The 144,179-nt window shown below is 39.5% G+C and overlaps 1 protein-coding gene across 1 annotated transcript; it reads left to right on the top strand.

Moving 5' to 3' along the window:
* Positions 1-5,581: 5,581 nt before the first annotated feature.
* LOC132651338 (zinc finger protein 431-like) lies at positions 5,582-112,416 on the top strand (the record flags this gene model as incomplete). The annotated part of the gene is made up of 5 exons (XM_060376558.1): positions 5,582-5,655; positions 105,706-105,748; positions 109,973-110,099; positions 110,290-110,350; positions 112,368-112,416. Coding segments are annotated over exons 1-5 (354 nt in total), but the record flags the coding sequence as incomplete, so codon positions are not given.
* Between the last annotated feature and the right edge of the window lie 31,763 nt (positions 112,417-144,179).

The raw sequence follows: 144,179 nt of genomic DNA on the forward strand, positions 1-144,179 counted from the left end.
TTGGACTAGTTGGACTATAGCTTGTGAGATATTCAAATCAATAAACTTTCGATATACATAGAGATTTATTCTATGAGTTCTGTTCATCTGTGGAACCTTGAATGTTAGATACATATCTGTCTTCTTTTTCCCTTCCTCACTGAGGAAGATGTGCAGGCTAACAATAATGCACTTCAGTGTCTATCATCACTTTCTTGCTCTTCTGTTAGGTTTGCTCATGCCTACCAGTTAAAAAGTAGCTGCAGTTTACCTGAACCCAACATAAAGACAAAAACTCAAACCCTTGTTTCCTAAACTCTCTTTCTGTAATTGTGGGACAGACTGATAACTCCACTTCAATTTGATTATACTAGTTATCCACCTTGATTCCAGTAAGAGGAAGGGGAAATATTCGTGGGTGTTGTGCCTTGCTGAGTTCGGTATCACTACACACAAAGGGGAGGAGCAGGCAGCTGAACAGAGCAAGCTGAAGTGGTTAGTCCTCCCTAGGCTGGATGGGAAGACAGACAGGAAGGCAGGAAGACAGGCACAACTGCTGCTGAACTGTGAATCTCTGCATACCTAGAAAAGTTTTGTCCTTGGATAGGAAGCCTGAACCAGGAACCAATATGTTATGGACCTTCAGCACATTCTAACCCTATCAAAGGTGTTCATGTCACTCAAGACAAACTAGCCAATCAGGCCCTTCAGGTAGACTTGCCTGTCAGGCTAGGAGGCAGGTTCTTCAGGTAGTTATGCTGGAGGTTTTGCTCTGTAGCTGATCAGGTTTGAATGATTCCATGTGAAGTGCTCTGAGCACTGCTGCTAGGTGTTGTGAGGGAAGTTCAAGCAAGTTCCAAAGTCCCAACATGGTGAGTGGAGTGTCACTGCCCATAAATGGAAGGAGTAGGCCACTGAACAGGGCTGACTGGAATGATGGGCCATGCCTGGTGGGATAGGTGGGAAGATAGATGGAAGGCAGGCACATGTGCTACTGAAATGCACATATCTGCAGGTCTGGAAAAGGCATGGGCCTGAATGGCTAACCTGGGACTGGGACTATTATCAGGCACTAACCCTAAGCGAAAGGCTCATGTCACTCAAGACACTCTGGCCAATCAGTGTCTCCAGGGAGATTTGCCTGTCAAGCTAGGAGGCAGGTTTCATTTACTGCTCATTAATTTTAAATTGATGATGACTGTGTTCATTAGTTGTTGTTACTGTTTAACTTTGATTAAAGGTGGGCTGCAGGGGTTCTTAGCTATAAGGTAGGGGTATCTACACTGGACGTTTAAATATTGAAATGAATGGTCTGAATATCTATGTCCTCCAAAAATTTCTATATTGAAGACGTAAGACCCAAAGTAACAGAACTGCATGAGATCTTTGAAAGGTACTCAGGTCTTAGAAGTGAAGTCCTTATAAATAGGTTCATAACCTTATTAAAGAGAGCCTATAAAATTGTGTGGCCCTTTAGGCCACTGAGGTTAAAGCAAAAACAGGACTGTAGAAAAGCATGCCCCCAACTAGACCTCATATTTTAACTTTAGACTTTCCAGAGTTGACAACTGTGAAAAGTAAAGCCTTTGTTTATAAATCATTTGTCACAGTAGCCCCAGCAGACTGAAACAAAAACAGTACAGTCTCCTACAGAAGGCACATGAATCATGAATCCATACTGATATAAGTATGGCTGATGCATTAACATTCTGATGAGAACTATCACAGAGTGTCAGGGTACTCATAGGGATGCAGGGCATTAACTCTGTAGCAGAAAAGCCTTGCAGATACTGATTACAAGTAATCAAAGTGAAAGTATGTACCACCTGACAAGACTGTGTGCCACTGTTGTGATACCCTTGCCTAAGTATAGATACATTGCTCCATGAAAGCAAAGAGAGCTGAGAAACAGTCTACAAAAATAACTAACCTGGGATATTAGCCATTTAGTAAAGGATAAGCATACTACAACCTATAGACCCTAATAAACTAAGTAACATGGAGGGTTCAAAAGAGGGGAAATAAAATAGACATCACAGACATGGGAAGTGTAGGGGGAAAGGAAGTGGATAAAAGAGGAGGTGAAGAGAGGAGCAGGAGGGAATAATGGTGAGGGCTAGGAGAGAAAGGAAATTGGTGTTGGGGCATTCTGAGACAAGATGAAGACCTGGAATTCTGGAGAAGATATGGGGGTGACCCTGGCTAAGACTCCTAGCAGCAGAGATATTGAGACTCAGGAAGTAGACACATCCTGTAGCTAGAGGAGGGAGGGGGACACCAACCAACTCACAAAACCCTCACTTAAAATTTACCACCTACAAGATATGCAGAGATAAAAGATGGCACAGACATTGAGGAAATTGCCAACCAATGACTGGCACAACTTGACACTCAACCAATGGGAAAGACCCAACTTCTCACATTATTAATAATCTGTTATGCCTGTAGACAGAAGACCAGCATAACTGTCATCTGAGAGGCTTCATCCAGCAGATAATGGAAAAAGTTGGAGAGATTCACAGCCAAACAAATTTTAGGCATAACTCAGGGAGTCTTGTGGAAGAATTAGAGGGAGAATTGAGAGAGCTGGAGGGATAGGACACCAAAAAAATACCTACATAACCAGCTCACCTGGGACCATGGGGCCTTGTAGAGACTGAACCACCAACAAAAGAACATTCCTGGACTATTCCTAGCCCCCTTTCACATACAAAACTGATGGGCTGCTTGTCATTAAGTGGGTTCCCTAACAACTAGAGCAGGGGCTGTCTCTGACTTGGACTCTGTTGTCTTCCTCTGGATCTTGTTTCCCTAGCAGGGCTGCCTTGTCTTGCCTCAATGAAAGAGGAAATACTTAATCCTAATGCACCTAGATATGCCAAGGTAAATTGTTTGATGGGGGATTTTATGGAAAGTGGGTGGGAGGGTGGAACTGGGAGGAGAGGAGAGAGTGCAGTTGTGAGGGGGATGTAAAATGAACAAATAAATAAATTAATGAAGAATTCAGCCAGTTCGGATGAGATTGGATAGGCAAGTGTCAGATGGAAGGGGAGGAGGAACTCCCCTATATGTGGACTTGGAGAGGGGCATAGGAGGAGATGAGAGAGGGAGGGTGGGACTGGAAGGGGAGGATAGAGGGGGCTACAGCTTGGATGCAAAGGAAAGAAACTGTAATTAATATAAAAATAAAAATTTAATTAAAGAAAGAAAAATATAACTGACCCATAGTCATCAAAAGTGACAAGATCATGAAAAAGATGAGGGAACTGTTGCATATTGAAAGAGACTAAAGAGATAAAGAAACAATGCAACATTTAAATAAACCAACTTCTTTCAACATTTATGTGAGTAATAACAGTCAACAAAACCCAAATTAAATGGAATATTATGTCGGCATGAATTTCCTATTTTGATAACTGCACTGTCATTACATAGGACAACATTCTTGTTTTTATAAAATTGACACTAAACCATTCTGAGTCACAGGGCATAAGGTCAGCAGCTTCCTCTCAAAATGTTCAAAGTAAAAGAGCAATTAACTGTACATACTTGGAACTATCTTCAAGTTTGTTATTGTTTCAAAATTTTTGTGGGGGACGCTGGGCATGTTCTTCAACACCAGTACTTGGGAGGCAGAGGAAGTCAGATCTTTGTAGGTTCAAGGCCAGCCTGATCTGATCTACATAGGGAAGCCCAGGATAACCATGGCTTTGTAGAAATAATCTGTCAAAAAAATAACCTAAATAATATTGTTTTAGGGGAAAAAACAATGTAACTGAAAACTAAACAAGATTAAAAACAAAACTGATTCTCTACACTGGCAGTCTGGGTAAGACTATGTCTGTAAGAAACTAAAAAGTGAAATGACGTGATATTATGGAGCAGCATGAAGATTCTCTAAATACAGCTCAATGTCTTATTTTTAGTCTCTGTGTGTGTGTGTGTTTGTGTGTTCATGATGAAGGTGAAACATGCATACTAGGGAACACATAGGAAGGTCAGAAGACAATTCTTGCCTTCCACCTTTTCATGAATTCAGGGATCAAACTCAGGTCTCCAGGATTGCCAGCAAGAGTGTTTTTCTGCTGAGCCATCTCACCAACCTGCAGGCAGTTCTCTTAAGTGACCTCAACTAGGTAGTAGGGAGAAAAAATGTGAAGAATCCTTTCTCTTAAACAAATTCGTAGGGATGCATAAATAATAATAAGTGATGAGAAGAACATTAGTACCCTAGTGCTACCAATGACTAACAATCAGCAAAACACAGCCCAAGCACCTCCGGAGACAAGGGGCTGCAGGGTTGGTAGAATTAACCTGAAATGAATGAGGTTTCCCCAGCTCTACAGTAACCTTGTTATTACATCTCGTTTATCTATATATAACAACACAAAGATATAAAAATAAGAAAATAAGTCTGTGTGAACCCTGTATACTCTTGGTTGTGCAAGTCCATCAAAGTATAAACAGCAGTGTATCTGCCAAACTGTTCCTTATGAAGAATTCTCTGCTGAATAAAGAGAACAATCCAATCATGTGAAAGCCAAATAAGAGAGAGCACCTGCAGTGGCTGTCTTTACTTAAGAAGAGTCATTTCATTCTGGAATGCCTGCACATACGTCCTGAAAAAAATGTTCCTAGAAATGTGCACGGATCCTGTCGCCTTTTCAAGTACATTCGTTAGACTGGGATGTCCAAGCTCCCCTACCCCACCCGCCCGAGGGCAGGCAGGAGGCAGCACTGGACTCTCTGCACTTCCTTTCCAGGAGGACTGGCCCCAGCATCACTCTTACTCAGGATGCATGGCACAAGTGTACCCCTAGAACTCCTCAAAGTGTGCTCCTGCCCTCCCAACCCGGGCGGCCAGAGAGCGCGGTCCCGGGTACGAGCAGCCTCCACAGAAGCTCTTGGCAAAACCTGGGCAGGCTCTCTAGACCCGCCCAGCCCGCCAGCCCCCTGCTGCAACACTGTGGCCTCTCCCAGTGACCACCACCCTGCGGGTCCCTCACACACGCCCACACCAAGCCAGGCTGAGCCTCTCCACGATGGCCGACACCCATGGACCTGCCTCTCCTCCACTGGAGGACCCAACTCTCTCTCCTTCCCAATTCTCAGCCAAGATGCCAGGCCCAGAACCACTTAGCCCACTGGATGGCTGCTGAGGGCGGAGGCGGAGCCCAGAGGCGGAGGAGGGGGAGGAGCCCAAGGGTGGGGGCGGAGCCCGGGGAACGAAGTCAGAGCCCGGGGCGGGGACGGGGGAGGAGCCCGGAGGCGACGGGAGGAGGAACCCTGGGAGGTGAAGGCAGACCCCCGGGGCGAAGGGAGGCGGAGTCCGGAAGAGCACAGGCGGAGCCTAGTGGGTGCGAAGGTGGGGCCCAGAGGCGGAGGGGGAGGAGCCCGGGTGCGAAGGCGGAGCCCGGGGATGGAGGCAGAGCCCGGGAGAGGAAGGAGGCGGAGTCTGAGCGGAGGCGGAGTCAGGAGGGGGCGGGGGGAGGAGGAGCCCGGGGGCAGAGGGAGGCAGAGCCCAGGCGGCGCCCGCCCCACATTCTTACCTGCCTTCTCCCAGTCTCAGCCTACCACGACGAAGTAGTCCACTAGACGGGCCATGACCGCCGCCACCGCGCCAGGGAAGCGGGTTCCCGTTCACCAGCCCTCGCCGCCGCCGCCCACCCAGCCCAGGTAAGCTCAGCGTTTTCCCTTGAGGGTCTGTAGCCATAGCAACGACGTTTATGTCATTCTTGACAATGGAGACGCGCACTGCGCCTGCGCTGCGCCTCGCGCAAACCCCTCCCCCGCCCCATCCGAGAGGGCTCGGCCCTCGGGTTCCTCGCAGGCTGATTGGACCCTCGGCTCAGGAAGTGGGCGGCTGCACTGAGGCGGAGCTCTTAGAGGCCGCCCTCTGCCTCAACGCCCCCCTCCCCTATTCTTTATTTTCCTTTATCAGGGGTCTTTCCTTCCGCCTTCTCTCTCCCTTTTGCAGTGTGGGAAGAAGGGCATGGAGGGTCGCGAGGTCACTGGAAAGCTTGCTCTTCTCTGCTGCCTGCTTGCCACTGGCCGCGCAGCAAAGATTCTCCCGCCCTCTGCTGGAAGCTTGGAATTTGCACCACAAAGGCTTTCTGGCTGCACGTTTTCTGTTTTTGCTGTGCAGATTTTAGAAACATGCCACCGGGCTGGCCGGGGAGGAAAAGACTTGCGCAATATTCAGAGGCACCTATGGTTTCTAGGATTCCTGGGCTGGGAGCGTTCACCTTGGGCTTTCCTCTGAGTGCCCAAGAGAGTTGGGTTCCACCTAAGAACAGGGCATCCCAGGGATCCTCCTGAAATGGTCTTGCCTCTCCCCGGGGAGCCCTGCCCACCTGAATTTCACTGCTTTTTTGTCTCAAAGCTCTGGTAGCTGAAGCAGGTATTAACTTCCAAGTTGCTCTATTGCAAAAGTGAAATCAGATAAATTCATGGGGCTCTTTGTCCAGTCTAGAGATTATCCTAGTCGATTGAGTTTATTTTTCACTTCCTTATTTTTATTTTTTAAATTTTTATTAGTTACAATTTATTCATTATGTATTCCCCCTGTAACTCCCTCCCCCCTCCCCTCCCAATCCAACCCACCCTTCCCCTTCTCCACCCATGCCTCTTTGCCAGTCCAATGATAGGGGTGGTTTTCCTCCCTTTCATTCTGATCCTAGTCTCATAAGGACTGGCTGCATTGTCTTCCTCTGTGGCCTGGAAAAGCTGCCCCCCCAGGGGGAGGTGATCAAAGAGCAGGCCAATCAGTTCATGTCAGAGACAGTCACTGTTGTCAAAATATCCACTACTGATGTTTTCAGATTTGGCTGGCACAACACTTGGATGAGTTTACTTTGCCACTTCTTAATGATCATGAAGTTTTAGCAGTTGAATATGTACCCAAATTAAGACTGAAGTTTTCAGAACCTGTAGTTTAGAAATTATCTTTGTGAAGACATCATTCCCTGAGGGGTTTGATCCTTAACATGTTGTATATAGTAGATGCCAATGTGCTTAGTGCAACACATACACCCTCTGCCAATGACTAGCAGAAAGCTAGTGACTAGAGCTGTGAACTCAGAGTCATGAGCTCAGCTGTTTTGGTTGACTAGGTCTCTTTTATGGGCCAGTGTTTCCCTTCCCGATTCTGTGTCAGTAATTGAATTTATGGTCTCATACATGCTAGGAAAGCCTTCTACCATTAAGGTATATTCCCAGTGACAGGGCAGACTTTTTAAGCAGGGGTCTGAGCAGGTTGGGCTGGGCCATGCCAGAAGAATTGAAACTGAGGGAGTGCTTTAACTCAGAACACCGTTTGTAAATGGCTGCTAGATGGTCAGAGGAGTCAGCATAACTGAAGTGATAAAAATAGGTTGGTTTTCAAAATAATTAAAACAAAGAAAACTTCCCATCAAACCCCATGTAGCTATTTTCATAAACATGTCCCTGGGAGCTCTTCCACTTTTTCAGTAAAGAGTAATCTCACTTCATCCAGAGACAGCCCATTCCAAGGCTTAACAGTGGAGTTAGAAAGTCCTTCGTTATGAAGTCCGAGTTGGCGCCCTGTAACTGCCATCATGTTCTCTGAAGCTACCAGAGGGGGAGGGATGCCACATGACTGTGCAATTTTTAAAAATTATTATTGTGTTTTTTTTTCCTCAATGTTACCTATTTTTTTGAAATTTGGGATAAGGGACTGAAAAGATGACTACGCAGTTGAGAGAACTGTGTTGCTCTTCCAGAAGACCAGATTTTTCTCCCAGCATTCACATGACAGTTCACAACCATCCATCAGTAACACCAGGTACATGGGATCCTCCTCTGGTCTCCTCCAGAAACAGCATACATGTGGCACATGAACATGCAAAATTAATACACATAAAATAGAAATTTTTTTTTAACCTGGGATAGAATGTATATATCATAAAAGTAAATATCCACTCTAGTGGCCTTTAATATGTCTTACTGTTGGACAGTGAATACATCTGTCTATTTTCAAAACATTTTCTTCACCCTCCCAAAATCCATTAAACATACACTACCTTTCTCCCTGTAGGCCCTGGCAATAACCACTTGCTTTCTGAGTCTATGGGTTTGCCTATTTTCTATAAATTGAATTAATCTTGTTTTGTATATTGTTTCCTAGGTTTTAGGGTTTTGCTTGTTGGTTGTTTTTTTGAGACAGGGTTTCTCTGTGTAGCCTTGGCTGTCCTGGAACTCTCTTTGTAGACATGGTTGTCCTTGAACTCACAGGGACCTGCCTGCCTCTGCCTCCTGAGCGCTGGCATTAAAGGTGTGAGCCACCATACAATCATCTGGCTTGTTTCCTAGTCTTATCCCTGCTGTATCATTAGGACTGCCTTGTACTACATCTGAGTGCCCCGCCTGCGGAACCAGGGAGAACCAGGGAGAACCAGGGAGAACCAGGGAGAACCAGGGAGAACCAGGGAGAACCAGGGAGAACCATGCCTGAAAGAAAAACGGGTGAGAGAGAAGGAAAGGGACCAAGCAGTTTTCCTTGTCAAAGTCTGTTTATTGTAGGGCAAGACTTTAATTTTATGCTCAAAGAGTAAGGTATTAGAATAGGAGGGAGGGGAGCAGGAGGTTATTTCGCCACTGAGGCATTCCAACATTTTATCATTAACTGTTAAAACTGGTTAGGTGGGGGGTGGTTCCCTGTCTCAGGAAGCAATCTATCCAGGTGGTCAAAGCTAATTGCAACTCTGGTGTTAGCATCTGTCGTGACTACGTGCCTTGGATTCTTGGTCTCCGGCATCTGAGCATCAGTACTAGATTTTCCCTTACTAATGAATAACCCTCCACTGTATGTACACAGCAATGCTTTGCTTATCCACTGGTGGTTTGGGTCATTGTTTCTGTTTAGCACCATGACCATGTATAGAAAGTATGTGAGTTAGGCTAAAAAGATGGCTCAGTGGTTAAGAGGTTGCTCTTCCAAAGATCCTGTGTTCAATTCTCAGCACCCACATGGTGGCTCATAACCATTTGTACTGGGATCTGATGCTCTCTTCTGGCATGCAGGTGTACATGCAGAGAGGTCACTCACATACATAAAATAAATAAATCTTTAAAGAAAAAAAAATGTATCTGAGTACCAGTTTGCAATTCTCTTTGTATATCATTAGGAGTAGGACCTCTGGACAGTACTGAATTACATATGGTAATGCTTTTACCTACCAGCACTGAACAAGGATTCTAACTTTATTTCTAACTTTATATTTTTGTCAACACAGGTTTTCTGGTTTTTTTTTTTTTTCTTTTTTTAATATTATAGACATCTTCAGAGGTATGGATTACCTTTCACTACCAAGGGAGAGAACAAAGCAAGTCCAGATTTGTTTTGCTGAGGGCTGGGAGCTGCAAGGGAGGAAGGCTATACAGCACAGCAATGAAGCTACACAAGAGAGACAACAGCTTTTCTTGCCTTAGAAGACAAGATGGAGCTGATTCCTAGGGGGAATGATTTCTCATCCTGGTAACTCTACCAGTGGACTGTGGCGGGGTAAGTGGTTTCACTATACAGTCTTTGCAAGCGTTTCCTGGGTTAGCCACTACAGTTCAGGCAGGCAGTCTGAGAGTTGGATTTGATCATCTTTCCTGTAGCCACAACCAGGGCTCCTTCAGATTTCTTCTCCCAAACCATAACTTAGGAGACTGAGAGATGTGGAAATTTCCCTGATGCACTGCCATTTTCTCGAAACACGCAGTTGCTAAGCAAGAATCTTAATGACTGCTACCCTTGATACTGGCCTTTCTCTCAACCCCACATTCGTCATTCAGTCCTGTTGCTCCTACTTCCCACATTTGCACGTCACCCTCATGTTATTGTCATCTCCCATCTGGATTGTTTATAATACCTTCCTTACCTGTTTCCCTGTTCATTGGTTCCATGTATGTAAAAGATGGCTTTATATATGTAAAACTTATTTTTTAAGATCAGGTTTTACGTATCTCAGGCTATCCTCAAACTTGCCAAGTAAACAAAGATGTCATTGATCTTCTGATCCTCCTGACTGTACCTCCTTATTGGGATTACAGGTGTGTACCAAACATAAGGTTTCATGGATGCAAGGCAAGACTTTACCAACTGAGCTACATTCCAAGCCCTTATACAGAAAACCTAAAAAGAAAAAGCAAGCGATTGACCCTGTCTTAAAATTAAGTCTGTAAGCCAGGTACAGTGGGGCACACCTGTGATCCCAGCACTCAGAGAGGCAGAGGCAGGTGGGTCACTGTGAGTTCAGGGCCAGCCTGGTCCACAAAGCCAAGATAGCCAAGGCTACACAGAAAACTCCTGTCTTGAGAAGAAGAAAGTTTGTGTGCCAAGCACAGTATTTTCAGTTTGAACTACGTTTGGGGTGCAAAAAAGAGAAATTCAGATATGGATGATGGACCGTGTCCTAGGCCTTTGAGTCTTGACATATTTTTCTGAAGTGGCTACAGTATAAATAGGTACTGTGTAGCTTTTCAGCCTTCTCTTACTTAGATTGCATGTTTGGTAAAGAGGCCTTGGCAACATAGTTTGCAGAGTCCAGTGCAAAATGAAAGTGAAAGACCCCTTGTTCAAAAGTTAAGGATTTCAAAATTTGGTTTATTTGTTTTAGATTTATTTGTTTATTCTGCATATAATGCTAGAATAGAGCACCAGAACTCATTATAGATGGTTGGGAGCCATCATGTGGTTGCTGTGAATTGAACTCAGGAGGCCGAGAAGACTGGCTTGTGTTCTTAACCTCAGAGCCATCTCTCCAGCCCAGGATTTTTGTGTTGTTTTTGTTTTTTATGTATATGATTGTTCTACTTGCATATACACCCGCATGACAGAAGAGGGCATTAGATCCCAGTATAGGTGGTTGTGAACCACCATGTGGTTGTTAGGAATTGGACTCAGGACCTCTGGAAGAACAGCCAGTCCTTTTAACCTCTGAGCCCTGATACTCTGCTTTTGTTGTTGGTATTTTGGAGCTGACAATGGGGCCTAGAACTACCTTGTGCATGCTTAGCACATGATTTACCACTGAGCTACACGCCCCAGCCTCAAAACAATCTCCAGTTGCTGTTGTCTTGTTATTATTGTGGAGATTATCTCACTGTATAGCCCAAGCTCACAATCCTGCCCCAACCTCCTGAAAGCCAGGATTACAAGATTACAAGAGTGTACCATTACATCCAACACTCAAAACTATTGTTTGTAAAATGTGTGTGTGTGTGTGTGTGTGTGTGTGTGTGTGTGTGTGTGTCTCGTGTTCTGCTTTGAGGAACTTTGTTTTCCTTCCACCTTTTTCCCCTTTGCTCAGGTGTCAGCAGAGGAGCTCAAAACCACTCACTGGTGGCTTCAACCCACTCAGTGGCCTGGGCTGTGAGAGCTGCTGACCAATCCTCAGTGGCTGGCTGGGCACGCCAGTCTTCAATAGGGAAGTGCTAGATGGGTACAGAGCACCTGCATACCCTCAGACCAGTCTGCCATCTTGGACTGAGTGACAGTGAACTCAGGAGCTGGTGCAGTTCATTCACCCTGGAATTCCTCTTTGGTCATGGCCTTCTCAGCAGCAGCCTGCTCCTCTTTCTTAGTCAACCCTGGGTCTCTGTAGAAGTAAAGTTCAGGCATACGTTTCATGAGTGCTCAAGGGAGATAGTGCCATACATGCACATTACTTCCCAAGTTAGCATCCACCACATAAGGCCCACTGAGTGAGCTCCCTTTTTGTTCCATGGATGGCAATGTCCACATAGTGCAGAGGAGAATATGTGTTGCACAGAGCAATGGTGGGCAGGTTGACCTAAGCAGCCTCTGTAGGGGCTGGTGTTGAGATCTGAGATCAGTTACCACTAGAAGCCGTGGCTCCCTGAAAGCTGCTTGGACCTGGTTAATGAAGGTCCCAGGTGTGAATGGGGCAGCAACAGGAGTGGCTCCATTGGCAGTGGCAAACATCAGCACAGCTTGCTCACAAGTGTTCCTAGAGGAGATGACACTGACATCAGCAGTTTTCTCAATGGTAACAATAGCTCTAGCTGCAAACAACAGCTTCTTCCAGGTCCTTTTCAGGTTTATGATGTAAATACCAACACTCTTCCTTTTGTAGATGTACTGCTCCATCTGAAAATCAAGGTTGGTGCCACCTAAGTGGGTTTCTGTGGTGAAGAATTTGAGGACATCCTCCTCCTTCATCTGCAAGACATCAAGGGCTCAGGACATTGTGTAAGTTTCTTCTTTAAGTTATGCTGGGAATCAAGAACAATGTCATATGGTCCTGTCTCCAAGCATCACAGAAACGTGTATGTGTGTGTGTGTGTGTGTTTGTGTGTGTGTTAAATTTCTGAAATCTTACTATTAATTTTACAGGACAAAAAGATCTTTGAGATAAGTGTACATCACATCATTTCTCTCCTGTTTTCAAACCCCTTGCCTTAGCTACTTTTCTATCACTGTGCTAAGATATCATGACCAAGGCTACTTATAGAACAAACAGTTGGTTTAGGTACCTAGAGTTTCAGAGGGTAAGTCCATGACCATCACAGCAGGGACCATAGTGGCAGACAGGAATGGCAGGCAGAGCACCTGAGAGAAAACTGGCTGAAAGCTTACATCCTGACCTACAAGTATGAGGCAAAGAGCTAACTGGGAATGGTGTGGGATTTTAAAACCTCAAAGCTCACCCACAGTGACACACCTCTTCAACAAGATCACACTTCCTAATTTTTCTGAAACAGTTCCATGAAATGGGGACCAGATTTTCAAACATAGGAAACAACTACACTCCTCAATAGCTTCCTACATAGCCAAGAATTAAGATAAAAAAATTTCAATGTCCCAAAGCATGCCAGGCAAACTCTTGTGTGCTGTTGTTGTTGCTGCTGTTACGTTTTTGAGATAGAGTTTCATATAGACCAGGTTGACCTTCATTCCTGACCTTCCTAATGCTCCATTTACAGGCATGTGTCACAACACTTGCTTTATGATCTTTTAGGTTTGTTTGGTTTGGTTTTGTTTTGCTTTTTCAAGTCAGGGTTTCCTTGTGTAGCTTTGCCTGGACTGGACTAGCTCTGTTGACCAGGATGGGTTCAAACTCACTGAGATCTGGTGTGTGCCACCACACCTGCTGACTTCTTTTTTTTTTTTTTTTGAGGGGGTATTTTTATCTTTTGTGTAGATGAGTGATAAGAATATTTTGCTTGTATGTTCATAAGTGTACCACTTGTGTGCCTTATATCCCAGGAGGCCATATGGCATCAAATTCCCTGTAACAGGAGCTACAGAAGATTGTGAACCACCATTGACATGCTAGGAACTCTGAAAAAAAAAAGCAGAGTGTTTTGCTTTCTTCTAAGATTTATTATGTATACAATGTTGTGTTTCTATATACACCTGCATGCCAGAAGAGGGCAACAGATTTCATTATAGATGGTTGTGAGCCACCATGTGGTTGTTGGGAATTGAACTCATGACAAAAAGTAGCCAGTCCTCTTAACATATGAACCATCTCTCCAGCCCCACAGAAAGTATTTTTCATCACTAAGCCATCTCTTCAGCCCCTCTGGCTTCCTCTTTAATCTTTGTTATTTCTTCCTGGGAACCATTGTTTTGCTAGCTGCTTTGATATTTAAGCCTCAGCAGAAAGACTGCTTTTACCAGGCCTTCACTGGAGTTAGTGAATAATTTCCAAGTCTAGCTTCTTTTATTTGAGACAGCAGGTGGGATACCATGTCAAAATCACACATCTTGTTTCACCTCCTTGAGAATTTAACTCATTGTACTAAAGTGCTTTTACTTTGGCTTCAAAGGAGTCTGAAATAAAGCAAGGCATCTAGCTTCCACTAGAGCCACTTGGAAAAGTCCCATGTGTTGTCTGTTGGTTTATTAACTTCAGTCCTCACTCCCAACCCAAGAACCGTTTGACTCTGCTGGCAGGCTCTGGCAATTCCTATTATTATTGTTGTTGTTGTTGTTGTTACTTTCTTCCCATTTATATTCCAAACAAATTCACCTTTTTTCATTTCCCTTATGGAACTAAAATGTTCTCAACTCTAGGCCTTTGAATACATATGTTCTTTATCTCTTCTGGGGTGTTAGATCCCTCTTGCTTCTCTTTAAGTTTCATATTGGATTTTATAGTGATGTATACATTCCTATGCATGGTCTATAGGTTTGTTTATGGTGGATAACCCCACAAGACTGTAAGCTTATAGAGAAAGAATGATGTTTGCATGAATCATTTTCTCTGTGTTCAGGACTTAGCACAGTACTGGATACCTAATTCACAAACAGTAACTATCTGCGGAATGACAAATAACCTTTTAAGTAGTAAATGCCTTGAACAAAGTCTTCATAATCTGATAGTAATACAGAATTCCCACCTAAAGGATGGGAGCATGTAGCATTTTATTTGTTAATGACAGCCATTGTGCCATCTGTAAAAAACATTTCCTGAAGTCTTTTTATCTTGTTCTGTTACTGCTGTTACTAGGACATCCTCCTCTATGCCTGTTGCCTTCTCTGTGTTCTCTTTAATTTATCCCATAACAAGTTACTTCCTTTAAGCTTTAGTGAGTTTTCGCATCTGGCTTTATTATATCCAAAGACTATCTATTTCTGCCTGTTTTGTATGGAAGCTAGGAATACAAATCAGAGGTAGAACATTTGCTTCACATATACAAGGTAAAGAAGGAGGAAGAGGAGGAGAGAGAAAAGGAACAGAAGCAAAGCATTGCTTTTCTTTATGCAGATGCTCTGCCTTAAATACAGGGGTTAACAGTCTACCTTTCCCTGCTTTCCAAAAAAGATAGAAATTACAGATACAGCAACAGTGCTATTTATTTGGTGTTAGTTTTTAACCTGTTTCCTCTCCTGACATTCACTGTGTACCTGCTATATACATAGTTGGCTTTATGTACATGTTCATTTTCTGGGAAGAATCTATGTTTTCACTAGGTTTTATGGGAGGTTAGATCCTGAGAAAATGTCCTGAGTTTTCCACCCTGCCATAACTATCCCTGGGAGACCATATCTCCAAAGCTGATTATGTCCTCTTTGTATATCATTTGCTGTTATGACTTCAGGATGCATCTTGAACCTTGTTTTCAACAAAATGTGGTAAACATGCCCTAAGCTTAACAGGCATTTTGTGCCTAATGAAAAAAAAAATCAGCACTCAGTTACTTTCATTTTGGTCATTAACATTATTAGTACTTCTTATTGTTTTTCATTAGTTTTTTTAGAGACCCAAGTATGACAACCCTCATGTAAGGGACTGTGTACACACTATTAACTAAGAAAATAAAACCACACATTCAAAACAAGCAAAACCTCCAAATATTGATAAGAATTAGGTTTAGATTTAGGGCCCAAAAATAATTCAGTTGAAATGTGAGGAAGACATTAAAACACCATTATTCAGCAAGCATTTAGTGTATATATATATATATATATATATATGCATGTAAATATGATGAAAGGATGTACACATAAACACAACTTAAGAATTCTTGGACATACACACAAAAGGTGGAACTTAATTAAGCAGGATTTTTTTTCCTTTTTGTTTTCTTGCCAGGAAGTTTTTGAACATGTTCCTCCCCTCCCCTCCCCTTCCATTCCTTCCTTACTCAGTGTGAGTTTACAAACATTGCTCTTGAATGGATGGAGTTCTGTGAAAGCATTACCCAAAGGACCCTGCTGACTCATGTCTAGACCTTGAACCCCAAATGCATTCTAGCTAATTTTTTTCTTGCACTGGTGATTAAGTAAAGGAACTAATTTTTTTGGGGGGAAGGGGAGATACCCAGACATGTTTAATTCCTCATTTATCCCCCCCCCTTACCTACTTTAGCGCTTTGGGGAGCACATTGACAAAGGTTCCCCACCCATGCAAACCACAATCATACATGTGATTTCTAAGATTTTCTAACAAAATTCTTCTAGTTGCCAGTCTGGGACCTCGCTTGAAAAAATAATTGGCTTGGTTCTCAGGTGAAAATCTCTTAAGTACCAATGCAGGGAAGAGCACCCCAGCTAATAAGGCATGTGCCAAGGGGCACAGGTGAGTATTCTTGGCACAGTGCCAGTACACTGGCACAGACCCAGGAGCTCAGTGGAGCCAAGCCTTCTCCTTTTGAGTTCTGTCCACTTCCTAGTTGAAGTCACCTATGGCTCAAAAAGAAGTTTGAGGGATTAGAGATGTAGCACAGTTGTAAGTGGTGGAGCAGAAGGATCAGAAATTCAAGGTTATCTTATAGCTGTTTAGTTTCCGGCCATGCTGAGCTACAGGGGACCCTAACCAAATAAAAATAATAGTAATAACCACAATGCGTTTTGGTTAAGAGCATATTTGACGATCATCGTTCCAAGCCAGAGCTAACCTCAGGTCACCAACTTTCCTCAGAGAAGAAGCAAAGAGGCAATGAGGTCCAGCCCAACAGGATTTTCTACACACAGACCCCTCACCAACTGAGCTTTCCCACCCTACCATGTGGAAATGTGTGCTCCACTGGAGACCAGAGGTGCCCCAGCTTGTAGTGCTGGGAGGATGGGGCTGGAAAAGTCACCATGGAGCACAGCTGTTCGGTCACCAGCCCACTGAGACCAACACATGCAAACAAAACCACAAAAGAACAACACAAGAAAAAATGTACTGGGTACAGTGCGTGCAAAGAAAATGAAGAAGAAGAAAATACCAAAACTCAAAACAGTGGCCTGTCTCTCTATGGGCCCTCTATCCTGTTCCATAAGTGGTGACCTATCCCGAAATTAGGATCTACCCAACTACACCAGAGTTTGGAATGGTGACCTGCATTCAGCCAGACCAGAAAATGGAGCAGCAACATATCTGTTGATCTTTACCAAACCAAAGGCCAAAGCACCAGCCAAACTCTGCCAGACGAGAGACCACAGCAGCAGCAAATCTCTGCCAGATCAAAGGCCAGAGCAGCGGCCAAACTCTGCCAGACCTGAGGCCAGAGTAGTGGCTAAGTTCTGCTAGACCAGAGACCAGAGAACATTGGTAGAGGTGCCAAGCCCGGGGCTCCACATACTGTATCCATCCCTTGGCACCTCCTCGCCACTCTCACTGGAACCTGTGGAGCATGGTTCAAGCTTCCCTGAAATGGGAAAGAATCAAGTCTAGAGGGATAGAAGTATTCTGTCCGATGTCCTCAGTCCCAAAGACAAAAAACAAACAAACAAACAAAAAAAAAAAAAAAACCTGGCAGCGACAGACAAAACAGTTAAGACACAAACAGCTAGATCCCATTGCTCATGCAGCAGAAAAATACAGAGAGCCAGACAGCAGATCCTACCACAACTGCAGTGGAAAAAATGAAAGTAGGATATCAGCGAATCTCTGATGCAGGAACTACCTGCATTGTCCTTGTCCAAAGATCCAGAGATCACAGAAAACTGGATACTCTACCACCCTTACAGATAGGGGCACATTCATCCTCTCTGAGGTCCAGAGAACACAGAAAACTTGGTGCTCAACCCTTTACAGATTTGCCCCTTTGAGTCAGGGTTCAAGAAAGTCTTCCAGGCCCTCCCTGGCCCACAGTTGTCCAAAGCATCGGCTGTAACCTTTCTGGCCACACAGATTACAAATTTTGCTCCAAGGCCCTAAAAAGGAAACTAGAGAAACAGAGAGAAAGACCTAGACAGAGTGCTCACTTACTGGCTGTTGTTCAGCCCCATGTGCCAGGGGTGATTGGGAGACTTGGGGATCCAATATGAGACCCCAAATGTTATGCCTAGATCTTAGGGTCACCAAAGATCATCAGGAGCCAGACGACATATGCAAGAGCAAAGAGTTTTATTTGGGCTTAAGCTGGGTCTCTCCATCATTACCAACACAGTGAATTAGAGAGGAAAGCCCTGAGAAGCTGCATGGTGGGGTTTTGATTGGGGTTTTAGGGAGGACCAGGAAGTTCCAGTTCAACAGTTACAGGATAGGGTGGCATTCTGCAAGGGCAAGCTTTTTACAAAGTGATTGGTTAGCTAACATAACTAACATTGAGTGTGCTATCTCTAGGCCTCAGGAATTTTAGGTATTTTCTGTGTCATTGAATGTTCTACTACAAGGTTGGTAGGGTGTTCAGCACAAATGCCCCACTTTGAGATGAGATACCTTTCCATCCTTGTGGTTATTCTCAGGTTGTTCCTTGGGTAGGGAAACTTACAACATGGCCTAATTCCTGGTGACCTTATGGTAGAATTGCTAGTCTGGTGACCTATAGGTGACCTTTTTAGACCTAGTTCCTGATGACTTTTGGGGATGTCAGGTAGGTTCTCTCAGTTCTAAAAGATCCATTTGAATTTTTTAGGGGTTTATAAATGGTTTATGTCCTATGTCGGAGTGCACTCAAATATTAAACTGTGATATAGAAGAGTAGAACTGATGATGTGGAGGATTTACTATTGCTGAGAAACTAGCAGCACCAGTTAGAATTTAGCTGAGGGAAGACTGCCTGTAAAACAATCCACAGATAAGCATCCTGCTAACCTGGCCTATTAGAGAATAGGATCCTGAGATACACATGTTTGCTCACCAAGATTATCTAGAAATGTGGCAGGATGAGGTTTTTAATCTGTAATTTCCCAACATGTATTTATAATTTCATGAATGCAAATGAAAACAGACAAGATTTTTGGGTGTACAATTTTGGTCAGATAACTTGATCTAGTGAATTTTGAATTTCAAATTAAGCAATTGTCCTATGCCCTTATGTACAATCCTCATTGACATAGTTCTGTCAGTTCAAATTTGAGACACAGGCAATTGGATAAAGCTGTGTCTGTCAGGTTACAGGTCTCAGCAGCTAATATTGTACACAGAGACAGCATCAAACAGTATCTTATTAATGGCTTTCCCTCTACAAGAGAATGGCCTGTGTTTTTCAAAGTCAGTATGCCTATGTGTATTTTTCAACTAAGAGGTTAAGAGTATTCGCTGATCTTTCAGAGATCACAAGTTCAATTCCCAACAACCACATGGTGGCTCACAACCATCTATAATAGGATCTGGTGCTCTCTTCTGGTGTGCAAGTGCACATTCATGCAGAACGTTGTATACATGATAAATAAATAATTTTTTAAAAAGTCAGTTGTTGGTATTCTTAAATTTTATTTTGTTGATGCATCATTGCTCTAGTCTCTTATTAGTTAATATTATCTGATAATCCCCAGTCATTAAGAATTTCATTCCTTTTTCTCTAGTACTTTGATATTTATGTTTAAAGTAATGTCTCCTGGAGATCAACCTTTCACATGTTATGTAATTGAGACTTTCTTTGAACACAGAATGCTGCTCCTACTGCCAGGTGCATAGAACATAGTCCCGAAGCTCTTTTTAGGTGGGCCCTGACTTGTGAGTGTGAAGTAAAAGAGACCAGTGAATGAGTGTCCACTGAATACCCTGAATTTTGGAGGTGGGCAATTACAAATAAAGAGGGACCTGTGTAAGAACTGAGTTCACTGACCTACTTTGAAGAGGGTGTAGTCACAACACAGAAAGGGTGCAGGAGGAGGGAAGATGGCAATGAGTCAGGTAATCAAAAATATGGATTAGTTGCTGAACTTGTTTCTGGAAAGTAAATTTCTATAGTTGCACGAGTTCAAACAACACAGAAGTTCTGGACAAACTGCTGTGGTAGTGATTAACAGGCATGTTTCCCCTCCTCTCATTTGAAAATGCACAACCTGAGAGAAAAGGCGTGAGAAATACTTGGTGTGCTCTATTACATATTTGAAGTCTCTAAAGAATATTGGACCATAAGGCCATTTTCAATTTTTAAAAATAATTTTAAGGTTATAATGAAATCATTTCAACCTTTTCATTCCTCTATGCTCTTACATCTCAAATACTTGGATGAATGGTTAAAGTGCCTACTTAACAATCAAAGCAGATGTGGCTGTCAGGTTCTCCCAGCATCCCTCAGTCATTACCTGTTACAAGGTATGGGTGTCATACCCAGGTCTCTAGCCTAGGAGCTGAGCTGCCCTCCTCCCACCTGTCCTTCCTTATGTATTCCAACCATTTTGGTTATCTGGTCTTTTTCATTTATCATTTACCCTCCTGGCCTTTTGTTCTGCCTCTCCACTTCCCTCTCTCCTCTCTTCTCACATGGCCCAAGGTCATGTCAACTCTAGACTGTCCCAGATGTTCCTGTGTCTGACTATGTTCTCTCTTCTATCTGTATTAAACTTTCCACTCAAACATACTTAGAAACAGCCACATCCTTTTTGTTTTATTTATCATTTTCACTGAGCTTCCATTAACTACTCCTTGTTTTCAAATTCATGGACATTTGTTTCTTTAATGGTTGTTACTTTTAGGCTTTGACTGAAGTTTGGGAAGGACTGAAGTTTGGGAAGGACTTCTCAACTATGAGGTAGAGATAATTGCACTGGACACTGATCATGTAATGGGATGTGCAATATAAATGACCTGTATCTTGGAAGATGAACAGGTACCCTAGGAGAATGGAAGACTGTATTTTAAAACATTACCAAGACGAGGGTGTTGCAGGATATTTGATCCCAGTGTGATCCCTTAGATTGTGAACTGTAAAAACCTGTGTTTTGTTTGGTGTGTTTGAGCCCTAACACAATCCTCATTTTCAAGAACTTGCGATTTATTGTAAACAGGTGATTATGGTATGGATCCGTCAGCCCTAGAACATACCTTTAATTCAAAAGCTCTCTGTGCACATGATTAAATAATGTTAACCCTAGGTCAAGAGGTAAAGCAAGAAACCAGCTGACAGGAATTAAAGAGTAAGTGGAACTTTCAGCTGAAATGTATTTAAGACAAAGTGTAAAAGTGGAAGGAGTTTTAGCTTGGTAGCTTTTGGGCTTTTTGAGCTTTGAGCTAGAAATCCTTTGGCCTTGGGTTCCTTTTGCCTATCCCCTCTGAGCTGTCATCTGAACTGGTGAGCTTTTGGGGCTTTTTCCTCTTGGAGGTGAGATGAGTAGCAGGGTCAGATGAGTGCTTTCTCTGCCTCTCTGTGCTAGCAGGTTTTAAAATTGAATAATTGGGATTTTCATTCTTTTATAACAACACGAGGGTTCTGTGTGTCCATAGGAATTAGGGCAAAGCTAGAATGCCTCTACTATCTGCATCATTTGATCTTTGATCCACTGGTAGAGGAGCTATGACTGTCCTGACTCAGCTCTATTGTTCAAACTGATAAGGGTCTCTGGGCAGTCCTAGCAGTCAGGAGCAACAGTGGGAGGTAGCTTATGGGTTTGTTCTGGGATCTTCCTCTGATGCAGCTGTAGAGGACTGTGAGTGAGATCAGAGGCCATGTCATGGTGAGTGTGGGGCCATTGTCCCTTGGCCAGGAAAAGCAGGCTACTGAGCTATCACAGCCTGATCTGCTTTAACCGAGATGGGCTGTGGTTCAGACTATGGTTCTGTTGTTTTCCATGTGGTGACTTCAGCAGAGATCCTTGTCCTCTGACCCTTCTTGAGTGTTAACTGTCCAAGGAGGAGGGGACCCTGTGGCTTGGGCAGTAGAAAGTTGTGGTGCTTATAGAATCACTATCTAGTGTGCACACCCAGGCATTGCTTTTGCTGTGTATTAATTAGATAGATTGGAAAACTGAAAGTCTCATTTCTAGAAATGCCTCATGTTATATTCCACACATGGTTTTGTGTAACAAATTTTACAAATAGTTTTGAAACTGGTAAAAAAAGAAGTGGTGGTGGTGACCATTAAGCAATAATTGCTTACTTTTTTCAAATTTATTTTTTACCTTTCAACTACCACCGGGCACAATGGTGTGATTCAAGGGAATTCAATTCCTGGGTTCAAATGGATTTTCTGAGATGCAAAATTTTGTCAGCGTCAGGTGTGCCTGGGTTTAGGTAAGTGGGAAGGGAAGATTCCACATCTTGTGCCGTAATCCATGCAGCAAGAAACAGATATTAAATTATTCTCCAACATTGTTTTGTGTGTGAGTGTTGGTGAGGGCAGGGCTATGCTTGAACCCACAAGGGAACATGAGGGACTGCAAGCCATAGCCCATCTTTATTATGGTCTCCATTTTCCAAGAGACTTCCAGAGAAAAAGGATTCTCTGGAAAGGAGATTAGTAGTAGCAGGAGGGTCATAAATATAGCAGTTTAGGTGTCACTTTGAGTTTGTCTTGTAGGAGTTGTGAAATCTGTGTTTATTTAATTTGTATTAAATTAAAAAACTCAAAGGTATCTCTGATCCAGTGCACATTTTTCATGTTAGAGTTTCCTTAGGCCTTTTCATGTAAACTTGGCTATATTTTAGGATTATGTTTTTGGCTTTTTCTCTTATCCCCTCACTCTTTCACAAAATCTGTGCATTCTTGACTGTTGATGTTTATGCTAAGTACAGAAGTCACATCATGCCAGAAGATTATGAGATTAGTGGCAATAGAATTGTCACTTATTTTTCTGTTTTCCTCTGTTTCTTACCAGGTGGCTTTTCTGATATGAGATAGAGATTTTGTGTTGTCCTTTAACAAGCATATAACGACAGTTTGCACTTATGTCTGTAGAAGGCAGAGGAGACAACATGAAGGTGGGTGATACCACTTGGCCAGTTTACTCCTTTTCTTTGGGCATAATATTTTGGTGATCTGTCCTTTTTCTTTAGAAGTTTCATGTTTCCAGTAGACTCCATATTCTTTATTTGGATGTTTTTATTCTCCTGAAAATATTATATCAAAACCCTGCCCCATACCTAATTCTGGGGTGAGGATAGTTTCTTTTCAGGCAGTTATATCTTTTATAAGGCAAAATGGATTTTGGAAATAGAAAAAGTATAATCTCTCAATCTAAGTTACAAAAATCTTTGAAAGTTTACAAATATACCTTCAACTCTATTTATTTCTAGATAACAAAGGACATTTACTTTGATTTTTAGCCTGTCTTTTACAAGTAGCTTTTAAGTGGAATCAATGTAAATCCTATGTGCCTGCCTCTGCCTCCCAGGTGGTATGTAAAAGGCATGTGCCTCCCAAATGCTGGGATTAGGGCTATGCTATAAACCACCAACACCCTGTCATTGTAACTCCTGAATTTAGAAAACAACTAATTAATAGATAACTGCTTGTCTCTGCTGGGATTAAAGGCACTGTCTATCACCACACTGCTCAAATATGTTATATTCACTCCAAATTATTCCAACTCAAACAAGTTTATACCTTTGAATTTACTTAAAACATTTTAAACCTCTTAACTGTTTTTAATATGAAACAACAAAAGTATCCTTTTTATTTAAAAACAAAACACTAGTCTTTATAAGTTTGTGTGGACTCAAGGACCAAGCTGTCTGAGGAATAGTTACCTCTGCTTATTCAGGAAATCTCTACTATTCAAATCTAATCATTATCAATTTTGATAGAATCCACCATTCTATTCCTGTGGAAGCATTCAGTTTTACCAGTGAAGACACAGTTCGACAGTTTCTCACTATCTACTCCTTTTAGTTATGTTTACTTTTTTTGTTCTACAGTATTTAGCTGGGCTGTTAAGTTGCTAGGAATAGATCTTTCTGATTTTTTTCTGAATGTACTTAATGCTATGAACTGTCTTCTGGTCGACACTTCTATTGTGTAGTATGAGTTTTGATATGTTATGTATTCATTTCAAGAACTTATTGCAAGTTTCTTATATCTTTTGAGACTTCCACTGTTCAAGTATATCATCAATTTTGGAGAATAGTATATGAGTTGCTGAGAAGAGGGAATAATCTTTTGTGCTTGGGTGCATGTTCTGTAAACATCATTTGGGTATATTTAGTTTTTTGATCTTAATTATCTGGATCATTTCTCTGTTCAGTTTGGTCAGAAGGACCTGTCCATTGGTGAGAGTGATATATTGAAGTGTTCCCCTACTGGTTTATGAGGACCAGGATGTGATGCAAGCTGCAGAAGGGTTTCTTTTATAACTTGGGTGCTCTTATGTTTGGGGCATAGATGTAAAGTATTGAAATGTTATATTGCTGGATGTTTTTTTTTTTAATATGCCATGTCCTTTGCCATCTTTTTATTAGTTGTTTTTGAAGTCTGTTTTGTTAGATATTTAAAATTGCTATACAAAATTGATACTCTTGTCCATTCATTTGGAATATCTTTTCCAACCCTTTACCTTGAGATAATGTCTATCTTGATGTGAAGCTGTGTTTGATGTATTTAGAAGAATAGATTCTGTTTTATCATCCATTTTGTGAGCCTGTGTCTTTTTATTGGTGAATTTGGATCAAGGGTATTAAGAGATATGAATGAACAGTGATTGTTAATCTTGGTATTTTGGTGGTGGAGGTGGTGGTGGTTTTAGCACCTTGTGTGGGGCTGTATTTATAGATACATATTGTGTAAATTTGACCTTAACATGCAACATCTTATTTTCTCCATTTGCTGATTGAAAGGTTCTGGGCATAGTAAGTAATATTTCTTGGCTTCTGTAGCTTTTTAGAGTCAGAAGCACACTGTCTATGTCCTTCAATTTCTAGCATCTTAATGAGAATACAGGATTAATTCCAATAGATCTGCCTTTATTTGTTTCTTGGTTGGTTTTTGTTTGTTTTTGTTTGTCTGTTTGATTGGTTAGTGTGGTCCGTTCGATTTTTTTTCTGTTACAGCTTTTTATATTCTTTCTTTGTTCTATATATTTAGCATTTTGATTATTCTCTGGAAAGAGGACTTTTTTTATAGTCCAGTGTCTTTGGTATTTTTGTATGCTTCTTGTGCCTTGATAGACATCTTCTTCTTTAGATTAAGAATTTTTTTGTATGATTTTCTTGAAAATATCTTCTAAACCCTTGATCTCATCCTTCTTCTGCTAATCTGATTATCAGCAAGTTTTGTCTTTTCATAATGTACCAGAGTTCCTGGATGTTTTGTGATAGGGAGTTTTTGGATTTAACATTTTTCTTTGATACATGTATCTATTTCATCTTTTTTTCTGTTTTTTTTTTTTTTGTTGTTGTTGTTGTTTATTTTCAGACAGAATTGCTTTTTGTAGCCTTTGCTGTCCTGGAATCACTTTGTAGACCAGGTTGGCCTCAAACTCACAACAGTCCAGCTCTCTCTGCATCCCTGACTTCTGCTGTTAAAGGAGTGTATAGACACACCTGTCTTCCATTTCTTCTATTTTGTATTCAATGCATAAATTTATCTCCTTGATCTCTGTTTTCTGTGTGAACCTTTCCTCTGTATTTCCTTGCTGTAGTCTTTATTTTTTTCATTTCCAGGATTCCTTAAATTTCTGCATTTAAAAATTAATTTTCTTTGTTTTTTTTGAGCCTAGAATTCTCTGTGTAGCATATGCTGTCCTTGCCTTGCTTTGTAGACCAGAGTAGCCACAAAGTCACAGAGATCTCTCTGCCTCTACCTGCCAAAGTGCTGGGATCACAGGTGTGATCAACATGGCCAGCTTGTTTTTGCTTTCTTTATTGATTATATTTCCATATTTCCAGAATGTGTTTCATTCTGTCATTCTCCATTCAGCAGAGGCCTGAAGCTCAGCTTCCAGATGAAGAACAGTGGTTCCATTTCTCTCAGGGGCAGCTAGAACACTTTAGGGCAACACCCATGTTCACTGGGCCAGGGTGTGGAAAGACTTTTCTATTGACTGTTACAGGTAGCTAGTTCTTTTAGAATGAAATCACCAGTGGTAGTGGAAATTCTGGTATTCCAGAGCCTATGGCAATACCAAAGAGTTACCATTCTTGGATAAGCTGCTGTGCCATGCTCTGAGGACTTTCACCTCAGAGGTTCAAGTAAATGTCCATGCCTGATTGGCTTGCAACCAAGACATAGGCCTAATGAAATACAGACCCAGTGAGGCCTAGGCCCAGTGGGCCAGTGAGCAGGTCCAGAGGGGGATAAATGATGAATATCAGAAGCCATGATGGAAGGCTGATGGCATCAGGTGGCATACAACCTGCCAGCACACATGCACCCCCAGCATGTTTTGTTTGAGATAAGAATTTATAAACCTTGTCCAGAGGGACAGATTTCGAGGATGAATGTTTGGTTTTCTGGTGTCTAGGAATCAAGGATACTTGGCTTAAATATTGGGCCATGATGCCTCATTTTCCATGCAGTAGCATGGTCCTATCACAAGAAGGAGATCACAGTAATCAATTATCCTATAAATGTAGAGGGAAAAATCTCTGAGTACAGTTGAAAGTCACTGCTGAAGATTATGATCCTTAGCATGCTGATCCATTTCTATGGATTCCCGGATGCTTGTTGGAGCAGCTTTCTTCTCAGGAAAGGGTTTGGATAATAATCTTTCCTGAGGGCTATGTGAGACCTTTTATAAGACTTGGAGTCATACAGATCAGGAGGCAGATTTTTAGGCCCTTCACTGAGAAAACAGAGTTCACCATCATAAACCAACTGTAAATAAGTGGCTATCCAGAGATGTCAGACTTCACCCTAATCCAGCAAAGCCTCACATCCTTCAAATGTTTGTTGTTTCACGGCTTTATTTAAGGAATTCATTGGTTTCCTCCAATTGTTTGATTATGTTTTGCCTGGATTTCTATATGGAACTTATTCATACCACATACCACAGCACATCCTCAATATATAAACATAGCTGAAAGCACAAGAAAAAGATCTTAAAACAAAATACACGAAGATGATATTGGTCATTAAAGCAATTAGTGCAAAAGGAGGTGTTTAAGTGTGTAGTATAAACACACTGCTTCTTTAAAATTCTGTTTTCTTACACTTGGCTGGAGAAGTTTACATTTTACACTGATGTAGACACATATCCAATCATCAGGCAGAAAATAATATGGTTTCCAAATGATTCTAACAGATATATTTTTCTTTATTGTAAGAGTATGAGATAATTTTAGTAGTCAAAATCATATTTTCTAATATTGAAACACTTGTATGCTTTAATGGAATCTCTTCAATTGGAATAGCCCTCCACCTCTAATTCATTTTTTATTGTTGGGGAAGGAAAGAACCAGAGTGTACAAGTTCAGTGCTGGCCAGGGAATTCTTTGACTATAATCCTATTGTATTTGCTTATATGACTGTGTTATATTTATAGGCATATCTTTGTGTTTTCTTTTGACAGGGGTGCTATGTATATTGTGTGGTTTGATTAGTTATAACTGTATTGTTTCTCTTGAAAGTTATAGACCTTCACCTATTTTTTGCCTTTTGAAAATTATTAAATTATTATGTTATATTTCCTTGAGTTTTTGTTGATTTATAGACTTGAGTTACAGAAACAACTTTATTGTTCTTTTCTTGATCCTAAAAGCTTGCCTCTCCTCATTTCTTAGTATATCTGTGTTTTTAAGTTATTGCAATCACCAATGTCTCAGTTTTTGCTACTTATGTGATTGGTAGAGTTAACACATTGGTTTTGAGTTTTTAAAACTTTCTCATATATTGTCTCTGTCCTAATTAGCTTCAGTTGTCAACATTTCAAAGCCTACAGTCATCTGAGGGAGCCTCTATTAAGGGAATGCCCTCATCCAAGAAGCTGGTTGCTATATCTGTGAGATATTGTGTTGACAGATGATTGATGTGGAAAGGCTCTTCCACTGAGAGATGCAATATCCCTAAGCAAGTGAGCCTGGGTTGCATAAGACAACTACCTGAGCATGAGACACTGATGAAGCAAGAGACCAACCCAGGAAATATTTGCCCATGGCTTTTTCCTTAATTTTCTTCAAGCTTGACTTTCTATGCTAAACTCCCAAAACAGTGGACTATGATCTGACAGTACCAAACTAAACAAGAAATCCCATTCATGACCTGAGATGCTTTTGGTTAGGGGATTTAGTCGCAGTAACAAAGTAACAAATTAGAACAAAAAATTATATACACAGAATGATTTTGTTGCTGGAAAGAACCTTGGAATGTTCTCTTTTTAAGGAATGTGCAAAACATTAAGATTTAAGATGGTAAAAGCTTTAGAAAGTTGTATAGAAAGCTTCATTATATTTTCTGGTATGACCTAGAAGATAGAGTGATGAGAGTATTGCAGACAGTATGTCAAAGGATTTAAGTGGGCAATAGACCCTATGGAAAATTAAGCTAGAGATTATTTGTGTGATATTTTCGTTGCAAATCATACTTATTTTGTCCATGCCTTGAAATTGAGTAAGGCAGAATTTAAAAATAGTGGGCTGGATGTCTTAGATGGAATATTGAATCTGTTGAATGGTTATTAGTGAGATGTTCAGGACCATAGTCAAAGAAAGAGACAAGTGGAGTATAACTAAATGTAAATTCTTTGGTTTGTAGAGAAAAGCAGAACTAGGTAGTTTCAGATGGCAGTCACATGCTGAAAGAGAGGCAGGAATTTTCAAGGAGATTATCCAAGAGATGGTTCTAGCTCTGGATTTGAAGCCTAAGATGTTGTCCATAGAGTAATACTCCCTCCGGCTAATTCTTCTATTAATGGAAGGAGTAAGCAAAGTGATTCCTAGTGCCAGGAAGGAATTTCATATAAAAGCTGTTCCAAATGTGGTCCAACTGTGGCACAGTCCATCCCAATTTGTCTATCCAGATTTAGAATCCAACTTGACTGGCTCACCCATGTTCTGCTGGTTCTGGAAACAATAAAGATGTAAAATTTAAAGTAATAGAGTCTTTCTTTGTGGTTTCAGTTCAGCACTGTGCCAGCCATCTGTTTGGCAGAGTCTGATCCCCAGTGAAGATACTGTAAAGGTTCACTGCATGTAACAGTGAGGGTGAAGTCTGAGTTGCATCTTGACACCACAATATGTCGAGATACCTAAGTTATGAGACACCTCCTATAGAGTGCTGCCTGTAGGGAGTGGGAGTAACCAAACTTGGAGATGTACAAGACATTGCCAGTATAGGACCATCTAAGCCTTTTGAAACAGCAATAGGATTTGTTGTTTTCCTTGCTAATCTTATTTCCTTGGTCCAGTTTTCCCTCACTATTTATACAATCTTCTATATTGGAATGAGGTGGGGTATTCTGTGCATCTATGTTGGAATGATGTAAATTGTTTCTGATGTTACAAGATGTGGCAGTCAAGAGATTTCCTTGTGTGTCAGAAGAGACTTTGGACATTTGAATAGTGTATGAGCTATTGCAGAATCTTAGGATGGTTGAAGTTAGACTACATTTTCATCATTGGATAACAATAAGCCTTTAGTGAATTTGGTCAGAACTTATTTGATTGAGTCAAAAAAGCTCCCAGAGAAAATGATGTTTCTGTTTTGACATTGAAGAAAAAGTTTCTCTGTAGCGCTGCCTGTTCTAAAAGTCAGGATGTAGACCAGGCTAGTTTTGAACTTACAGCTCTAACTCCAGTCGAGTGTTGGGCTTAAATCTAGGCCAACGTGCCTGGCATCAACATCACCATCATTGGCTGCTGAGCCTGGAATATAGGGTTTTAGGTATTCATTTTGTTTTGTTTTGTATATGTAAGCATAGGTTATTGTGCTGATCTACATCAACATCTTGCATTTGAAATTTGGCAGAGTATATTTAATTTCTTAGGGTGGCATGCATTCATGACACTAACAGTGCATAAGCTTTCTGAACTTTTTGAATTGCAAGTGTGTGACATTCTTTCTACCTGTTGTATTTGTTTTTTTTAGACTTTATTTATCTATTTATTTTATTCAAACTGTTTTAATTTAAATTTGTTTTTCTATAATTTATTCTCTGACGTGAACTCGGCTCTTTGAACACCTCCTCCTGAGAGGTGCAGCCTTGTGAGGCCACCGAGGAATATGGTGCAGCCATCCATGATGAGACCTGATAAGCTAGGGTCAGATAGAAGGGGACGAGTTCCTCCCCTAACTGGAGAATATGGAAAGGGCATAGGGGAAGAAGAAGGAGAGTGGGTGGGACTGGGAGGAGAGAGCTAGAAATGATCATCCTAAGTGAGTTATTAGGATAACTCCACTGGGATGGAGAGAGCTACAGTGGGTATACAAAGTGAATAAATTGTAATAAATAAATAAATAGAATTTAAAAGTAATTTATCCACTTAACATCCCAATTTTACCCCCTCCCTTGTCTCTTCCTGGTTTCACCTCTCTGTTCCTCATTCACCCTTATCCCATTTCCAGTTTCTCAGATAAGGGGAGCCCTCCTCTCCTACCATCTGACTCCAGCCTATCAAGGCTCATTAGGACTGCCTGCATCCTCCTCCTTTGTGGTGTAGCAAAGCCCCCTCTAACAGGGGAAAGTGTTCAAAGAGCAGGCAAAAGAGTCCATGTCAGAGCCAGCCCCTACTCTTCTTACTATGGATCCCACATGAGACTGAGCTGCCTATCAGTTACATCTGAGCAGGGGTCTGGTTCCTCTTCATGAATGGTCTTTGGTGGGTCCATCAATCTCTGCAAGTCCCCATGGGTCCAGATTTATTGTCCTTGTTGGTCTTCTTATGGAGGTCCTGCCAGCTCTAGGTGTTTCTACATTCTATGCCCCCACTCTTTCCTATGATTCCCTGTGCTCTACCCAAAGTTTGGCTGTGAATTTTAGCATCTGCTTTGAACCCCTGCTGGGCAGAGTCTTATGGAGGATATGTATGTTAGGCTATCATCCTCTTCCCTCTCCTCAGTCACTTTTGGTGTCGATTCTATTTGCACTTTTGAATAAGAATTAAGCATCCTCCATAGGGTCCTCCTTTTTATTTAGCTCCTTTAGGTCTGTAGATTGTAGTATGTTTATCCTATATTATGGCCATTATCCATTTACAAATGAGAATATACCAGGCATGTCTTTCTGGGTTTGGAATAACTCACTTAGGATGATCATTTCTAGTTCCATCTATTTGCCTGAAAATTTTATAGTTTCCCCCCCCCCTTTTTTTAAATACATGAGTAGCATTCCATTGTGTAAATGTACCACAATTTCTGTAAAACAATGGTTTGGTTGAGAGACATGTAGTTTGTTTCCTGGTTATGGCTCTTATGCAGATAGATGCTATGAACACAGTTGAGCAAATATCTTTGTTGAATTGTGGAACATCTTTTTGATATATGCCCAGGAATGGTATAGCTGAGTCTTGAAGTAACACTATTTCTAATTGTCTGAGAAAGCATCAGATTGATTTCTAAAGTGGTGGTATAAGTTTTCACTCCCGCCAGCAATGGAGGAGTGTTACTCTTTCTCCACATTCTTGCTAGCTTGCTGTCACTTCAGGTTTTGACCTTAACCATGATGGGTTTAAGATGGAATGTCATTTTCATTTCCATGATGACTATAGATATTGAGCATTTAATGTCCACCATTTGATATTCCTCTGTGGAGAAATCTCTGTTTAGTTCTGTACCCCAGATTTAAATTGGATTATTTGGATTGTTGGAGTTTAATTTCTTGAGCTCTTTATATATATTGTTTATTAGCTCTTTGTGTTGTATGTAGGGTTGGTGAAGATCTTTTCTCAGGCTGTAGGCAGTCATTTTGTTCTATTGACAGAGTTCTTTGCTTCATAGAAGATTTTTGTTTCATGAGATCCTATTCATTAATTCTTGATCTTAGGGCAAGTGTTCTTGGTGTTCTGTTGAGGAAGTGACCTTCTATGCCAATGAGATCGAGGATCTTTCCCACTTTTTTTTTCTAACAGATTTAGTGTATCTGGTTTTATGTTGAGGTCTTTGAACAACTTGGACTGCAGTTTAGTGCAGGGTGATAAATATGGATCTATTTTCATGTTTCCACATGTAAACTTCAGGTTAGACCAGCACTGTTTGTTGAAGATGCTGTCCTTTTTCCATTGCATGGTTTTGGCTTCTTTGTCAAAACTCAAGTGGCCATAGGTGTGTGGGTTTATTTATGGGTCTTCACTTCAATTCCATTGATCCACTGATTGTTTTTATTATAGTACCATGCAGTTTTTATTACTATTGATTTATAATAGAGCTTGAGATGAAGAATGCTGATACCTACTGAAGATCTCCTATTGTACAGGATTGTTTTAGCTATTCTGGCTTTTTTATTTTTCTATATGAAGCTGAGAATTGTTCTTTCAAGTTCTTTAATGAATTATGTTGATATTTTGATGGGAATATTATTGAATCTGTAGATTGTTTTTGTTACGATGGCAATTATTACTATGTTGATCCTACTGATCCATGAGCATGAGAGATATTTCTATCTTCTGGTATCTTTTTCAATTTCTTTCTTCAGAGGCTTGAAGTTTTTAGGTTTTTTTGTTGTTGTTGTTGTTGTTCATATAGGTTTTTTACTGGCTTGTTGAGGATAACACCAAAATACATTTTTTTTTTTACTGGCTATTGTGAAAGGTATTATTTTCCTAATTTTTTTCAGTCCATTTGTCTTTTGCATACAGGAGTGTATTTTTTTGAGTTTTTTTTTGTTTTTTTTTTGTTTTTTTTTTTTAGTTAACTTTATATCCAGCCACTTTGCTGAAGTGTTTTTCAACTGTAGGAGTTCCCGACAATAGAATTTTGGGGGTCATTTTTGTATACTGTCATATCATCTCTGAATAGAGATACTTTGACTTCTTCCTTATCAATTTGTATCCTCTTAATCTCCTTTAGTTGTCTTATTGCCCTAGATAGGACTTCGAGTACTGTATTGAAGAGATTTGGAGAGAGTGTGTAGCCTTGTCTTGTCCCCAAGTCCAGTGGAATTGACTTAACATTCTTTTCATTTACTTTGATGTTAGCTATATACTACTCTGTGTATATTCTGTATATATTCTGTATACTATCTTTACTATTTTTAGATATGTGCCTTGTCCCTGGTCTCTCCAAGATTTTAAACAAGAATAACTATTGGATATTGTCAAATGCTTTTTCGGCATCTAAGAAAATGGTCTTTTTTTCAATTTGTTTATACGGTGGATTACATTGATGAGTTCCATAATCTTAACCACCCTTGCATGCCTGGGATGAAGCCTACTTGGTCATGGTAGATGATATCTTTGATATGTTCTTGGATTTGGTTTGCAAGTATTTTATTGAGTATTTTTACATCATTGTTCATAAAAGAGACTGGTCTGAAGTTCTCTATCTTTTGGGGGATCTTTGTGGATTTATCAATGTGACTGTGGTCTTACAAAAGGAATTTGGTCATGTTGCATCCATTTCTATTTTGTGAAATAATTTGGAGAATATCATTATTTGCTCTTTGAAGGTCTTGTAGAATTCTTCTCTGAAATCATCTGGCCCTTGGCTTTTTTTTTTTTTTTTTTTTTTTTTTTTGGTTGGGAGTATTTTGATGGCTGCCTCTATTTCCTTAGGCATTATAAGACTATTTAATATCTTTACCTGATGTTGATTCAACTTTGGTATGTGGAATCTAAAGAGAATTGTATATTTCATTTAGATTTTCAAATTTGGGGGCATATAGGCTTTTGACATAAGAGTTAATGGTTATTTGGATTTTCTCAGTGACTGTTATATCTTTTTCTTTCAGACTTTGTTGATTTGGATAGTGTCTTTCTGCCATTTAGTTTGGGTAAAAATTTGTCTGTGTTTTTTATTTCCTCAAAGAACTAGCTCTTGGTTTATTTGATTCTTTGAATTATTACTTTTGTTTCTAATTTATTGATATCAGCCCTGAGTTTGGTTTTTCCTAGTGGTCTACTCTTGCTGGGTGTGTCTGCTTCTTTTTTCCTAGGTCTTTCAGGTATGCCATTAAGTTGCTTGTATGGGATGTCTCCAATAGCTTATGATGGCCTTTGTTGCTATTCAAACTCCTCTTTGGACTGCTTTCATTGCATCCCATATGAAGTTGAGAAATCTTCTATCAAGGTTTGTAAAGTATTCTGTTGGTATTTTGATGGAAATTTCATTGAATTTCATCTGTAGATTGCTTTTTGTAAGATGTCCATTTTTACTATGTTAACCCTGCCAAGCCATGAGTATTGGAGATAGTTCCATATTCTGATATCTTCTTCTAATTCTTTCTTCAGACTTCAGAAACTTGAAGTTTTTTTCATACAAGTCTTTGACTTGCTTGGATATGGTCACACCAAGGTACTTTATGTCCTTTGTGGCTATTGTGAAGGGTGTTGTTTCCCTAATTTCTTTCTCAGCCCTTTTATCTTTTGTATAAAGGAGAGCTACTGAGTTTTTTGAGTTAATTTTGTATCCAGCCACTTTGCTGATGGTGTTTATCATCTGTAGGAGTTCCCTGGTAGAAGGTTTGGAGTTATTCAGGTATACTATCATATCATCTGCAAATAGTGATACTTTGACTTCTTCCTTTCCAATTTGTATCTTTTTGATCTCCTTTAATTTTCTTCTTGTTCTAGAAAGGACTTCTAGAACTATGTCGAAGAGATATGGAGAGAGTGAGCAGCTTTGCCTTGTCCCTGAATTCAGTGGGATTGCTTTAAGTTTCTCTCTGTTTACTTGATGTTGGCTACAGGCTTGCTGTATATTGCTTTTACTATGTTTAGGTATGTGCCTTGTATCCCTGATCTCTCCAATAGTTTAAACATGAATGGATGCTGGATTTTTTTCAAATACTTTTTCAGCATCTAAGGAGATTATCAAGTGTTTTTTTTCTTTCAATTTTTTAATATTGTGGATCACATTGATGGATTTTTGTATAGTGAACCACCCCTGCATACCTGGCATGAAGCCTACATAGTCATAGTGGATGATATATTTGATGTGTTCTTGTATTGGGTTTGCAAAGTATTTTGTTGAGTATTTTTGCATCAATGTTCATAAGGGAGATTTGCCTGAAATTCTCTTTCTTTGTTGGGTCTTTGTGAGGTTTAGGTTACAAGGTGACTGTGGCTTCAATGAATGAGTTTTGTAGTTCCCTCTGTTCCTATTTTGTGGAATAAATTGAAGATAGCTGGAGTTACCTCTTCTTTGAAGGTGTGGTAGAATTCTGCACTGAAACCATCTGGTCCTGAGCTTTTTGTGGATTGGAGTCTTTTGAGGAATGCTATTTCCTTAGTGGATAAAGGACTATTTTATTGATTTACCTGCTCTTGATTCAGCTTTGGTAAGTGTAATTGATTAAGAAAATTGTCCATTTCATTTAGATTTTCAAATTTTGTGGCATATAGACTTTTGAAGTAAGTCCTAATGATTGTTTGGATTTCCTTAGTTTCTTTTTTTGTCCCGTTTTCATTTCTGATTTTGTTAATTTGGATAATCTCTCTCTGCTTTTAGTTAGTTTGGCTAAGGGTTTGTCTATCTTGTTAATTTTCTCAAAGAACCAGCTCTTGGTTTCATTGATTCTTTGAAATGTTTTATTTGTTTCTAATTTATTGATTGCAGTCTTGAGTTTGATTATTTCCAGGAGTCTATTCTTTTTTGGTGTGTCTGCTTCTTTTTTTCTAGGGCCTTTAGATGAGCTATTAAGTTGATTGTGTGAGATGTTACAAATTTCTTCTTGATGGCACTTAGTGCTATGAACTTTCCTCTTAGCACTGCTTTCATTGTCTCCCATAAGTGTGGTTGTGTTGTGTTCTTCATTTCCATTGAATTCTAGGAAGACTTTAATTTCTTTCTTTATTTCTTCCCTGACCCAGGTGTCATTTAGTAGTGAGTTGTTCAGTTTCCATGTATGTGTAGGTTTTTTGCTATTTCTGTTGTTGTTGAGGTCCAGCTTTAGTCCATGGTAATTAGATAGGATACAAGGCATTATTTCAATCTTCTTGTATCTGTTGAGACTCACTTTGTGACCAACGATATGGTTTATTTTGTAGAAGGTTCCATGAGGTGCTGAGAAGAAGGTAAATTCTTTTTTCTTTGGGTGTAAGATTCTGTAGATATCTGTTAGGTCCATTTGATACATGACCTTTATTAGAGATATTGTTTCTTCGTTTAATTTCTGTTGTTTACCTGTCCTTTGTTGAGAGTAGGGTGTTGAAGTTTCCCAGTAGTAATGTATGGGGATTTGTGTGCGGTTTAGGTTTTATTAATGTTTCTTTTACAAACATGGGTACCTTTGTATATGGAGCATAGATGTTCAGAATTGTGATTTCTTCCTGGCGGAATTTTCCTTTGATGAGTATGAAATGACCTTCCTCATGTCTTTTGATTAATTTTGGTTGAAAATCTACTTTATTAGATATTAAAATGGCTACTCCTGCATGTTTCTTGGGTCCATTTGCTTGGAACCTTCCAGCTTTTTACTCTCAGGTAATGTCTATCTTTGTGACTAGGATGTGTTTTTTGTATGCAACAGATTGTTGGGTCTTGTTTACATATCCATCCTGATAGTCTGTGTCTTTATTGGAGGGTTAAGTCCATTGATGTTGAGGGAAATTAATGATCAGTGGCTGTTAGTTCCTTTTATTTTGATGTTGCTTGTGGTAGTGTGTTTGTGTGCTTGGTTACTTTTAGTTTGGCTGTAATGACATTATTTCTTTCCTATGTTTTCCTGAATGTAGTTAGCTTTCCTGGGTTGTAGTTTTCCTTCTAGGAGCTTCTGTACCTCTGGATTTGTGGGTAGGTATTGTTTAAATTTGTTTTTGTCATTAAATATCTTGTTTGTTCCATCTATGATGACTGAGACTTTTGCTGGGTATAGTAGCCTGGGTGGTCATCTGTGTTCTCTTAGGGTCTGCATGATATCTGTTCAGGCCCTTCTGACTTTCATAGTCTCTGATGAACAGTCAGGTATGATTCTGATTGGTTTGCCATCATATGTTACTTGGCCTTTTTCCTTTGCAGCTTTTAGTATTTTTTCTTCGTTCTGTATACTTACTGTTTATTATGTGGTGGGAGGATTTTCTATTCTGGTATAATTTATTGGGTGTTCTGTAGGCCTCTTGTATTCTTATAGACCTTTCTTTTAAGTTGGGGAAATTTTCTTCTATGATTTTGTTGAAAATATTTTCTGGGCCTTGGAGGAGGGAATCTTCTTTTTCCTCTATTCCTATTATTTTTAGGTTTTGCTTTTCATGTTGTCTTGGATTTCTTGGATGGTCTGTGTCAGGAAATTGTAGATTTAACAATTTCTTTGATAGCTACATCTATTTCTTCCATTGTGTCTTCCACACCTAAGATTCTTTCTTCCATCTCTCATAGTCTATTGATTATGCTTACCTCTGTAGTTGCCCTTTTCCTCCCTAAGTTCTTTCTCTCCACAGTTTCCTCCACTTGTGTTTTCTTTATTTTTTTCCAATTCTCTTATCAGATCTTGAGCCATTTTATTGATTTCCTTCACTTCTCTGACTGTATTTTCCTTCAATTCCGTCAGCTGTTTGTTCGAACAATCCTCTGTTTCTTTAATATATTTTAGTGATTTAAGTATTTCCTCTCTAAAGGCCACAAATTGTTTGGCTGCAACTTCCTGTATTTCTTTAAGGATGTCCATAATCTGTTTGACTTTATCTTCCTCCATTTCTTTGCAAATGGCAATAATATGTTTGACTTTATCTTCATCTAGGTCCTTACGCAGTTTATTTTTTTCCTCAATTATCCTGTTCATAAGCACAAATGTAAGGTCATCTTCTTGAATTTCATTTACCCTGGTATGTCCAGGGCTGCTTGCCCCTGAATAACTGGGTTCTGGAGATGCCATATTGCTCTGTCTTTTTGAGCTTTTACACTTGCCTCTACCCATTTGGCTATCTTAGGTGTTGGGTGTTAGTTTCTGGTGCTTCCTGGAATCCTGTGGTGGGGATAATCCCCTTGGCAGGAATATGATTTTTTTCTAAAGGAGGCCTCCTCAGCTTTTGGGGTACAGTCACTGAATAGCAGGTATTTTTCAGGAATTGCCAAAACTCACCACAGGCATAGAGACCTGAGCAGTAATTGTGGTCTTTGTTAGTCAAGGGGGCTCTCCTCTCACCCAGAGAAGTCCTGGAGACAGCTGTCCTGTTTCTGGCTTTCTTGCTGTAAATTTAGTAAGCTGCAACTGTAACCTGGGTACCCCATGGTTTGGTCAGTTTAGTTAGGGATAACTGGTTGTCCCTTGGAGCAGTATCTGGGGGTTGATCTTGGGGATCCCAGGCTTCTGTAGGACTGAGGTTAGAGCTCTGTGCCCCAGTACCCAAGCAATAATCCGTGGCAGCTGAGCACTGCTCTCACATGTGCAGCAGGAGGCTAGTGTCTGGAGCCTGTGAATAACCAGAAACTTTTCCAGAGCTAGGTGTCCTGAGGTAGGGCCAGATATTTCCCCCACCTTTGGGTTTTCTTTCAATAGGAAGACTCAGTCTGTGGTGTTTGACATTGTGTGTAGAATGCGTAGGCACTTGCCAATGATGGCTCCAAGCTGGTGATTGGGAAAGAATCTGAGAATTTTTCCAAGAATGTTCCGGTGTATGGTGGATGTAGTGTGTATGGGGGGAGTTGGATGAGTTCTCTAATCTGGGACCTGCTGTTTTCCTGCCTGTGGGGTTTTCTCCAGACAGGGAAACCCAGCCTCTAGTGTCCTGGGGCACACAGTTCTGTGATCGAGAGTAGGGCATGCAGGGCTAGCAGCTGGCGGCACACTCAGGCCTGACAGCTGTGCACCCACCGGTCTGCAGGACCTTTCCAGGGATAAAATGGGTGACCTGAGGTCAGTACTGCTTTCTTCTTCCCTGTTACTTTTCTAGACTGGGGCTCCCAGTCTCTGGTGCCCTGGAGAATATAATTTAGTCTGGAAAAGTTATCAGGACACAAAGGTGTATTCTGCAACCCAGGATATCTTCCAAGTTCTCGCTGAGTGACCTGAGAGTGGACCTGACTGACTCCCACACCGTGGAGTTTCCTCTCACCTGGGAAAAAGGATCTTTGTTGTTTTAGGGCCCAGAGTTCAGTTTTTTAGTTGCTGTACCAACATTGCTGTCCTACTCCTCAGACCCAATGTCCTCCTGGCACCGCCATCTTGGATTCCCCGCTTCCTCATCCCTTTCAAATAATTTTGGTTGAAAGTCTATTTTATTAGATATTAGAATAGCTACTCCTGCTTGCTTCTTGGGTCCATTTGCTTGAAAACCTTATTCCTGCTGCAACATCCCAGGAACTTTCCCAGAGATTAGCTGGGTGCTCTGATGTTGGACCCGATAGTTTCCCTCATCATTGGTTTTCTTCTTACATTTGAAACACAGTCAGTTGGGGCCCACAGATCCAACTATTGGACGCCATGTAGTCTCTGCTACCCAGCTTATCAGACACAGTATGCAATCAGCCCAACCATCTGGGATCTATTTTTAATTTTTATTGAATATGAGTATTTTGATTGTATGCATGAATATGCACCTCTTGTGTGCCTAATCCTCACAGTAGTCTGAAGATGTCTTCAGAACTGATGAACTTATAGCAATTGATAGTAGTGGGTCCCAGGTAATCACTGACAATTGAGCCCAATTATTTGAAAGAGCAGCAAGAACTTCTCACTGCTGAGCCATTTGTCCTGTTTTATGTTGCTTATTTATGATCAGCATTTACATTGTTAATATTTTCATCTTTCTATTTTTAGCTATTTAAACATGCATTCCCTTTTAGTAAGATATCATTGAAGTTCCAGTTTAAGCTAGGGCAGTGCAGATTTCTGGAGAATAAATATACAAAAGGAGTGAATGTATAATTCCTTGTAGAAGCTTCAGTAAAGACCTCTGAGTTCTTTCAATATTTTGTGTTTCTTTGATTGACTTTTAGAGGAGGCTCTGTTTTACTATATAGGTATGGCGCTCCTAGAACTCTTTGAATAGATAATGCTGACATCCAGTTCAATAAGATACACCTGCGTCTGCCTCCTGAGTGATGGAATTGAAGGCATGACAGAATACACCCAGCTTGTCCACCATTTTTTGTAGTTAGTAACTGTTAATAAATTTCTCTGATCTGTACTTAGTATTGTTCATCTGTTAATTTCTCTCTCTGTGTGTCTCTGTCTCTATGTCTCTGTCTCTCTATTTCACACTCTTCTCTCTGTTTGTCTTTGTCCATATTAATTGCCATGTCTATTCCAAAGCTATATCCTCTTCAAAAAGTTCAGATATGATACAGTTAAAACTTGTTATTCCGTTTTCTCCTAAAATGACTTAGTGATAACATTAACACTTCTTTTTTAATAGAAAAGTTTTAATCTTTATGTTTAATCTATAGACTACATTATTTAGTAAGGAGGATATACAAAACAATGATCAAAGAATAATCATGTGTTCTATTCCTTTTCTTTTGTCTGGTCACTCAGAAATATGGTGTTATTGGCTATGATTATTGTTGCTTGCCACTCACATTATTTTTATCCATGTATTCACTGTAGTCCACTTTCCCTTCCACAAATATATGAGCCCCCCTCTTCACATACTGATATGCCACATCCCTGAGCCCTGGTCAAAACTTAATATTCAGTACCATGTTGTCTTTTGACTGATGTTACCCATCTGTTCAGTGTCCCCTGATCAACACATCTCATTTGTTGCTATATAAAATATCATGACTGTGTTTTGTCCTTCCACCTGTCTCATGACAGGGTCCTGACCTACTCACCCAAGTAACTGAAGATGATTCATTGATTGCTCAAGAACCCAACTAATGGCTACTTTATATTCATGTCTTACAAACTGATGAAATACAGGTTTTTGAAGCACACCTTTGGTTTTTTTTTTTTCAATCTAACCTTTAGGCTTTTTCATCTCCCCTACTTCACATCATGCACAGCACCCAACTGTAAAACATTCCCACTTCTGTGTCAGGAAATAAATTGAAGAAGCAGTAGAATTATATGATTATATTGACAATGAAGTATAATTTTATATTGTTGCCACTGTTTCTGTTGTACAAATGTATGGCATATTTTAGAATTCAGGGACCTTCAATGATGTGCATGTGAAATTCAGCCAAGAAGAGTGTGCCTTGCTGGAACCTTCCCAGAAGCAACTCTACAAAGATGTGATGCTAGAGACCTGTGAAAACCTCACTGCTATAGGTAAGACTGCAAATTTTCTTTCACTTTTAAAATAAAGAGACAACTCTTACTTTGTTATTGATCCTCTTCTGTAATTCCAATTTTGAATGAGGAGGAATGAGGTGAATAAATCAGGCATGGTTCTAAGGGTCACAGAAGATAGTGATTTAACTTTTGCCTTAATAATAACATGATATTTCCAATAATATATATTTTCTGGTACTATATTTTAGGCTACAATTGGGATGACCATAATATTGAAGAACATTTTCAAATTTTTACAAGTAATAAAAGGTAACTTTATGTGCATGTTGATACAGACATGAATCTTAAATTTTAATGTGTCCTGGAAGTTTGCTGTTTTTTTGTTTGTTTGTTTATTGGCTGCTTTTTATTTTCTGTTTTTGAAATAGTTTTTTTTTTTCTGGGTATCTGTGACTTTCTTAGACTTGCTTGTTAGACCTGCCTGACCTCAAAATAACACAGATCTGCCTGATTCTGCCTCCACCAGCACACTTGGAAGTTTTAAAGAAAAGCAACAGTGTATAAACAGCACTGCTTTAAGTGTACTGATGATCATTAAAATCTCACAATTCCATATACTTCAATGTTCGGTATCTGATTTGCGTTTGCAAGTACTCCCCGAAGATTGAAGAAAATAAAATAATGTTGTAACAGAAAAAAACAATTGAATCATATGGACATTACAGCTACTGAGTTGAACTGCCAATCTGTTTAGTCTCATTCTATCTACTCAGATATTATAAAATGTATATACATTGAATAGGTGATCAGTATGTGTCCAAAACCTTCTAATAAACAAATATGTCATAGTACAACCAGTGTTACTCATATTCATACAGAAACGTTGTAAAGTTTAGTGAAAGGAGCAGTTTATGAGAGTCAAGATTATTGTTGTGGAGAAACCATAATCTCTATATGACATGTCTATGATGAACAAAAAACCAACTGTCTTAATTGAATGTGGCAATCTTTTATTACTCTTGTAATTTAATTATGTATATCATATATCACAATGTTTCTAAGACACATGAACATAGGGATATTGAAAGAAGCAGTGTACCTGTCTTTCTCCAAGAACAATTGATTTTGTAGTAGTTTCCACTTTGAGTAGATTTTCTGAATGTGATAAATGGTTACTGTTAATTGGTTTTACAACTTCACTGAGAATTCATCAGCAAACTCATACTGCTGAAAATACCTATGAATACTAAGAATTTGGAACTTCTTATGCATGTCTTATTCACTTCTGAGATGAAGTGTCATTCATAGAGTACAAAAATTTGTGAATGTTATTGCAGTGGTAAAACTCTGAATTCTTACAATACTCTTCATATATTTGAGAAAAGCTCTTATAGAAAAATGATGCTATAAAAGTGAATCACATAACAAATGCTCTTAACATCACCGGGATCTTCAAAAATACCCATAATGAAGGGGAATACCATGAAGGTAAATAAAGTGATAAAACTTTAAAATTTGATTCTTTTTTACCATTAGACTGAATTATAAAATTTATTCACATAGATAAATATATTTATTAGTGTAATTAAATGACTGTGGTAAATCATTCACATGTTCCAATTATCTTTGCAGGCATGAAAGCAGTCATACCGGAGAGAAACCCTTTAAGTGCACTCTATGTGATAAAGCCTTTCCCTATACCACTGTTCTCATATGGCATAAAAGAACACACACAGGAGAGAAGCCTTACAAATGTAATCAGTGTGGTAAAACCTTTGCAAAAAACAGTCATGTTGTGCGGCATAAAAGAACACACACTGGAGAGAAACCTTATGAGTGTAACCAGTGTGGTAAAGCCTTTGCACAAAACAGTCATCTCATAATCCATAAAAGAACACACACTGGAGAGAAACCTTATGAATGTAATGAGTGTGGCAAAGCCTTTGCAGAAAACAGTCATCTCTTAAGCCACAAAAGAACACACACTGGAGAGAAACCTTATGAATGTAAGCAGTGTGGTAAAGCCTTTGCACAAAACAGTGCTCTCTTAAACCACAAAAGAACACACACTGGAGAGAAACCTTATGAATGTAACGAGTGTGGTAAAGCCTTTGCAGAAAACAGTCATCTCATAAGACATAAAAGAACACACACAGGAGAGAAACCTTATGAATGTGACGAATGTGGTAAAGCCTTTGCACGAAACAGTAATCTCGTAAGCCATAAAAGAACACATACTGGAAAGAAACCTTATAAATATACGCGATGTGATAAAGCGTTTGCACAGTAGAGTAGTCTCTGAAAACATGAAAAAAAAAACAGTGGAGAGGAGCCTTGTGAGGGTAATTAGTGTGATAAAGCCTTTGCATTTAACAATCATCTCCTAAGACAACCACACATTCTGGAGGGAAACCACACGAATATACCTATGTGGCAAAGCCTTTGCACATAACATCTCCTAATACATAAAAGAACACATACTGGAAAGAAGCTGTCTGTCTGTAACCAATGTGAATAAAACTTTTGGATTTCAGAATCATCTTCACACTCATGAAAGCAATCCTAATGGAAAGAAATCCTGTGAGTGCTTTTAACATGGTGAAACGATTCCACATTTGTATAATCTTCATCATCATGAAAGGATTCATAATGGAGGAAAACTTATGAATGTGTTAAAATGGTGAGGCTTTTCACAAATCTAGAGTCATCATCACCATAAAAGTATCCTTACTGGAGAGGAATTCTGTGACTATAAGCAATATGGAAAGGCCTTTGTGTTCTTTGGTCTACTGAGATCCAACAGAACTGAAAAACTAGCTCAATGGAAATGACCTCCCTTTTCTAAAGGGTAAAGGGAATACGGGGAATAGGAATGAGGGTAGTACTGGGGGAGAGAAAGGAGGGGGACTTCGATTGGATTTTAAAGTAAATAAAATTATTTTTAAAAAGAATACAATGAATGGTGAATATCAATTACATGCAACAGTATTATATAATAAGGTGTTTATGGAAGACTTATTGATAATCCTGATTCTCAATATTTACTGTTTTCAGTTGCCTCACTTTACACAAGAAACTTTGAGTCCAGTGGATGAATATGTAGGGAATGGTGAACTAACACCAGCCAGGAAGTACTCTGAGAGTAACACAACAGTGACAGCCTGTAGATGTTTCTTTGTGTACACATACCTATTGTTCCAGGGGTTCTATTGAAAACCATCACAACTCAGACTGAATTTTGAGATGTGAGGGAGGAGGCTTTCTTTTCCATGTATGACTCTGCTTCTGGCCTAGATGGGTAACCATGTTAAGGGTGAGTTTTCTCTGCCTGACTTCATCTGGAGAGTATCTTTACACATGGACACCACCAATCAAATTTGATAGATGGCCTTTGACACAGATCCCTGATAATTCTCCCCTCCCTTCAAATATCGGATAATTTGGATCTGTGTCCTTGTTCTTATTCATATAATAGGAATGTGCTCTTTAATGCAAATCAAGCATCCTTGAATTGCCTAGCATTAAACAATTATCTACACCTATGCTTGGAGCATCCCAGGCACTCCCCGAGGGATATAAGCCTCTGTTTTCTGTTTTCTGGAATTAAAGTTGAACTTACTTTCTGAGGTGGTTCCCAGAGTGGCTGACCACAGTTATGCTTGAGGGCTTTCCAAGCTTTATGCTAATCATCTTCTGCCCCTTTTGCCTTCCTGGGCTGGTGGGAAACAGCCCTCCAGGCAGCAAGAGAATCTCGATCTCTGAAATGCTTGTGATGAAATGTCTCAGACTTCATAGCATTTCAAATTTCACATGTTTCTGGATGTGAAATGGTCAATCAAACAGTGTCTTGCGGTGGGACTCTTTAAAATGAGTTATACTTACTGTTTAGTTCATGGTAAGGTTGCAGGCAAGCTTCATGGTATGAAATCTTTTGTGGTGAGTACAGTGGCCCATAAAAAGAAATAAGAGCAGAAATTTTATTTCTCTGTTTTTAATAGATGAGCACTGTTCTGATAATGTATGGGTGGATGGCAGAGGAGAGGAACTCCCCTTTTGAGTGGTCTAGGGAAAGGGGATGGGGGAAGATGGAGGGAGGGTGAGACCAGTTTGAGTTGAGGGATTGACCTTCAATCAGCATATATAATGAATAAATTGTGAAAAATAAAAACAATTAATGAAATGTAGTAAGAAAAACAAAAAAAAAAGCAAAAATTTGAGTCTAGTTTGGGTAACTGCCCTCCCTCAAAGAGAAGAAAGAAGATATATAGAAAGAAAAGAAAAACAGAATCTTTGTCTTTGTCACCTTTCTTCCCTGTGGGCTCACTTGAAGATCACTATCCAATGGAGACCATGCTTTTCTCTCTGAAATTCATGTTACCATAGAAGTAGGATTCAAACCTGGAACTAATGGCAGAGGTTCCTAGTTAAAATACCAAATCAAATCTACCTGCTATTTTCTCCCAGCAATCCTTCACTCCTTCCATGTTATCTGGTCTTCCAGGCTAGTACAGCCCATGCAATACCCTGAATTCTCCTTCCCAGGGCCTGAGCTAACCTCACTCCCCCCCTTACCCATCTATAGGCAAACTATTTTGGCTTTCTGCCACTGTCAATAGCCATGCAGTAGCAACAGCAAAACAGCTGTAGATCTCATGGAATGTTGCTCCCCTGTTAGCATACTTATGATGAGTTTGTCTTGGAGAAGCATAATCCCAAGAACTGATTTTCCAGAGGACTTTGTGGTCTTATGTAGCATATCTCTGCTTGTTGCCCTTATGATGCCCACATTCCTTATAACATGAGTTGTATGAAAACCATAAGTAGTCTTCTAGCTCATCACTGGGCAATATTACTGGCATTTAAAATTAACAATGCTTGATCTCTTTTCACATGTTTACTGGAGCAGATTAATGTATTAACCACTGCCCTTGAAAGGAGCCATAGATGTAGATTGTTAGCAATGACCATTATACTTGGAATTTGGAAAAATAGATTGTTTAACAAGGTCAGGGAAGAAGATTTTGCTAATGGCTCTGATGTAAAAAATCTTAAAGAACAATTTAAAGTTAAGAAAATTATACTATTAATAGTAAAGCCAGGGATGTTTTAAGGTTGATGAGCTGAAACAATAGCCCAAGGAAGCATTAGACCTTCAAACTGGGTCTAAAACTGAGACAGCAGTTGATTCCCCTATATTTGTTTTTCCCTCAGCTTCTTGACATGATTTAATAAAAATGACTAATGAGTAGATGCACACCCCTTTAAGATTTAAAGTACAGGTGCCGGTACCATGCCATTTTTTATTACTGTTGCACTATAGTACTACTTGAGATCTCAGATGAAGATACTCCAGAAAATCTTTTATTGTACAGGCATGTTTTTATCAATTCTGGGTTTTTTATTTTTCCATATGAAGCTGAGAATTGTTCTTTCAAGGTCTGTATAGAGTAGTGTAGGTATTTTGATTGGAATTGCATTAAGTCTGTAGATTTCTTTTGGTAGAGTGGCCATTTTTACTATGTTAATCCTACCAGTCCTGGAGCATGGGAGATATTCTGATATCTTCCTTGAAGTTCCTTTTTTCATACAAGTCATTCACTTGCTTGATTAGAGTCACACCAAGGTACTTTATATTATGTGTGGCTTTTGTGAAGGGGTTTTGTTTCCCTAATTTCTTTCTGAGCCCGTTTGTCTTTTATATACAGGAGGGCTTCAGATTTTTTAAATTTAATTTTGTATCCAGCCATTTTGCTGAAGGTGTTTATCAGCTGTAGGAATTCCCTGGTTGAATTTTTAGGGTCATTCATGTGTACTATCACATCATCTGCAACGCCAATTGGACTTGATGTGGAGAAAAGTGAACCCTCCTTCATTGCTGGTGGGAATATAAAATTGTACAACCACTTTGGAAATCAATCTGGTACTTTTTCAGAAAATTATGAATAGTGCTACTAGAATATTCAGTTATACCAAGCCTGGGCATATATTCAGAAGATTATCAACCATACAACAAGGACATTTGCTCAACTTTATTCATAACAGATTTATTGATAATAGCCAGAATCTGGAAATAACCTAGATGTCCCAAAACCGAGGAATGGACACAGAAATTGTGGCATAGTTATACAATGCAATACTATTCAGCAATTAAAACCAAGGAAATCAGCAAGCAAATGGATGCAACTAAAAAAGATCACTCTGAGTGAGGTATCCAGAAGCAGAAATACGCTCATGGTATATACTCACTTATATGTGCATATTAGTCATATAATATAGGATTAAAATACTAAAATCTAGAGTCCTAAAGGATCTAAACAACAGGAAGAAACTTAGGGAAGATGGTTAATCCTCATTTAGAAGGGCAAACGGGATAGACATCGGTAATGGGAGAAGACAGGGAACAGGGCAGGAACCTACCACAGAGGGCCTCTGAAAGAATCTACCTAGCAGGGTATTGAAGCAGATGGTTAGACTCATAGCCAAACTTTGGGCAGAGAGTGTGGAATAATATGGAAGATTCAGGAGATAGTTAGACCTACATAGGAGAGGCCCTCCAAAGGAGGCCAATTGAGCCAAAAAAATATGGGCCCTTAGTGTCCTGTTCAAATCAAGGATCACGCATGAAGAACACCTAGAACCCCTGCTCAGATGTAGCTCATAAGCATCTCACTTTCCATGTGAGTTCCCTATTAAGGTTAACAGTGACTCTCCCTGACATGAACTCAGTGGCAGGCTCCTTGATCAGCTACTCCTGGAAGGTGCATCCTTGCCAGGCCACAGAGGAAGGTGCAGCCATTCTTGGTAAGACTTGATAAGATATGCTAGAGTAGTAGGGAAGGAGGACTTCCCCTATCAGTGGACTAGGAGAGGGGAGTAGGGGTAGAAGAGCGAGGTAGGATGTAACTGGTGAAAGATGGGGGGGCATATACAGCCAGAAAAAAGTGAATAAATTGTAATAAACAATAAAAAAGAAAAAAATGAGATTTTTTTTTTCTTGAGATGGCTGGACTCAGGCAACTGTCTCTTAAAAACAACTAGAAAGAATAGTATTTCATCTCTACACATTTTCCTTTTCCTTTAATACTATATGCAATAAGTACCCTTGATAAAATTCAGTGTTTTGTTATATATTCCTAGTATTATAATATCATAAAATACTTTACAAATCAAATTTTGATATATGTTAAGTGTGTAAAAATAGTTTATGAAAAAGTGGCTTGAATTTTCAAAAGTGCAAAGAATGATTACTCAAAACTCTGGAGAGTGAGAATGGAAGGAAATTTGATGGAAGAATAATATATAAATAAATTAATATCTCTTACACAGTAGTTATAACATTTTGGTTATTGAGATTTGAAAAACATACACAGAATATTTCTCAAGTAAACAATGTAAGCTATTAGAAATAGCTCCTATGCATGCACCCTGAAGTATTTCTTTATATTCTTCCTCTTGTCACTGAAATGTGTTCTTTGACAAGTCATGCCACTACACCCTGATATTCAGGCTCTAACACTGACCGTTCAATTCTTATTTCAAGGTACTGACTGCTTAGAGCCCAATTAGGAATGAAGTCAGACAATGTTTGATTTCTGTGTCTAGCTAAGGTCACAATTTTTGATGATACATTTTTAGTTCATCCACAATTTCAAAGTAAAATGATTGACTTTCTTGAAATGTTAAATGTTCTCTCTCACACACAGGCACACACACAGGCATACATAATGCATGATACATGCAATAGGAGTTATTGGCAACAGAAGACTTGAAATTGAAAGAGCCAAAAGAGGGCTATATGGGAGGTTTTGTAGGGAGGACAGAGATGTGAGAAATATTGTGATTATATTAAAATCTAAAAAAAGTACATGTTTTCCATGAATAAAGAAATTGAATAATGTAATATTTTGCACTGATGTGATTCAGGACAATCAAGTCTATTCTATCTTAGCACACAGTTAGCTGTGTTTCAGTAAACAGGAGGATAGTTGTGTGCTGGACCTGCCCAAGTGGTCTGTTGTTTTCATATGGATAATGGTGGAACTCCTCATTCAGAGTGTACAGTATATATTCTCTTTTAAATTGACCTAAGAATTTTAGGTATTTTTGTGTGGGAACTGTATAAAATAAAGATCCCCTAAACTTCTTTCTTGGTCCACTTTCTTCTACTGTCTCCTTCCATGTTTTTACACAGAGATGCTATCTAACCTGGATGGTAAAGAGTATTCAGTACATGCAGCAGAAGAATGGACATTTTTGTCTAGTCCATTATGTTAGTTCCTATCTTTCTATTGGAGAATTGAACAACCAAGTTCAGAATTTTCAATGAACAATGTTTATTATTTCCCTGTATTTTGTAGTTATGGTGTGGGGGTTTGCCTCTTTTTATTTGATGCTAGGGATTATTCATTTTTTTGTCTTTTATTGGATGTGATTAACATTTTTAGATAGGAGTTTTGCCTTGATTGGCTTCTGTAGTGAAGGAGTTTTACAGAAATACTGCTCATATTTGGTTTTATTGTACAATATATTTTTATTCACCATTTATTATTGAAAGTTTACTGGATATAGTAATAAGGATCCCTTAAAGATTATATACAATCTGTCTCAGCCATTCTAGGTTTAGAATTTCTCTTGAGAGATCAGGAGTTACTTTAATGAGCCTGAATTTATATGCAACTTAGTCTTTTCACTTGCAACTTTTAATATACTTTCTTTGTTTAATATACTTTTCTTTACATTTAGGGTTTTGATTTTATGTGCTGAGCACAATTTCTTTTCTGGTATGCTTTGTTGTTCTATATACTTTTTGTACTTTTATAGGCTACCCCTTCTTCATTAGGTTAAGGATACATTCTTCTATTATTTTGCTGAAAATATTTTCTAGGATTTTGATGTGCGTTTTGTCTTCTTTTTCCATTTCTATTATTCAGAAGTTACTTTTTTGCACTTTTTAGATTTTATGGATCTTTTGTGCATGGCTATTTAACATTTCTTTTGACATTTTTGTTGTTTTTCTTCTTTTTCTTATTCTTCTTCTTCCTCTTCTCATCCTTCTCCTCCTCCTGCTTTTCTTCTTTCTCCAACTCCTCCTTCTATTATTTTTTAAATAATTTATTTAATTTTATTTTATGTACATTGATGTTAAGGTGTCAGACCACTTGGACAGCTTATGGACAGTTGTTAGCTGCTATGTGGGTGCTGGGAGTTAAACCTGGATACAATGGAAGTAGAGACAGTGCTCTTAACCACTGAGCCATCTCTCAAGCTCCCATATACTATTACTTTCCTGAAAATATTTCTGGGATTTTGATGTGAGTTTTGGCTTCTTCCTCTATTTCTATTATTCATAAATTACTTTTTTACACTTTTTAGATATTCTGGATCTTTTTGTATGGCTATTTAACATTTCTTTTGATGAAATTATCCAGTTGTTTTTGTTTTTCTTCTCCTAGTTCATAATCATCTTGATCTTCATTTCCTCATCCTTCTTCTCCTCCTGCTTTTCTTCTTCCTCCTCCTCCTTTTTTTCTTTCTCTTCATTTTCCTCATTCTCCTCCTCCTTTTTGTCTTTTCAAAATACTCAATTTAGTCATATATTCACTCTGATTAAAGTTTTCCCTTCCTCTAATCCTGGCAACTCTTTTCCATCTTCCCTTCTAGCCTGTCTAAATTCACCATTATATAAAACAAGGAGGGCTATAATGTATAATAAGAAAATAAAATAGCAAAAAGACAAAAGCAAACACATGTGAGTAGGGAAAACAAAAAGAAAAAGAGCCCAAGTTGGGAAATGATGCAGACTTGTTCATACATGCAGGAATCTCATAAAATATTAAACTTGAAACAATGGTATACACACAGAGGAGATGTAGCTTTAAAAGTAGAAAAAATCTTCAACAAATTAAAATGAGAACTATGATAAAAAAATTAAATGCATGCCACAATTCTAGGACATGAAAATCCAAACTTGCCAGTGAGGGAAATTTTTGGCCATCTACCTTTTGGAATGTACTCTTAAAAATACAATTAAGAGTAGTCCCTTGGATAAAATTAGTGTCCCTTGGAGAAAACTATATTTTAATTTGCAATCACTTATCAATTAGAGATAGGGCTAGGGACAACATTAAAGGCCTTGTGCATGCTGCCTCAGTCTCTCACAGTTTTTCAGTCCTCTTAATTTATAGTGTTTTGTTCTTTGATATCCTCTATCCTTTCTGGCTCTTACACTCTTCTGGCTGAATTATTGAAGCGCCTTGAGGGCATAGTGTGAGGTCTCTCACTGATTTTCTATTTTCTTTATGGGTCTCTGAATTTGTTTCCATCAGCTGCAGTAGGATGATGATGGATGAACAAGATGCTGGTCTATGAGTATAGCAGAATGGTGGCAAGGATCATTTTGTTACTTTTAGTAGAATGTAGTGTTTGCTTTTTCCCTAGAACCATGGGCTATGTAATTTCTTTTTCTTGATCAATTAACCAGTGTCAGGTGTGGATTTTAAATCAAACTATAGATTGGTTATTTACTCCTACAACTGTTGCACTAATATTGTCTTACAAGTAGGACATTGTTATAGTTCAAATGTTTGGTAGCTAGGTTAGTGTTTATATTTCTTCTCTTGTAGTTGCAGAATACTTCCCATATCAAAGTTGCTAGAATGGAGGTGTGAAGGATCTATGTAGGCACAAGCTCTATTTATTTATGTTCAATGATTTGTGTAAGTGTTGTCTTAAGTAATAGGACATTCCAGTCATTTTGTGGAGAGCAACCTATAGTCTTGACAAAAGCCTGTTTTGTTTTGGCATTACAATCACACTACTTTGACCAATACCTCAGTAAAATATAACCGATTACTAGTACTGGATACTTTATTTAGTGACAAGAGATTTCCAGTTGGGACTTTCCTGTTATGTGGGGATTTCATTTATATTGGCTTCTTACATGTATATATTTTAGAAAGTTTCTATTGCATTAGGTTTCTACAGTACCAAACAAAGGACCCTTAATTTTACCTGTCTCTTCTTGTGTTACTTTTTCATTGCCCTTTTCCTTCCACAACCCCCTTCAATTGTATCCTTTTAGCCCACCTTCAATTTGTAACTACTTATTTTATTTCCCATTCCTAGGGAGAAATCTCTGCCTCCCTCTTATACCCAGTCCTTAATCTGTATTTGTCTCCTGTGACATTATATTTAATTGCTTGCAAATCATATGTCTTAAAACTAATATTTATGTATGAGCAAATTCATACCATGTATGACTTTTGGGGTCTAGGTTCTCTCATTCTCAGTTTCCTGCAAAGGTGCCTTTACCTTCAAGTATCATGATTTGATTTTTTAAATGTCTGAGTAATATTTGACTATGTAAATATTATGTAAATGTACTTGTACTCTATATTCCTTTTATAACAAAGCTAGAAATACACACTGAAAAAATGATATAATATTCACAAATGGTGCCAGCTAAACTAGATTATGTAGATATGTAGAAACATAGGAACAGAGCCCTGTTTTCACTCAAAACTCACCTCCAAATGGGTTAAAACCTCAGCAAAGTTCATGTGCAGTTAAGGTATTTGAATAATAGCCTTGAACCCATTCACTCAGATAAAAACTTTCTGAATAGAATAGCATTTTTCTTGGCTTGAGTTTCTTTTCTATGTCTTAGACTGTGTAGGTGAGGCTTAACTCTGGAGTTTTTGTTTAACTTCCTCATTTTTTCATTTCTATTTTTATCTAGTTTGCAACTTTAGTGTGTCTTTTTCTACTGTGATATCTTGAACTGTTTTCATCATTGTATTCCACTCTTTGTGTTTTCACAGGCATCATTAAGATTTTTTCCATATCCACTGAGCATATTCATGTTTTGAAGTCTTTGTCTTCTACTTTGACTCTATTGCATTTTGAAGGGTCTATTCTAGTAGGTAGGGCTCCTGAATTTGCTGGAGTCATATTGTCTTCAGTGTTAATAATTTTGGTTTTGCACTGTGTTTAATTATCATGGACTGGGAACATTGTGATTTTAGGTGTTCATATTTGGAGTTGACATTGGTAAGTTTGTGGTGTTTTGTTTCTTGATTCTGTTGCCTGCTTTGGATCTTAGGAAAGTGTGTTGGTTGTAGGTTGCCTTTTTAGGAGTGCTTCTAAGACCATGCCAGGTGTGGCCACTGTGGATACTGGGAAGCACTTGTTTCTAGATACTTGGGATGATACTAAAGAATGGGAGTTGGCTAAAGGGGAGGGTGTTAAGGAAATGCTCAGGTAGGAACAATCTGGGTCTACCAAAAGGTATGGCAGAGTTCTTATTGTTTAGATGTAGGGTGGAAGACAATCTCCATTAAAATGGTGTGCTGCAGTGCTGTGGATGAGATTAAAGAGATTGCACTGGACTACAGAAAAGACAGTAAGAATAACTCACCGTGTCCAGCCTTATTTTGTCTACCCATATCCTAGGTAGATAGTTCTTTTATTTATTGCTTTTTGACACAAGTGCATGGGAGTGGACTAGAAGAGTGGAATGAACATGTCCTCAGAAGGGAGGAACTCTGGATTCACTGAAGCATTTGGCACAGTGTCTAGAGAATGGGAATAGAGTTGTAGACATTTCCATGGAAATTGTCTTTTACAGATTTGGAAATGAGACTAAGGAATCTTCAGTGAAGGCCAGGAAGGAAAGGGCAGCTGCCTTAGCTGATACTTCAGTGGTGTTGTCAGAGGGTTCCTAAGTAGAGAGTGTCTCCAGATATTGGTGGTTGACACAGAGGAATGGAAATGGACTAGAGGAGAGTCTGATAGTCAACAGGGAAGAGGAAACAAGAGAATTACAAGTGATTCTCTGTGTAAAAAGTAAAGATGAACACTCCAAGGTAGTGTTGAAAGGAAAATCTTTATTATAGAAACGAAAAAGAGTAAAGCCATAGGCATCTGGAAGATTTTAGATCAGGGAGAGAATGTAGTAAACTAAACAAGATCATTAGGCTGAATTCGATCAGGTGATGAAAATGTGACAAGGAGAGAAAGAGAGAGTGAGAAGCAACAGGAGAAAGGGCTAAGAGAAAGGGATCTAAGAGGACCAATAGAGACCCATGGGGTACAAAATCAAAATGGCAAGCCTAAATAGGATTGAAAAACTGAGGGGGGAAGATAAGCCCATGGACTGGAGAAATTTATATTAGGGGGAGGGTTAATGAGAAGATCTGATAAGAACCAAAAGGTCAGCATGGACTTTGTAACAGGTGCTTGAAATTCTGAGAGAGTTTGGAAGTTAAAATGTGATTTTTATGCTAATATGTACCCCAAGTTAGTAATTTGTATCAGTTTCTTTTGGACCTGACACCTGGGGTCCTGATGGACAAAAATCAGAGAGATGCTAGAGACCCTTGCATGAAGATAATTATTTCTAATTGTTTTGCTTTCTGTCTCTTTGTTGTGGAATTAAGTCCATTATAGTGAGTTATTACTGAAAGATATATACTGCTTCTTTATATTTTGTCGCCTTTTGGTTTGATACCAGTTTTTAGAGAAATATAAATGATAATATTTTTCTATCAAACCACACTCAGAGCCATTTAATTTTATTTTAAATACCAAATACATGTCAAAAAAAAGTGCAAAGGTATTTCTATCCTCCCTTTCTTTCATAAGACTCCCTGCACTCTTCTCAAAGTTGGGCTATGCATCTCAGCATCTGCTTTGATACCCTCTAGGATGAAGTCTTTCAGAGGTCCTCTGTGGTAGGATCCTGTCCTGTGCCCTTTTTTTCTCCCTCTTCTGATGACCATCCTCTTTCCCTTTCCAAAAGAGGATTGAGCATCTTACCAAGAGTCCTCCTTCTTTATTAGCTTGTTTAGGAATACAGATTTGAGCATGTTTATCCTATATTATATGTCTAATATCAACTTATGAGTGAGTATATACCCTGTGTGTCTTTCTGCTTCTGGGATACCTCACTCAGGAAATCAATCTGGTGCTTTCTCACACAATTAGGAATAGTGCTACTGCAAGATCCAACTATACCACCCTTAGGCATATATCAAAAATATGCTCAAGTATACAAGGAAATTTGCTCAACTATATTCATAGCAGCTTTATTTGTAATAGTCAAAATCTGGAAACAACCCAGATGTCCCTCAGTTGAGGAAAGGATACAGAAAATGTGGTATACTTTCACAGTGGAATACTACTCACCAATTTAAAACAAGAAAATCATGAAATTTGCAGGTAACTAGTGGGAACTGGAAAAGATCATGCTGAATGAGGTATCCCAGAAGCAGAAAGACACGCAGGGTATATGATCACTCATAAATAAATTAAGAAAAAAGGAAAAAAAAAGAGCAAAGGTTTAAAAAAATATAATCCATAGGCTCATTCATTCCAATGCTTTGTCACTAGGGAGAGGTCCTGCTTGACAAGGGTAGTTAGTGTGGCCTTATTGTAGCATTTCTCTCCCTGTTCTCCATCCTCTCCCCTTCCTTCTCCAACCTCTCTCTATTTTTCACCTGTGCATCCAGATTAGACCTGTCAGCAACTTCCTAGCACCATACCTGCCTGTATGCTACCATACTTCCTGACATGATGACAGTGAATTGTCTCAATTTTTAAGCCATCCTTAATTAAATGTTTTCCTTTAACAGAGTTGCCATAGTCACAGTGTCACCAAACAGCAATAGAACACTGATTGAGACAAGAGCAATACACTAAATTGCCTCTTCCTTTTTAGTAAATCAGTTGATGCTATTTTGTCCTTTATTTTCCTGATATAATTTCCATTCAAAGTTGTCAGCTGCAGATATACAAATATACAAAGAAATGCTATTGATAATATTTTTATTATTTTTTTCAGATTAAAATATAATTGATTCATTTTTACCTGTCCATTTCTCCCTCCAAACTCTCCTGAGTATCGCTGGCTGCTCTTTTCAAAATACATTACCTTTGTTCTGATTAACTCTTGTTACATATATATGTTTTTATATACTCACACACACATGCATAAGTACAACCTGCTCATTCTGTATATTATTTCAAATTGTGTTTACAGGAATGATTATTTAGTATTGAGTAATCAATTGGCATGTTCTTCCAAGGGAAAAGACTTTTTACCTTTCTAATAATGTCTTTGTAGTCCATAGTTCTTTTATTATATTTTGGGGCCTTGAGGGCTTTCCCCTATGTAGGTTAGCATGTGTACTGGTGTCATCCTCATCTAGCTCATGTATGAGCAGACATGCTGGTAAGATTTTATGAGTATAGTATTGCTGGGGGATACAATCTCATGACAAAATACCATTACCTTGGTTCTTAGAATGTTACCATCCCTGTCTTGCAATGATCCCTGAGTCTTCTGTTCAGGAGTTTTAGATGTGTATTCTTGGGACATGGCTACACAACTCTTCATTAGGTTAAGTATTAAACCTATCTGTGGTATAAAGACAATCATGCTGATCTTTTATGTGATTCATAGTTGGGAAGATTTTAGGGCACCAAATATGAAAATATATTTCTGTGCTTTCTTGAAAATGAATAGCAGGAAGAACACTTTAGAGAACCCTCTTTGATCGATTTTTTTTTGCATTTCAGATGTTTATTTTCTGTATTTTTTATTGAAAGTAAATGCTTTTCTTGTACAATAAATACATCCAAACTGCACTTTTGCCTCCCTCCACTTTTGCCGTCTAATCCTTACCTCCTGCCAGAGCCTCCCGCCAAAGTCGAACAGTACCTGAGTGGGGAATGAGGATTGAAATAAAGCAAGACCTCAAGAGGTTAGCTTGAGAGGGCTCTCAGTAAAAACTGTAGCCTCCTGGTTTACTCCATAGCTCATTTTTATAGTCAGAGAAAAACATATCAATACAACTAAGGGGTTCATGGAATAGTCAAACTCGTTTTCTTAGCCCCCATCTCTGTATAGCAGAAAGAGTGCAAGATCACACAAACAAGTTAAAGGAGCTTGGCAAAATATCCTGTTATTGTCAAGGTAAAGGCCAGGAAGGAAACATGTTTTTCACTGTTTGCCAAACAAGCAGCTCTCCATAACCTCCCTTCTACCCTAGATCCACTTCTCTTTCATTTCTTCTTTAGAAAAGAACAGGCCTATAAGATTCTGTCAGTCAAACAGGAAAAAGAAGATACAACAAAATAAGGCAAAGTCTTCATATACAGTTCCAAATGTACTCATATTTGGAGCTAGAAACCTCAAAGGTAGAGATTATAAAGGTTTGCATTTCTACATCTGTGTTACCTCACTAAGCAAAATACTTTTTTCTAATTTTGTCAATTTATCTTTAATTTTCATATTAAAAAAAGCAACTGAATGATATTTCTTTTTTCTTTCTTTCTGTTTATTTTGTTGTTGTAATTGTAATGTAATTACATTATTTTTGCCTGCTGCTATTGAATTTTAACTCTTAAAAGTTTGCTTTTGGAATAGTACTCTTACATTTTTATCAACTCTTTCCCTTTTGATCACAGTTTGACAAATCTACTTATATTTTAAGTATTATATCCTAATCATTGTTTAAGAGCTGTCCTAGGAAAAATGAAAATAGAACCATATTTATCACCCTGCACAAAACTACAGTCCAAGTGGATCAAATACCTCAACATAAAACCAGATACACTAAATCGGTTAGAAGAAAAAGTGGGGAAGAGCCTTGAACTAATTGGTACAGGAGACAACTTCCTGAAGAGAATACCAACAGCACAGGCTCTAAGAGCACCAATCAATAAATGGGACCTCACGAAACTGAAAAGCTTCTCTAAAGCAAAGGACTCTGTCATCAAAACAAAATGAATGCCTACAGACTGGGAAAGAATCTTCACCAACCCTCTATCTGACAGAGGGCTAATATCTAGTATATATAAAGAACTAAAGAAGTTGAGAAGCAGCAAATCAAGTAATCCAATTAAAAATTGGGGAACAGAGCTAAACAGAAAATTCTCGATAGAGGAATATCAAATGGCAGAGAAACACTTAAAGAAATGCCCAACGTCATTAGCCATCAGGGAAATGCAAATCAAAACGACCCTGAGATTTTCACCTTATACCCATTAGAATGGCCAAGATGAAAAACTCAACTGACAACACATGCTGGAGAGGTTGTGGAGAAGGGGAACCCTCCTGCACTGCTGGTGGGAATGTAAATTTTTACAGCCACTCTGGAAATCAATCTGGCACTTTCTCAGACAACTAGGAATAGCGCTTCCTCAAGATCGAGCCATACCACTCCTGGGCATATATCCAAAAGAAGCTCAAGTACACAAAAAGGAAATTTGCTCAACCATGTTTGTAGCAGCTTTATTTGTAATAGCGAGAAGCTGGAAACAACCCAGATGCCCCTCAACTGAAGAATGGATGCAGAAAATGTGGTACATCTACACAATGGAATATTACTCAGCAATGAAAAATAAGGAAACCATGAAATTTGCAGGTAAATGGTGGGATCTGGAAAGGATCATCCTGAGTGAGTTGTCCCAGAAGCAAAAAGACACGTGGTATATAGTCACTCATATAGACATATAACATGGGACAAACCCACTAAAACCTGTGCATCTAAAGAAACTAAGCAAGAGAGAGGACCCTAACTAAAATGTCTAATCCCCATCCGGAAAGGCAAAGAGGATGGACATCAGAAGAAAAAAAAAACAGGAAACAACCTAGGAACCTACCACAGAGGGCCTCTGAAAGCCTCTGCCCTACAGACTATCAAAGCAGATGCTGAGCCTTATAGGCAACTGTTGGGCAGAGTGAATGGAATTTTATGTAAGAACTTGGAAATAGTAAGAGCTGGAGAGGACATGGTCTCCACAAGGAGAGCAACAGAACAAGAAAATTTGAACACAGGGAACTTCCCAGAGACTCATACTCCAACCAAGGACTATTCATAGAGATAACCCAGAACCCCTGCACAGATGTAGCCCAGGGCAGTTCAGAGTCCAATTGGGTTACATAGTAATGTAAAGAGGGACTTTCTCTGACATGAACTGACTGGCCTGCTCTTTAGTCACCTCCTCCTGAGGGGGAGCAGCCTTACCAGGCCATAGTAGAGGACAATGCAGCCACTTTTGATATGAACTGATGGACTAAGATCAGAAAGGAGAGGAGAACCTCCCCTATTAGTGGACTTGGGGAGTGGCATGCATGCAGAGGAAGGAGGGAGGGTGGGATTGGGAGGGGAGGAGGGAGGGGCTTATGGGGGAATGCAGAATGAAGTGTAATTGATGAAAAATTTAAAAAAAAAGGAAAAATAATTTAAGAACCTTAAATGACTTTCAAAAGTGGAGGAAAACATGGAGTTAGTCAATTGGCATGGAGCACGTCTCGCCCCTGGGGGCAATGGTCTCCTGAACCTACTCAGACCTCGGACACCACCACTGCTAGTTCTAGAACTGATGCAGGATGTTCCAACGAGGGGGTTAAGGCTTCTCATAATATTTCCTATAAGCCCACACCTGTTTGTTTATATCCCCCATTTTTATTCATTATTAGCCAGATAGAGCCAAGTAATTGTGGTAATGATACTTGCTTTTTTGCCCAATGCTGGAATGCTAGTGAATTTAGGTATGCCCTGGTTACTCGCATGCCTCGCTGGGTGACTGTGTCCGTTGATGCCCCTCACGCTATGACTCTCTTCAGACAGAAAAGGGATCTTGGAACTACAGCCACCATTGTTACTGCCATCTCATTGGTGGCTGTTGGAGATACCATGGGGCATTAGCCATGAGTCATACTGGGCAGACTGCTCAGACCCTGAATAATCATTTAGCCAATGTAGCTCATGCCTTAGTTGTACAAAAAGGAATTAATGCTCAACTAAAATGAAGCTTGATGGTGTTCAATCAGAGGATTGACCTCGTTCAGGAGCAAATTGATACCCTATGGCAAATCGCTCAACTTGGCTGTCAATGAAAATATGCTGGACTTTGAGTCACTAGCATGTAACATGAGAATTTTTCCTGTGCTGCAAATCTGTCTAAACAATTGTCAAGCTATATTTTAGGTAATTGGACTGGAGAATTCGAAACTACGATGGAGCAGCTGAGAGTGGCCATTGTCACAGTAAATTCTACCAGAGTGGATGCAGGACTAGCCACAGGATTATCAGCATGGATTGCTGCAGCCATGAATCATCTGAAGGAATGGGTGGGCATGTGAGCGTTAGCAGGCCTTCCGGTGTTGGTCTCCTTGGTTTGCCTGTGGTATATATGGAAGATTAGAGTCTCACAACAGCGTAATGCAGCCATGACCATTCAGGCCTTTACAGCCATTGAAGCAGGACAGTCTCCCCAAGCATGGTTGGCTACCATAAAAAGCTAAAATGTTACGCTCAGGATGCGAGGCTAAGCACTGCACTCAGGGTCAGCCACTTTGGACCCAGAGAAGAGCATGTCTGATTGCATGCAGGTTGATGCCCCAGGTCCCCCCTCTGAGAAAAAGGTATCGGACGGGTCTGATGCTCTTTGGGTGGATGACACCTAAATGAACATCAGTACAAAGTCCCAATTTATTTCTAATATCAGAGATCAGACCTCTACTCTTGCCTGATGCGTCTAAAACAAAAAGGGGGAAATGTAGAGAGCTGCGGAATGCTATGCCTTAAAGATTAACTGGTTTCCGCCTTCCACCTTCCGATGGTGAGTACTCTCTGTCACAAACAATTCCACATTTGGCTAAGGCTGAGGATCTGGCTTGCTTCCATGTATGTGGACCTATCTGCATTGCCCACGTGGCATGCTGGGGTTGGCTACCCAGAGGCTATTTAAGCTGTGGGCTGGCTTTCCCCAGGGTCAGTTGATTGTTCAAGGTTCCTAAATAAACTGCATTGAAAAAAAAATAAAAAAATAAAACCCAAACACATCTATCTATCTCTAATGCATGGAGATATAGCCTCAGCTTATGAATGCTGTTTGTGCTCTAATCTTTAAGATGGAAGCACTGTTTGGTTTAACTTCATTTTACACAATTAGGAATAAAGAATTTGTACAAGCAATTACTTTTCAGTTATGCATAACCCTAGGACAGACAATTTATTTTCCACAAAAGGTTCTTCCTACGGTCTTGTGTTATTAACCCAAATTGTATTTTATGTAAAAAAGCAGCTTTGGATATGGTGACTATGTCTATACATCATGGCACTTGACATATTCCATGAAAGCATATAAGTTTTAATTATTGAACTTGCTTTATTTTTACATGGACTACATTTATATCTCATAGAATTCCATCTCACACTATGAAAGCATTTCTTAAAAGACATTCAAATTTACTTTCTTCAAGTCAGTGCTTCCAGTCCCAAAATCATGTAAGATAATTACAGACATATACAGATGTACTGTGACAGAACCTTTTCCATATTAACTTATACTTTTAATTATAAAATTAAAATGGTTTAATGGCTTGACCACAATAAATTACTTAGTTATAATGTTAAATCCTGAGCTTCCCTTGCATATGAGTGAGGCTTACCTGCCATGGTAGAAGCCAGTCTGTGTTTCTGTCTTCCATAGATCCCATTTCAGTTTTGCTCAATAGCGCTTTATGAAGGGCATGGGCCATGGAATACACTGCATCCCATATGGAATAGCTGGGTTCAGAAATGGTCATCAGATCAACTTTTTCATGATTAATCTTTAGGGATATATTTGCTGGGCAGGGTTTAAGATTTTTACATGGCAAGGCAGGAAGTGAACAAGAAAAATTGTCAACCCAGAATTTATAGAAATAAATATCTCCTGGGTATTGGGAGGGTGTAAGATCCTCAAGAAAGTTCTTGAAACCAGGGATAGTTCTCTTCTTTGAAAATGATACACTTCCTCTGAAAAAGTATATCAAATAATACTGATCTGCTGCAGAATCTAAATATATGAAGTGTTGCTTTGCCATGATCCACACTTTCCCTCTGGCTAAAAAGATCTGATTATCATTGCAGAATAACAGCAAGTCATCTATATCACCATAGAATACCTGTACATTCACTTGTGTATGTTGGTTCAGGTCCACCAAATCAGCAACATATTTTAACCCTAGCTTCCAATAAGCAGGGATTTTTTGTGTAAAAGCCACACAGATATCTTCTGTTGCCATCTCTGCTTTCAGGTGAGAGAGAAACTCTTTTCCGTTCAGATCATCAACCACAAAAAGCCCCACCCAGTTCCAGCCAAAGTATAGCAATAAAGAGATAACTCCATGGGTTAGGCCTCTCTCTTTAGGAGACATCTGATAAAGGGATGGGAATATAACTTTGTCACTTAGCTCAGCATTAAAAGGTCTATATGTGACCTGAAGAAGCAAAAGGAAAAAAATGATTTTGATGTTCTATATATTTGGGGTCATCACCCTAAGAGAGGAAATGGGTTCATTCTTCAGATATGTATTCTTTAACTAAGTGATAACAATCAGAGCCACACTGTGGGGTTTGTGATCTTGATTATTTCCTACCCTTATGCTCACCCAATGTTTTCTTTGTTTATACTAATGCCTTCTGATGGATGCTTTGCTTCAGTATAGGCTGGCAATAGTCAGTAGTGGGAGTATAACTATGTAGATATTCTTTGCTCTCTGAGGTGTATTATCCTGAATGATATCATAAAAATTTCTTGAAATTTTTTTACTTGAGGATTGTTGCAAATTTAATAACATGTCCTGTACTTTGTATTTTCTTATGTCAGATATTGACCATTCTATGTATTATCAGATGTTTATATGCTAGATTTGGCACTTAGGCATTGTAGAATTTGACTTGTGAGCAAATACAGCCTCAGTATCCACAGAACATCTTGCCAGCATTTAGAGATAGAATCATGAATACTATTAAGTTATCTGCTTTGAAATTATCAGAATGTACTGCTCATGCTTTTCACCACACTCTTTCCCCTACTAATCATTGCCACACTAAGGTAATTCATTCACTGCTTTTAGAATCTGCCTAAAGTAAACAATTGTTTGTTTTCTTTTGGTCAGGTTTCCTATGTGACTGTGAACAAAAATACTTCCCTAACTTACTTGTGGGACTTTGTAGAGCTCCAAAAGTGTCCCAATAGCAGCAGAAAATTCCGGCATGGTTCCTGAAATGATTCCTAGAACTTTGTGCTTTGTTTTGCATTTGTAATTAGGGATATAATCACTCCTCCCAGACAAGAACATCAGAGGGCCCTCCAACGTTCTTTTGTTTGAATTAAAGGAATTGTATACATGGAAACCCATGGTTATATTAGGAAGCAATTGTTTGTCCTTATTGATCTCCTCAATGGCAAAGTATACAGTCAGCAAAATTTGATAGTTTTTCCATTTTGTTCTAAACACATAGAGACAAAGGGATGAGTATAGTCAGTCTTTTTTTTTTCCAGAAATTCTTTATCAAATTCAGAAACTTAGAGGTCTTAGGCCATGACTTTTCCTGTGACATTTGAAGCTTTTGTGAGTAAGCCCTGGACAACTTAGGAACATCATGGAATGGCTCCTAAAACCTCAGAAATTAAACTGCATCTAGTAATAGGTTTTTTTTAATTGCTGTGCATTGTCACTTGTCTGTGTTATATGACTGCTAAATATATAGCTGCTGATAATCTTACTGTTCATGGAAGCATCAGGATATGGAAGAGTTACTAATGTGTCCACCAGGAATATAAATAACAGTTACATGTCCTTTTATTTTGAAATTATTTTATTTCACAGTCACTTAAAAATTGTAACAAGTTTGTTTGTATGCACTCCTACTGTTAAAGTGTCTCTTTGGGGGATATGTAGATGTCCAGGCATTTAGGCACAATGACTCCTTTGAATAAAAGCTAATATTAGTTATCAGTTCCCATTGGGTAGCCTTGGAACCATATGTAGCTCTAGGTGATAAGATCCTTTCTGGCATCTTTGGGCACAAGCACATCTGAGCATTCACACATATACAAGAAGGTAAGCACTCAAGGCATGAAATAAAAATAAATAAACCTGTGTAAAATAGTGTTCTAGGTCCTTGAGAAATGACTGATATGTTATAACTACTTGCTGCTCTTGTGGAAGAACCTGATTCAAGTCCCAGTAGCTAGTTTAGGTTCCAATTAATATGTACCACCACTTCTATGGCCTCTGAAGGAATCATGCACACAAGAGGTACATACACAAACATGTAGTCAAAACACTGTAAACCTAATGTAAAAAGTAATAAATCTTTACAAAAATGTAAAAAAAAAAATAGTTACTAAAGGAAAGGTGTTTCATGAAGCTTGCAGATTAAATGAAGAAGTAGAGTTTCCTAAGTAAGGCAGTGAAAGAAAAAAAAGTAAGTTATACTACCATATAAAAGAGAGGAAAACCCCAAGTATATTAAGACAGTACAAACGTGCTCTCAAGGGGAGGAATTGTAACTTTGTTCAGGTAGGTGGACTGAACTTTCTCACTCATGGGCTTCAGTGTTTAAGGATGGGTCCTAAGAAGCTTCTTTCAAAACCTGTGGTAGATAAGAGTCTGGGTGACACTTACAGAGTTAGCTTAACAGAAATCATTAGCCTGAAGGCCACTAGATTCTACTGAAGGAATGATTCTGCCTTCAGACTACCATCACCAGTAAGAAATACCTTTTGGATATAATAATATATTAATCTGAGATATATGGCTAGATGCTATGTTAAGAAGGCATCTATTGGTCAACACCAGGCAATTAGGAACAACTGAGAGAAAAAAAATAGTCTTTCCCAGGGATTATCCCATACTAAATACTGAACTGTATGAATGTATACATGTATCAATGAAAACTCCTGGAAAGAGCTGTGTCTGCAAAGACTGGCTATAGAAAGTTTAATGATATGGAAAGATTGGAATGTAGTAGTTTTAGGGCCTTATGACCATAGTCTAGGATACCTGACACACCCTGAGTAGCCATTTCTTGGGCACCTTTTCTGTTGAGATGATCTCTTATAGATAATTAATAAAATCATTTTGGAATGTAGTAACCCAGCACACCACTGGCTTCTGCCAATCTAAAAGACAAGAATGACTAGCATCTTGGGCCTGTATGATAACTTTCTCCATCTTGCTGCTAACCGCCTCTCTGATGTTTCCAGTGATGTATTGGATTTATAGCTTTCTTTATTCAGTTACTATGAAAAATGCATGATGGTGCTTCACATTGTAACATAGGATTTGGGATGACCTTAATTGTGTTCAGAGACTCTCAGATTTATTCTACAATAAATTATCTATTTTTTCCATTTGAGCTGAAGGCTGTTTTTTTTTTTCAATCACATAAATGTAATACTAAAGCCGAAACAATGTATTCAGTTGGTTTTACCTATATACTTATTTATTTATATATGTGTGACAGGAACTCCACATGAAGATCAGCAGGGCCAATCATACAGGGACCAGAGGGTTCTACAGAATCTGAAGCACCCACCAAGGACAATGCAAGGTTTTGGACTTAGGTCCTCTACATGTAAGTAGCTGAAGGGATGATTACGCTTCATGTGGACCCAGTAGTTAAGATAGAGGGATATAACTCTGACATGGACTATGTTTTCTGCTTGTTGATCCCTTTCCCCTGATTGTACTGCCCTAACAGACCACAGGGGAGTGTGACAAACTCAGTCATCATAAGACTCCAGGAGCTATAGTGTGTAGTTATGGGGCAGAATGGGGGAGAGGGATGTGGGAAAGATGGTGGGATTGTGAGTAAAGAAGGTGCATCTTATGACTAAGATGTAAATTGATTTAATTAATAAAAATATTCAAGTGAAAAATATGATAATAAATTGGATACTCTCCCTCAAATCCCTCAGAGAGTTCTGCTAAATATGGAATTAAGAAATTTAATGAAAAAGGCTTTCTCTGACAGACTTCTGGAGTCAGTAGCTATGCCTATCCACAAATAAGATCAAATAAGATAGCAAGAAATGGTCTTTCTTTGATTATATTTCAACTGTGGTAATGTTGACAACTGAACCACAAGCTTCTCCCACCAATTATCCCTGCCCAACCTATGGACATTATTGAGTTAAAAGTTATACTCTGACTGGCCAAGGCAGGTTAATTTTGCCAAGTTCCTTCTCCAATAAAAAACAAAAACAAAACTCTCAGGCCTCCTGAGTCTGGTGTTTGGAGGCTGGTGATGCCCTGTGTGGCAGCTGAAGCCTTAATGCTGTTTTGTGTGACATCAAAAGACTGTCAAAGTCTGCTCGTTACAAAGGAGCAGAGATTGCTATGGATGATACTCAATGGTTTACCCAGGTATATATTAAGTTTCTGTCATTTTGAAAGATATAGAGGAAATTCAGATTATACCGCTTGCTCAAATTTACCCCTCTCAGATGTCTTGATGTGTTTACAGCAAGTTGTCACTATAGGAATTTAGTAGAGGTAAGAAACCTTGGGCAGTTCCTCTGAACAGGGTTCAGCTGCATGGTCTGTCCATATCATACATGAAAGTAAGTCTTTGTTCTTCTCTACAGTTACCAGGTTCCTTGCTGAAAAATGCAAAGAACCTGGTAACTGTAGAGGTTACTACACTAAAAAATCTAATCTCACAAAATTAGATTTAAATGAAATTCAAACTGGAGCTAATAATACCTAACAGTTTGCTTTTTTGGTTCTTTCATTTAAAAGAACTTGCTTGTCCATCATTTCTCCCAGCAATCAGACAACTTTGTCTCCTGGTAAATGCCTGGATAGGGGAAAAAACACTTTAAAGTTGATGTAAATTTTGAATGTCTAAGAAAGTGATTTAAGGTATGTAACTGCAAGTTGTAAATGTCTGAGAAAGTGGTTTAAAGTATGTGAAAATGAGACTTAAAGATGTCAAACTTTCAGAGTTTTAAAAAAATGAATCACTGGAGTACTGATATGGTATGAAAATCACCAGGTGATAGCACTGGCTAGTCTTGTCATAGTTACAGAATCAAATTTTTTAGTGTCCTTTCATTCCTGATAAAGATATACTTCAATGCTTCTCATTGTGCTGAAATCATATCTGCCATTACACATTCAGAGAGAGGAAAGGCTGTTCGTTTTCCAGCCCAGAACCATGTTTTTTGTTTTGTTTTATTTTATTTTATTTTATTTTATTTTATTTTATTTTATTTTATTTTATTTTATTTGTGCCCAAGCTTTAGCTGTAAAGTATGAGTGTACTCCAGGTGTTTACAGACACTTGCATTTCCTACAGTAAGGTATTAAGAATAGATTACAGATTGTGCACATGTTAATATATTTAAAACTTTTATATCTTTATGTAAACTTTAAAAACTACTTCAAGGAATTGAGACTTGATCCACCTATCACATATCAAACAGAATCTAGATGAAAACTTCTTTCAATTAACAATTTAGTCTTTTCTGTCTCTTGTCTATATCTGAGGATTGGCTTTTTCCTTCCTCCTGTGTTTGGATTCCTTCTCCCCAGTTGTAGTGAGCTATTGAAGTATGGTTTCTCTGTCTTGTGAAAGTATTCCTAAGAGTTCTTTACTTCCAAAATTAATTAGGAATCCTGGTGTGTATGTGATTTTCTGTCTAAGTACTCCTTAACAATACAATTACCGGGACCACAGACTTGTATGTTTGTTTCAGAGAGTAAATATGTATTGAGGTTTCAAGAAGTTCTTTTCATCAAAGGACCATCCTACTCCCCAAATTGATGTTCAAATGAACACATGTACCAATTATAACATCAACCAAAAAAAAACAGGAATATGAAAAAGCCTAATGACTCCTCCACAGTATCATAAATAAACAACAACCTAACTTAAAGTTTCTCAGAGAGATAAAGTGGCAGGTGAATACTTCAAAAATTAGAGAGATGAAGAACAGAGAAGACAAAAACAAACAATTAATTCAACTGGGCATTGAGACAAGAATCAACAGTCTCCAGGAGAACTTTGATGAGGAATAGAATAAACAGCAATACACAGGAAAGACTCAGTACCATATAAGGCAAATCCTAGGATAAAATTGAGATTCTAAAGGAGGAGAGAGACAGATAGAAAGCTTGGAAATGAAAATCATAAAGCTTCCAATCAAATCACAGAAAACTGGGTGTCCAGCAGAGCTAAGTAAGCAGAAGACAGAATATGAAAGACATGAATTTCAGAACACTTTATTACAATGTCAATGATAAATAAATAAGTCATAAGTATGACCACAGTGTATAAACTCTGAGATACTTTTAAGATACTAAAGCCAGAACACATGAAATTGCAGATACTAATATTTGTACTGAGGACATAGGGATATTCAAGTTCACTTTAGGAGAAACATTCCAAATCTCTGGAAAGAAATAGATATGCAATCATAAGACATTTAGATGGCACAATAGACCTGAGAAGAATAGAAACTTATCTTGACATATTAGAGTCAGTGTGTTAAAAATATGTAAGTCTGACCATGGAATCACACCATGGAGCAGACACAAAAGTTGTTTTTTTTTTCTATCCCTGATTTATTTCTCGCTGGAAACATAACACAGAGAAGTGAAAATGTTTGCACATGCACAATGAAGCAGAAAAAAATGTGAAACTGTTTTTCACATTGTTCTCTATCTAGTTCATTATTCTCAATGGAATTACATGTGTTTAGCAGGTCATATACTGTCTTTTAACCAGAACAACCATAGCATATTCAAGCAAGTACTCACAGATCAGCATTCCATAGTTGACTTGGTTCTCTGTCAAAAACGTTCTGGACTTTATAATGTAGATCAAATGGGATGGAAATGGGAATAAATGTAGCAAGGTTAATGTCTGCCTCCATGTAGGTGTTGGGCCCCCAGTAATAACCACAACTGAGCAGAGGCATCCTCGTTGATGTAAACAAAGGTTTCAGGAGGAGGCTGAGGCAAAGCAAAGGAAGGGACATGTCAGACTCTTCACTACTCAGAGACAGTCACCTGCATTGAGGCTGATTCAAGGAGATTCTTGGCTAAGGTCTTGTAACAGGCTCAGACCTCAGCAGTGTTATAGAAGACTTTGTAAGCTATAGCTGCTTCCTACTGTTTCTTCAGGCTCTCAGTCTGTGCATACCCAAAGTTTTACATGACAGGTCAGTACAAACACTGTAGCAAAGTCCAGACAACTGAGGGTCACAGTACTGAGATATTTCTGTCACTGTAGCCAGACTTGCTCTGAATTTTCTTTCTTTTTATTGTTCTATTTCCCTCTCATCCATGTACTTTTGGAATCCCATAGCCCTGGGGCTCTACACCTGGTTCCTCCAGGTGAAAAACATGTTTGGTTCTTTCTTTCTTCCATCAACAACCTGTATGATTTCCTCATGGTCTGAGACAAAATTGTAGGTCATAAAAAAAAAAAAAACAAAACAAAAAACAGCTTGTTTGTTTTGGATTGCTGTTGTGAAAGGTAGTTTGAACATTTGATATCCTCTAGTAAGGGGAGCAGGGGCAGTCACTCTTTGATCACTTTGCTACCTCTTTGATCACTTCTTTCAGTCAAAGTGGCTAAACTAAGCAACAGGGAAAGTAGATCCCGACAATTTTGATGAGACTTGATAGGCTACAGTAAGATAGTAGAGGAGGAGGACATCCCTTATCAGTGGACTAGAATAGGGACATTAGTGTGGGGGCTGGAGAGGGAGAGAATTCATTCATATTTTGACATGGTGTTTTGACCAAGAAAGTAAACAATGGTGACTCAGCCTTATGCAGGACACTTGGGTTCAGGGTTCTCAACTCAGCTTTTGTATTCAGATTTTCTCCTCGAAGTCTGGCATCAAATTCAGAATTATACAGGACCAAAAGAGGGGACAAGCTGCTCATAGTCAATTTAAGTTATGACAGGCAACACATTTACAACTTGTGTTCTTAGTTTATATTATCAGCCACTTTCCTCTTTACATTCTTTCCTGATTAAAAGACAAACATGAATCACCTTAAGAATCAGGATGGACATGAGAATTTTTCCTGCGCTGCAAATCTGTCTAAACAATTGTCGAGCTATATTTTAGGTAATTGGACTGGAGAATTCGATACTACGATGGAGCAGCTGAGAGTGGCCATTGTCACAGTAAATTCTACCGGAGTGGACGCAGGACTAGCCACAGGATTATCAACATGGATTGCTGCAGCCATGAATCATCTGAAGGAATGGGCGGGCATGGGAGTGTTAGCAGGCCTTCTGGTGTTGGTCTCCTTGGTTTGCCTGTGGTATATATGCAAGATTAGAGTCTCACAACAGTGTGATGCAGCCATGATCATTCAGGCCTTTACAGCCATTGAAGCAAGGCATTCTCCCCAAGCATGGTTGGATACCATAAAAAGCTAAAATGATACGCTCAGGATGCGAGGCTAAGCACTGCACTCAGGGTCAGCCGCTTTGGACCCAGAGAAGAGCATGTCTGATTGCATGCGGGTTGATGCCCCAGGTCCCGCCTCTGAGAAAAAGGTATTGGACGGGTCCGATGCTCTTTGGGTGGATGACACCTAAATGAACATCTGTACAAAGTCCCAATTTATTTCTAATATCAGAGATCAGACCTCTACTCTTGCCTGATGCGTCTAAAACAAAAAGGGGAAACTGTAGAGAGCTGCAGAATACTATGCCTTAAAGATGGAGCTGGTTTCCGCCCTCCACCTTCCCGATGGTGAGTGCTCTCTGTCAGGAACAACTCCACATTTGGCTAAGGCCGAGGATCTGGCTTGCTTCCATGTATGTGGACCTATCTGCATTGCCCCCGTGGCACGCCTGGGTTGGCTACCCAGAGGCTATTTAAGCTGTGGGCTGGCTTTCCCCGGGGTCCGAGGATTGTTCAATGTTCCTGAATAAACTGCATTGAAAAAAAAAAACAAACAAAAAAAAAACTTATGAATTTTGCACATAAATCATTATCTTAAAAATAAAAAAAAAAAAAAAAAAAAAAAAAAAGAATCAGGATGGGAGTAGGCTTTAGGGCCTGTGAATATGAACTCAGTTTTGAACCTGGCAGAAGTCTTGAGATGGCTGGGTTCAGTCAACTGTCTCATAACAACAACCAAAAAAAATTCTTCATCTCTATACTTTTTCTACTTTAATGTAATATTATTTATCATAATTACTACTGATATAAATGCATGGTATTATTATATATTATTGTTATAATACAATATGTATAATATAATGCAATTCAAATTTTGATATCTAACTTAGGAAAAATTCATTCATGAAAATGCAGCCATGAAACTTCAAGAGAGCTAAAACTGCAAGAGGCTTTGAAGGTAGGAAAGTGAAAAAAATGATGTAATGTTAATTCTTATGTATAAACAAACAAAATAATTAATTGATGTCTCCCATGTATAATCTCACAAAATTTTGGTTATTGGAATTTTAAAAATATATACAGATTGCACACACAGAAGTCTATCTATCTATCATCTATCTATCTATCTATCTATCTATCTATCTATCATCTATCTATTTATAGATAAATATACCTATATAGTGAAATTTCTATGTAGGCATCAGCTTAATTCCTCTATGTTCAGTGAGTTCTATAAGTGCTGTATTCAGCGATAGAGACTTGCAGTAAATGCACACTTTTTAAATGCACACAAAAGTGTGCATTGTTTGGGCATTCCAATAAGACTCCTTTGGCCACCACCTCCAGTAGATATAACCCAGTCTTCATTTAATGACAAGTGACATCCTGTTGGGATTCTCTCATATTATTTCATTTGGATCATCTTCAGAGATGTATGTATTTTAGGAAGCTTCTACTGTATTAGGTTACTACAGTAACATTAAAATGACATTTAATTTTAGCTGCCTCTCTTCATATTACATTCCTTAATGTCCTCTTCCCTCTCCACTTCCAACCGATTCTTCTTTATGAGCCCATCTTCCATCTATAAATAACTATTTTATTGACCTATCCTAGGGAAATCTATTTACTTGTTCTCGAACACTAGTCCCTTATTCTGTTTGTATCCTAGATGGTTTTATATACTGTAGGTTGCTTTTTATTCACTTTACAAGTAATATTAACATGTAATAAGATACGTGCCATATTTGTATTTTCGAATTTTGATTTTTCTAGTTTACCTGTATATATGCTTTTACTTTGAAATTTTGTGATTTACTTTATAAAATGACTGAGTAATATTTTGTTGTGTAAATGTCCACATTTTCTTTATCTATTCTCCTGTTGATGGACATCTGCATTATATCCAATTTCTGTATGTGTTGAATAGAGATGTCATAATCATGTTTGCACAAATGTCTCCATGGAAGGATGAAACATTCTTCGGATATATGCCCAAGAATGGTATAGCTGGTTCTTGAGACAGAACAATCCCCATCTTGCTGCAGAAAAGCCACAAAGATGTCCTTAGTGGTGGAATATGTTTGTACTCCTACTAGCAATGTCTGAATATTCTTAGCCATTGTGACTCCCTTTAGACCATATCTCAAACCACTTTTGGTTTCCATTTCCCTGATGACTATGGACCTTGCACATATCTTTAAATGTTTCTCAGCCATTTGAATTATTTCTTTAAGAATTCTCTTCTGATATCTTCTTCCATTTCTTTCTTCAGAGACTGAAAGTTTTTTTTTTCATACAAGTCTTTGACTTGCTTGGTTAGAGTTAAACCAAGGTACCTTATGAACTTTGTGGCTATTGTGAAGGGTGTTATTTCCCTAATGTCTTTTTAAGCCTTTTTGTCTGTTGTATATAGGAGAACTACTAATTTTTTGAGTTGATTTTGTATCCAACCACTTGGCTGACTTGATTTATCAGCTGTAGGAGTTCCCTGGTAGAATTTTTGGGGTCACTCATGTATGCTATCATATCATCTGAAAATAGTGACATGACATGAACTCATGGGCTGGTTCTTTGATCATCTCCACCTGAGGGGATAGCAGCTTTACCAGTCCACAGAGGAAGGCAAAGAAGCAAGTCCTCATGAGACCTGATAGACTAGTGTCAGATGGAAGGGGAGGTAGTCTGACATTATCATTGGACTTGGGGAGGGTATAGGAGAAAAAGAGTGAGGCAGCATGTGAGGAGGGGGCTACAGCTGGGATACAAAGTGAATAAACTCTAATTAATAAATATCTTCATTTAGAATTGTATGTGTGTTTTATTTGTATCATATATTTTATTGATATCTATTTTTTCTTTTGACTTATTTATGCATTTGAATATTAGTCTTTATTTGGGTGTGTAGTTGGTGAAAGTATTTTAGTTTTGTTTACACTCCTACAATTTCAGAATGATGGCAGTCCTTTTTTATGCAGAAGATTTTTCAGTTTTAAAGATTGTTAATCTTGATACCTGGGCAAGGGCTAGGAAGATCTCCCCTCATCATTGATAAGTAAGATTAATAGAGTAAAACTGTCCATCATAAAAAGAACATCAAAATCAACACTCAGTGCAATCTTCATCAAAATTCTAGACAATTCTAGCCAGATGTTGAAAGAACAGTTTCCAGCTTCAAATAGAAGCACAAATATACCATGACAGGTAAAACAATCCTAAATAAGAACTGCTAGAGGGATCACCCATCCAAGATTAAATTGAACTAAAAACTATAGTAGTAAGTAACAGGATGGTATTGGCACAGTAACAAACACTTTGGTCGATGATGAGATCGAGGACCCAGGCAGAAATCCAAATACCTATGAACATTTGATGTTTTTAAAATAAGAAATATTGAAATAAGCACTGGAAAAAAGACAGCATCTTCAACACATTGTTGTGGTCAAACTAGAAGTATGCACATAAAATAATTCAAAAGATCCCTATGTATCACTCTGCACAAAACTCACCAAAATAGATTAAAAAGGTCAGCAAAAATCAAGAAACAGAGAATCAGATGGATGAGAAATTAAGGAATAGTATTTTCTCTAGTCATGAGAATATCTTTTTCATGTTTGGACTGTATTGGTGAGGCTTATCACTTGTGTTTTTGTTAGACTTCTTCAGTTTTTTTTATTTCTAGATGCATCTCAATTTTAATTTTATCAATTCCTTTTCTAAAAATGTCTTCAACTATCTTCGGTGTTTTATTTCACTTTTTGTTTATTTTCACAGACATCATTGAAGTTTTATCCATATCCTTTGTTACATACTTCATTTATCTATGTTTTGAAATCATTGTCTTTTTCTGTGTCTATATTGAATTTCTCAGGGTCTCATCTAGTAGGGTTGTGGTGATTTGGTGTCTTGGGTGTTAATGATTTTGATTTCACTCTGGTGTCTAGTTATCTGGATTTGGGATGATTGTGATTCTAGCTGTTGCTATCTGGAGTTGTCTATTTTAGGTTTATGATGTTTAATTTCTTCACTTCTGTTTCTCTCTCTGGATCTTAGGAAAGGGTGTTGGCTGTGTATTGTCTTGTAGAGGATTCTTCTGAGTGTGTGCCTTGATAGATCATTAGGGATATTAGAGAGAGATTGTTCTTAGGTGTGGGTGATTACACTAAAAAATAATGATGAATAAAGATATCCCTTTCTCAGAGTATAGGACTGGAAAAGGTTTTGAAATCAAATTGACCCAAAAAACAAGATGAAGTAGCCATTTTCATGTCTCAAAACATAAGTTTTCAATCAAAATTAATCAAAAGATATGGGGAAGCACACTTTATACTCACTGAAGGAAAAACTCACCACTACAACCATTTAATAATGAACATCTCTGATGCAAATGCAAGGGCAGCCTCATTCATAAAAGAAGTATTACTAAAGCTTGAGTCATGCATTGAATCTCACACATTAATAGTCAGAGACTTCAGCACTGACTTTCTCCAAAAGACAGATCAAGACTGAAAGTAAATGGGGAAATAAAGACACTAACAGACATCTTGAATCAAATGTGCCTAACAGATATCTACAGAACATTTCTCAGCGCCTCATGAAACCTTCTCCAAATTTGACCATATAATCAGTTACAAAGCAAGCCTCAGAAGATATAAGAACATTGAAATAACTCCATGAATCTGATCAGACATCCATGGATTAAAGCTAGACTTCAACAAGAGAAACACCACTTGATCATGGAAGAAATAAAAGACATTCTAGTTTTCAATGAAAATAAAGGCAAAACATACCCAAACTTATGAGACACAATGAAAGCAGTGCTCAGAGAAAAGCTCACGGCATTTTGAAAAATGAAGTACCTTCATAAAGAAATTAGAGAGATCCCGTACTAGTAATTTAGCAGCACACTTGAAAGCTCTCTAACAGAAGGAAGCAAACACACCAACATGGAGCAGTTGACAGGAAATATTCAAATTTGGGGCTGGAATAAATACATTGGAAACAAAGAGACTGATACAAAGAATCAATAAAACCAAAAGCTGGTTCTTTGAAAATATCAACAAGATAAACAAACCCTTAGACAAACTAACTGAAAGGCAGAGGGAGAGCATCCAGATAAACAACATCAGAAACAAAAAGGGTGACATAACTACAGACAATGAGGAATTCCAAAAAAATCAATAGGACTTACTTCAAAAGCCTGTATTCCACAATTCAAAAATCTAAAATAAACAAGTGATTTTCTGGATAGATTTCACCTACTGAAGATAAATCAAGATCAGGAAAAAGCTTAAACAATCCATTAACCAGAAAATAAAAAAAAAAGCCAGGATCCAGATGATTTTCGTGCACAATGCTGTCAGACATTCAAAATAGAAACAGAAGGAACATTGCTAAATTTGTTCTATGAGGCCACAGTCATGCTTAAACTACATAAAGATCCAACAAAGAAAGATAATTCAAGACCAATTTCATGCATGAACTTCCATGCAAAAAAACCTCAATAAAATAAAACTGAATCCAAGAACACATCATATACATTATCACAGGGATGCAGGGAGGGTTCAACGTACACAATGTCATCAATGTAATCCACCATATTAAAAAAAATTAAAGAAAAAAAATCACATGGTCATCTCATGAGATGGAGGAAATATGTTTGACCAAATCCAACATCCCATCATGATGAAATTCTTAGAGAGATCAAAGATACAAGATTTATATTTAACCATAATAAAGGCTATATACAGCAAGCTTATTGAAAGTATCAAAATAAATAAATGAAGAAATATTGTAGAAAATAAATAAATGTAGAAAAATTCAAAGCAATTCCACTAAAATCAGGGACAGGAGAAGAATGACCACTCTCTCTGTTCCTCTTCAGTATAGTACTTTAAGTTCTAGCTAGAGCAATAAGACAACTAAGAGAGATCAAGGCATACAAATCAGCAAGGAAGAAGTCAAAACATTGCTATTTGCAGATGAGGTGGTTGTGTATGTAAGCAACCCCAAACATTCCACTAGAGAACTCCTATAGCTGACAAACAGCTTCACCAAAGTAGTTGGATACAGGATTATTTTTTTTTAAATATCCATAGCCCTCCTGTACATAAGGGACATATGTGCTGAGAAAGAAATTAAGGAAACTACACCATTCATAATATCCACAAATGTTATAATGTATCTTGGTATGACTCTAACCAAATAAGTGAAAGACCTGCATGAAAAGAACTTCAATGGTCTGAAGAAAGAAAATGAAGAAGATGTCAGAAAATGGAAAGATCTCCTAATTTCCTGGATCCATAGGATTAACATAGTGAAAATGGCCATCTAACCAAAGGCAATCTACAGATTCAATGCAGTCACATCAAAATACCGATGCAGTTATTTTCAGATCTTGAAAGAACAATTCTAAACTTTATATGGAAGAATAAAAAAACCCAGAACAGCTTAAACAGTCCTAGACAACCAAAGAACTTCTGGAGTTATCTACATCCCTGACTTCAATCTACAATACACAGCAATAGTAATAATACTGCATGGTGCTGGCATAGAGATAGACTGGTTGGTTAATCAATGGAATTGAATCAAAGACCCAGAAATAAACCCACATACCTTTGGTCAATTGATTTTTGACAAGGAAGCCAGAACCGTACAATGGAAAAAACACAGCCTCTTCAACAAACCATGCTGGTCTAACTATCTCGGAATGTAGAAAAATGCAAATAGATATATATTTTTCTCCCTGAAAAAAATCTCAAATCCAAGTGGATCAGAGACCTCAATATAACTGCAGAAACAGTAAATCTGTTAGAAGAGAAACCTGGAAAGAGCCTTGAACTCATTGGCACAGGAGACAACTTTCTGAAAAGAACACCAACAGATCTATAAGGAGTAAACACTATCAATGGAACTAAATGTCAGTCTACACATTAGTAAAAGAACACATCAATCCTGTTTTCAACAAATATCTAAACTACCCAATGGACTCAAGAAATCAAACTACGGGGGGGCAAGATGGCGGCGCCGGGAGGACTCTCGTTCTGAGCAGCAGCACAGCAGGATCAGCACAGTGAACAGCAATCAGAACTCTCGGCCATAAAACACAGTCATTGTGTTTCCCAGGTGAGAGGATACCCCACGGTGGGGGATTCAATCAGCTTTTAACTCACCCAGCTAAACCGCTGAAGAGATCCCGGTTCCGCCAGAGGCTTGGCTGCCGGCCGCCAGCCCCAGCCCCAGCCCAGAGCCACAAGCCAGTGTCTCTGGTCACGGTCCCAGACTGAACCTTGGGCACCACACTATCAGAGACTGGAATTTTCAGTCGAGAGATAACCCCAGGGTACAGGAAACGATTGGGACCGGCCTTAGGTCAACCAGACATCCCCTGGAAAAGACTCGGGCGGGTTCCACGGGCACCCCAGGAGCCAGCCCGGAGCCAGAGCCAGGGACCCAGGTTCCGGCACAGAGCCCTGCCTGCCTGCGCGCCTGATTTGTCGCCAGAGATAGAAACGGCGGCTCTGATCTCAGAGCACTCAGCTCACCCCCAACCTGAAAAGGTCCCCGGAAAATTACCCAGCTTAGGGAGCCACTCAGACTCCCAAAAGCCACAAAGGCAGACACAGGCAGTTTCTGCACACCAGACAGCTGGCAGAGACTGAGCTGCCATCACACAGCTGTGCTCCAGGCACAGGCAAATTTCTGTGGCCAGCCAGCTGGCGGACACTGAGCAGTGTGCACCAGGGCAAAAAAAAAAAGACACTAGGAGTCCGTGTCTCCAGAGAATCCACGGGGAAGGAAGGAAACTGTACTGATCTAAATCACCCAATCCTTCCCTAGAAAAAGTCTAGCAGTCTAGTGGGGCCGAGGAGCCAGCACTCAGCTGTGCTCCAGACACAAGCACAAACAGTTGAGGCGCGCCTGATGTCCAACTGGGTCACAGCAGCTGATCATTAAATTTGCAACAAGAAACCCAGAAACAGGGCAGCTGCCCTCAGGACTTCCCTGGGTGAGAGGAGAACCCTCTCGACTAACAAAGACCACAGTTACCACTCAGGTCTATATCCCTGAGGTGAGCAACTCCTGAAAAAACACCAGCCATCCAGGGACTATACCCAAAAAGCTGAGAAGACATCCTTCAGGAAAAACCAGCTTTCTGCAAAGGGGATTCTCTCCACCACAGGATCCCCAGGAACCACCAGAAAATAACCCCAAACTCCTAAGATAACACAATGGGTAGAGGCCAGCGTAAAAGCTCAAGCAACAAAAGACAGAGCAATATGGCATCTCCAGAACCCAGTTACCCAGGGGCAAGTAGCCCTGGACACCCCACCATAACTGAAATACAAGAAGATGACCTAACAAGTATGCTCATGAAGATGATAACAGAGGAAACAAATAAGATTCGTAAAGACATAGAGGAAGATAAACTCAAACAGAATATTGCCATCCATAAAGAAATAGAGGAAGCTGCAGCCAAACAGTTTATGGCCTTTAGAAAGGAAATGCTTAAAACACTGAATGAAATGATAGAAACAGAGTTGAAGGAACTAAAAGAAAAACAGGAAAGTACAATCAGACAGGTGAAGGAAGTAAACAAAACAACTCAAGACCTGAAGATAGAATTGGAAAAATTAAAGAAAACACAAATGGAAGAAATAATGGAAAGGAAGAATCTAGGGAAGAAAACAGGAACTACAGAGGTAAGCATAACCAACAGACTACAAGAGATGGAAGAAAGAATCTCAGGTGTAGAAGATACAATGGAAGAAATCGATGTATCTGTCAAAGAAAATGTTAAATCTGAAAAATTCCTGACACAGACCGTCCAAGAAATGCAAGACAATATGAAAAGACAAAACCTAAGAATAATAGGTATAGAGGAAAAAGAAGACTCCCTTCTCCAAGGCCCAGAAAATATTTTCAACAAAATCATTGAAGAAAATTTCCCCAAGCTAAAGGAGAGGCCAATTAGAATACATGAGGCCTACAGAACACCCAACAAATTTGACCAGAAAAGAAAATCCTCCCGCCACATAATAATCAAAACAGTAAGTATACAGAACAAAGAAAAAATACTAAAAGCTGCAAGGGAAAAAGGCCAAGTAACATATAATGGCAAACCCATTAGAATCACACCTGACTTTTCAACAGAGACTATGAAAGCCAGAAGGGCCTGGACGGATATCATGCAGACCCTAAGAGAACACAGATGTCAGCCCAGGCTACTATACCCAGCAAAATTCTCAGTCCTCATAGATGGAGAAAACAAGATATTCAATGACAAAAACAAATTTCAACAATACCTACAAACAAATCCAGCATTACAGAAGACACTGGAAGGGAAAATACAACCCAAGAAAGCTAGCTACATTCAAGAAAACACAGGAAATAAATAACCTCACTTCAGTAAAACAAAAAGCAACCAAGCACACAACCTGATGACCACAGCCAATATCAAAATCAAGAGATCTAACAGCCACTGGTCATTAATCTCTCTCAACATCAATGGACTCAACTCTCCAATAAAAAGACACAGATTAACAGAATGGATACGTAAACAAAACCCAGCAATCTGTTGCATACAAGAAACACACCTAAGACACAAAGATAGACATTACCTGAGGGTAAAGGGTTGGAAGATGACTTTCCAAGCAAACGGACCCAAGAAGCAAGCAGGAGTAGCCATTCTAATATCTGATAAAATAGACTTTCAACCAAAATTAATCAAAAGAGATGGGGAAGGACACTTCATACTCATCAAGGGAAAATTCCACCAGGAAGACATCACAATCCTGAACATCTATGCCCCAAATACAAGGGCACCCACATTTGTGAAAGAAACATTGATAAAATTTAAAGCACATATAGATCGACACACATTAATAGTGGGGGACTTCAACACCCCACTCTCAACAAAGGATAGGTCAACCAAACAGAAATTAAACAAAGAAACAATGTCTCTGACAGAGGTCATGAATCAAATGGACCTAACAGACATTTACAGAACTTTACACCCAAACACAAAAGAATTTACCTTCTTCTCAGCACCTCATGGAACCTTCTCCAAAATAGACCACATAGTGGGTCACAAAGCGAGCCTCAACAGATACAAGAAGATTGAAATAATCCCATGTATCTTGTCTGATCACCATGGAATAAAGCTGGACCTCAACAATAACAGAAATAACAAAAAGCCTACACACACATGGAAACTGAACAACTTGTTACTAAATGACAGCTGGGTCAGGGAAGAAATAAAGAAAGAAATTAAAGTCTTTCTAGAAATCAATGAAAATGAAGACACAAAATACCCGAACTTGTGGGACACAATGAAAGCAGTGCTAAGAGGAAAGTTCATAGCACTAAGTGCCTTCAAGAAGAAATTCGAGACAGCTCATTCAAGCACCCTAATGGCTCACTTAAAAACCCTAGAAAAAGAAGAAGCAGACACACCAAGAAGGAGTAGACGGCTGGAAATAATCAAACTCAGGGCTGAAATCAATCAATTGGAAACAAATAAAACAATTCAAAGAATCAATGAAACCAAGAGCTGGTTCTTTGAGAAAATCAACAAGATCGACAAACCCTTAGCCAGGCTAACTAAAAGGCAGAGAGACACCACCCAAATTAACAAAATCAGAAATGAAAAGGGGGATATAACTACAGACACTGAGGAAATCCAAACAATCATTAGGACTTACTTCAAAAGTCTATATGCCACAAAATTTGAAAATCTAAATGAAATGGACAATTTTCTTGATTGATTTGACTTACCAAAGCTGAACCAGGACCCGGTAAATCAACTAAATAGACCTATATCCCCCAAAGAAATAGAAGCGGTCATCAAAAGTATCCCATCCAAAAAAAGCCCAGGACCAGATGGCTTCAGCGCAGAATTCTACCAGACCTTCAAAGAAGAGCTAACACCAATTCTCTTCAAACTAGTCCACAAAATAGAAACAGAAGGAATATTACCAAATTCATTCTATGAAGCCACAGTCACCTTGGTACCTAAACCTCACAAAGACTCAACAAAGAAAGAGAATTTCCGGCCAATCTCCCTTATGAACATTGATGCAAAAATACTTAATAAAATACTTGCAAACCGAATCCAAGAACACATCAAAGATATTATCCACTATGACCAAGTAGGCTTCATCCCAGGTATGCAGGGGTGGTTCAATATACGGAAATCCATCAATGTGATCCACCATATTAACAAACTGAAAGAAAAAAACCACATGATAATCTCCCTAGATGCTGAAAAAGCCTTCGACAAAATCCAACATCCATTCATGTTCAAAGTATTGGAGAGATCAGGGATACAAGGCACATATCTAAACATAGTAAAGGCGATATACAGCAAGCCTATAGCCAACATCAAACTGAATGGAGAGAAACTTAAAGCAATCCCACTGAAATCAGGGACAAGACAAGGCTGCCGACTCTCTCCATATCTCTTCAACATAGTGTTGGAAGTCCTTGCTAGAGCAATAAGACAGTTGAAGGAGATCAAGGGGATACAAATTGGAAAGGAAGAATTCAAATTATCACTATTTGCCGATGATATGATAGTATACGTGAGTGACCCCAAAAACTCTACCAGGGAACTCCTACAGCTGATAAACACCTTCAGCAAAGTGGCAGGATACAAAATTAACTCAAAAAAATCAGTAGCCCTCCTGTATACAAAAGACAAAAGGGCTGAGAAAGAAATTAAGGAAACAATACCCTTCACAATAGCCACAAATGACATAAGGTACCTCGGAGTAACCCTAACCAAGGAAGTCAAAGACTTGTATGAAAAAAATTTCAAATCTCTGAAGAAAGAATTAGAAGAAGATATGAGAAGATGGAAAGATCTCCCATGCTCATGGCTTGGTAGGATTAACATAGTAAAAATGGCCATCTTACCAAAAGCAATCTACAGATTCAATGCAATGCCCATCAAATTACCAACACAGTTCTTTACAGACCTGGAAAGAAAAATTCTCAACTTCATATGGAATAACAAGAAACCCAGAATTGCTAAAACAATCCTCTACAATAAAAGATCTTCCGGAGGTATCTCCATCCCTGATCTTAAGTTGTACTATACAGCAACAGTTTTAAAAACTGCATGGTACTGGCATAGAAACAGAATGGTGGATCAGTGGAACCGAACAGAGGACCCAGAAATAAACCCACACACTTATGGACACCTGATCTTTGACAAAGACGCCAAAACCATACAATGGAAAAAAGATAGCATCTTCAACAAATGGTGCTGTTCTAACTGGATGTCTACATGTAGAAAAATGAAAATAGATCCATACTTGTCACCCTGCACAAAACTGAAGTCCAAGTGGATCAAAGACCTCAACATAAAACCAGACACATTAAATCGACTTGAAAAAAAAGTGGGAAATACCCTAGAACTCATTGGTACAGGGGGAAACTTCCTGAACAGAACACCAACAGCACAGGCTCTAAGAGCAACAACCAATAAATGGGACCTCATGAAACTGAAAAGCTTCTGTAAAGCAAAGGACACTGTCATCAAAACAAAGCGACCACCTACAGATTGGGAAAGAATCTTCACCAACCCTTTATCTGACAGAGGACTCATATCCAGTATATATAAAGAACTAAAGAAGCTGAAAAGCAGCAAACCAAGTAATCCACTTAAAAAATGGGGAACAGAGCTAAACAGAGAATTCTCTGTAGAGGAATATAGAATGGCAGAGAAGCACTTAAAGAAATGCTCAACCTCATTAGCCATTAGGGAAATGCAAATCAAAACAACCCTGAGATTTCACCTTACACCCATGAGAATGGCCAAGATCAAAAACTCAAGTGACAACACTTGCTGGAGAGGTTGTGGAGAAAGGGGAACCCTTCTCTACTGCTGGTGGGAATGTAAACTTGTACAACCACTCTGGAAATCAATCTGGCGCTTTCTCAGACAACTAGGAATAGCGCTTCCTCAAGATCCAGCCATACCACTACTGGGCATATATCCAAAAGAGGCTCAAGTACACAAAAAGGACATTTGCTCAACCATGTTTGTAGCAGCTTTATTTGTAATAGCCAGAAGCTGGAAACAACCCAGATGCCCCTCAACTGAAGAATGGATGCAGAAAATGTGGTACATCTACACAATGGAATATTACTCAGCAATGAAAAATAAGGAAATCATGAAATTTGCAGGTAAATGGTGGGATCTGGAAAGGATCATCCTGAGTGAGTTGTCTCAGAAGCAAAAAGACACACATGGTATATAGTCACTCATATAGACATACAACATAGGACAAACCCACTAAAACCTGTGCATCTAAAGAAACTAAGCAAGAGAGAGGACCCTAACTAAAACGTCCAATCCCCATCCAGAAAGGCAAAGAGGATGGACATCAGAAGAAGAAGAAAACAGGAAATAACCTAGGAACCTACCACAGAGGGCCTCTGAAAGCCTCTGCCCTTCAGACTATCAAGGCAGATGCTGAGCCGGATGGGCAACTGTTGGGCAGGTGAACGGAATTTTAGGTAAGAACTGGGAAATAGTAAGAGCTGGAGAGGACAGGGTCTCCACAAGGAGAGCAACAGAACAAGAAAATTTGAACATAGGGAACTTCCCAGAGACTCATACTCCAACCAAGGACTATTCATGGAGATAACCTAGAACCCCTGCACAGATGTAGCCCAGGGCAGTTCAGAGTCCAATTGGGTTACATAGTAATGTGAAGAGGGACTGCCTCTGACATAATCTGATTGGCCTGCTCTTTGATCACCTCCCTCTGGGGGGGGGGAGCAGCCTTACCAGGCCACAGTAGAGGACAATACAGCCACTTTTGATGTGAACTGACAGACTAAGATCAGAAAGGAGAGGAGAACCTCCCCTATTAGTGGACTTGGGGAGTGGCATGCAAGCAGAGGGAGGAGGGAGGGTGGGATTGGGATGGGAGGAGGGTGGGGCTTATGGGGGGATGCAGAATGAATAAAGTGTAATTGATGAAAAATTTAAGAAAAAAGGGAAAAATAATTTAAGAACCTTAAATGACTTTCAAAATTGGAGGAAAACATGGAGTTAGTCAATTGGCATGGAGCACGTCTCGCCCCAGGGGGCAATGGTCTCCTGAACCTACTCAGACCTCGGACACCACCACTGCTAGTTCTAGAAATGACACAGGATGTTCCAACGAGGGGTTAAGGCTTCTCATAATATTTCCTATAAGCCCACACCTGTTTGTCTATATCCCCCATTTTTATTCATTATTAGCCAGATAGAGCCAAGTAATTGTGGTAATGATACTTGCTTTTTTGCCCAATGCTGGAATGCTAGTAAAGTTATGTATGCCCTGGTTACTCGCATTCCTCACTGGGTGCCTGTGCCCATTGATGCCCCTCACGCTATGACTCTCTTCAGACAGAAAAGGGATCTTGGAACTACAGCCACCATTGTTACTACCATCTCATTGACGGCTGTTGGAGCTACCACCAGGGTATTAGCCATGAGTCATACTGGGCAGACTGCTCAGACCCTGAATAATCATTTAGCCAATGTAGCTCATGCCTTAGTTGTACATAAAGGAATTAATGCTCAACTAAAAGGAAGCTTGATGGTGTTCAATCAGAGGATTGACCTCTTGCAAGAGCAAATTGATACCCTATGGCAAATCGCTCAACCTGGCTGTCAATGAAAGTATGCTGGACTTTGTGTCACTAGCATACAACATGAGAATATTTCCTGTGCTGCAAATCTGTCTAAACAATTGTCGAGCTATATTTTAGGTAATTGGACTGGAGAATTCGAAACTACGATGGAGCAGCTGAGAGTGGCCATTGTCACAGTAAATTCTACCAGAGTGGATGCAGGACTAGCCACAGGATTATCACATGGATTGCTGCAGCCATGAATCATCTGAAGGAATGGGCGGGCATGGGAGCATTAGCAGGCCTTCTGGTGTTGGTCTCCTTGGTTTGCCTGTGGTATATATGCAAGATTAGAGTCTCACAACAGTGTGATGCAGCCATGATCATTCAGGCCTTTACAGCCATTGAAGCAGGACATTCTCCCCAAGCATGGTTGGATACCATAAAAAGCTAAAATGATACGCTCAGGATGCGAGGCTAAGCACTGCACTCAGGGTCAGCCGCTTTGGACCCAGAGAAGAGCATGTCTGATTGCATGCGGGTTGATGCCCCAGGTCCCGCCTCTGAGAAAAAGGTATCGGACGGGTCTGATGCTCTTTGGGTGGATGACACCTAAATGAACATCTGTACAAAGTCCCAATTTATTTCTAATATCAGAGATCAGACCTCTACTCTTGCCTGATGCGTCTAAAACAAAAAGGGGGAACTGTAGAGATCTGCGGAATGCTATGCCTTAAAGATGGAGCTGGTTTCCGCCTTCCACCTTCCCGATGGTGAGTGCTCTCTGTCACGAACAACTCCACATTTGGCTAAGGCTGAGGATCTGGCTTGCTTCCATGTATGTGGACCTATCTGCATTGCCCCCGTGGCACGCCTGGGTTGGCTACCCAGAGGCTATTTAAGCTGTGGGCTGGCTTTCCCCGTGTCCGAGGATTGTTCAATGTTCCTAAATAAACTGCATTGAAAAAAAAAAAAAAGAAATCAAACTACAATAAAAAATGACCCAATTAAATAATTTTACAGAACTAAACAAATAATTTTCAACAGTGAAATCTTGAATGGCTTAGAAGCACTTAAAGAAATGCTCACCTTCCCTCATCATCAGAGAAATGCAAATCAAAATTACTCTGAGATTCTATCTCATACCAGTCTGAATGATTAAGATAAAAAATCTCAAGTTGTAGCACATCCTGGTGATGATGAGGACAAAGGGGAACACGCCTTCCTTGCTGGTGTGAGTGGAAACTTTTACAAGCACTTTGGAAATCAATCTAGCGCTTTCTCAGAAATTTGGAAAGACCTAGCTATACCACTACTGGATATATCCCCCAAAGAAGCTTTACAAGAAGGGCATCTAATCAACTACATTCATAGCAGTTTTATTTGTAATAGTCAGAATCTGGAAACCACTTAGATGTCCCACAACTGAAGAAACCATGGCACATTTACACAAAATAATATAGTCAGCCATTAAAAACAAAGCAATCAACTTCCATTGCTTTCCCCAGCCATCTGTGAGATTATCTGAATTCTCTGTTTCTTATCAGGGAAAGAAATCTTACTCTGAGCACACATAGACTCACCTTACCCACTTCACCCCATGCCCTCCTCCCATATTGGCTGCATATGACAACAACTTCATGATCAGGTCGGGACCCCTGAGGAAAAAAAGTTTCTCTAGGATTACAGTAATCAGAATAGAATAGGATAGAATAGTGTCATAGTGATTATGACATTTAAGGAGACCACAGGCCGCAAATGAACACCCTCATGGTTTTATAAATGGTAAATGCACCTGGGTCAGGCCTGCACAGGTAGATGATGAGAGACATTTAAGGGTGAGGGGAGGAAGACCCCCTCCTCTTCTTCAGGGATACTCTCCAAGCTCAGACACACATAGGAACCTTCGCAGAGGAATTCATCCAAACCCTTGGACAAGAGGAGTTCTGGAGCAGTTTTGAATTCCCTGCAGTCACCAGAGTGGTTAGTGCCACCTGAATTCACTATGCCAATTTCTTGAGAAAAAATTTGAAGCCACTGCCTGACCTCCACATGGGCTGAGATCCTGTGGCTTCTTCATGGTTCTTTCTCGAGTTCTGTTTAAGTCCCTCGGTTTCCTATTCTTGTATTTGAACAATGACTGACACAAACGAACACAGAGAACATTAGAATATGACAATGGAAATCATATTTCTTTCCCATAAGCCAAGTTTGGGAAACTGCCACTGTAGTGAAAGACTGTTGACATAGAGCCTCTTTTTCCTTTCTTCAGTAAGATCTGACTGAAGCCTGGCCTGTGAGTTCAAGGCCAGCCTGGTCTACACAGTCATGGACAGCCTAGAAAAACAAAAGCAAGCAAACAAACAAAATCTAACCATCCAAAACAAATCGAAACAGACAATCACAAACAGCTGCTATGGGAAGTTGAAATTGTATGTATTTTACTATATAAAATTTAGGAAATAAACCCAGCTTCTATCTTGTCATGACCTTAACACAACCTTCACATCCACACCCACTTTTCTCTCTGTTCCCCAGTGCCTCCTACTGAGGGAAATAACTGCTGAGGTCCTAGTGATTATATTTCCCTTCTATGTCTTCCGCAACAATTTCACAGTTGAATCATATAAGGACAGGCTGGAAAGGGCAGTAACTGAACTTCTTTTTAGATAGGATTCACTACAGAGCAGTTGCATCAGAGGCAAGAGAAAAAGGCCATGGAACAAGCAGCCTTGGATTCATCCCTGGCTTGGGTTTCAATTCTGATCTGATGCGGCATCAAAGGGTTCCATTATTTCTCTTCCCTTGTTTTCCCTCCCTGCCACCCGCACCCCAATGAATCATGTCCCTGCCCTTCGATGATGAGCTCACTAGAATGAGGTCATGGGCCAACAGCCTACTCTTCTCTGTAGTCTTCCCACCAGCAATGAGAAACCATAACCACGAATTACATTATCCAGTGATTCTTTGGAATGTATAAAGCAGAGCCTTGTGATTTTGCCACCTTTTCAAGATGTTCATACACGAGTGTAAGGCTGTGTCGACTCTATATGTACTCTCATCTGACGATTAAAGGTTTGTTTTTTAATAACATAATTCTGGTGTCCTGCACTAGTAGGGTACTGTGAGAACAAACCAATCCATAAATATATAAAATATATCTATATAAATATATGTATATAAAAACCAATCCATAAATATATAATATATAATTATATATAAATATATATGGTATACATAATATATATAAAATATATCTATATAACTATATGAATATATTTATATAAAATAAAAATCCATAAATATATAAAAATATATAATATATATACAATTACATATAAATATATGTTATACATTATATAATATATCGCATATCTATATAAATATACTAATATATTTATATACAATATATTAAAAATAAATATTGTAAGCCCGATTAAGAAAAAAATCACTATGCTTCTGCTCACTGAATGCTTTATAATATTAACACATCATGACTTCTGAATCATTGGAAGGTGGCAATTCTTTCCTGTTTTCTTATAAGTGCTTGTTATGTTTTGTTTTTTGTTTTGTTTTGTTTTTGTTTTTTTACAACTCTGCTTTATTTGGGGGTGTTTAAGCCTCAGCCTCCCCATTGTGGGGAATAGGTAAAACAGACCACTTTACTTCTCTGGGCTGTTGTTGATCAAGGGTCCTTTGAGAGTCTCCATATCAATCCCCATCAACTGCAGATACAGCCACCTTCTCTCTACCCCAGGATGTGCTCAGAGGCCCTCTCAGTGCACGAGGCAGGCCTATTATCAGCTGTCAAAAAGCCATGTCCTGAGAGACCATTAATACGTGTGGACGAACTATGTGCAAACTGAAATCCCACACTCGGGATTAAGATGGAAACAAATTCACAAAACATTCCCAGCACTTCCATTCTGTCTCCTCACTGTGGCCTCCAACTGTCGGGAACCTATTTGACTCCAATCAGGCTTGTTACCCCGAATAAAAGGAGGAGGCCGCCACCCAGGTTCTAGTTATGCAAAAGCCAAAATAGACAGAGACACTGGACACATATAGAAGTAGGACCAACTTCCAGGGGCAACTCAACCAAAACCACCATTATCCCAAAATGACTTAAATCAATGTGTCTTTTAAGGACTGGGGAGACATCTCAGGTATGTCTATGTGTTGCTGAACTGGCTCTTGTGTATTTTTACTGGCTGAATGTATTGTTAAATCGGGCCACTGGGAAACATTTTTGTTTCCATTCAAGCGAGTCCTTGCACAACCAAGAGTTCACCTAGTGACTTAATATCCTTCCTGCAAAAATCAGACTGGTATGCAGGGCCCCTATTCTTCCCATATAGTCAGTTCCTGCACCTTCCCCAAACATGTCCATTTCCAAGGGAAATCGTCTCATTAAGGGCCTCCTCCACAGCCAGAATACGCATTGTTTCCTTTTGGAGACATTGAGGTGAGAACTTTTTTTCAGATTACAGGCCTCGACTTCCCCTCCAAAGTTCATTATAATCTTGTTCAGTTTAAGCGGGGACTGTGTTTTCAGAACAGCCCCTGGTAAGGACTTCCAGAAGGTTTGTACTTTGGGAGCCAAGGTGACCCTGGCCTGGCTGTGGATAGGCCTGTCTTTTAAGTGGTTCACCAGCATACTGGCTCTCTTCAAATTCTTTGGATCTGCACCAAACAGAGCATATGTTTTAAGCTTTAAGCCTTAAAAAGAAACCCATGAGTTTTTTATTTTAATTATTTATTTATACATATGAGCACTCTGTCTGAATATATGTCTGTATGAAACAAGAGAGCACCAGATCCCATTGTAGACAGTTGTGGGTCACCATGTGGTCTCCTGGGAATTGAACGAATGACCATGTGGAAGGGAAGCCAATGCTCTTCACCACTGAGCCATCTCTCCAGCACCTACCCATGAGTTTTTCAATCAGATAAGGACATTCAGCTCTTCAGCCCTTAAGCTCTGGTTTCTCACAGTTCCCCATCAAAGCAGCCTCACCAAATAAAGAAAAGTGTCCGGCTTTTTCCGTGCATAATTTTTATCTGCAGGGAAAACTTCCCCAAGACCCGTGCATGCACACACAACCTCTCTCATTGGTCTTTGTGGGCACACAGTTTTTCACAGGTACCAGGTGAAACTTAGGTGCAGTTATCTGAGTCCAGCATGAAGCCACAAAGCAAAAATCTTGTTTCTTGAAATTTCTCTGATAGGGGAGGTCCTCCTCCCCTTTCATCTGACCCTAGCTTATCAGGTCTCATCAGGATTGGCTGCATTGTCTTCCTCTGTTGGCCTGGTCAGGCTGCTCCCTCCTTCTCAGGAGGAGGTGATCAAAGAGCCAACCACTGAGTTTATGTCAGAAACAGTCCCTGTTCCCCTTACTAGAGTTCCCACATGGATACTGAGCTGCCATGGGTTACATTTGAGTAGAAGTTCTAGGTTATCTCCATGCATGATCTTTGGTTGGAGAATCAGTCTTAGAAAAGATGGAGTGGGGCATGGATGGAAATGAGGGAGCAAGGGTGAGATTGGGAGAGATTGAAGGAGGGGGCTATAGATGGGATAGAGAGTGAATAAACTTTGAATATTATAAAAAATAAAATTTTAAAAAATCATTTATATTCAGAAATGAAATGTATAAGGAACTCAGTCTCAACCCAAATTCTGTTAGCAGCTTTTACACTTTCTGCCAAGAGTGCATTTTGCATTTTATTACAAAACACAATCCATATTGTTCTCTGTGAAGACTATATGACTCCTGTGGGAGTCATTTATAAAATCTAATAAACTCCTCTGTAGTACTTGTAAATCACTGTAAACTCAACATTTCACCAAAGATGAATATGATGTAGCATAACTTAAGAATCCTGCAATCATTTTTTGTCAGCATTGTTTGATTGTACTAAGTATGTTCTCTAGACATATTAATCATCTCACAAGAATGGGCTTCTTGGTGTATGTGATTCCTACCTTTTTATATTATATTATATTATATTATATTATATTATATTATATTATATACGTATATTACTGCTAAAGCATTTAAACACCATGGTAATTTAATAAAGAATTCACCTTAATTTGTATTTTGTTCTTTAATTATAAAATGTATAAATAATTAAAAAAATTCTCTTTACTTGTTAATATTCAAGGGCACCTTCCATTTGTGGGACAGATGGGTAACTCCACTGCAGTTGAGGAATGGGCTATGGAAGTCTGATCCACCAGGAGGAAGAAAGAGAACTGCTTACTGAGTGCTGTGGGGCCTCTGGCATGCCCTGAGATCTTGAATTTGGGAGCCTAGGGTCCCTTCCCGCAGAGGAGAGCAGCAAGTGGCTGAGTGGCCAGGGTGGGAGGGCTGGGTGGTCCAGAGGCTGGGTGTGCAGTCAGATGTATGCTATGGGAGGACAGGCGTTAGTGCTGCTGAAATGTGAATCTCCTTAGACCTGAAGAAGGCACCGTCCTGGCCTGTAAGCCAGGGTCAGGGAATAATGGGCTGAGTCCCTTCCACACACTCTAACCCTAAGGGAGACACCCTAACCCTAAGGGAGCCCTGCTGTCACTCAAAACTCTCCGGCCAATCAGGGCCTCCGACCGGACCTGCCAGTCAAGAGAAGGGGCGTGTCCTTCCGGATTCCTTTCTGCGGGTTCAGCTCCTGCTGCTGAGCAGGCGAACAAGGTTCCGGGTGAAATGCTCTGTGTGCAGCTGCCACCACTTGGATGCTGTGAGGGAAACTGAGGCAAGCTCCGAAGTCGCAACATGGTGAGTGCGGGGAGGAGAAGGCGGCTGAGCGGTGGGAGCTGGTGTGCCGAGTCTCTTCTGGGACTGGCTGCTCAGCAGTGGCCACCGGGGAGCGACCTTGTGGTCCTGGGCTCTTTCTGGACCCAGCGGTGTCATCTGAGTCACTTTACTGAGGAGCCCACATCTGCGCAGAGCGTTTGCAGCAGGGGTTCTTGTGCAGAATCATCCTCGTGGAGGGATGCCTAACTCGGAGTACTTCAGTTTGTCTTCGTTGTTCCAGTTTCTCTCGTGTCTTCTACAAATTCTGCTCTGAGCATTTAACCTTTGGGTGTGAGATCCATTTAGAGGAAGTTTTGTGGGGGATGGAAATGGCGTCTCGTGTGTTGGGTAGCACTCCAATATAAAGCTGTTCTGAGGAAGAGTAGAATTGATGATGTAAAGGATTTCCACTGCTTGGGAAATAGTAGGTGACACTAAACAGAATTTAGCCAAGGGAGGGCTGACTCTAAATCACCCCACAGGTAAATAGTATGCTAACCAGGACTGTTAGAAATTAGCATGCCAGCATACACATGTTGACTGGGCTTGTCCATAAATTTTGACTCCAACCCTAGCAAAGGAGAGAGACAACTCTGATTTACAACCAGCTACCAGGCCGATCCTCATATCAAAGAACAGGCCTTTACCAAGCTGCTCAAGGCGATCTTACAGGGTCACAACCAACATTACAGCCTGTGGCGATATAAAGGAGTTAAAGTAACTTTTATTCCCCTGATGTCATTGTCCTCCAGGAGATTAGTGCCTTCATCTGCTAACCTAGGCCTAGTACTGCAAGCTTCTAGCCTCCATACAATCAAATCTAGGCTGAGAATGTTTTCATCCTCTGAGACTTGGTGCTGAATAAGCTCACCCTTTCTAGTTGTTTCTGAACTCTTGATGGACTGTTCAACTCAGCTGTTCTGGCTCAGACTCCTCTGCAAGGTGACTGAATCAATCTGGTTTTTCTGTTTTTGATGGAATTGCTCTGCTTGGCCTCATGCTAACTTTGGCAATATGTTATAATCTTCTGGATGGTTCTCATTCTCTGGCTCTGTCTGTCTTCACCTGTGTCTAGTTTCTCTCTTTATCTTGTGTCTGTAAAAGTCTCCCAGTGAAAACTTTTTCTGAATTCTGCAAACTGAACTTGAGCTCACTGACTCTCACCTCACTGACTTAGCTGAACAGCTTGTGCAGAAATTTCTAGAGCTCAGTCATCTGCATGCCTGTTTCCTGAGGGCTAGGATTAAAGTTTTCTACCGCCATACCCAGACCGAAGCATTTCTTTACCTGTAGCTTGCTCTATACCTGGCTGGCCTTGACAACAAGACTGCTTATAGCTTTCTCCTGAAAGTAAAGGTGTGTCTGTATTCCAACCAGATCATATAGACCTAGAAAGTCTTTGGATGTGATCTCTTGCCAGAACAACAATGTTCTGAATTAAAATTCATTTACCTAAAGGTCCAGTTTTCTTTTTGAGGAAAGAATAGCTTTGCCACAGGGGCAAGTCTATAGCAAGTCTTTTCTTTGAAAAGGAAAAAACAAAGAAACAAACAAACAAACAAAAACTTGTTTGTGTTCATGGCTGACTTAATCAATAAAGGCATACCATGAGGCTGTCATTTAAGGGGAAGGGCATAGTTCTTTCTCAAACCCATTAACATTCTTGGCATAGCCCGTAACAGATAGGGGCCTAGGCCTTTGGAACTTTCCCTAAGGTTTCCATGTATTGAGAATAAAATGGAGATCCTTCTCGGAAGCCAAGAAAATGTTTGGGAGAGCCTGTCATGTTCTTGGTCCCAGGCCTTTGGGGAGGCATTGCTTCAGATCTTGAGATCCCAGCTCTTCCCACCACATGTGTCCAAAGGCCACTGTAGGCTTGGTTAGTAATGTTCTTGAGAGACCCTGTGTTCCTCTTAATGCAGCTTTGTTTCATTAGACTCCTTATGAGTTTGTTCCATCCTATGATATATTTTTCTATCATAGAAGTTAACTATTTCCTTCCATTTTCCCCTGAAAGTGGTATACCAGATGCTATCCTTGAGAAGCTAACTTGGCCCATGGTGCTCACAGAGACTGAACTACCAACTAAGTAGTAAGAGTGAGCTGGACTTAGCACCCCTCCACATTTGTAACAGATGTGCAGCTTGGTCATCATGTAGCTCTCCTAACAGTGGGAGTTTCTGGCTCTTTCTGACTCTGTGTTTGGATCACTTTCCTCCACCTGGCCTTCCTTGCCTAGATTCAGTGGGAAAGGGTACAATAGGTCCCATTTAGACTTGATGCTTCAGGGTATATTGGTAATTAAGTGGGAAAAGGGGCTCTGCTTCTATGAGGATAGAGGTAGGGAGGAGTGGGATGTGAGGGTGAGACAGGGAGGAAAGGAAGGTGGAGGTTTCCGTCTGGCTGTTAAGTGATTAAGTAAATGAACTGAAGGACAAAAATGCTTACTTGTTTAACACATAACTTGTACAAGACCTCCCAACCTCAGCTTTTATTATTTCCAATGTTGTCTTTTCCTGTCTTCGCTTCTTCTGGCACACTCACTTCAGGACTCTGTCACTGAAGAGTGGCCTGCTGTTTGAGGGCACTGGTGTACTTCTGGCAATATTTTTTTTGCTATGTAAATCTCCAATCTTTCTAAGTGGGTAGACTTCCAAGTCTACAGTCCACATTTAAATTGTTGAAAATATAACCTGGGGCCTGAAACTAGAAGTGACTTAAGGGTTATAAGATATGTGTAATGCAAAATTCTGTCCTCAGCGGGCTCCTTTTGAGCATTGGCCAGAGCTGAATATATGCTGTCATTAAATGTATGCTGTCTTAATTAATCTTTTAATTGTGTTTGCAGTGATTTCTCCTTGGGGGGGGGATATTAATTCTAGACCAGCTGCATCTTCAGCCTGGTAGATAAATGTTTCCAGCACAAGCTATTTGGATTGAGGTCATCTTCATCCAAGTCTGTTTCTCCCTAGGGCAATGACCTTGCTTTCCTCTTGATTAAACTTTCTAAATTCTTTTGTTAAAGGGCTGTACCAAAAAAGAGCTTTATAATTTGTGTTAGTAATAAACTGTCCATTGCAGTTACGGGGAAAAGATTTGCATGTGGAGCATGTTTTCTGCCTTCTGGTAAGAACAGGAAGAACAATTTATTATGTACAATTGTTTGGTGAAACAGGGTAGGCAATAGCTAGATCAAAGACTAAAGTTTAAGGCAGTTTGCTGCAGGGGTCACCCTATGAAGAAGGACATGATTCCTACAGGGTTAGTGATTTTTCAATTTCTAGCACATATTAACTTTTGCATGTGAGTGAAAACAGACCAGGTTGGTGGGTGTTCAGTTTTGGTAGGTTAGATGGAGCCAGTGAATATTAAATTTCCCAGTTGTTCTATTCTATGCATTTATGTATAGTCTTCATAGACAGGGCTATGTCTGCTCAGAGATTTGAGACTCAGCTACTGGTGGGAGCTTTGTATGTCAGGTTAGCAATCTCAACAGGTAACAATGAAGGTAGAATCAAGGTCAAATAGTATGTGATTAATGCCATTATCTCTACCAGAGAAGGGCTTGCTTTTGTTCAAAGTCAGTATACCTATGTATTTTTCAATTATATTTATCTTTCTAAAAAAGTCAATTGTTGTTTTTACATACTAAGTTTTATTTGCTTTATGCATCACTGCTTTAATCTCATATTTGTTTCTCTTCTCCAACATTTCCTCATCATTAAGAATTTCATTCCTGGGACTATAGAGATGGCTCAGTGGTTAAGAGCACTGTCTCCTCTTCTAAAGGACCCGGATTCAATTCCCAGCACCCATGTGGCAGCTCATAACTGTCTGTAATGCCAATTTCAAGGGATCTGACACCTTCACACAATGTACAGAAAAGAAAATTGAATAACTTTTTTTAAAAAAAATATTATTTCATTCCTATTTAAAAAGGAATTTCTCATTAGTTTCTGTTTAGAGCAATGTCTCCCAAAACTCAGCCTTTCTTCATGCTGTGTTGTTAAGACTTGCTTTGAAATCCTAATCCTGTCTCTGTGGCCCAGTGTTTTGCAACTCATTTCAGCCTGAACCATAACCTGGTCAGTGAAATCGAAAAGAGAACAGTGAATGAGGTTTCTCATACATCCCTGGCTTTCGTAGGGTGGGCAATTAAAAATAAAAAGGGACTTGTGTATGAATTGAGTTCACTGAGCCACTTCAAAGCTGGTGTTGTTCATTATAGCACAGAAAGTGATGGAGAAGGATGGTGAGAACTTTCCTGCTTTGACAGAAGTGTCAGTTATTCTATTTTAGATGATTAGGAAAAGTCCAATTTGGCAATACTTGAGAGTTCACAGACCAAGGCAATCAAGATTCTGGAAGAAGAACTAAACTTATTTCTAGAAACCAAATTTCTGTAGTTACACTGGTTCAACAGGCACAAAAGACCTGGACAAACTGGTGTGGCCTAGCCTAACAGGAATGTTATTATTCTAACAATGGTGCCACACCCCAAAAGAAAAGGAGTGCATAATACTTGGTGTGCTCTGCTACTCATGTCTAGTCCCAGAAAACTATTGGAGCATGAAGCCTGTTTCAACATTTTATGGCAATTTTTGAGATTATACTTAAATCATTTCAACCTCCTCATTCTTCCCTACTGTTAAGCCTCAAATGCTGGGACAAATGGCTGAGATACCTATTTAACAAATCAAAGGAGGCCCAGCTTCTGGTTCTCCCAGCATCCCTCTGTTTCTACCTGTGATAAGGTAATGGTTGGTATCCCCAGCCTTCTAGCCCAGGGGCTGAACTCCCCTTACCCTGGATGCTCTTTTTATGTAATATAACCATTTTGGTTACCTGGGCTTTTTCATCTACCATTTATTATCCTGGCCTCTTGGTCTGGCTTTCCCCTCCCCCTCCTACTTTTCCTCATAATGCTCACAGTCAAGTCCCATATGGACTTTCCCAGATGTCCCTGTATCTGGCTATTCTGTCTCTTTTATCTATAATAAACTTTCTACCCCACCATACCTAGAATCATCCATGACCTTTCCTTTTTGTTTCTTTTTTTCTTTTCTTTTTTTTTTTTTTATTCATTTCCCATTTACCACTCCTTACTTTCAAATTCATGGTCATTTTTTTTTTGTTTTAATTGTTGTTACTGTTTGACTTTGACTTGTTTGGCTTCGGGATTTCTCAGCTATAAGATAGAGATAGCGGCACTGAGCACTGATTGTGTGTTGGAATGTGCACACAAAGAACCCTGTGATGTAGAAGAGGAACTGTCTCCTTGTGTCTTGGAGACTGGAAAGTTGTACTAAAATACAGATTTCTTAGAGTAGGGCTCTGTCTGCCCCTAAGGTAGAAGGGCCCAGGTGGGAAGGTCTCAGCTGTCTGAGTCATTTGATCTGATCCTCTAGTAGAGGAGCTGCTACTGTCCTGAAGCCCAGCTGGGTGGCCAAAGGAAACAAGGGACTCTGGACAGACCTATAAGTCAGTAGCATCAATGGGAGGTAGCTTGTAGTTTGTTTCCAGGATTCTTTTCTGATGCAGCTAAAGAGAACTGTGAGGGGAACCACAAACCATGCAACGGTGAGTATGCGGGCCACTGTCCCAAAACCGGAGGAACATATCTGCTAAGCTCTCAGTTTCTGATATGGTGGTGCTGAGACTGCCAGTCAACAGTTGTTCTGTTGATCTATGTGGTGACTTGGGGAGTGGTCCATGGTCTCTGACTCTTCCTTGAGTGTGGATTCCTTGGGGGGTGGGGGGCTGGGAGAATTCCTACACAGCCCTGGCAGTTTAAAGTTGTGAAGCTTAAAATATCACTGTCCAGTGGGCACACACACACACGTTGCTTTTGGTGTGTAGTGGGAAGACAGATTGGAAGATGGTCTGCTCTCTAGAAGTTCTGAACCTTGCATTCCACATTCAGGTTCGTGTGGCAAATTTTATAAATAGTTTTGAAGCTGGTAGAAAGTGGGCAATGTGCATTCTTCAGCAATTTTTGTTTTGAATCTTTTTATTTTTTTTTCTCTACTTTCAACCACAGTAGTGTGATTCAGGAAAATTTAATTTCAGGACACAAAAGGAATTTCTGTGATGCAGAGGTTTCTAAGGTGTGCCTGGTGTTGGGTAGGTGGATAAGGCAGATTCCATATCTTGTGGCACAATCCATGTGGGAGTAAGCAAACATGAAAACACTCACCACATTGGTTTGTGTGTGGCTTTCAGTGGGGTTGGATTTGCCTGAAACCACAAGAAGACATGAGGAGCTGTAGAATCACTTTTTTTTTTTTCTACAGAGAACTTCAGAGCATAGAGCATGTTGTCTCTCCTTTTGGAAGAGTGATCTACTATAGTTGGTGGGTCAGAAATATAGTACTTTAGGGGTCAGTTTGAGTTGCTTTTGTAAGAGTTTTGAAGTCTGTTTATTTAATTTCTATACACATATAACCAAATGTAACCTTGGTCAAGTACGCATTTTTTCCTGGCCAAGTATCCTTTAGTCTTTTGAGGAAAATTTGAATATATTTTCAGATTTATGATTTTGGCTTTTTCTCTTCCTCTCCTAATTTTGTCACAACTGTTGTACACATTCTTGATAGTTGGAGCTTTGATGATACATTCAGAGGTCACAGTTGCTCATGTGCTTACTCTTACTACATAATCCTATTTGGAATTTGTGTCATTTTATATGGCATATAGCTTTGGAATATGCTTTCCTATAGGACATTTATAGAAATTTTCTTTGGATTCTGTTCAGTTCATGATGAAATAGAAAATAGCCAACACCTTTGTTTTTTTTAGAATACATCATTCCATTGGTGTATGGAGAATAACTTAACTTTTTCTCACACTCCTCAAATATGCTTGGCAGAGCCAGTACAACCTGTTGCCTAGGCTTTGGGAGATTTCCCCAAGATTTTTAGGCATTTAAAATAAAGCAGTGTTCCTTTTCTAAAACCAGCAATAGGGTCATCTGTAGGGTCAGGGCATTTGAGGAGGGCTTCCTTCACATTCTGAGAAACCAACTGTATGCAACACATGGAATTACCCTCATCAGTTCCAAAGTCACTGTGGTCTTGTTAAATAATTTTCTTGATATCCTGTGTTCCTTTTGTGCAGTGTTGTAATATTAGTCTCCTCATGGTTTTATACCATTGTATGAGTATTTCTGATCAATTCATAGATGTCTCCTGTTTTCCTCCATTTGTCACCAAGAAATAGTAGTATACAATATTATATTCTTTTTAAGAAGCTTACTTAGTATAAGACACACCTTGTGCAAAACCTTCTACCCTAGCTTTTACATTTTCTACCTTCTACTTTTCCTAACATTTGAAACCTCTGAGACTTCTCAATTATACCATGTCACTGAATAATGACCTGCTGTTTTAGGGCAGTGGAGCACATAAATCATTCTAGGAATATCTTTGCTGTGTAAATCTCCCAAGTTGCTCAGTAGCTAGACTTGAACTCTCTAGTACATACTGAAATTGTTTAATATATAACCTGGAGGCTAAAATAGACTTAGGGAAGACTGCATATATGGAGCACAAAATGAGTTTTAGGCTGTCTTCTCTTATAGCATTAACTAGAACTAGACAACATGCTAGCTACTATTAAAGAGAACTTTTTTCATTAAGCATTTAATTGTGTGTGGCATACTTTCTTCCTGGTGGTTGATATTAATTCTAGAATAGCTGCATCCTCATCCTTTTGGAAAAATATTATTGAGACAAGTGTTGTTGGCTTAGGTCACATTGATCCCAGTCTATTGCCCCCCAGATACATGACTTTGCTTTCTTTTTTGTTAAAATACCTAAATTTTCAACTTAAAGTCTATACACAGCAGAGTTTTAAAAAGTTACTCATTTGAGACATATAATGAGCTATCTGTTGTGTTTGAAGTAGGAAGACAGCTTGGAAAAAATGAAGGTCATATTTCTGGACGTTTAAACATTGTTTCCTAATTCAGTTGTTTTGTGATAAATGTTACAGTTTTACAAATAGGTAAGAAATTGATGTCAAGGAAGAAATGTGGATCAGACTTCAGCAGTATTTAATTAGCATCCTTTTACCTTTCCACTAACAGCAGTCACAATGATGTGACTTAAGGAACTCAATTCCAGGGTTTAAAGTAGTTTCTGAGTTGTAGGGTTGTCTCGTGTGATACATGCAGTTACATAGGACCTATTTCACATCTTGTGCTGAAATAGATGTGGCAAGAACGAAACATAAAATTGCTATTTAACATTGTTTTGTTTATGGGAATCAGTAGGACTGGGTTTACCTGAAATCACTAGGGTGGCATGAGCTACAGCCCCATAGCACTCCTTTCTGGTGACTTCCATTTACATAGAGAGATCGAGAGCATGGAGAGTTTGTTTGAAAAAAAAAATCAGTTGTATCTAGAAGGTAATTTGAACAGTGTAAGGGTCACTTTAATTTATTTTCATTGGAATGCTGACATTTGTATTTATTTAATTTCTATATGTATACAGTCATAGGTAACATTAGTCTTCTTCACATTTTCTTGGTTGAGTTTCCTTAGGTATCTTGAGGAAATCTTGACTATAGTTTTGGGTTTATGTTCTTGGCATTTTTGCTTTATTCTTTCACAAAAATTGTGAACAATTTTCATTGCTGTGGTTGTAAAGTAAGTGCAGAAGTCATATTTGGTCTCTATGTGTAATTCATCTTCATAATCCTGCTGATAATGCTGAGTTTTTTTTAACATGGTAAATTAAGTTGTTGGCATTCTATCATAACATGGCTGGTTGCCACATTCCAAAGAACATGCATAGGCTGGACCCACGTACCCTACACATATCCAGCTGATGGGAAGCTTTGTTTTCATGTCAATCACCTAGCATTTGAAAAGGGTGTTGTCTGTGACATGGACACTGTTGCCTGTTTATGAATCACTTTGCCCTAGCTGGGCTCCCTTTTCTGGGCTCAGAGGAAGAAAATGCACTTAGTTTGTATGCAACTTGTTCTGCAGAGGAGGTTTGGTATGGGGAGGATCCCCTTGCATGAGAAGAAGGGAAGGAGGAATGGGGAAGATGGTTGGAGGATGATACCAAGAGGAGAGGAAGTATGGAGCAGCAAGCAGGATTTAAAGTGAGAAAAAGAAATAAAATAATGAGAAAAATGGCTGGTTTCTATGTAAGTGAGAGATTGTTTTGATTGATGATTTCTATGAAAGGCTATTGTATTGAGGGTGGCAGTATCCTAAAGCAGGTAGCCCTAAGCTCTATAAGAGAGTTAGGTGTCCATAAAATGATGCATAATAGAGCAAGGCAGGAAACAATATTTGCCATGGTTTTTGTCTTAGTTTTCTTGATACTTGAGTTTCTATTCTTGGCCTCCAAAAAGATGTACTGTGATTTATCAGGACCAAACAAGTAAGCCCATGCATGACCTGGGATGTTTTTGGTTACAGGATTCAGTCACAGCAGCACAGTAGCAAGTTGTACAGAAAGGGGTATGCCAAGTGACTTTGCTCCTGGACAGACTTGAAAATGCTCTTTTTCTGAGGAATATGGAAGATATCAGGACTTGAGCTGGCAAAAGTCCAGAGTTGAACTGGCTCTTCTTGTAAGACCTGGAATTTCAGAATGTTGAATGTAGTGCATACAGGGGACTTGGAGGTCGTAAGATTTCAGTGGAAAATAGACTCCATGAAAAATTAAGCTGAGGTCATTTTTGTGGTAATTTGCCCCCAGATTAGTCTGATTCTGCTCATGTCCTAAGAAATTAAGTAAGGTAGAATTAAAAATAAGGGATTGATTTCTTAGATGGAAATGTATGTATTCAAACCTGGAGTGGATGTTAGTAATTAGTCAAGGCTACAATTGAATTCTTGATTCGCACGTGTCAGCCTTCTGAGTACAAGTCTAAGGATGGAAGTTGCACCTCCATGTGTTCTGTTTTGTCAACATATATTACCAAGGTTATTATTAAAATTCTTAATAGAATATATGAATGTATGTATATATTGTTTGAAGTTCCATGGTTCTTCATGTTCTCATTAGTTACTATTTGGCACATCATGTTGAAGTTCTACCTTGTCATAGAATTATCTAGAGGCGCTAACAACAATGAGATTTATTTCAAAAAAGCATGTTTTGTGTGTGTAATGTGACTATATTTAATGACAGATATGTGAAGACTTGACACTTTGGGGATTTATTTTGATCATTCTTATGTGATGGTCAAGGTCATGTTACCTAACTACATCTGGAAAGTGTCTTTAGACATAGATGCTATAAACCACATTTGATAGATGGGCTTTGACACCTGATAACTCTCCACTCGCTTCAAATATAGGATAATTCGGTACTGTGTTCTTGTTCATGTGATAAGAGTGTACTGTTTAAGGCAAATCAAGCAACCTTGAAGTGCCTAGTTTTAAACAATTATGTACACCTATCCTTGGATCATCCTAGTCACTAAGCAATGGCTGTATAGACTTTTTTCTGTAATCAGCATTGAATTATATGTCTGCAGTAGTTCACAGAATGTTTGATTTTTGTCATGCTTTCCAGTCTTCCAAGCTTACACCTCCTCTTCTGCCCCTCCTGTCTTCCCAATCAATGAGTGCCTTGTGGGTGGGACTCTGTTAAGTGAGTTACACCTAATTGTTATTTAACAGTAAGGTTTCAGGCAAGCTTCAAAGTATGGAATCTTCTGAGCCAAACACCATGGCCTGTGGAGAAGAAATAACTGCAAAAATTTGAGTCCAGCCTGGGTAACTGCCCTCCCTCACAGAAAATAAAGAAGATAGAAAGAAAGAAAAGACAAAGTAGAATCTTCGTCTTTGCCACCTTTCTTCTTTGTGGGCTCCTTTAATAATCATTTCCCAATGAAGACCATGCTACTCTCATGTATTTCCATAGATGTAGGTTTCAAACCTGGGACAAATGGCAGAGGTACCTATTTAGCATATCAAAACACACCTAATTGCCAATTTTTCCAACAGCCCCTCAGTCCTCTGATTATATGGTCCTCCAGGCTGCCATAGCCCACCCCACACCCTGAATTCTATGGCCCAGGGCCTGTGCTAACATTCCTTCACAGCTATTCTTCCATATATAGTCAAACTATTTTGGTTACCTTGTCTTGTTGAGAGCCATGCAGGAGCAACACCAAAACATCACTAGAAGTTCCTTCCTCTGTATTCTGAGTGATGAGATTGAAGCAATACACTACTAGGACCATCTTCAACAATAAGTTTTATGGTGCAAGTTCTCCTTTGTCTTTTGAAAACTAGTCTTTATTTTACATCTGAGTGTTTTGACTGTGTGTGTGTCTTTGTACTCCTTTCATTTTTCTTGAACACAAGGTCAGAATTTGTCAGAATCCCTGGAATCTGAGTTTCAAATAGTAGTGACCTGCCTACTATGAAACCTAGGTGCTCTGGAAGAAACTGCACTGTTCTTAGCTTTTGAGGCATTTTCCACCCCACTTCCTCTCCAAGGCATTGTAGTTCACCTGGGGTCAAACTTCTGTTGAGATGGTCCTTTCAGGTATCAGGTAGGAAAACAAACAATGCTGAGAGATGACAATGAAAATCTCATGCAGATTGACTTTGTCAACCTGGATCAGGCATGGGGAGAGTAATCCATATTTAAAACAAAGTAGAATTTGGGAAAAGATTTCCAGACAACAATCAGTCCAGTTCCATGTTCATAATAAAAATATAGGTGTGCCTATATAGAAACTCCTTATAAAGTCCATGCAATCATAAAGGTGGGTTCTATAGCTTAAAGGCCTACAATGTAATGTGGTCTCTGACCAGTAGCATAGAGGTCAGCCTGCAAAAAAATTACATGTGACATCTGCAGTAAGAATGAGTAACAGTCTAGAGAAGAAAGTGTCTATAATAATCATTCTGGGAAACTTGGGTAATGTCTGCCTCTATAACAAGAGGTAGGTGAGGTCTACTTCCATAGGTAGCAAAGTGGTCATCAGGTCATTATCAAACTTTGCTCTTAGTCTTTTGGATTGAATGCAGGTACTTTAGCTCCTTTATTAGGAAAAGACACCTTTGTGTTTTCTATTCCATTTATCCCTAGTGATCTGTCGGTGAAAGAACCTTTGTGTCCCCAGCATCCAGTTGCTGTTTAAAATGTGGAAGTCTCCTGCAATTTGGAGAATTAGCTTTTAGCAAGGATGAGCACCATAATTGATTCTCCCATGCAATGTGGTCAGTTCTGAAACCATACACACAACTAACAGAAATGGACTCAACAAAATCTATCCACTTATTTGAGCATATATATTCATGCCTACTCAGCAACAAAGAAATTGGAAAGAATTTGGGAAGGAAGGGAGAGAGGCCAAGGAGGGAATCATATAGTTAATTAAAACATATAAAATAAATTTTGAACAAAAGAACAGCAATTAAGAACAATGCTAGTTGTGACAGAGGACAAAGGTCTCATCTGCAGAAACCACATCGTAGCTGACTATTTGCTGTAACTTCAGTGCTTCCTTCTGGCCTCTCCTGGTAGTATACACAGACATATGCAAACAAAACACCCGTATGCAAAAATAATAATAAAGTTTAATCTATGGTATTCTCTTTAGTGATGTTACAGCCCTGAGAGAGTCCATAGTCAAGGTAGTTAAAATGAACTTTTATTTGATTGTCATGGAAGCAGCTGTGGCCTTTCTTGAGCCAGTTTTGTAGAAGGAAAAAGTAACCTTATTGAGAGGTTAAAATGGCTCAGCAAAAGTGTTCCTAAAGGATAGTGTCCTTTAGGTATTCATAGGTGTATTTTCCTTGAAGTTTTCTGTATTTGTGCTTGCTTTTCTTTGTAAAAATGAAAAATGTAACATTGAGGCATCCACCTGATAGATCAGACATCATGTTTACCACTTGTCAATGCCTTCTGAGCAATCTATTTTCATGGCATCATTTACTTCACTTTCAGCTAAGAACTTGTGGTCCAAGATAAACATTCCAGAGGCATTTCTGTCCATCATTTTTAAAGATTTACATGTATTTCTGCATGCCTTTCCGCTAAGAGTTCCCTTATAGCTCCTATTTTGCAGCGTGACTACATTCAGAATTTTATTTAGCATGCCTTGGGATAGGTGAACTGACATTTGAACATATCCATATTTCCCAAGTGAAAGCCCAATGCTTGCTTTGTTGAAGAAAAATTGCTTCGGAAAGGATTGTCATGTTCTTCTTGCCTGCCCCAGGAAAAAAAAAATATCTTTCTCAGTTCTTCTGTCTTGGCTGTTCTGGTTGCTTTTCTGTATAGTTAATTTGACCATATCTGGATTTAAATAAAGCCAAAAGAGTTGAGTACTGTGGCAATTTTTTCTCAATTATACCTTTTATGTGGAAAAACCTTTCTTTATTCTGAGTGTATTGAGGTGGTAACATTCACCCATAATCTAGGTTGCAGCTTTTGGTTGCATCCTACATGTATAAAAGGCAAGAAAGAGCTTAGCTCTTTCTCTTTTTCTGCTTGCCCTACCTCTGACTTTGACACCTGATAACTCTCCACAATATATATCAAGGTTATATTTTCTGACATTAGAACCTACTTCGTTGGAATTCTGGTATATACTGATGATCATCTGAGACATTCAGCCTCATGGACTGAACAACTACTATCTTTCCATTGTTAGTCAGCCATTGTTTTGGACTAGTTGGGCCACAGCCTGTGATACATTCAAATAAATCATTCATTCCTTGAGTTAATTTATCTAGGAAACCTTGAAAAATATAGCTGTGTGTGGTTTTTTTTCCCTTTCTCACTGAAGAAGATGTGCAGGCTAACAACAGTGCTCCACACTGTGTCATCACTTTCTTGCTTTTCCCTTAGGACTGTTTCATACCTACCAGGTAAAAAGTAGCTGCACTTTACCTGAACCAAACATGAAGACAACAAAACAGAAATCATGTTTCCCAAATTCTCTCTCTTTAATTGTGGGACAGATTTATAACTCCACTGCAAGTTGAGTATACAAATTGTCCACCTTGATTCCAGGAAGAAGAAGGGGAAGTGCCTAGTGGATGCTGTGACTTGCTGAGGTCAAGATCACTGCTCAGAAAAGGAGCAGTGGAACAGGCAGATATGCAGAGAAAACCCAAGTGGCGGGTCCTTCCTTGGCTGGATGGGAAGACAGGCAGGAAGGCTACTGGAGGAGAGACACACTAGATATTGAAACACTAATCTCTGCATTCCTGGAAAAGTTTTGTCCCTGGATAGGAAATCTGAACCAGGAATCAGCATACTATGTACCTTCAGCACATTCTAACCCTAACAGGTGTTTATGTCACTCAAGATGGACTGGCCAGTCAGAGGCTCCAGACAGACTTGCCTTTCAGGTGAGAAGGCAGGTTCTTTAGGCACTCATGCTGGAGGTTTTGCTCTGTAGCTGATCAGGCTTGAATTATTGGGTCTGAGATAACTGAGAACTGCTCCTAGGTGTCATGAGGTAAGCTAGAGCAAGTTCCAAATTTCTGACATGGTGAGTGAAGGGTCACTACCCATAAATGGGAAGAGCAGGCTGGTGAGCACAGCTAGCTTCCTGAGGCTGCATGGGAAAACAGATGGGTAAGCAACTGAAGGACAGGCACAAGGGCTTCTGAAATGCAAATGTCTGTAGATCTGGAAAAGGCATGGCTCTATACTGAGAGCCTAGAACTGGTAGTGTTATGCTCTTTCCCTTCAGCACACTCTTAGTCTAAGTGAGATCCTCATATCACTCAAGACTCACTGGCAAATCAGTACCTGCAGGATAAAAGGAGGCACTTTCTTCTAGCAGCCAACCTGTAGGTTCTGCTCTCTTTCTGGGCAGGCTTGTATTCTCTGAGCACCACTGGGTAACGGTTTGAGGGGAAGTCTGGCAAAATCTGAAGTTGCAACATGGTGAGCTCAGGTTCCCTGCCCACAATGAGGATGAGCAAGAAACTGAGTTCCAGGAGCTGGTGGGGTGGATTCTGGTCAAAATTGGGTGGTATGCAGCAGCCATATGAAGCTGCCTCTGTGGCCTCTTGTGGTCCTAGTCATTTCCTTGACCCAGAGCTGGCCTCTAATAACTTCACTATGGGGACTTCATTTGGGCAAATCTTTTGGAGCATGGCTTGTGTGTAGAAGCATCCTTGACAAGATGCCAAACCCAGAGAGCATTACATTCTCTAAAATCTTCTACAAATTCTTTCCTTAGCATTTAACATTCAAGTGTAAGATCCATTTAAAGTTAATTTTATGGAGGTTGTAAAAGGTATCGGCTGTGTTAATATTAATTCGTGATGTAGGAAGTAGAATCAATGATATAAAGAATATGCCAATGTTTAGAAAATAATAAGACACCAAATAGAATTTTGCTGAGGGAGGACTACCTCCAAAACACCCTACAGATGAATACTATGCTAACTAGCCTGTTAGAGGTTAGGATGCTAAAGATACACGTGTGTTCACTAGGATTGTCCAAACATTTGACTGAAAACAATGACAAAGTAGACACCCCTTGTTTTACCCAGGCACTACTAGGCCCATCCTCATATCAAAAAACACCTCATATCTATCAAAGTGCTCAATGAGGCATTACATTTTCTTAACCAACATTAAAGGTCTGGTGTGCCATAAAGTTGCAGTTTTCTTCTTGAGAAACTCATGGTTCTGCCACATGGGAATGACTGTCCTGGGTGACACCTCTTTGACAAGGAAAACCTCTGTTGTGTTGAGAGCTAAACTGGTCAAGCAAAGGATTCTCGTTGAGGCCCTCCTGTATGGAGAATGACATAGTTCTTTCTCAAACTATGAACATGTTTGGCAGAACCAGCAACAGCCTGCAGTCTAATTAGAAACTTTTTCTAATGCCCTGATGCATTGATAATTAAATAGAAGCACTGTTCTAAAGCAAGGGATACTGCTTGGGAGAGCGGGTAATGTCTTGGGTCATGGCCTTTGGGGATGGGTTGCTTCAGATCCTGAGATGCAACTTTGTTCTACCACATAGAGCTTTGTTTGTCAGTCACAAGGCCACTCTGGACTTGGTCAGTAATGTTCTTGGGATGCCTTGTTTTCCCCTTGTACAGCAATGTTTCATTAGACTGCTCTTGATTTTTTCTCATTGAATGAAAGTTTCTCTTGGCTTCCTAGATGTCTCCCATTTTTTTCCCTTTCCTCTGTGTCCCTGACATGAAGACCACTTTTTCTTTGTGGGCAATATTATTGATCTGCTTTTGGATTTGGTTTGTGAGTATTATATTTGCATCACTGTTCATAAGGGAGTTTAGTCTGAAATTTTCTTTTTTTGTTGAGTCTTTTTGTGATTTATTTATCAAGGTGAATGTGATCTCATGGAAGAAGTTTAGCAATTTTCCTTCTATTTCTATTTAATGGAATAGTTTGAGGAGTATTTGTACTAGCTGTTCTCTGAAAATCTAGTAAAATTCTGTTCAAAAACCATCTGGCTCAGAGCATTTTTGTTGTTGTTTTAGGAGAGACTTCCAAAGACTGCTTCCATTTCCTTATTTTAAAATTTGGTATTTTTCATTTTGAAGTCAAAATTGCTTTTTGTAGTCCTGGCTGTCCTGTAAGTCGGTATGTAGACAGAGCAGGCCTCAAACCTCTAGAGATTCACCTTGAAGTGGCTCTAAAGTTTTGAGATTAGGTAGGCTCACATGCCTTTTGTTTTGTTTTTATATTATTACCTGATAGGCCTGGAATGTAAGTTTTTCAGTTGTCAAATATAAGATCTTGCATTAATCTTTATCATGATATTAATACTACTTGAACCTTCTGAGTCATATGATTGCAAGTGTGTGATAGTCTTCCTATTTTTGTGCTTGTTTTAAAATTTTTTGAATGAATATTACTATTTTGACTCTCTATGTGAATAAGTACCTCAAATGTGTCTGGTCTTCACAGTAGTCAGAAGATTGGCTCAGAATTCCTGAATTTGGTATAATGGATAGGTGTGAGCTTCTATTTGTGGGGTATGTCGAGGTTAGTCATTTGGAGGACCATATGGAATGGTAAGTAAAGCTTCAGAGACTCCTATGACTGCTTGAATGGTCCAGATCCATTGCACACAGTGTTAATCTACTAGGGACTCCTAGCATACTAATGAAGTCTCAAAATTGATCAGAGGCTAGGGCAGTGACTGCTTCCTTCTTCTTTCTGGAATTCTCTTAATGTGACCTTTCCCCCCAACAACTTCCACATTTCCTCATCGGTGTACCAATCTGATTGCTTGTTACTGGTACTTGACCCTAGCACAGGATGGTCTGATTAGGCTTTCAGATATTTCAATGCTGTTACACTGGATAATTAAGTTAGATCTGCATCTGTGAGTCTTGTCTCTGGAGTTTGTTTCCCAGGATTCTGTGTAGTTTGTGTCACCATTCATCTCCCTTCCCTATGGTTTCTAATCCAAATATTTATGCAAGTTCTGGCAATCAGGCCCAGTGACTTGCAAGACCAGCAAGACATTTTCACTGCCAAGCCATCTCTCATTCCCTATGTTGCCTGTCTATGATTAACATTTACATTGTAAATATTTTCATCTGTTTTTTTTGTAACTGCTTAAATATACATCTCATTTTAGCAAGATTGTGTACATGTTACAATCTAAAGTAAGGCAGTTTAGGTTTCTAGAAGATGTATACAACACTGGATGGAATGTATAACTCTGTAGAAACTTGCATCAAAATCTGTCAGTTCTTTCTATCTTTTTCATTTGTTTGATTAATTTTTGCAGATTATTCAGGTTCTTATTATGTACCCGTGACTATTGCATGCACCAAGCTATCATCCATCTCTATGAAAAACACCTGCCTCTGTCTCCTGAGGTTTATTGGAATTAAAGGCATGAGTAAATACACCCAGATTGCCCACTGTTTTGTAGTTTTGAATTTTTCATTCAATTTCTGTAATGTGGGCTCATGTTAGAGCCCACAGGCAGGGTGGAATAGTACCTGAGTGGGGAGTGAGGATTGAAACAATTAAAACAAATCACACTACACACGGGATAGCGTGAGAGGGCTGTCAGTAATACTGCAGCATTCCATGACTCCTTTTTTATAGGCAAAGCAAAAACAAGTCACATCAATATAAAAAGAAGTTCCTGAAACTACCAAATGTCTTTTCTAAAACTACTTCCTTATAGCAAATATGGTTTAATGTTACACAAACTAGTTTAAAGGAACTTGGAACAAGTTCTAAGGAACTTGGGGAAATTTCCTCTTTTCTCTATCTCCAGGTGAAGGCCAGGGTGAAAACTGTTTTTGATAAATAATAAAACAGCTTGACCAAGAAGCAGCTCTCCACAGGCTCATTACTGTTGATCTGTTTACTTTTCTTTCTCTTTATTTCTGTTAACTGGCATTTCTCTTGCAAGGCTATATCCTACTGAAAGGATGTAGAAAGTAGAGAGGTAAACCTCACTATTCAGTTTCTTTCTAAAAGGAATTGGTGATTACATTAGAACTTGCGTGTCAGAAAATAAATAGAGGAACACTGGAATTATGGAAACATATAGTATATATTTCCAGTGTTGCAAGTATCATGCTTTCTGATATACATTTGTGTGGATATTTTAGAATGCGTTGACCTACAATGATGTACATGTGAACTTTACTCGAGAAGAGTGGGAGTTGCTGGATTCTTCCCAGAAGAACCTTTACAAAGATGTGATGCTGGAGATTTACAGGAACCTCACTGCTATAGGTACAAAAATGAATCTTCCTTACTTTTTAAAATAATGGGGAAATTTTTTTCTTTATTGATGCTCTTCTGTAATATCAGTTGAGGATGAGAAAGAATGAGGTGAATGCTTCTATGATTGTCCATAAATCATGACCTAAATTTTGCCTAATTTCCAATAATAAATCATACATTTTCTGGTACTATATTTCAGGCTACAGTTGGGAAGATCATAATACTGAACAGCATTGTCAAAGTTCTAAAAATCATGGAAGGTAATTTCCACATGCATGCTGATACTAATATTCCATTGAATTTTTTTAATATGCCCTGGGAGGTTTAAAGAAAAGTAACAGCATAAAAGGATTGATTTATATATATTTATTGATGAGTAATAACTTGTTACCAAAACATGTACTTTAATGTCAGGTATTTAATTTGTGTTTTCAAGGAATTCCTCTAAGAAAGAATGCAAGGAAACAATACTTTACCAAAGATCACATTTAAATCATAACCCCATTAGAGCTGTGCTATAGAACTGCCATCTGTTTACTCTTTTACAACTCAGATTTTACAAAAGGTATTCACATTAACTAGATAATCAAAGTATGCTCCAAACATTATACTAATCAAGTAGTCCATAGTAAAGCTGGCATTAGTCATTTACTTGTATTAATGTTGCTAAGTTTCATGAGAGGGGCAGTTTTCTGGAATCAATAATATTGTGAGAAAAACATAATTCCTATACCACATATCAATCATGAAAAAAAAAATCAAACTGTGTGAATGCAATGTGAAACCATGTCAAATATTCTTCTTCTTCTAATAGGTGTATCATATATCACAATAAATACAAGCCATGTTAGCATAGGGATATTGAAAGAAGCAATGTACCTCCCAGAACAATGAAAAGATATATAGTAGTCCCCATTTTTAGTAGTTTTTTAAAAATGTGATACATGTTAATGATTTATATGGGATTTTCAGACATAAGTACTGACACATTGGCTTTTTAATATTTTAAAGCTTAGGCAATTTAGCTGGACAGATTTTGAGCCAACTTTCTACTTTAATACAAATGACTTCGCCTGCTGTCCCACTGCATGGCCAGCTCTACCTCTTGGTTCCTGTTCATATCTGTCTGTTAATCTAAGTGTCGTGCTGGTGAATCTCCTGTTTTTTTTTTCTTCTTTCCAGCCACCCTCTCTCACTCAGAAGTTCTACCCTCCATTTTGTACACTGCTATCAGTTGTTAGCTCTATATTATTTCTAATAGACAAGAAAGGAAGGACAAATGTTTACAAAATATATGACAGGTGATGGGCTGTAGAACTAACAATACTAAGATCTGGTCAGCACTTAGATCTTTGCTGGTTCAGCACTCAAAACTCACATGTAAGGTCACACTTTCACACAATATACCCCAATAGCAATTAATAGTTTATTCAACTTCATTTATGAATACTCACAAACCATACTGCAGAAAATATACATTTTAGGAATGTGGAAATTCTTCTGCATGTCCCAGTTATCTTTGTAAATGTAGCATGGCTCGGTATAGAAAAAAATATGAATCTAATTAGTGTGCTTAAGCTCTGCAGTCTTGCAGTTCTGTACAAATATGTGGGAAAAGATAGAAAAAATAACATGCTATAAATGTAAGCCAGGTAATAAATGTTCTTACTACCACAGGTATTTTATAAAATGCAGAAGGAAAACACCATGAATGTAAAGAGTTATGAAATCTCAAGGTTTAATTCCTCTTTACCTTTAAACCAAATTATAAAATAATTCACATGGGTAAAATAGTCATTGGTGTAATTACTGTCATGACTGTGGTAAAGATTTCACATGTGCCAATTATCTTTACAGGTACGAAAACAATCATACTGGAAAGAAAACCTATGAATACACTGTATGGGATAAAGGGTTTGTATATCACAGTCTTCCTCAATGGCATAAAAGAACTCATACTGGAGAAAAATGTTATAAATGTAACCAATGTGGTAATACCTTTGCATGCAACAGTCATCTCCTCAGACATAAAAGAGCACACACTGGAGAGAAATCTTTTGAATGTAACCTATGTGGTAAAGCCTTTGCATATAACAGTCATCTCCTAATACATAGAAGAACACACACTGGAGAGAAACCTTATGAATGTAACCAATGTGGTAAAGCCTTTGCACGAAACAGTCATCTGGTAGTACATAAAAGAACACACACTAGAGAGAAACCTTATAATTGTAAACAGTGTGGTAAAGCCTTTTCATATAACAGTATTCTCCTAAGACATAAAAGAACACATGATGGAGAAAAACCTTATGAATGTAACCAATGTGGTAACGCTTTTGCATCTAACAGTGATCTCCTAAAACATAAAAGAACACATATTAAAGAGAATTCTTATGAATGTAAGCAATGTGGTAAAGCCTTTGCATATAATAGTCATATGTTAATACATAAAAGAATACACACTGGAGAGAAACCTTATGAATGTAACCAATGCGGTAAAGCTTTTGCACGAAAAGGTCATCTTGTAGTACATAAAAGAACACACACTGGAGAGAAGCCTTATGAATGTAACCAATGTGGCAAAGCCTTTGCATATAACAGTGTTCTCCTAAGACATAAAAGAACACATACTGAAGAGAAATCTTATGCATTCAACCAGTGTGTTAAAGTCTTTGCATGACAGAATAGTCTTCAAACACATGAAAGAACACACACTGGAGAGAAACCTAATGAATATACGCAATGTGGTAAATCCTATGGATTTCACAATAGTCTCCAAAAACAAAGAAGAACACACACTGGAGAGAGACCATATGAATGTAATTAATGTGGTAATGTCTTACCCAATACAATCCTCTAATATATAAAATAACTCATTTGAGTAAACCTGTGAATGTAACCCATGTGGCAAAGCCTTTGCATACCATAATAATCTACAAATACACAATGGAGTGAAACTCTATGAATGTAACCATTGTGGGAAAGACTTTGGGTGCAACAGTCATCTAATACATTAAAGAAGACATACTGGAGAGAAGTGCTATGAATGTAACCAGTTTGATGAAATTTTTGCACTTCAGAATCATCTTCAAACTCATGAAAGAAATCATACTGGACAGAATGCCTATGAGTGTATTTAACATGATGAAGCCATTCCACATTTCTATAATCATCATCATCATGAAAGAATTCGTGCTGGAGAGAAACCTTATGAGTGTGTTAAAATGTGTGGCCTTTGCACATATCTGTAGCCTTCATTATCAAATAAGTTGCACACTGGAGAGAAATTGTATTAATATAAGCAATGTTGTAAGGCCTTGTGTTCTTTAGTCCACTGAGATCCAACACAACCCAAACATTCAGCCAATGCAAATGACAAAAATTAATGTCATCCAATGTTATGTGTTATGTGTTGAAGGCCACATTACATTCTTGGAGTACTTACCCAATCAGGGAGCCAGAAAGTTGCAGAGGTTCTAAGCTTGAAAACCATAAACATCTGTGCCATCTTACAGCTGTATTTTTCAATCAGTCAGGTTTTAGTGCTATGGGATTTCTTTATATCATTGATATATGTCAACTGATGCAAAATAAAGGTTTTACAGTCCAAACAATGATATCCATTTGTTCTTTTGTCATTAGGAAAAAGCATTATGTTTTATGGAAGGGAAGCTTTGGTTTGGGAAAGTAATGTTTTGGGGAACAGAAGTCATGGTACAGAGCAGTCCTGTTTTGGAATAAAAGATGAATAATGAAAGCTGGTGAGCTATTGTGAAGTCTGTGGCTTTCCTATGAACTGTGAATATAAAATTAGCTTCACCCTACAATTCAATGGAGGCTGATATCCAAAAGACAAAACTTAGGACAAATTTCTTTTGAATATTCCCACATTTGCATGACACAGTCATCTTCAAATATATAAAATAACATAGTGAAGAAAAACCCTCCACATGTAATCAATGTGATAACATAGTTATCTCCAAATACATAAAAGGGCACTTACTGAAGTGAAACCCTATGAATAAGCAATGTGGGAAAGCCTTTTCATATAACAGTAGTCTTTGAAATCTTGAGAAAAAGTCATGGTGCAGAGAAACCCCACAAATGTAGTGAGTAAGATAAAGTTTTGCACTTCATGGTACCATTATAAAAGAGTAAAAACTTCAGTGTGTTAACAATCTATTAAATCTTTTTCAAATCACAGTAGTGTTTGAAGATTTGAAAGAACTCATACTAAAGGAAGTCTCTTAGAATAAAGGCCTTGGTAAACTTTTAAGCAGCAAACTTGCCTTCAGTTACACAAGATTATTCTGGAGGAAATAAATCTAACAAGAGTCAACAATATATTAAAGCATTATGACATCCACCCTTTTGTTTTCATTTGCTAACTAATATGGACAAAAGTCCCATGAATTTAAACAATAAGGTAATCGTTTTTATTTCACAATTCACTTCGATTTCAAGAAATAAATCATCCACTTGTAAAATTTATGTGTGTGTGATAGTGCCTTTTCTGTGACAAAACACACTGTCTAAGGCAACTTCTAAATGTGTTTACTTTGCCTTATGGTTCCAGAGGGATATGTGATCACTATGAAGTGGGCATCACAAGTGTCACACATAGCAGGTAAAGTAGGAAGTTTGGACCTCACATCCTCAACATGTAGCCTGAAGCAGAGAATGAACTATACATGGTATGTGGTTTTAAAATATCACTCCCACCTCTACTAACATACTTCCTATAGCCGACCTGCTTTTCCTAAACATTCCCAAGTGATACCATCAACTGAGAAGGATTCATTTCTCTGACTTCAAACCTACATCTTTGCTTTCTGTTACATGAAGGAATTCATGATCAAGAAAACTCTGTAGATAACCTTGTAGTTGCATTAACACCTGAGTTACAGGAATGATTGCTTACACAAGAAAAACATTCATGAGTTGAAATTTATAGCATTAACAATTTAATTTCCATTATGTGATGTCAGTGTGTGTTTGTGTGTTTGTGTTGTGTTTGCATTCTGGTCTCCAAGAAGAACAGATCCTTTGATATTCTCGTACCAGAAATTACAGGAAGTTTTCAAAAAACCTTGCCAAGGTCCTGGGAATGAACATGTCTTAACTGCACAGCCATGTCTCTAGAACTGTAAATATCTTAAATCCTTTATATATCATATTGATATCAAGAAACAGAAAAGAATTCTTAGAAGAGAACAATCCTATTAATATAAAAGATTTGAGGATTTTAGACATCATAGATGATGTATTCATACATTTTCCAGGAAGGAAAAGTTTTTTTAAATCTGTTTTTTTTAACAAAGTCTTGAAGGTGGTAAATTATTGACAATGTTTACTTAAATGTAAAGGAGGAGATCAGCAATTGTGGTTGTGGTCTGTATTTTGAAACACTGTAAATAGGTATCAAAGTTTGTTGTATATGTAGCAAATCCATTCACATTACTTCTGTGGCTGCTGTTTATCTTCTATTGGATTTCGACTTGGTGATAGTTATTTTTCTGCCACAATGTATAGAATGGGATACCCATCATCTAGGTCACAGTGTGTGATCATACTTTTCAAGGAGGAGTCTCTAAGAAAGCATGGTGCTTTTGTTTTTCATATTGTTTACAAATCCCATTGAGATGTTTGTTTTCAATCTGGCATGTATGTTAGTAACTAGTTAAGGCTACATTTGAAGTCTTGATTCTCATGTGTCACCCTTCTCAGTACAAGTCCAAGGGTGGAAGATATTCTCCCAATGTGTTCTGTTTTGTCAACGTATTTTACCAATGTTAATGTTAAAATGCTTAATAGCATATATGTATGTATGTACTGTTTGAAGTTCCATGCTTCCTCATGTTCCTATTAGTTACTATGTGGTCCATCATCTTAACATATTGCCTTCTAAGAGAATTATCTAGGGTGTTAGATAATGTAACAGCAATGAGATTTATTTAAAAAGACATTTTGTGTGTGCAAGTGTAATGTGAATATGGGTTCTTAGGCCATGACAAAGATGTGAAAAAATGATGACAGCTTTTTGGCATTTATTTTCATGTTGCCAGTTTGCATACCACAAACATTCTCCACTGACATCGTTGATACTCAAATAAACTTAGTTCAATATTATATCAGTAAAACACTGTCTTCTATTCAGATTAAAACATATTGTCAGGACAAGTTGGCAGCACCAGAAGAACACTGCATCTGAGGAGTAGGACAACATTTTTCATACAGTGACCAAGAGACTCAACTCTGGGCCTTAAAACAACAGTGATTGTGTTTCTCAGGTGAAAGGAAACTCCACGGTCTGGAAATCACTTGGGACTGCACTGAGGTCACCCAGCCATAACCCAGAAGAGATCCCAGGTCATGCAGGCACTAGCTGGAAACAACCCAGATGCCCCTCAACTGAAGAATGGAAATTGTGGTACATCTACACAATGGGATATTACTCAGCAATGAAAAACAAGGAAATCATGAAATTTGCAGATAAATTTGCAGTAGGAACTGGAAAGGATCATTCTGAGTGAGCTATCCCAGAAGCAGAGAGATACACATGGTATATACTAACTCATATAGACATGATATAGGATAAAGCTACTAAAATATGTACACCTAAAGAAACTAATCAAGAGGGAAGACTCTAGTTAAAATGCTCAATCCCCATCCAAAAAGGCAAAGAGGATGGACATCAGAAGAAGAAGAAAACAGGAAACAAGTTAGGAACCTGCCACAGAGGACCTCTAAAAGGCTCTGCCTTGCAGACTATTGAAGCAGATGCTGAGACTTATGGCCACTGTTGGGCAGAGTGCATGGAATCTTATGAAAGATGTGGAAAAAGTAAGATCTGGAGAGGACAGGAGCTCCACAAGGAGAGCAACAAAACCAAAAAATCTGAGCACAGGGGGTCTTTCCTGACACTCATATTCCAAGCAAGTACCATGCATGGAGATAACCTAGAACCCCTGCACAGTTGTAGCCCATGGCAGTTCAGTGTCCAAGTGGATTCCATAGTAATGGGAACAGGGACTGTCTCTGACATGAACTGATTGGCCTGCTCTTTGATCACCTCCTTCTGAGGGAGGAGCAGCCTTACCAAGCCACAGATGATGACAATGCAGCCACTCCTGATGAGATCTGATATACTAGGATCAGAAGGAAGGAGAGAAAGACCTCCCCTATATAGTAGACTTGGGGAGGGGCATGTGTGGAGAAGGGAGAGGGAAGGTGGGATTAGGAGGGGAGGAGGGAGGAGTTTATGGGGGTATACAAAGTGAATAAATTGTAATTAATAAACCATCTGAGGTTGGAAGAAAATGAAATTATTTGAATAATAAATGTGATCTGTAAATGAAAATGATATACTGCTGTCAGGTTTTGGAACATGTTAGTTCATTCGTAGGAGTAAAGTCTTATTTATAACACTTTCTCATAACTACAAGTTAATGTCAGAAAATTGTCTCATTGTGTAAGGTAGGTGCTAAGCCTGATGATTTGAGTTCAATATTTGAGTAGTCATATTATTCCTACAAATTTTTCTAATATTTTTATACTTGGGCTGTTGTATGTGCAAACTCACACACCAGCACATACATAAATAAATTTTAAACCTAAAAAGGGCCAGTGTGGCCACTGGCCTAAAGACTGTGTTTTATGTTGAGACTCACATAGGAGATGTTGATAATAAACATCAATAAATGGTCCTCTTTCTGACATATACACCGAGTGGCATAAGTCTATACAGATAAACACAATCAGACATTTTTAAATGGATGAAGTTAATATAGCAAGGGAAAGAACCCACTTATTGACAACATTAGAAATTATTTGCAAGTGTAAATATAGAATTTGAAGCATTTTTACTGTTCATTAAAGGAATAATGGTTCCTTTGTACATATTATTTTATCATTTCATTCCTTGATTCAAATATAGGCCACTTTAAAAACATATCCAAGCTTGGCTCAGAAGTGCATCCCTGTCATCCTAGACTTGGGAGTCAGTGGAAAGCTAATTTCTTTGAGTTGAAGCCCACTTGGTCCACAGAGTGAGTTCTTTGTATGTATGTATGTATGTTTGTTTTTGAGACAGAATTTCCTGGCATAGCCTTGGCTGTCATGGACTCACTTTGCAGACCTGGCTGGCTCCAAATTCAAAGAGAGATCTGCCGGCTTCTTCCTCCCTGAGTGCTGAGATTACAAGTGTGTGCCACCATGCAGTTCTCCAAAGACTGGGTTCTAAAACAGCCCTGGCTATGTTAAAATATCCTATCTCGAAATGATTCAAAAAAGTAGACTATAACTCAAATTATAGATTTTTTTCTAATTTAATCTATCTGATTTGTTATATTTACTTTTGTTATATCTACTCACATCAAGAGAACTGTGGTAATAATGAAAGTAAGAAGCAATGTGGAAAGTCCATTCACAGAGGAATAGAAATCCATTGAAATGTTCACCAGCCATTTATCAGGGATTTTATCACATTCAAGTGCTAGGAGACAGAAGGGTTAATACAGCATCTTCAGCGTCTGCATTATAATAACGTCATTGGGAACTAGATAGTGGTACTGCTCCTCTTGTGAACCCAGTTTAATTCCTAGCACTCAAATCGAATGGCTCAGAACTATCTGTATTTCCAGGTCCAGGACAGCAGATGTAGTCTTCTGGCCTCCTGGAGGACAAGGCAATGAAAATTCTGAAAAGACTTACACACATGTGATTCACTAATGTAAAACTTATTTTCTTCACATATATATAATCTTTTTCTTTAACAATTCAAATTGATTTAATTTAGGTGCCTAAGTTTTGCCAGTGTATCTACCAAGTAAATGCTCAATATCAGTGGAGGCCAGAAGAGAATGTCTGTTCCCCATGATTAAAGTTACAGAGTTGTGAGCTATCTCTTGGGTACTGTGTTGTGCAACCTAGGAATCCCAGGCTCACCTAACTACTGGGGCTGACCCTACCCCACCTGGTCTGGCCACAACACAAGGTGGTGAACTCCCACCCAGGATACATGCTTTGTGTACCCAGATGGACAACAGAGCTCATGACGAATAAGGCCTTGCACATTGATGTTGGCTTGCACCCACACTGCAGTTCAGTCTTCCCAAAACAAGAAGCAAACCCCAGCACGCCCAGGAAAACCCAAACCAAGTCCACCCCTTCATAGATGCATGAACTGAGAATGAATCAGCATTGACACAGTTTATTGGTTTGTTTTTTCCCAGATCATATATCATATATTTTAAGTAAATAGATTATAAGAGACATAATATCTTTTCTTCACAGGTGGTAATCAGGAGCTCTTCACCACACACACACACACACACACACACACACACACACACACGGAACCAAACAACCTTAAACCTCACTGAGACATTCATGTCTTAAAATAAAGGATGGTGACAATATAATTTGCTTTAACGTGCCCTTAATACAATATATAATGTACAAAAATGTATGTAGGTATTTGAAGTTACACAAAAACCCCACCAACAGCAACAAACATAAATATGATAGTTACCTTTGGTAGTACAACAAGAATTGCATTTTTCCTCACTGTGTTTTGGGAAGTTCAAGTAGTAATGAAGCTTATTAAGCCCTTTGAGAAACCAGTTTGTGATCGGGCAAGGCAGTGTCTCAGACCCCTGTCCGAAAAGTAGTCTGTGCTTCTCAGTCTGTGTAGTGAGCCTGCCTTGATCTTGGGTTCCTCTGCCTCCCCTAGGGGCAGCCAGGCAGATCTCTGCAGGTTTATTTGTGTCAATCTGCCCCTTGTGAAGCAATGGGACATTTGCTGGACTGTTCAATGCTGCCACCTGTCCCCGGAAGGTGCCGTTGCCTGTGTCTGCTCTTGGGAGGACACCACAGTCTGGGCCTGGAGGACTTCTGTCAGGGAACGCCAGCGCCGACGACCAAACCCTTGAGGGCTGATCTTGTTTTGGGTGGCAACAGCATCCTTACTTTTGTCTGTTAACTGGTAGATCCGTTGGGCCAATTTCTGCAGTATGCAGGTCCCTAAGCAGCATGGAGAGCTAGGGGAGCTGGGTTCATTATTGCGCGATAGCATTTGAATGCAATATGGGCTATGCTGGAAGTGCTGTGGAGAAAGGACTCTTGAAACTTAACCAACCAGGGCTTTGGTCCTAACCACCTGTGACCAAGGTCATACAGAACCCGAGAGACCTGTGACCTGCTCCCTCCCCTGGAGCTGCAGTCCTGCCTGGACAATCCTCCTGGGGCCAGAGTAGTAGAGGGAGCACATCCTCTGAAGAGGACATAGTTACCTGGCTTGTGGGGATTTAGATGTGCTCTCCTTGACCTGGAACAGAACAAGAGTTGAGGTAGAAACTTTCTCCTCACCAGCGAGTCCCAAGGAATTGGTGCTGGATGCCTGCAGTTCCATCTCTCCATTGCTTAGTGCCCGCTTATCCCACCTAGAAAACACAAGCAGATGTGTTTGCTTGAGTTCAAGTGATGTCCCGGCCAGCTCCCATCTCCACTTCCTTCTAACCCCTCCAGACCATTCCTCATTGTTGTCTGACTGCCATGTATTAGGACTGAAGAAAGCACTGCCCCAACTCACAGCAAGGACTCATCCTCTGGCTGTGCAGCATCCACACCTAGGAAGGCGAGTCAACCCAGGAACATCAGGATGATGGAAACCAGCTTCATTCTGTGCCGATGCTCAGAAACCCTGGAGAGGAGCAAGAAGCTGAGGGTTTTCAACCGGGCCAGCTGCACAGCCCCAGAGCAGAATGAAGAGTGGTGGCAGGAGGGGGAGTAGCTTGGCAGCTCTCTGCCTGATTCTGCTGATTTTCTGTCCCTGGTGCAGAGAGGCACCCAGAGGCTTTTGTGTTGGCCAAGTGGGTGACAAGTAAAGCAAAGGAAGCCAGAGTGCCAGGCTTCCAGAGGTCTCCAACTCAAGTCCTAGGATCCGGCCCATGGATCTCAGATGAGATCCAGCTGGGTACCTGAGTTAGACCTGGGATATGGGTGTGCTCTGCAATGGATCCCTGTGGGATCCACTTGTCCAGATCTCCAAGCTTTGGGGATTTGGCATAGCCGCATCCAATGCCCCAACACACTGGAGACCAGTGGTCCCTACCTGCTGAAGGAGTGAGTTGTCAAGCAATAGGAGAAAGTTTGAGATGTCCGGCTGACCCTAGCAAAACCCCCAAGTCCAAGACTCACTGCGATGAGAAGCCAGGAGCGTTAACGCTGGAGCTCTCCTGCCTAGTGTCACCAAGAAACCACTGAACAGCCAAAGCCAGCTCCAGCATTTTATACACTCAGAGGCTGGTGGGGCTTGCTCTGCCCTGGAGCCTTCTCTTTACTCCAGCGTGCTGGCTTCTAAGATCAGACCTTTCCAGAAGCTTGCTTGTGGGTATAGGGGTAAGGGTAGAGGTCCCTTGTGGCCAGGCATCTCGGAGATCAGTTTTGAGAGATTAGACTGCTGCAGGACTTCCGATGCCTTATTTCCTGGCTTAGGGTTCAGGCAGTGAGAAGGAAAAGAAAGCCAGAACAACTTGGGTTAATGGAATCCTTTTCCTTGAAAGACTACACTCAGGGTGCTGGTCTGAGCTTTCAGGATAGAGCTGCAAGAACTGGGGGACAGGCAGGACACATGGCTAACATAGACCTTAGACTTGGGGACCTGTGGCCTCAAATGGGCCTTGCCCCTGCCAGCTTAGCACCTGGCTGAGCCTTCATCCCTACCTCTTCATGCAGAGTACACCTGGAAGTGTTAGGTCCTAGCCAGCAAGATTTCATAATAAGGGCAAAGCTGGAAACAGCTGAATTGAAAATTAGGGTTTGGAGAGGGTAGTTATCTGAAGATTGAGAACTCACATTCCTATTTGGAAATACAGGAATAGCCAAAATTAGGAAGACAGATAGTTCTGTTTTCCTCATAATACTATATCCTTATAAGGCTGTGACCTGAGAATTGGACTGACTACCTTCATTCACCCATTGCAAATGTAAGGACTGACTGACAGGGAGAACACTAGTACTGCATGTGTGCTACTTGCTGTCTCTTTTGATCTTATCCATGCTCCCGAACTGGGGTTCTCATGTATCAAAGTAAAGTTCAAAGATTGGAAGTATATTGCCCAGTCATACTAAAGGTGGGAAGCTTTAGAGCCCAAACTTGAAAGGCAGCGGTGTGGGTGAGAGGGCTGGATTTTTTCTGGCTGGGGTCATCATTCTCATCAAGGGTGAAGAATGAAATTCTTGCCCCCGCCCAGAGGTATGTGCTAATTCATGATGAATCAGCTCAAACACTTTTGCCTCTGATTTGTGATCTTCATGGATCCTTGAGTTCACTTTCTTCCCTTCTAGGGCCAAATAGGGAAACAAGGCATAGCTCTGCAGGCAAGTTTCCTAGAAGGTCCCTGAAGTTAAAGATATGATTTACCCAGCTGCTGGCCTTAAGTCTTAGTGATCTGGACACAGATAAGCTCTGTCTGATTCATATCCTGGCCAGCAGATCTCCAACATTCCTACCAGATCTGAGACCACACACAAAGCCAGCTGGCCACTGTGTCCCATGGACATTGCTCAAAGGAAGGCCTGGGTTGAGCACTGCTGGCTCAGCCCAGTTATCACTCTCCAGAATAAACCATGGACATTGAACCTAGGGGGGGAAATGGCTGCACTGAAGTTACTTATTCTGGGAATCTTCCTAGAAGAGGAGTTCTGAGTTCCACCTGGGGCAGGGGACAGATTCCAGGTTCTGCTTCTGGTAGGGGCTTGAGATATGGATATAGAAAGGGCTACATCTTGATGAACTGGCCCTCATTAGGGCCTTCTGGGTTCCATGACAGTCAATGCAGCAGCCCCACTAAGGTGGTGGTTTGTCTGCACCATCTTCACTATAGTTTGTCTGGCTTCTGTCCTTTCTTTGCCCTTCCTTTCACTTCATCGCTGGATTAATTGTCAATGCATCCTCTGTCAGTCTCTCTGAGGATGTGACCTACCTGTCATGAACTTCCACTGGGCCTGAGCCACATCAGGTCTTACTTTCATTTCCCTGGTCCAGTCTATCCAAGTCAAGGACAGCCAGATGTTGGCTCACAGCCAGGACATGTCTCATAAGCTGAACTCCTCTCTCCAGCCTCTAACAGTCTTGAGGGTTCTGTGTGCAGAAAAATCCTGCCAGGATGGACCTCGTTGCCTCCTTGCTTCCTCTCTGAGGAAAGTAGGTGACTTGAGGTTAGCTCTGGCTTCGAACAATGATCGCCAAATATGCTCTTAGATAAAACGTATTGTGCTTATTAATATTATTATTATTTGGATAGGGTTCCCTGTAGCCTAGTATGGCCTGAAAATAAACAGATATAAGATGACCTTGAATGTCTGATCCTTCTGCACTGCCTCTTATCAACTGAGCTACACCTCCAATCCTTCAAACTTTTTTTTGAGCCTTAGGTGGCTTCAATAAGGAAGTGAACCAAACCCAAATGGGCAAGGCTTGACTCCACTGGGCTCCTGGGTCTGTGCCAGTTTCCTGGCAATGTGCCAAGAATACCCATCTGAGTGCTTTGGCACTTGCCTTATTAGCCTGGCTGCACTTAAGAGATTGTCACCTGAGAACCAAGCTGATTATTTTTTAGGCGAGGTCTCAGACTGGCAACTCAAAAAAAATTGTTAGAAAATCTTAGAAAGCACATGTATGATTGTGGTTTGCATGGGTGAGGAACCTCTGTCAATGTGCTCCCCAAAGTGCTAAAGGACATAAGCATGGGGAAAGTGGAGGGGTAGATGAGGAATTCACCATGTCTGGGTATCTACCCCCCCCAGAAAATGAGTTTCATTACTTAATCATCAGTGCAAGAAAAAAAAAATAGCTAGAATGCATTTGGAGTTCAAGGTTTAGAAGTGAGGCTTCAGGGGTCCTTTTAGCAATGCTTTCACAGAATCAGAATTGCATCCATTCAAGTGCAATGTTTGTAAATTCACACTGAGCAAGGAAGGCAGGAATGGGAGGGGACAGGAACAAAAAAGAGGAGAGGGGAGAAACATATTTAAACTTTTCCTGGCAAGAAAACAAAAAGGACAACTCACTCAGGATGATCCTTTCCAGATCCCACCATTTACCTGCAAATTTCATGATTTCCTTATTTTTCATTGCTGAGTAATATTCCATTGTGTAGATGTACCACAATTTCTGCATCCATTCGTCAGTTGAGGGGCATCTAGGTTGTTTCCAGCTTCTGGCTATTACAAATAAAGCTGCTACAAACATGGTTGAGCAAATGTCCTTTTTGTGTACTTGAGCCTCTTTTGGATATATGCCCAGGAGTGGTATGGCTGGATCTTGAGGAAGCGCTATTCCTAGTTGTCTGAGAAAGGGCCAGATTGATTTCCAGAGTGGTTGTACAAATTTACATTCCCACCAGCAGTGGAGAAAGGTTCCCCTTTGTCCACAACCTCTCCAGCATGTGTTGTCACTTGAGTTTTTGATCTTGGCCATTCTCATGGGTGTAAGGTGAAATCTCAGGGTTGTTTTGGTTTGCATTTCCCTAATGTCTAGTGATATATACTCACTCATATAGACATACAACATAGGACAAACCCACTAAAACCTGTACATCTAAAGAAACTAAGCAAGAGAGAGGACCCTAACTAAAATGTCCAATCCCCATCCGGAAAGGCAAAGAGGATGGACATCAGAAGAAGAAGAAAACAGGAAACAACCTAGGAACCTACCACAGAGGGCCTCTGAAAGCCTCTGCCCTACAGACTATCAAAGCAGATGCTGAGCCTGATGGGCAACTGTTGGGCAGAGTGATTGGAATTTTATGTAAGAACTGGGAAATAGTAAGAGCTGGAGAGGACAGGGTCTCCACAAGGAGAGCAACAGAACAAGAAAATTTGAACACAGGGAACTTCCCAGAGACTCATACTCCAACCAAAGACTATTCATAGAGATAACCCAGAACCCCTGCACAGATGTAGCCCAGGGCAGTTCAGAGTCCAATTGGGTTACATAGTAATGTGAAGAGGGACTGCCTCTGACATAATGTGATTGGCCTGCTCTTTGATTACCTCCCCCAGTGGGGGAGCAGCCTTACCAGGCCATACTAGAGGACAATGCAGCCACTTTTGATGTGAACTGATAGACTAAGATTAGAAAGGAGAGGAGAACCTGCCCTATCAGTGGACTTGGGGAGTGGCATGCATGCAGAGGGAGGAGGTAGGGTGGGATCGGGAGGGGAGGAGGGTGGGGCTTATGGGGGGATGCAGAATAAATAAAGTGTAATTGATGAAAAATTAAAAAAAATGAAAATTAAAGAAAAGAAAACAAAAAGGAAAAAAATATCCTGCTTAATGAAATTCCACCTTTTGTGTGTGTGCCCAAGATTTTTTTATTATTTATTTTTTTGTGCTTTAAATATTTTTTATTTTTTTAACTTTAATTAACTACACTTTATTCATTTTGTATCTTCCCATAACCCCTCTCCCCTCCTAATCCCACCTTCCTTTCTCCTTCTTCACTCATGCTCCTTCCCAAATCCATTGATAGGGGACGTTTCCCTCTCTTTCCTTCTGATCTTAGTCTATCATATCTCATCAGGAGTGGCTATATTGTCTTCTTCTGTGGCCTGGTAAGGCTGCTCCTCCCTCAGGGGGAGGTGATCAAAGTGCAGGCCAATCAGTTTATGTCAGAGGCAGTCCCTCTTCCCATTACTATGTAACCCACTTGGACTAAACTGTCATGGGCTACATCTGTGCAGGGGTTCTAGGTTATCTCCATGCATGGTACTTGTTTGGAGTATGAGTCTCTGGAAAGAAACCTGTGTTCAAATTTTCTGGTTCTGTTGCTCTCCTTGTGGAGTTCCTGTCCTCTCCAGATCTTACTATTTCCCACTTCTTACATAAGATTCCATGCACTCTGCCCAACTCTGGCCATAAGTCTCAGCCTCTGCTTTGATAGTTTGCAGGGCAGAGCCTTTTAGAGGCCCTCTGTGGCAGGTTCCTAACTTGTTTCCTGTTTTCTTCTTCTTCTAATGTCCATCCTCTTTGCCTTTTGGGATAGGGATTGAGCATTTTAGTCAGGGTCCTCCCTCTTTATTAGTTTCTTTAGATGTACAGCTTTTAGTAGGTTTATCCTATAGTATATTCTTAGGTTGTGTTTATGTGTACATCCTTTCATCATATTTGCATATATACTCTAAACGCTTGCTGAATAATGGTCTTTCAATGTCTTTCCCACATTTCAACTGAATTATTTTTGGGCACTAAATCTAAACCTAATTCTTATCAATATTTGGAGGTTTTACTTGTTTTGAATGTCTGGTTTTATTTTTTTAGTTAACAGTGTGTACACAGTCTCTTACACCAGAGTCATCATATTTGGGTCTCTAACAAAATAATGAAAAACAGTAAATAGTACTAATAATGTTAATGACTAAAATGAAAGTAACAGAGTGCATTTTACAATATTCTCAGATGTTCTTTTCAGACAGGACATTTTATGATGAAAAATTTTTTATGAGGCACAAATGCCTGTTAAGCTTAAGACTTGTTTATAACATTCTCTTGAAAACAAGGTTCAAGATGCATCCTGAAGTCATAACATCAAATGATGTACAGAGAGGACATAATCACCTTTGCCGATATGGTCTCCTAGGGATAAATATGGTGGGATTAAAAGCTCAGGACACTTTCTGAGGATATGACTTCTCATAAAACCTAATGAAAAAAAAAAGATTCTTAACCAGAAAATGAGCATGTACATAAAACCAACTACATAAAAAGCAGTTACAGAGTAAATGTCAGGAGAAGGACCAGGTTAAAAACTAACACCAAATAAGTATCACTGTTGCTGTATCTGGAATTTCTACCTTATTTGGAATGCAGAGACAAGAAGACTGTTAACCCCTGTATTGAAGGAAGTGCATCTGCATAAAGAAAAGCAATGTTTCGCTTCTCCTGCTCCTTTTTTTCTCCTCCTTTTTCTCCTCCTTCCTTACCTATTATATGTGAAGCAAATGTTCTGCCTCTGAGTTGTATTCCTGCCTTCTGTACAAAACAGGCAGAAACAGATAGTCTTTAGATATAATAAAGCCAGATGCTAAAGCTCACTAAAGCTTAAAGGAAGTATCTTGTTATGGGATAAATTAAAGAGAACACAGAGAAGGCAACAGGCATAGAAGAGGCTGTCCTAGTAAAAGCAATAACAGAACAAGATTAAAAGAATTCAGGAAACGTTTTTTATAGGTGGCACAATGGCTGGCATTAACAAATAAAATGCTACATGCTCCCATCCTTTAGGTGGGAATTCTGTATTATTATCAGATTATGAAGATTTTATTAAAGGAATTTACTGTTTAAAAGGTTATTTGTCCTTCCACAGATAGTTATTGTGAATTAGGTACCAAATACTGTGCTAAATCCTGAACACACAGAAAATGATTCATGAAAACACCATTCTTTCTCTATAAGCTTACAGCCTTGTGGGGTAATCCACCATAAACAAACTTATAGACCATGCAAAGAAATGTATACATCACTATAAATTCCACTATGAAACCTAACGGAAAGCAAGAGGTACCTAACACCCCAGAAAAGATAAAGCACTTACATATTCAAAGGCTGAGAGATGAGAGCATTTTAGTTCAGTAGGGGAAATGAAAGAAGGTGAATTTGTTTGCAGTATACTAGGAAAGAAGAAAGGAATGATGATGATGATGATGATGATGATGATAATAATAATAATAATAATAATAATAATAATAATAATAATAATAAAAGATTAAAGAGGGATGGTAGCCATCCCTCTCTGCTGCAGCTGTTCTTTTCATCCTTCCACCCTCTCATGTGCCTCTATGCCCTCTAGTGGTGACGGGAGGCAACTTCTCCATCATTTCTCTCTGAAACTGTTGATGATTTAATCAGCAGAGCTTGCAGGGCTGGTGGCCCCCCCGGGAGAGCCCAGGATGGGGAGGTTCTGTCAGGGTGACTCCAGGAAGTTACCATGCTTCCTCAGCCCGGTTCCGGATGGAACGCGGAACCCCGGTTGCCAGGTAACGGGAGGCCAGCAGCAGCAACAGCAGCCTGGACAGACCAGCCAGTCCAGAGGAGCTGGAGGGATGAGTCTGTTCTGCTTCCAGACCTCAGGTCTCAGAGAAGACAGCAGTGGTTGCCTGTGCTGCTGCTGGAGACATGTGGTGCGCTCCCTGACACATTTCTGGCCTGTTCCCCACTGGGAGACCAAGGTAACCAGGGCTGTCCTGCAGCAGGGTAGCTTTCTGGTCCACCCCACCCCCCATCCACCGCGGTCGCAGCCTGGAAGAGTGTTCCTGTTGGGGCCCTGAGGAATGCTTTTCATGCCTGCTTCCCGCTTAGGTGTAGGGAAAGGGGCCATTGGTGCCCCTCAGGGTTTGCACACTTAAAGCCTCCCTCCTGCCCTGGTCCTTCCTCATAGCGAAAGGTAGTGAGCCTTTCTTCATGGCATCCTCATGCTCAGCAATGTTGGCATGGACTATGTGGAGCAGATGATTTCCTATTTGCCCACCTTCTGGCCCTTTATCCAAAGATTGCCACCATCTGGTTGTTTCTGGACCTGATGCTGAAAAGGCAGGAGAGTGGTTCCACCAGGGATCTAGCCAGCTCTCAGATCTTCTCCTGCTGTTTCCCAGGGCCAGTGCCCTGTGACCTCACAGAACCGGATGTTTGAGTCCCAGCAGCCTGAGTCCCAGTGCTGACCCCTTAAAGTGACATGGCCAAGCATGGGCCATTGGGGCAGGGGTGGGGCTCTAACAGATGCCATTCACCTTCCCTAGGGAATGTCACACACCACCCTTTCTCATGCCCTGCGCGACCTTTCTCCGTTTGTGTAAAGGATTCTGGACCCCATTTGCGGTGTTTCTTATGGATGGAGCCCCTAGCACCCCCAAACCCATCCCTGGGAAGATTCTAATAGTTCCTTCTAGATGTCTGGGTGGCTTGGGGACACAAGGCCTTAGGGGTAACACCCCCGTGGACTGTCACAGGTATAGAGCCTTCAGGCGGACCAGCAGACAAAGACATGAGTAGGCTTGGGGTGGAAGGGGAGGTGAGGAGGAAGGGACGTTTGGGGCCAAGGTGGAGGGCCAATTTTGGCCAGGAGCCTCACCTTTGGGGTTCTCTCCCTGGGGACTGTCCCGCAACCTCACCTGCTGGTAGAGGACAGAGGTTTCCCACTGGGCTCCTGGGTTTTGAGCAGCAGATGGAGGGACAAAAAAGGAAAGGCCCTGGGGGATACCAATGCCTCCCCCGCAGTTCCAAAGAGAGGCTAGGCTCCCAACACCGTGTCCCTCTGCCCTGCTCTCACCCACAGTGCCATCTTCTTCTTGTTCTTGTCCCAGTGGCTGCAGAAATTCCCCCAGGATTTCTCTGGGGCCCCGGACCTGGCCATCGTGAGGCGGCTGCTGGACTATGCCAGGATCCATGTGCCTACTGCAGAGTCTGCCAATCTGGGGAGATCCTCCGGGCAATGGAAAAGCCCGGGATAAGCTGAAGCCCGAGAAGGAGGAGGATTAGGAGGAGGAGGAGGACCCTGGGGAGGCACCTGGTGAGGCAGCAGCTGATTCCAGCCCCTTGTCCCCCAGGGTAAGTGTCCTGAAGCTCTGGCCAAGGAAGCAGAGGAGGAAGACTGTCAAATCGACTGTCCTGCGGGTAAGAAAGGGGACTGTGCCTTCCCTGGCATGGAGAGGCCATCTTGGGTTAGCTCATCCCATTCTGCGTGCCTTCAGGCTGCTCCCTTATCCCAGATGACGGCTCACACCTTTCTTTGCTCAGATCCGGGGCTACTTGGGGCCTCAACTGCAGAGCTGCCCATGCAAGACACCTTGGTGGCCCAGGAGAAATGGAGCCTGGCTTTGGGGGCAGATGCTAAGCCCCAAGAGGGTGCTGAGCTCCTGGATCCCATGGCTGCAGGATCCCCAGTCTTACCAGAAGCTGGACCAGTGCAACCTCTGGCTTTAGCATCAGAGGACACACAGGCCCTTGTAGACTTGGAGGATGAGCTACTGTTTCTCTCCACTGTAGTGCACTTGGGGGCACCCAATCCCCTGTCCTCGCTGCCCGATGTGGACATATAGTTGTTACAATTGCGGGCTGAGCTGCACCCAGCGCCTGCTCCCCTTAGAGAAAAGATTCCCTTAATTTTGTATATTTTTAAATTGCTGTTTTTCACTCTTGTGTGATTGTTGTTGTTTCATACTATTATTATTAAAAAGGTGTTGCTTACTCAACTTAAGTGATGTATTCAGAGATAGGGCCTCCCCATCGGCCCACAGTGGGTAGTTTAGCCAAGGGGTATGGAGCCTGTTTTTGTCGAGAGTTTCCTGCGAGTTGGGCACGTGCATCCATCTATAGAAGATGCTGCCAGGTGTGTAGTTGGTGGGCAGGGGGTCTACTGGGATAGATTGAGCCCCAGAAAAAAAAAAGCCCAACAGGGCCAGTGCTTGACAGCAGAATTTTGGGGCCACAGCTGGGCCAAGAGCTAGGCTCTGAGGACCAGGACCAGGACCAGGACCAGGACCAGGAAAAGGAACAGTACCAGGACCCAGGTCTGTGGACACTATCCCTGAGGGGAAAAAAACCCTATAATTTGAGATACAGAGTACATTTTGGTGGAATCATTTAAATACATGATATTTCTACATAGCCATGCCTGTTTTAGAACTCAGTCTTTGGAGCTGGGCATGGTGGCACACACCTGTAATCCCAGCACTCAGGGAAGAAGAGACTTGTATTTGAGGCAAGCCAGGTCTACAAAGTAAGTCTAGGACAGCCAAGACTACACAAGGAAATTCTGTCTAAACAACAACAACAAAAAAAATGAATGAACAAACACAAAAGAGAAATCACTCTGTGGACCTAGCTGACCATAATCTCAGAAAGATTAGGTTGCCATGGACTCCCAGGTCTAGGATGACAGGGATGCACCTCTGAGCAAAGCTAAGATATTTTTTAATTACTTATTCTTGAATCAAGGAATTAAAGGATAAAATAAGATGTACAAAGGTAACATTTTTTCTTTTAATGAACAGTAATAAGTCTTCAAATTATATATTTATTTACAATTGCAAAATCATTTCTGATGTTGTCAGTAAGTGGGTTTTCTCCTTTGCTTTAATTTCATCCATTGAAAAATGTTTGAGTATGTATGTGCCAGTGAGAGGACAACTTATTGCTATTTACTATCTGTTTACATCCCATATATGAGTTTTTGACATGAAACCCAAAGAGTGTTTTTAAACCTAAATAAGGGCCAGTATTTTCACTGGCCAAAAGGTTTAAAAATTATTTCTGTATGTACTGGTGTGTGAATTTGTATATACAAAGGCCCAAGTATAGAAATATTAGAAAACTTCTATAGGAGTAATATTGGCTACTTAGAATTTGAGCTCAAATCATCAGGCTTAGAAACAACCAACTATTCCCACTGAGACAATTCTCTTACATTCACTTGTAGATCTGAGAGTGTTATGAACATATCTTTACTCCTAAGAATGAACTAACACATTCCAAAAATAAAGACAGCATTATATAATTTTAAATTTGTACATAGTAATTATTATTATTATTATTATTATTATTATTATTATTATTATCATTATTATTATTTCATGTTCTTCCATCCTTATATGAGAACAGGTTTATAATCTGGATAGAAGACAATATTTTACTGATGTAATATTTCAATTAAGTTTATTTGAGTATCAATGAACTTAGTGGGGAATGTCTGTGGTAAGCAAAACTGGCAACATGACTTTGAACATCATATAACAATGACCAAAATAAACCTCACAAAGCTGTCACCAAGTCTTCACACATCTGTCATGGCCTAAGAACCCATACTAACATTACACACCCACGACATGCTTTTTTGAAATAAATATCATTTCTGTTACATTATTTAGCACCCCTAGATAATTCTCTCAGAAGGCAGTACTTCAACAATAGGTGCCGTATAGTAACTAATGGGAATATAGGAAGAATGGAACTTCAAACAATATATAAATTGTTCAATATATATATATTGAAGTTACATACATACATACACACATATACACTATTAAGCATTTTAACATTAATGTTGGTAAAAACAGAACACATTGGGGGAACATCTTCCACCCTTGGATGTGTACTCAGAAGGCTGACACATGAGAATCAATACTTCAAATGCAGCTTTGCATAATTACTGACATCCAAATCAGGCTTGAAAACAAACATTTTATAGGAATTTGTGAAAATGAAAAAAAAAAATTCCACACTTTCTCAGAGACCCTTCATTGAAAATCACATTGAAGATCACACACTGCCTGATATAAATAAACAATGGAACGAACATATTGATGATGGGTATCTCATTCTATACTTTTCAACAGAAAAATACCTATCACCAAGTGGAAATGCATTAGATCAACAGCAGCCACAGAAAGAATATCAGAATGACCTAATAAACTTCTGTGTTTGGATTTGATACACATACAGCTACAATATTTACTCGAATGTGTACAAATACAGAACACAACCATAACTGCTGATCTCCTCCATTACATTATAAGTGAACATGTAAATAATTTATTTCCTCAAATGTTATGATGAAAAACAGATTAAAAATGTTTCTTTTCATGATTAGCTTTCTGGGTGTACAGATTTTAGTATGTTTATCCTATATTATATGTCTAATACCCACTTATCATTGAGTTTATACTCTGTGTGTCTTTCTGATTCTGGGATACCTCATCCAGGATGATCTTTTCTAGATCCCCCCATTGGCCAGCCAATTTCATGATTTCCTTATTTTTAAATGCTGAGTAGTATTCCTTTGTGCAAATGTACCACAATTTCTGTATCCATTACTCAAATGAGTGGCACCTGGGTTGTTTTCAGCTTCTGGTTATTATAAATAAAGCAGCTACAAACATGGTTGAGCAAATGTCCTTGTTGTATACTTGATCATATTTTGGACATATGCCTAGGAGTGGTATAGCTGGATCTTGAGGTAGCACTATTCCTAATTTTCTGAGAAAGGGCCATATTGATTTCCAAAGTGGTTGTACAAGTTTACATTACCATCAGCAGTGGAGGAGGGTTCCCCTTTCTCCACATCCTCTCTAGCATGTGTTGTCACTTGAGTTTTTGATCTTAGCCATTTTGATGGGTGTAAGGTGAAATCTCAGGGTCATTTTGATTTGCATTTCCCTGATGACTAAAGAAGACTTGGAAGGGATAGGAGTTCCACAAGCAGAGCAACAGATAAAAAATACTGGGCACAGAGGTCTTTTCTGAGCCTGATACTCCAACCAAGGAACATGCATGGAGATATCCTAGAATTCCTACAACCCCTGCCAGATGTAGTCCACGGCAGTTCAGTCTCCAAGTGAGTTCCCTAGTAATCAGAACAGGAACTGTCTCTGACATTAACTCAATGGCTGACTCTTTGATCACCTCCCCCTGAGGGGGCAGCAGGATACCTAGGAAGATAAAGCAGCCAGTCCTGAGGAGACCTGATAGGCTCTGGGAAGATAGAAGTGGAGGAGGACCTCCCTATCAGTGGACTTGCAGAGGGAAATGAGAGGAAGTTTAGAGGGGGGGTAAAGGAGGGGATGAAGGATGGGACTATAGCATGGATACAATGTGAATAAACTGTAATTTATAAAAACATAAATGATTTTTTAAGTGAAAAAGCAGAAATGATCTTCTGTTATTAGAAGGTTTTTGTTTACATCCCAGGGCGTTATTTTTTGAAAAAGAGATTCTCTGTATGGCCTTGACTGACCTGTTGTGCTTTTTAGACCAGGTAAGCCTTGAACTAACACAGATACATCTCCCTCTGCCAGTCATAGTGCTGTGATTAGAAGCATTTGCCAACAGTGCACTTTTTTATTTTTTAATTTAATATTTAACTTAATTTAATGTGTTTGGTTTTTGAGACATGCTGTCTCAGTGCATCATTGCAGTCCGGGACTCTCTTTGTAACCAGGCTGACCTTGAATTTACAGAGACCCACCTTCATCTGACTCCCAAGTGCTGGGAATAAGGATGTGTGCCACCGTGCCTGGCAAGACTTTCTTATTGTCTAGTTTAGGTCACACTACGTGATTTCAGACATATCTTGTCATGTGGGTGTGAAGGAGCCTGTTTTTTTAGACAAGGTTTCTCTCTGTTGCCCTGTATGTCCTGGACTTGCTTTGTGCCACCATGTCTGGCTCAGATTTTCTATTTTAATTACATATATATGATCAAAACATATCTATAATATATGTGATTAAAATATATTTCATTTAAATAATATGATATATATGATTATATATTATATGAAGTATAATATATAATTATAATATGTAATATTATATTATAATATATAATATAATTATATTGTATGTAATATTTATGTATAATATATAATATATAATCATATATATCAAAAGATTATATATCATATAATCATATATTATATATATCTGATTAAAACAAAATCATATGTATATCAAAATGATATATAATATGATTATATATGACTAAAACAAAATGTATATAATATATTAAACATATATTAATATAATGTATATTTATTAATATATGAGTTAATATTACTATATTAATAAGTATATATATATATATATATATATATATATATATATATACAGGGTTTCTCCTTTTAGCCCTGGCTATCTTAGACTAGATGTGTAAACCAACCTGACCTTGAATTCAAGAGAATGGCTATGCTTTTTTCCTGGCAGAGTGCTAGGATTAAAGGCCTGTTCCACCAAACCTGGCTTACATTTTTTTGTTTTAATCATATTTTTTTTAACTCTGGTTTCATTGTGTATACCTGTCTATCCTGGACTCTCTTTGTCAACCAGGCACACACTGAACTCACTGACACTGGCCTGTGCCTGCCTCTTATGTGCCTGGATTAAAGGCTTGTGCAAGCACACCTGGCAGGACCTTAGACTTTTAAGGATTTGTTTAAGGGAGGGATCTTTTTATAAGGTTTCTGAGTCGGTGGATGAGGGGACCTCTGATTATTATCAGTGTGTGTGTGTCTGCGGGTGAATAGATGTTAAATCAGTCATTGCTTCCTTTCTCACAGTCCTTCTCAGAGCAGAGCTTTTATTCTCATGACTAAGAAATTTTATTTTATATCTTTAGAAAAATATCTCTTCGCTTTCCTGTGTGTGTGAGGGTGTGATATAACCTGGATCTGGATTCACAGATAGTGGTAAGTGTTGGGAATTGCACCTAGGTCCATCTGGAAGAGTAGACACTGCTTTAACCACTGTTCGTTATGTAATTTTAAAAATATAGTATTAATCACTGTCAAACAAAATGGTACAGTTCATCAGATAGTGAAATTTTTGTGGTGAATAAAACTCAAGAGATGCCACTCCCACTGCCTATAGGAATGCTGGGACGACAGGCATGTTTTTGACTCATCCATCTTTTTTTAATATTTGAAAGAGAATTATTATCTGTGTCTGACTGCCAATAATGTAATTAAAGGAGACCCAAGGACTCCTCCATCCACCAGGAACCGGGCCTTTTTTACTGTAGTAGCAGGAGCAGCAGAAGCAAAAACAGCAGCTATGTGTGTTAACTTCCGGGACAGAGGGCGGGGCGGTGACATCACAAAGCTTCTGACCCATCGTGATGCCAAGGTCAGTATGGTTTGGCAGGTAGATTTACATACACCCTGACCAGGGTAAAGGCTGTGTGAGCTCTGAGGACGACTTTGTGCCACAGTGGCCATGAGCACGGTGAAGAGGCTTACTGGGCCTACTGCCAGGCTACTGGCCTATCAACCGGAGAGTTAAGCCCAGGAACGCCAACATGTGCTGGTGGGTACAGCACGCGGGGTGTTCTGGGATTTGTAGGCGGTACCCTGGCAAGGTGTATGCGGGAGAAGAGAGAGGCCAATGCTTGACTGCAAGATATCCCGGTAGGCATCTCGCGGACCAGATGCCATTTTTTTAGTTCTCAGATGCAATCCCAGAAGTCCTTGCTCCGAAGCCATGTATGTAGTTCCCAGGCAGGTGGGCCTCTGACACAGTGCATCTTGGGACTGTTGTTACTTCACTGACCAGCAAGCACTCCTAGAAACTTTGTGTTTACATGTATGGCCTCGGACATGTATGTCCGAGGCCAGGGAGATGGTGGGAAGTGGAAAGGGAGGTGGGGGAGGAGAGCTTCAGAGGCTCCAAGTCCTGAAGTCCCTGCTCTCTGCAGGGCAGATTCGGAATCAAAGCCGGAAGGGGCAGGACTTCCGCAATAGGAGCGCCAGTACCTTTGCGGGTTTTTCCAGGTCAGCATTCTTCCTATTCAAGCTCTTTGCCAGAATTCCGCATTATGATCATCCGAGGGGAGGTTGCGGGCGTTTCCCCGTCAACTGCTCGTCTGCCTGCCCAGCGGCTTGTGCGTGGGGCCGACCACAGGCAGGGGGATGGCAGGAAGAGAGAGGCATAGGCCTCCTCTCCCACTCCGCCTGCGTGCATCCTGGAGAAATGGGTTAACCCTTCCCATGACTGAGGTTGTGCACGACCTTGTACTGGGCGCCCTCTGCTGGCCGACAGATTCACGAGCAGACAGGTCAGTATAAATAACAGTTAGAGGGTAAGGCACTGAACAGGTAAGTTGTACTGTGCTTAGTGGTTAGGGTGCTGGGGACACAGTACATAAGGATCCTGCCACCTCTACTGACCTCAAGGCATACACACATGGGCAAACAGAAAAAGGAGGAGGTGGAGGAGGAAGGAAGGAACATGAATCAATCTGTCATTTCTTTCAGAAAAAATTTTTGAAACTTGGGTATTATTTGGTGTTGATTTGCTGAACTCGAACCAGACACAGGCAAATGTGCACATACTCTCTAATTGTATAAATAAATGATGTTTTTCAGCGTGGCAAATAAAATATTTTCAACTAGAAGGAAGGTGTGGAACATGGCAACGCAGCACATTATATTTAGAGTCTATCAAATAAGAATGACTTGATGAACTTTTTCAGAGAAAGCTTCTCATATTGAAAGATAAGAACCATCCCTTGCTTAAAGCATTTTTCTCAAGGCACATACACTCACCCAGTACCCAGGAGATTCTTACTTCCATAAATTCTGAATTGACAATTTTAATTCCTCGCATCCTGCTTTGCTGTGTAGAAATTGTAAGCCATACCTAGCACGTATTTCTATGAAGACTAATCCAGAAGAAATTGCTGTAATGACCAATTCTGAGCCCAGCTATTCTATCTGGAATGTAGTGTATGCAGTGGCATATACTATCTGTAAAATGCTGTTGAAGAAACCTGAAATAGGATCTAAACAAGACAAAAATCAAAGGTAGATTTCTACCATGGCAGGTAAGCCTCACTCAGAAGCAAGGGAAGCGCTAGGATCTTACATTATTGGTAAGTTATTTACTGTGGTCAAGCCAATAAAACATTTTCATCTTATAATTAAAAGTATAAGTTCAAATGGAAAAGGAAACTATTACAATGTATGCATATATGTCTACAATTATCTTACATGATTTTGAGACTGAAAGCACCAATTTGAAGACATTAAATTTGAATATATTTCAAAAAGTGTTTTCCCAATGTGAGATAAAATTCTGTAAGTTGTAAGTGTAATCATTGCAAAAATATAGCAAGTTCAGTAACATTTTTTTTTTTATAATTCATGGAATATGTCCAACACCATCAGATATAAACAAGAGGATCATATCCAAAGTAGCCATTTCACCAAAATTACAATCTATATTTATGACACAAGACCATAAGAAGATCCCTTTGTGGACAATAAATACCCTGTCCTAGAGTCAACAGTAACTGAAAAGTAATTTGCTTTCAATTTTTAATTTAGTATTTAGTATTATTTAGTATTAGTAAAGTAAGATGAAGGTAAAACCAAAACTGCTTCCATTATGAAATTTTAGAATACAGAAAATGCTCTTGAGCCTGGGACATATCTCAATGTATTGGTGATAAATGTAATGTGAGGGTTTTAAACAAACAATATGTAAACTTAGGACTCATTTACACTTAACAAGCCTTGGAGATCACCTTCAAATAGGGTATCATCAAGAATATTGTTGAGCAAGTCTCTTCAAGATCTCTTCATTCAGTCAATGATAGGTAAATGCAAGATGAACTCTGAATCTTTATTGTACTATGTAAGTTAGTGTTATGGGAATAAGTAATATTTGACAAAGATATTGACATAGACTATAATCATTGCTTCTAGTCATAATATGTTCACTAAGTTAGTATGTCTCTTGTTTAGATAACTGTATACCTATACAGAAGTTCTTTAATAACATGAGTTATTAATTAGTTATCACAGTATTAGGTTGAGTTATTAATTTTCAGGAGTTGACTTTTTGTTATCAAGATAATACTGGTGTCTTAACAAAATATAGAAGTGTTTCTTCCTTTTCCCTTCTGTGGAATACTTTAAGGAGTATTGCAGTGAGTTCTTTGAGACTTTTGTAGAATTCATGCTGAATCTAAACCTATGCTTGCTTGCTTTTATTTTTTTTTAATTGAAAGATTACTTTTTCTATTTTGGTTGTTATGTTTCTGTTTAAATAATCTACTTCATCTTGATTTAATCTTGTTAGATTTTATACATGTAGAAGTCTACCAATTTATATTTTACATTTGAATGTTTAGTTGAATGAAGAGTTAAAATATGGACCTATATTTTCCTCAATGCATGCTGTATTGTCTGTTATATCAAAATTGATGCAGTTGACATGGAATTAATAGAGAGAAGGCAGGCATTTCCAGGAGCAGGATTTTTCTCACAGTCAGAACACTGATGTGCTAGTCTTTTGAGAGAAGAAGTGGAGAATCTGTGCTGCAGTACTAGGGGCTGGAGATTTTAAGTGGCTTGATATGCTGGAGGACATATTGTGGGGTTTCAGTGTATAAATTTCTGGGCTTAGTTCTGCCTCTGAGGATTCATTTAGGAATTGTGAGTGCTGGCAGTTATTCTTGAGGGTGGGGTAGTTTTTAAGCAAGCATTTTCCAGCCTGATTTTTTTTGTTATTGTTTCTAATGCTATGCTCAAAAACTGTGTGTGTTTGTGTGTGTGTGTGTGCCTGTATAATAACAATGAAAAATGACACCACAACTTTGCGAAAGAAGAATGAGGAGTGTATGAGAGTGTTTCAAAGGAGGAATGAGGGGGGAAATGATGAAAGTACATTATGCTTGAAATAACATTGTAATTGAAAAAAATAAAAAATAATAAAAACAACAAATTCACTGTCATTGATGTATTAAACTTCTTTGAATGCAGCAAAAAGTCTAATTGTTTTGTCTAAATATTTTGTCTAACAATCTTTGCCACTTTGTTGTAGGATTGGGTCTCTTACTACTGAGGTTTTACTGAAAGATGTTTATAAATTCCCATTATTTTGTTCATTCTGGTGTTTCCTTAGTTTTTTAAAATTGATTATCATTGGTTACGTTCATTCGTCTATTTAACTATAATTTAAATACAATCATTTAGAACATTTAGTTTTCTTATAAAAAGAAATGTTGTTCATCCTTGAAAACATACTTATAGTTAGCATTGTAAAAAATAAGCAGTTTATGTTTCAAAATACATGTGTATATCACACATGAAGTAACCTTTGATTTGAAGGTGAGTATGTGTGTGTGTGGGAGGGGTATGTGGGAAGGCCTGGATGGAGAAAAAAAGGAAGAAAGAAATTTTGTGATGAAACTATAGACTCAAAATAATTGATAAATTTTAATATCCAGAAGTGAATACTGAGGGTGAAAAGACTGTGGCACATGAATTCAGGATCAGAGACTAATATTTGTATCTTTCTGTATACCTAAACTTAGTTTGAGCATCTTGATGAGGAAGTCAAAAGTAGTTTTATTTAGGTATTAACCCCTAGTCTCCTTACTTAGAGCCTGGTGCTTTACCATTTGAGCCACTTAAGGCTTTTTGCTCTCCCACCAAATTTACTCTTTTCCTAATGTTGTTATTACTTAACAACAGGTGGTCTTAATTAGACTGACAAAGTTCTCCAGGCTTGTTTACTCAGACACTTTCTTCAGGCCACTATGGGCTGACTGGCCATCCTCTGTCCTCTTTCTGAGGCAGGCTCCCAGGGCTGGTAGACATTTAGGGTCCCATTGCCCTCTGTGAATGAATGAGAAATGGAGAGAAAAGAGGTCTCAGGCATACACACTCACTGAAACAAATTTTTCAAACAAATTCCCATAAGCTTACATATGATGATGATCATGTTGGTTTTAGCTAGCTTTCCCTCTGCATAAACTGCAGTAAATTCAGACTGCCTTTGGGAAAACATCTTCCCTGTCCACTGGTTATGGCTGGTTCCCACATACAATCACATAGACAAATGATCAGATATATAAACCTGTGCATATTTATATACATATTCCATGGATGATGCAAAAGGAGCACCTTACAGGCAGCAACTGACATGCCCTCATGTAATGTGTACAAAAACAGACATATTTCATGCAAACACATCAATACACATATTTACATAATTACAACTCATGGATGAAGTAACTTCCAGTGGGCTTCAGTCCTGCTTATGGTCTGGTCTTAGCTTTTTTATTTCTGAGATAAAGGAGTAAATTTATAGTCAAAAAGGTAATTGATTACAGATAAAAAGGAATTAAAAAATGTAACAGGTTACATGTATTTTCATTAAAACTAAACATTTTGTATTTGTGTATCCATAATAGTTCATGCGAGTTCAGAATGACAAAGGTTGACAGGGGTTGAAGGTTAACAGGATCCAAGAGATTACAAGAAGATATATGTCTGCTCAATTAGGACTGACCTGGCTACACATTCTCCAGCTATCTCTTAGTTTGTAGTGAGATCAGGACCAAAATTTTATCTGTCTTTCATTCCAAGATACAAAGTGAATTTAGACTGACAGTATTTTATGCCATAAGCTGACAAGGCATAAGGAATTACAGTGAAACAATTTGTATATATTGACGTCAAGTTTTGTATTTAATTTAATCATTTCTTGGTTGCCCCATTATAATTTGCATTTTTGGAAGAGTAAACTTGCCTATATTTTAACTGTATACAAGAGTGAATGGAGCTACTCCTAGACTGAGATTATCTGAAGCCACAATCTATCTCAAGCCCTTCTCTTAGTGAGGCTTATGGAGAACCACAGAAGTATTTATTGCAGCCATAAAACTGTAAAATTGTTTTAGAAGTTCTAAGCAAGTTAACTTCTAAATTTGTTTGAATCAAATCAGGAATTAGATAATCAGGAATTAATTCATCTGAATAGCAGCACATCTTCCTAAAGATCCCATGAGAATTTTATTCAATCAGAATGGGTAAAAACACAGAAAGTGAGTGTTCATTCCAAGCCTGAATTTTTTTAATTAAATTTTATTTAATTAATTACACTTTATTCACTTTGTATCCTCCCATAAGTCCCTCTCTCCTCCCCTCCCAGTCCCACCCTCCCTCCTTCTTCACCCATATCCCTCCCCAAGTCCACTGATAGGGGAGGTCCTCCTCTCCTTCCTTCTGATCTTAGTCTATCAGATCACATCAGGAGTGGCTGCATTGTCAACTTCTGTGGCCTGGTAATGATGCTTCCCCCTCAGGGGGAGGTGATCAAGGTGCAGGCCAATCAGATTATGTCAGAGGCAGTCCCTCTTCACATTACTATGTAACCCACTTGGACACTAAACTGCCCTGGGCTACATCTGTGCAGGGGTTCTAGGTTATCTCCATGTCTGGTACTTGGGGTATGAGTCTGTGGGGAGACCCCTGTGTTCAAATTTTCTGGTTCTGTTGCTCTCCTTGTGGGGTTCCTGTCCTCTCCAGGTCTTACTATTTCCCACTTCTTACATAAGATTCCATGCACTCTTCCCAACAGTTGGCTATAAGGCTCAGCATCTGCTTTGATAGTCTACAGGGCAGAGCCTTTCAGAGGCCCTCTGTGGCAGGTTTCTAGGTTGTTTCATGTTTTCTTCTTCTGACGTCCATCCTCTTTGCCTTTCAGGATGGGGATTGAGCATTTTAGTCAGGATCCTCTCTCTTAATTAGTTTCTTTAGATGTACAGATTTTAGTAGGTTTATCCTATGTTATAAGTATATACGAGTGAATATATACCAGGTGTGTCTTTCTACTTCTGGGACAGCTCATTCAGGATGATCCTTTCCAAGTCCCCCCATTTACCTGCTAATTTCATGATTTCCTTATTTTTCATTGCACAGTAATACTCCATTGTGTAGAAATACCACAATTTCTGCATCCATTCTTCAGTTGAGGGGCATCTGGGATGTTTTCAGCTTCTGGGTATTACAAATAAAGCTGCTACAAACATGGTTGAGAAAATGTCCTTTTTGTGTACTTGAGCCTCTTTTGGATATATGCCCAGGAGTGGTATAGCTGGATCTTGAGGAATCGCTATTCCTAGTTGTCTGAGAAAGTGCCAGATTGATTTCCAGAGTGGTTGTACAAGTTTACATTCCCACCAGCAGTGGAGAAGGGTTCCCCTTTCTCCACAACCTCTCCAGCATGTGTTGTCACTTTAGTTTTTCATCTTTGCCATTCTGATGGGTGTAAGATGAAATCTCAGGGTCATTTTGATTTGCAATTTCCTAATGGCTAATGACGTTGAACATTTCTTTAAGTGTTTCTCTGCCATTTGATATTCCTCTACAAAGAATTCTCTGTTTAGCTCTGTTCCCCATTTTTTTAACTGGATTACTTGGTTTGCTGCTTTTCAGCTTATTTAGTTATTTATATATACTGGATATTAGCCCTCTGTCATATAAAGGGTTGGTGAAGATTCTTTCCCAATCTGTCTCCTAACATGACCTTGCCTCTCCACTCAACTCCCATTTTTCCTCATAGTTGAACCAACTGCGTTGATTGTTCCTGGTACTTGAGGATGACATAGGAGGTTCTGATTGGGCTTTCAGTCATTTACAGGCTGTTACAATGGATAATAAAGTTAGATCTGCCCCTTTTAGTCTTGTCTCTGGTGTTTGGTTCCCAGGATTCTGCATGGCTCTGTTGCCACTCATTCCAGTTCCCTATGGTTCCTGATTTCCAAATTTATGTAAGTACTGGCAATCAGGACTTGTTATTTGCAAGACCAGCAAAACCGCTTCACTGCTGAGCCAAATCTCATGCCCTATGTTGCCTATTTTTGATCAACATTTACATTGATGATGCTTTCATCTGTTATTTGTAACTGTTTAAATATATATTTCATTTTAGGAAGATCATATCAATGTTACAATTTAAAGTGAGGCACTTCAAGTTTCTAGAAGATATGTACATAACTAGAGGGAATGAATAGCTCTGTGTAGAAACTTGAGCAAAGAGCTGTCAGTTCTTTCTATCTATTGTTTGTTTGATTAATTTTTGGAGAGTATTTTGTGCCCCTGACTGTTCTGGAACTCATTGCATAGACCAGGCTACCATCCAGCTCTATGAGATATACCTGCCTCTGCCTCCTGAGGGTTGTTGGAATTAAAGGCATGATAAAATACACCCAGCTTGCCTACTCTTTTTATATCTAGGAACTGTTCATACAATTTCTCTGAGGTGGGGTAAGCACAGTTGATCTGTTTACTTGTCTCCCCCTCTTTATGTCTGTTAAGTAACATCTTACAAGGCTACATGTTTTTTTTTTATTTTTATTAATTACAGTTTATTCACTTTATATCCCCCTTGTAGTTCTCTCCCTCCCACCTTCCCTCCCAATCCTACCGTCCCTCCCTCTTCCCCTACCAGTACCCCTCCCCCAATCCACTGATAAAGGAGATCCTCCTCCCAGTCCCTTTGATCCTAGTCTATAAGGACTCATCAGGATTGGCTGCATTGTCTTCCTCTGTGGCCTGATAAAGCTAGGTGTGGGGAACAAACCTGCAGGGTAAGCACTCAGGAGGCAGAGGTAGGAGGATCATGTTTCCAAAACTTTTTAAAGAATTATTTATTATTTATACAACATTCTGCCTGCACATTAGATCTCAGTATAGATGGTTGTGAGATACCATGTGGTTGCTGGAAATTGAACTCATAACCTTTGGAAGAATAG

This window comes from Meriones unguiculatus, assembly GCF_030254825.1.
Source record: "Meriones unguiculatus strain TT.TT164.6M chromosome 13 unlocalized genomic scaffold, Bangor_MerUng_6.1 Chr13_unordered_Scaffold_47, whole genome shotgun sequence".
Lineage (NCBI taxonomy): Eukaryota > Metazoa > Chordata > Mammalia > Rodentia > Muridae > Meriones > Meriones unguiculatus.